The sequence below is a fragment of the Euprymna scolopes genome, chromosome 4 (assembly GCF_053919585.1).
Source record: "Euprymna scolopes isolate OS-2025 chromosome 4, ASM5391958v1, whole genome shotgun sequence".
NCBI classification, from domain to species: Eukaryota; Metazoa; Mollusca; class Cephalopoda; order Sepiida; family Sepiolidae; genus Euprymna; species Euprymna scolopes.
Genome location: NC_136485.1, coordinates 166,861,149 through 167,005,327, shown reverse-complemented (window position 1 = coordinate 167,005,327; position 144,179 = coordinate 166,861,149). Strand labels below are relative to the sequence as shown.

Sequence of the window (144,179 nt, the reverse complement as noted above, 5' to 3'; positions counted from 1 at the left end):
GGATAAAATTGTTCCGTTTTTGTTTTTTTGTTTTTGTTTTTTTTTTAATTTTTGTTTTACTTCATTATGGAATCTTTGAGTCTGGCTAGGGATACTCTTTCCCGTGATGGGTTTCGTCTCGGGAGCCGGTTAGCCACTGGTGTTTTGGGTGTTTCGCGGAGCTTTTTTTGAGGTGGTAGGTTGTTGTACTCAACCTCAGAGTCAAACTAAGACTCTTTTTCCCTATGAAATTTATTTTTTTATTCGCTTTAACAGCGAAAAGTTTCTAGTGACTTACTTGGTGAATTCCTCTCTGGGTATTATTTTACTTTAAGGCCCGTCTCACGTTCGTATAGAAGAAAATGTTTGTTTTTTTTTTTTTTTGTAGATTCCAGTGTGCTGAAAAAGAATATGAAAACCGTTTCCGTCGGGAATTTACCGTTTGCTTGGTATGAACCCCGGAATGTTGAAAGTACGCGCGAGCGCGCGGAAACATAAGCGAGCTTTTTCAATGGCGGGATCGCGCGCGCACTCGCGTACCGTACCTGACGGCCTTTTCACAGAACAATAGTAATGTTTGGTGGAAAATTTCAAAGTAGATGAAAAACAAGAAAAATAAAACAACTTTGCGGGGGAGGGGGATGTCGGAAAGACCCTTTTTTGTGGCGGACAAATCATTTTTTTTGGGGGGGGAGGGGGGGTTAAGTTGGAATAGCATTAATAATCTCGGAAAGACATTTTTTTTTTTTTTCAAAACAATTCTTGGTAATTATCCAGATACGCTACTACAGAACACCGACCACTCTAATTTGTTTTTTTTTATAGGTAATTGAGGTCGCTGACAACGAATAACACCAACCACTCTAATTTGTTTTTTATAGGTAATTGAGGTCGCTGACAACGAATCTGATAGTCAAACTTGGGGCAAATTTACCGTTTGCATGGTATTTACCTCTGAACCCACGAACTACTTTTCACCATTTTGCAGCTTCCGTTTATGCTACGCGCATGCGCGCCAACATTGCATCCGCCCCCTCCCCCGCTCGTGCCCCCAATGTACACAGTAAAATCTTCGGAAAATGTTAAATGGTGTTCTAATTGGTAAATGTCGGTGCGTTACTTTTTGAAAATTTGAAAATTCTATGTTCCAGGTAAAAAAAAAAAAAAAAAAAAAAAAAAAAAAGATAAATTACCCCCCCCTACTCCAACTTGGAGTGTTTTCCTTTTCTTGTTTTATTTCTTTTTCAGCTAATTTTAAATTTTCCACCCAAAAAGTGCTATAATATATTTTTGAAAATGAGAAAATTCTATGCCCTGGAACCCCCCCCCCCCCAACGTAGTTTGCTTAGTGAAGCCGTCGTTTATGCTACAGCGTGCATGCGCATAGCATAAACGGAAGCTGCAAAATGGTGAAAAGTAGTTCGTGGGTTCAGGGGTAAATACCATGCAAACGGTAAATTTGCCCCAAGTTTGACTATCAGATTCGTTGTCAGCGACCTCAATTACCTATAAAAAAACAAATTAGAGTGGTCGGTGTTATTCGTTGTCAGCGACCTCAATTACTTATAAAAAAAGCAAATTAGAGGGGTCGGTGTTCTGTAGTAGCGTATCTGGATAATTACTATTATTTGTCGAAAGAATCAATAATTTCGGAAAATTCTTTAATTGATATTCTTCCGCGTATATATTGGGGTGGGTGGGGGTGTGGGGTTTAATTTGCGCCGGAAGTTATATTTGTTTATAGCACCCACCCAGCCACCGGTTACACGCGCCAAGGAACATTTGCCAACAACGGAGATAATGTAAGTGTATCATTTTGACATTTTTTATCATTCTGATTCCGACTTATCCCCCCCCCCCAAAAAAAAGTAATTTGTCCGCCACTCCGCCACTGAAGAAAAAGAATTGTTTTGAAAAAAAGAAAAAAAAATGTCTTTCCGAGATTATTAATGCTATTCCAACTTAACCCCCCTCCAAAAAAAAAAAAAAAAACTGATTTGTCCGCCACAAAAAAAAAGGGTCTTTCCGACATCCCCCTCCCCCGCAAAGTTGTTTTGTTTTTCATCTACTTTGAAATTTTCTGCCAAACATTACTATTGCTCTGTGAAAAGGCCGTCAGGTACGCGAGTGCGCGCGCGATTCCGCCATTGAAAAAGCTCGCTTATGTTTCCGCGCGCTCGCGCGTACTTCCAACATTCCGGGGTTCATACCATGCAAACGGTAAATTTCCGACGTAAACGGTTTTCATATTCTTTTTCAGCACACTGAAATCTACAAAAAAAATATTTTTTTCTTTAAGAACGTGAGACGGGCCTTAAAGTAAAATTTTACCCCTCTCTGCACAGTTATCATACTGCCCTTTATTTTTGTAACTCTATAAGGTTTGGGTCGTATGGTGGTGACAGCTTGTTCTGTAGGCACTGCCAAACGAATATAAAGAATTGTGAAAAAAGGAACGCATGATTCCGTGACGTCAGGCTTCTGTTAACTATACGAACTATGGAAAAGCTGAAGCGACTTAATGATTTTTTTTAAACCTTTGTTTATCTTCTTCAAACTGCAATTAATAATTAATCTTTGTTATAATTTTGTTAGGTTTTAAGATTTACAGTTTAATGATTAATAATATTATAAATATTTGTGTATTAAATATGAAATACGGTTTTACTGAATGTCTATGTTCGGCTTCCATACTTTTGTTCGGTAAAAAGAGACAAACAAAATATGGGGGGGGGCTATAACAGGTTTAATATTTGTGCAATAATATTTTCAAATCGGTTTTAATCTGGCGATAAAATAGCTGACGAGCCATGTTTATATGAAAACTTAATATTAAAAAAAAAATTAAACACAATTAATGAAAAAAATCTATGTTGTAACGGATCATTTTGAAATAATGGAATTTTAATCTTTTAAAAATTGATTAATTTTTAGGAAGTTTCTTTTTCTTAGCAATTCAACTGATTATATTATATATTAATTAGAAAAAAAACATAATGCTATTATATTTATATCTTTTTTTAATTGCAACTTCAAGGTAAATTTTTGTTCAATGCGTGTATTTAAATTTTTTAAAAATAAATAATTTTTACTTATTTGGACTCTTATGTTTCATAATAACTAGAAATTTCGATAGATTTAAATATGTTTTGTTTAAATTTCGAAAAAAATAAATAGGTGGGGGGGGGACACGCACTAAAAAAAGATATTTCCCCTCGTATATTTTAGGGAAACAGCATTTTATATGTAATTTCATTCTAAAATGGATAAGTATCGAAAATTTCACGAAAATCTGACCATTAGTTGATTTTTGCTAGATTTATTAAACACGGATATGTTTTCACATTCAAAATGCTTACTACATGGAAACGTTATTTTAAAGCGGTAAGCACGATTTTCGTCTCGCAATTTCATTATTTTCGTTCGATGAAAAAATTTTTTAAAAATTATTACTGGTTTATTTTGCCCTTCTTCTTTTAAATGGTACAAAAGTTATACTGATAATATTAATTTATAATAAAGTTACATCGTGTTACATATAGGGGGTGTAATTCTGTGGTGACTTTTGGATGTGCCTATTGTTCTGCTTCCTCAGTGTAGTCAAGACTTTGTCACGTAGGCGGAAGGGTGTTGGTCTTGTGTTTTTTTGTCTGCATACCTTCATCTTCTCCCTTCCTTTAGAATCATTTTCTTTTATGTTATCACGTTGTGGCCTTGGTGCTGGTTTCTTAAAAATATTTGGTAGACCAATGTTCATTTTTCTCCCAGCACAAGCCTCAAAAGGAGAAATTTTTGTGGTTGGTGCAGGCGAGCTCTGTATTGTCTTAGAAAATGAGGTAACTGAGTTTTCCAGTTGTGACCTTCCACTGTAGTAACTAGTATATATATATATATATATATATATATATATATATTTTTAAGTGTACATAAAACGCTCCACCTCTCCATTTGCCTCAGGCTGAAGAGGTGTAATTCTTCTGTGTTTGAAACCTGCTTGCACGGCAAAGTCTCTAGAATCCTGTCCTTGAAATGGGGGACCATTATCAGACTTTAAGACGGTTGGGTACTCTTGCCTGGTGAAAATCATATTTAGGCGAGAGGTGACTGTACTTCTTTTTTTTTTTTTTTTTTTTTTACACAGTGATCACCACTTATCAAGGCCCGGAAGCCACTCAGGGATAAGGGTTATTGCAAGTACATAAAGTTAGTGAGGAGATTTGCTGAAGTGTGTACTTTCAGATAATGAGAGTATTATCTCGACTTTAGGGAATACGCTGTAGTCATCAAAGTCAACTGAAATTTCAGTCCATGGAGCAGCTGGGAGTGGAGTGGAGTGTATGGGTTCACAGTGCGCATGTTTTACTTGAAAGGAGATTTAGCCATGTACTATTTCTTCCAGCAGCTTATTCATTCCTGGAAACTACAACTTTTTTCTTATCAGCTGTTTGGTCTTGACAATGCGTTGGTGTGATTGATGGGCTATGTCAACTTTTCCTTAATTTGGAAGAAATCACAAGACAGTGTTTTCAAAGGATGAGATCACGATGCACTGATAGTTCATCCTTGAATGGAGAAAAACTTGATAGCTGGGGTGGGGGTCATTCCATCGTCCATCTGCAACTGCAGCCTTGTAATAGAGGGTCCTCCTCAGTAGCTTGTTTAACTTTTTCAGGAGTTAAGGATTTGGTTATGGTGTTCTGAACTATATACCTTGTGTAGACTTCTGCTACATTGTCTTTTTATGGTATGTGATGTGGGTTACAACTGAGATAGTCTGCAGGATTCTGATTATCTTTCTCAGGATGGTATACCAAGCTGTATTGGTACGGCATGAGACGAAGACGCCAGTACTGAATCCTTGTCGTCGTTGGTTTGAGTCTTTTCACAATCCCAAGAAGTAGACGATGATCCGTGGTGATGGTGAACCTTATTCCATATAAGTAGAGATGAAAATGTTCAGTTGCATACACAACAGCTAACATCTCTCTTTCAATATGGGAATACCGCTGTTCTACATCTGTAAAGGCACGACTAGCATAGCATAATATCTTCCTATTCTGTGTCAGAACTACACCTAATCCAACTGGGTTTGCATCTACAAGGATGTTGGTGTCTTTCTTTTAGTCAAAGTATGCCATGACTTTAGCTCCTGTCGGAGCTTCCTTCAGTTTATTCACAGCTAATTGTTCTGTATCTGACCATCTCCATTTTGTGTCTTTCTTTGTGAGCTGTCTAAGCAGTTCACTAATAGTAGCATAGGGTGGAATGAATCTAGCCACATGCCCAAGAACGATCAGACTTCACTATCATTTGACGCAGAGATTTTCTCTGCGTCAAATGATTCCCCATTTTCACTGAAAATATGTTTGAAGAAGATTAGTTTCCACACAGAAAAAAAGTTATTTTTTCTGGTCATCCTGGCTCCACTTTTTGTAGGCATTCTTGTGTGGCCCTCAAGCTGTTATCATGTGACGTCTGGTCACATCCATAGATCATTATTTTTTTTTTTTTTTTTTTTTTTTTTTTACAAAGGCATCACCACATTATCAAGGCCCAGAGGCCACTCAAGGATAAGGGTTAAAGAGTGTACAGTAGAAATTGGACAATATAGTAATCATTAGTAATGAAAATTTGGTAAATTTGATAACTTATATGGAACGGCTCATCAAGAACTTATTTACTTTAGACTTGAACACAACAATATTGTAGTCAGCCGGAAAGCAGGAAAACGGAAGACAATTCCACAGGCGTGCAGTTCTAAGAAAGAAGCTTTGTTCATGGAATCTACGTTTAGGTTTAGGCACAGATAAAGAGTGGGGGGAATTATTGATAGTGTTTACAGCTAGACGAGTGTTTCTTGTGAAAGTTTGGCGAGGGGGGACCATAGATTTAAGCTCAGTCGAACACTTTCCATGAAAATAACGATACATCAGAGACAAACTCGCAACATCTCTTCTGTGAGATAGAGGTTGCAAGGAGGAGAAAAGGACATCTCCTACGAGGCTACAAAGTCTATTTTGAACTCTATCAAGGCAGGACAAGTCCTTTCTAGCAGCTCCTGCCCAGATGTAGCAACAGTATTCCATCCTTGGACGTACCTGGCTCTTATATAGATAGAGAATAGCATCAGCAGTGAGATATTTACCGGATCGATAGAAAGATCCCACCATTTTCCCAGCGGCCTTGGCAACAGATTTGATGTACGTGTTCCATTTAAGATCAGGAGTAATGGTCAAGCCAAGAAGCTTGTCAAAACTTGAGGCCTCCAGAAGACGAGAGCCATTCATTTCAATTGATGCCAAATGTGGATTAGAATGTTGATGATGTAAGGAGAGAAGCTTGGTTTTAGATGCATTAAAAGTAACCAGCCACTCCTTTCCCCATTGTACTACGTGCTCAAGATCAGAGGAGAGAGAATTGGAGAGAACTTGGTCGTTTACTGTCTTAGATGTGCTACCATAAATGGTAGTGTCGTCAGCATAAATGTCTACAAATGATGTAAGGATGTGATTTGGAAGATCATTAATGTAGATCAGGAAAAGAGTTGGGCCCAGGATGGACCCCTGAGGGACACCGGCATTAATACTGTGAGCTTCTGATTTTTGCCCCTCAACTACTACTCTTATGAACCTATCAGAAAGAAATGATTTAATAATTGAGAAGACTTTTCCAGCTATACCATAGCTCACGATCTTATGAAGTAAACCTTTATGCCATACCCTATCAAAGGCTTTAGATATGTCAAGAGCAATTGCCCTAGAAAGATTGCCACCGTCGAGAGATTTGCTAATCCTATATTATCCAATAGTTTTTTTTGCTCTTGGAATGTCTCTAAGGAGGTCTGAGATTGTTTTTTGGAATAGTGCAGAAGCTACATTTACTCTAAAAACTAAACACTTGTAGTGGAATAAACCTGCATGTGTGGCAAATGTCGTTATGTGCCTGTTTGATTTTCCAAGTTTTAGTTGGTGATATGCATTGGAGAGGTCTAGCTTTCTGAACACTGTAGAATCATTTAGTTCACAGTCGGTATTGGATGTTTTATTCTTTGGATGGCTTCATTTACCTTTTCTCATGTCTATGCAAATGTGTACGCCACCATTTTGGGGGAGAACTATCACAACGAGGCTAACCCAAGGTTCAGTGACTTCTTCAATCACATCATTTCTCGGAGATGCTTTAATTCTGTCTCCATGTTTTTCTTCACGTGGAAAGGTATTCAGCGGTGTCACTGTGCTACTGGGGAAACCGAGGAGTTAATGTGAAGATTGATGGTGACTCCAGAAATTTTTCATATTTTTCCCATTTTTCCATCAAACAGTGTGGGAAATTCGTCTGGAATACGTTGAACATAAAATTGAATGTTATCACACCCATTGCTTCAGCAGAGTGGGTACTAAGTAAATTCTGCAGTCCAAGTAAGGGACTTTCACTGTCGACCACAAATATCTTGGCTCTGCAGGACTTGTCCTGAAATTTTATATTGGCATTGATAAATCCTCAGATAGGTATTGCATCCAGAACCATATTGTTTTTTGTTTTAATTTCCTATTGCATTATAAACATATCTATCGAGTTCAGCAATAAATAGATGGCCTAATCTTCTAGCGATCTCATCCGCCCTCTGGCTAACACATGGAAGTATTACATGTTTTCAGTACAAATCCTTGTTTAATCTGCAACTGAAGACATTTGAAAACTCATGCCTTAATATAGACAACATGGCACTTGTGCATTATTGTTACAGATAAACTTTTTTGGTTTCAGTATGAAGAGCGCACATCAGAGGGAGACAATGCAGTTTCAGAGGAACAGGGGAAAAAATAATGATTTAATGATTATATTTTATTTTGTCTGCAAATATCCGAGTTGTAGTCTTGTGTATAGATGTTTTGTGTTTCAGACCATCGTATACACGTCCAGCGATTATGTTGACACTAGCACCAGTGTCTAAAACAAAAATTACTGGGGAATTATTCACAAGGCAGTAATTTTCGGTGTCTTAGGTGACGTTGTAAAATAACTGAGTATACAGACTCATCACTAGACATAGGAGGGGATGCACGAGGATTGGTGAAATGAATTTCTCTTAGTGTTGCATATTCTGATAAAGTGGTTTTTTTTGTGTCAGTTTTTACACTCTTTTGCTCGGGCTGGACAAGTCGGATGCATTGGAGAATGCCTGCAATAGTGGCAGGTCTGTTGTCTGCTATTTTTTTTTTTGTCTACCATATGGTGTCATGGCGGCTATTTTGCTACCAGGATCTAAAACGATTGTCTTTTCTACTGTTGGTGCTATTTTTGTCACTCATGTGCATACGACGCGTGTGGATCTCACTGTTATAAAGCATGTGTAATTCATTCCGTTCCATGATTGTAGCACATGTATGAACCAGTTCAATCGCTCTAGCTTCGTCCAGAACTTGTTTCAATGTAGAATTGAAGCCTTTCTTCTAACTTTGTATGATGTACATCCCTGTAGAATTTGAACTAGGATCTCCCGGTTGATATTTTCAAAGTCGCATATGGTCCATAGGGAGACAATGCAGTTTCAGAGGAACAGGGAAAATAATGATTTAATGATTATTTCTATTTTATTTTAATTCAATAAATGTGGTTAAAAAAGTTTTCTCAAAAAAAAAAAAAAAAGCAGACGCATTCCATTAATGACTGTTTATGACTAATAGTCTTACATTTTGATAATTTTTATTTATTTTGTGTGAAAAAAGTTTTTTAAAAAACTTCTATTCTCTTAATTTTATTTTAATTCAATAAATTTTGAGATAATTAATGTTTTATTTCGTCTTATTGTATTGTTTTTGACATTTGTTAGGATTTTCAATTCTCCCGGTTGATGCCGATAATCTCGGTTCACTCATGTTTGAAGCTATAAGAACTATTTCACATATAATTTCTCCCTTTTTTAATTTCAACTCACTGAGAGGCATTGCTGGCATTTAGTAGCTTGATACAGGATAATCACGTTGGCACACCGGTTTTCGTTAGATTACCTGAGTTAAGCAACGTTGAGCCTGGTCAGTAGCAGATGAGTGACTAATTGGGAATACCAGGCGCTGTACATAAGAGGACATCAACACCTCCTTGCAAGAACTGCAAAATTATAAAGTCATCATCTCACCTAATCAGGATATACATGTGACTGAGGGGCAGGATTGGATTTTAGGTGGCGATTAATCTCAAACTCAAAATAACCCAAACCAAAAACGAAAGGGACACAAATCTCAATTCACTGGTTTGTATCCATGAAACAGTGACCATATCGTTCAGTTTACAAATAAGCTGAACTTTTTTTTTCAAAATTTTTAGCTACGGGGATATAAATTGTTTAAATTTCTTCAACAAACAAATGAAAGAAAAAAATCTTTTAATAATGAGATTTTTAAAATATTAATCTTTTTCTTTTATTGAAAACGTACCGCTAAAAGACATGGGATTTCTTTTTGGTGCATATACAGAGACTGAACCAGACCTAACTCAGCGTACCCCTAACTTATGGTTTAAGTCTAGGGTTAGAGTTGGGGTTACGCTGAGTTATGTCTGGTTCAGTCTCTGCTGATGCTGCTAATATTTTCTCATACACACCCACACATGTGTTACAGGGGGAGTGAAGAGTTAGTTGGACCTCTGAGCATTTGATGGTCAGTTTTTCTGGGATCTGACACTCTCTTTCAATGGCTCTTGAGAACAAATGCTCTGTTGAATTTGGGTTTTTATTTGATCGTGCTAAGAATTGAGTAAGAGGAAAAATATAGCATCGAAGCCTGCAAAGAAATTGAACCTCTTTTACTTGTTTTAAACTGGAATCGTGATCTTATTTGGAGGGAGATTTCTTCTATTACAAAACTGACGGAGATCATGTTGACACTGCAACTCGTGTTGGAATCAAGCCACAACTTTGGACCAGTATGAGTGGACGATCATGGCCTGTGCAATAAACATGCACAAACCACATTCATACGTGAACAAACAAGTGTCTGAAAATAATTAGGAAACTAATAAAACAACTTTTACACAAAATTCAACTTTATTCATCAACATAGTGCGTCAGTCTAGAAGGAAACAGATCCAACGCTTCAACAATTCAATACCTTTTTTGTAGAAATATTTGTCTTTGCCCTCAAAATATACCTCAGTTTCGGATATCACTAGAGCAAAATTTCTTCTTTGAAGTATTACTTTAAAATCTGCCAGTACTCTCTGGAAACCAGACCAAGAGAATAGGGTAGGTGTAGAAGCAATTCAAAGTGCAATTCATGTAATTGTGATATCAACTGGGAGCGATTTCTTTTTTTTCGAGTGCACTAATAATGCTATGATGGTTCTTTCTTTTTCAAAGTCATCAATGAACAAAATATTTTGTGCATACAAAATTATGGAGACTAAAACTTTGCCTGCTGATGTTTGCATATTTGGACGGCTTTCACTTGCTGCTATCCACTCAGTTAACTGCTGAAGTCAAATCCATTGTCACATATTGACAACAAATCCTTTTTTGCTGAATTGTAATAGTTGCGATTGTTGATGCATTGTCGTTTTTGATTGACTGAGTAGCACTTTCTCATTGACAAATTTTCACGCAAAAATGATATTCCAATAAATGAAAGGGATTAATCCTGCAGGGTAGATTTTTTTAAAACTAAATGATTAAACGCCTAATCTAAATTGTGAAACTGACTTATTCCTCGTAGTTATAGCGAGGTCAAAACATTTCATTTCAATTGTAGCACAATTTTAGATGCTGATGTATGCACAACCTCAATAGTGAAGGTGACTAATTTGCATATTTTTATGCAAAAGGACTTTAATAACTTTACTTGCTTTTTTGTTATTTAGCGATCCTTTGGATTCTAATACTTAACAGTGCTTTTTAAACCCAAAACGGTTACCAGAGTGGAATTCGCCCAATTTGTAATTGGAGTGGTTGTGTAACTCATGTCTGGCAGCGTGACTCCAGCTTGACACTCCCAGTAGCTGCAGTGTTTTGGATGACATGACTAAGGCTGATTGTTTCCATTAGTTTATACTCTTTGGCTCATTTCTGGTGAATTTTTCCCATGCCAATTTCATGTGTTGTCACCTGGGTGTTTATTCTGTGTAACTCATATAGTTTGTAATAGAGATAGAGGAATCAGACTATCAGGGCATGCTTTCATCACCCAAGACTATCCACGCAAAAGGATAAGATAGTATTGCGAGGTGCCTTCAATAAATTCCCAGACTTTTGTTTAGGCATTTAAAATTGCTGTAGGCTCCTGAAAATTCAGTATGTTATTGCTATACATCTTATGAAATGACTAACCGATTTTTATGATTTCAGGTTCAAATGAACAGCTACAGCAGGAATTGGAATACACCTTACTAAAGTCCGATTGTCACAGCTAGTAAATTTAAAAAATGCAATCTGGACATGAGGATATTTTAGAAGAACAATATTTTTTTGTCCTTCAGTCCTCATTTCCAATGAATGATTTTTCTGACAAAGGGTGAAGAAAAAGCTGCTTTCCAGGTCGGTAGTACTTAGTAAAGAGTAGTCTGAGAAATTTCTGTTTCTATGTCTATCCTTGTGGTCATGTCACTAGTAAGGGTGCTGGAGGTAAACGTTTCATCTGGGCTGACGTTACCCGCCTGATAGTCAGGGACACGAACCTTGGATTAACCACTAAGGAGGCTGTCCTATCAGCAGGTGCAAAGTACCGGGGCTGCTGTATTGCCATTTGGTGAATGGATTCTGGACCATACAGTAGTTTCTGGTAGGGCCTCTCGATGCCATACTAGTGGGTAATTGTTACGGCTTTACCTTATCATGTGCCACAAAAAAAAAAAAAAAATTTCTTGTCTTTTTCTCTCTTATTTTCCCTCTCTGTCCTGCTCCAACCATCTACCGACCTGCTCCACAAACTCCAAAACCTCAACAATCATGACAAATCTCCAAAAAAGAAACATAAATAAACCTAGAACCCCATCCTCCAAAATAGACATCTACTACCAGGTCTCCTTCTCCAACATCAGGGGTCTACGTTCCAACCTTCCAGAGGTTGAAACACAATTACAGGAGACAAAACCAGACATATTCTTTCTAAGTGAAACTGGCATAGGGCCAACCACTTCTCTAGACGAATTCATAATTAAAGGATACTCCAACTTAACATCTAAATCTGACCCCCAAGATCGCCATGGGCATTGATGGCTTTCCATGTGGTAGGGATATCTCCAGAGAAGACCCTAATTTACCTTATATGTGCTTCCGAGTTGCACTAGCTTACACCACTGCATTTATATTTGCCCTCTATCGCCCCCACAACAGTGGGGTTACTATCTTTAAGAGCATATCTGAGAAAATTGACCACATCCTGTCTGCTCATCCTTCAGCTAACATTCACATTTGCGGGGACTTCAATGTCCATAATGTGGAATGGCTGACCCACTCAAATAAAACCGATGATGAGGGGAGGTTTTGTCATGAATTTGCCATTGCCTATGACCTCACTCAGATTGTTCACGAACCCACCCGTGTGCCCAATACACCCGGTCAATATGCAAGCCTTCTAGACCTTTTCCTCACAACTTCCCCGGAGCTGTGTTCATGTTCCGTTCTGTCTCCTCTGGGATCCTCTGACCACTCCATTGTATCGGTTAAGATAAAAATGAAATGTAATAAGTCTTCAGATGTACCTCTCCACCGTACTGTATATCGATACTATATGGCTGACTGAGATAGCTTCCATACATTCATATCTGACCTACCTCTGAATTCCATGTTTAAAAAGGATGTGTTCTCTATAGTATCAGACCTGACCAAATGGTTAATTGTAGGCATAGACCGATTCATACCAGCAAAAAAATTCTAACAAAAGCCTAACAGCCAGCCATGGTTCTCCCCTGAATGTGCTGCTGCCATCGCGCACAGAAATCACTTTTTCCATAGCTACCAACGTAATAGATGTACTGAGACTAAAGCTGCTTTCAGGACTGCCAGCAACCACTGTAAAAGAGTAATTAAACATGCAAGAGAGCTATATGCTCAGTCTGTTAAATTCAAAGTAGCTGAGCTGCGGCTTGGTTCTCACCAGTTCTGGCAAATAGCAAACAGGATCTTGAACAGAAGCGTGCGTTCTATCCCAACTATCATCAATGGACTTGAGGTCATCTCGTCAGCATCAGACAAAGCCAGACTATTTGCCAAGAACTTTGCAGCCAATTCTACCCTATGCAGCAATGACTATTAACTCCCTGTATTTCCTCCTATAACAGACAACATGCTATGCAACATACAAATATTTGTGTGTGAGGTCGCCAAGCTAATCAAGAACCTTGATTCCAGTAAAGCAACTGGCCCTGACAGCATTCCAGTTATAGTGCTGAAAAAGCTCCAACCAGAACTTGCCCCCATACTTACAAAACTGTTTAAGCATTGCCTTAAGGAGAAGTGCTTTCCAACACCCTGGAAAACCTCATCAGTATTCCCTGTATTTAAAAATTCAGGTGAAAACTCATCTCCCTCTCAGTACAGACCAATAGGTCTCCTGTGTGTCATGAGTAAGTTGTTGGAGTCCATATTAAATAAAGAAGTAGTCAACCACCTCAACAGAAACAACCTTCTTAGTGACATGCAATATGGTTTCCGCTCTGCAAGATCTACAGCAGATGTGCTAACGGTTATATCACATAGGATTAGTGAATCTCTTGACAAAGGTTTCCTTTCCAGGGCAATTGCTCTTGACATATTGAAGGCCTTCGATAAGGTATGGCATAAGGGCCTACTTCACAAGATTTCCAGCTACGGTATTACTGGAAATGTTTTCTCAATCATTAAATCATTTCTGTCTGATAGGTTCATAAGAGTAGTGGTTGATGGGCAGAAATCAGAGGCCCACAGTATTAATGCTGGAGTCCCCCCAGGGGTCCATCCTGGGCCCAACTCTCTTCCTGATCTACATCAATGATCTCCCAAAATACATACTTAAATCATTTGTTGACATCTATGCTGATGACACGACCATCTATGGCAACACATCAAAGGCCGTAAATGACAAAGTTCTCTCTAATTTTCTCTCTCCTCTGATCCTGAGCACGTGGTTCAATGGGGGAAGAGGTGGCTGGTTACTTTTAATGCATCCAAAAACCAAGCTTCTATCTTTACATCATCAATGCTCTGATCCCCATCTGGTATCAATTGAAATGGATTGCTCTCGTCTTGGGGAGGCTCCATGTTTTGACAAGCTTCTGGGTTTGACGTTTACTCCTGATCTTAAATGGAACACGTACAGCAAATCTGTTGGCAAGGACGCTGGGAAAATGGTGGGATCCTTCTACCGCTCCAGAAGATATCTCACTACTGATGCAATTGTCTATCTGTATAAAAGCCAAGTACATCCAAGGATGGAGTACTGCTGCCACATCTGGGCAGGAGCTGCTAAAAACAGCCTATCCTGCCTTGACAGAGTACAAAATAGACTTTGTGGTTTAGTGGGGGATGCCCTTTTCTCTTCCCTGCAACCTCTCTCCCACAGAAGAGACGTTGCGAGCCTGTCTTTGTTTTATCGTTATTTCCATGGCAGGTGCTTATCTGAGCTCCAATCCCTCGTCCCCCCCTCGCCAATCTTTCACGAGAAACACCCGTCTGGCTGAAACTACTGTCAATAATTTTCCCCACTCTTTATCTGTGCCTAAATCCAAACAGATTCCATGAACAAAGCTTCTTTCTTAGAACTGCACGCCTGTGGAACTCTCTGCCGCTTGCCTGTTTCCCATCTGACTACAACTTGGACGTCTTTAAGTCCAACATAAACAAACTCCTGATAAACCGCCCCCTTAAGTAAGGCACTATCAAAACCCCCAATACTAATGATTGCTACAATACTATCTCATTGATTACTGTACATGCAATAAGCCTTATCAAAGCCCGAAGGACACTCAAGGATAAGTGATGACCCCCCCCTCACGTAAAAAAAAAAAAAAATGCAATAAAATTCTGTTTTGAACTTAGGAAAAATGCCACAGAAACGTATGCAATGCTTCAGCCTACTTTTGGACAATCTTGCATGAATTGAGCATTGGTTTTTGGGTGGCATAAAAGATTCAAGGAAGGCAGGGAGTCTGTGAGGAATAATGTGAGGTATGAGAGGAATAAGTCAGAACACCAGAGTCGATTGGCCAAATAAAGAATTCCATGGATAAGGACTGTTGTGTCTATAAAAACAATAAGTGCATAGTTTGATATCAGTGTGGGAACTGTACACACAATTATTCTTGAGGAATTGAGAATGTGGAAGATTTGGGCATAGTTTGTCCCAAGGGTGCTTAGAGAAGATCAAAAAGACATTTGATGCTCATATTAGTAATGACAAACAGTTCCTCACCCTCCCTCTAGTCCAGGTCTTGCTTCCTGTGGCTTTTGGTTATTTTCTAGGCTCAAAGAAAACCTTAGAGGCTGTCGTTGAGACAATTGAAGAGATGAAATAGGCTGTCACGAGGGTCATTGACATGCTTACACAAGAGGACTCCCAGAAGTTGTTGGAACATTACAAGTACATTGCAGCCGGAGGAGATTACTTTGAAAAGGACTAGAGTTTCATGTGTGTACTATCAATATGAAAAAAGTTTGGAGACTTATTGAAGGCAACTATGTATTTATTTTTTGGCTAATTTTTGACAATTGAGTTTAATTTTTTTTTTTTATAAAAAAAAATTTTCATTACATTTTTTTTTTCGTAGGGTTTTTCTTAAACTGCAATTTTCATTTAAAGTAGCAATAGTGAAAGGAGAAAAGTTCTATTTTTATAATTTACTTTGAAAATAAATATTTTGTGTCATACGTATATTTTTATTTATTATTTAATTTAGGGCAAAATTATCCAGAGTTTCTCTTTCACCATTCTAAGGTAAAAAATGTTTAGCAAATCAATAGAATTCAGAAATGCCAATAATGGTATTTGTTTTATCGAAGTACTATCATGTTGCTTTCCAGCATATTCTTTGAAGGACCTTACTTGATTTTCAATTAGTTGCAATAGTCCCCACTCATTCACAATTGCCCACGCAAATTGATTTTTATTTATGGTTATATTTAAACGAAAAATAAACTTGTATCAAAATTTCCCAAAATGGTAACATTTATACAAATGAATGCAAACATTTTTGTCTCTTGCTTACAATAAAGCAATGAAATGTTGGTTATAGTTAAAACTGTCCACTATTTTATTTATTTTTTAAATTAATTTTACTTCCAGTATCTCCTCTGCAGGCAGGACGATGGTGGCAAGCAAAACATTGTCCCTTCTGATTACCTTCCTCTCAGATAATGTGCCTGCTTGACAATGTCTAATTAGCTAAACGGACAGCAGAAACAAGAAGTTCAAAAGCAGCAAATCTTGACTAACAAATGTTCATTTAAGGTCCCCCCTTAAGTAGAGAACTTTGCTAGCATTCACGGTTTTTTTTTGGGGGGGGGGAGTTTTCATCTACTGTTAACATAAGTTTGAGGCTTTAAACTTAGCAGTGACCTTCTAGACATAATTTATGTTAACATTTCAAAGTTTTTTTTCCCTCTTTCATGATATTCTAAATGCAATTCACAATCTTGCAAAACCTTGTGCAGAATCAATTCCGATAACCATTGATAGTGAAGAATACTGTAGACGTGAGATGAAAATTAAAACAAAGATGATTTTATGGACCCCACTCCCACAAAGTGTTAGGAAGTGATGAAAATAAGCTGATCAGCAAAAAAGTAAGGAAGTAAGGTTAGCAGAAAGATAATATGAATAAGAGGGGGGGGAGGGGAGCAAGGCACACAAAAGCCATCTGAAACGAGATTATTAATGGACAATTTAGGAGTGAGAGTAAGTTTTGTAAGTGTCCAGTTGGCGACAGGTTTTGGTTCAGAGCAATGACAAAGAGGCAACTATGATGTGAGGACGTTAGCGTTTAGAGAGTAGCAGAATATGTTGGAGTTTGTCTGGAGTTTTTTTTTTCATACTCATGAGCCACTGTATACCCATGGTAGTCTCCAATGTGAGAGAAGATGAAAGAGAAGGCAACCATGGTAAACAGCGGTCATCAATTGTTGAGGATGAGCACATAGTTCCACACAAAACTTTCCAAGAAAAAAAAAGTTGGTGTTTAGAGTAATGAAATAAAAACAAAAACAACTTTGTTAACATAATCGGCAATTTTATTCCTGGTACAACAGTCCAGAACAACAACAACAACAGCCTGAAAAAGCAGTACAAAAAAAATTAAAAAGAAAAAAAAGAACGTGACCAACAGTAGCAGTAGCAGCAGCAGATGTGAGAAATTGAACAAGTGATTTTGGTTTCCTTCTTTAATAGAGCAAAGCACGCACAGTTATTTCGATATATTATTTTATAAAATAAGAGTGGCTAGATAGGCAGGGACGATTATCAGTAAAGTGCCAACAAGTGTGTAACAGGGTGAAATAGCAAGAAATTTGAAGTCTGCAAAAAAGACATTGTTTGTAAAGAAACAGAAGAGAGAGGGAGAGGGGGAATAAAAGAGGATAACTCTTTTGTTATATGGTTTATACTGATAATGACAATAGGTCAATCTTTTGTCTTAAGAGCCAATATTTGAATCTGAGGCGACCAATAGGTTGTAACGTTGGCAATGTCAGTAAAAGCACAAAAATAAAATAAAAATTGCTCTACTAAGAATTTAATATTGAGCAGTATCGGATCGAATATATATCAACTTTTATTAGAGTTTTAATAACTTTGAACATATGATGCAAGAAAACGATCGATAAAATCCAACAAAATGTTGAGAAATGAAAAAAGTAGACAAACCAATTAAACAAATTCATATGGTGAGACTTTTCCTTGGCCATGTCATAATGTAAATGTGAAAAATGACATGAAATCCAACACATTTGCTAACATGTCTTCTTACTCCGCTACTTTTATATCTGCCATTTGTTGTATTTTATAAAATATTCACTCATTTCTGAGGAAATCTTTTGATTAATAAAGACAGATTATTAAAAACAAGAAATTTTTTAAATCTCACCATAATTTGATTGCATGGTTTTTAGTTCATCCATTCTCGTTCATCTCGATGTGCAAATATGATTGGATTCACAGATTCATTACCATTTTGAAACTTCCTCTACACAAAAAGAGTGTAACACTAAGATAAAAATAGAACGTTTTTCGAGCTTCAACCCCCCCCCACACACACACATGCACGTTGTTGCTCCCCTTCCAACTTAAAGAGAAAAAAAAAAAAAAGGTAGTATGATTCAGATAAAGCCTACAAAAACTCTTTGTGATGCCGATTTAAAGTATAAAACAAAATCAAAAATCAGCATTTGATATGTTTGTAAGAGTTTTCAGCATTTCATCATATCTAAAACCAACGTTTGGAAAAAACAAATCTACAATCAGTGGCATATTCTTTAATCCGTTTTGCTTTACTTAATTCGATTTTCTTCCTTCAAAATGAAACAACGATCATAAAAGCAACTGACAGGACCTTTCCTTTTCCCAGAAGTAAAACAAACATAGGAGCGATTTCATTGAAAAAAAAAAATAATAATAAAAATACAAAGATACCCATTCCCAACTCAAAAGAGCAAAAAGTTGCCATGACATGACTAGTGATCTAATTGGTTTTTATTTTAATCATATTATATATATATATATATATATATATATATATATGTAAATATATATATTAGTCAGATTTTCAAAGTCAACCTCAAATAACAATCAGTCTGACATTGATATTAGATTTAAACTAGCTTTTTTTCTTTTAAAATTTTTCCTTCTATGTTATTGGCAGGAATATATTTTAATTCAATTTATTTTCTTTCTGAAAATAAATATTTCTGCTAAAAAATAATCTTAAGCTAAATAATCAAATATTTTTCACATCAAGGGAAGTAATCACTTCATGAGTTATTTCCCCAGACTTCTGAAAAAATAAAAATCTAAAAAACCGGTTATATTTTTTTTTTTTTTAAACACTAAGTTTCACTTTTAAACACTAAGTTTGCATTAAAAAAAAAAAAATTTTTTTTTTAATTTTTTATTTTTACTTATAATCTATTAATGCTTAAATACTAAAACTTAACAGTTCTTGATTCATAAAATTTAAGTCACCAAAATTATTTTCCATTATTTTCATAGAGGGATAATTATATGTAAAGGCTCCTGCAAGTTCTGACTAATGAAAATAAAAAACCTTATCTCAAAAGAAAAAGATGGCTTTTATTAACAGCAACAGTTAACCCTAAGTTAAAGATGACGATCAAAACTATACAAAAGTATGACAGGAAGTATATTTATCTAAGTTAAATAAAATCTAATTGAATAACTGAAAATATTTTGCTTTTCATAAAATTTTGCATTGAAGTTTTTATGAGTATCTTAAAAGGGAGGTGTTAGCCAAATGTAGAGAAAATAACTTTAAAAAAACTCGAAAGAAAAAATTTTAAAACATTAGTGATGACTGCATATATGGAATGTAAAAGTGCTGCAGTTTCTTAGTCAATCAGTTCAAACAAATAGAATGCCGTCATGATCTGCTAAACTTACTTACATGCTTCCAGCTACAATATTCATCGTGTCATTACTATAAATTAACAACAGAGAGATAGTATTATATATAAGATTGATATAAGCTTAAAATTTGAAGGTAGAAAAAAAAAAAAATGGAAACAAACTGCAAATTATCACAAATTGGATAAACTCTAAAACTACAGTGAAATGTAAAGTCACATTCATTGCTATATAAGTGGAAAAACCACAAAATATAAAAAGACAAAATAACCTTACAAACATTGTATTGACAGAAACTTAAGAGTAAATAGATGGTATTTTTTTTCATAAAATCATGGTTTGCTCTGAACTTGCAAAATATCAGTCGGCTGATTTTTTTTTTTTTTTTTTTTTTTTTTTTTAAATGTGATTTTGTCTTCTATTTTATGATTATCCATTTTATACATTGCTGGATGTTAGAATGTGTGTGTGTGTGTGTGTGTGTGTGTGTGTGTGTGTGTGTGTGCGAGATACAGATAAAAGATATTATAGATATAATAAGTAATAGGTGAAAAAGACAATACAATGAGATCTAATTTTCTCGTATTGATTGTTTTAAGTACGGTCATGTTAAATATCTTGAATATACCAAGAAATGTCTAGGATTTTCACTGATGTAAAAAACGCATAATTTGCTGATTATTAAATTTTTTAATTAATGTAAAAATTGAGTAAAGTATTTCAATATTTTGAGTTAAAATCAATTTGAAACAAAAATAAATAAGAAATTCACAAACAACTAATCCCTATGAAAGAGAAAGAGGCACTAGAAGGGAAGAAGGATTTGAATCCAATTGGGCTGTTAATATTAAAAACCATAGCAGTTGGTTGAGGAGGGAGTGAAATGAACACATGGCAGCCGAAAGAGGCACTCTGTGAGCAAAACGTGGTGGAGGCAACAATTTTAAAAAAGACAAAAAAACGCAGCCATTGATAAGTGAAATAACCTAAAAAAAAAAAAATAATTTTTTTAAAAACTGTAAAGAAAAAGAAGCAGAGAGAAAAAAAGAACCAATGTCATTGCTAGAAAGATGACAATCGACAGACTTGTGGGGAGAAAAAGTTTTGTGTGCGAGAAAGTCAACATGGAAATTAACGTTATTACATTTCTACAAGTATTTGTTTAGAAAAGATTTCATTTGAACACTAGCTCAGTCTAACAATACTAAAACAGCAGTGACAATAGAGTTATAGGAATAAATTATAATAGTTTTAAATATGTAACGCCAAAACCTGTAAATAAATGCATTTGATAAGAGAAAATGGGAGGTTAGTGTGTGCTAAGCTAGCATAGAAAGTAATAAAGAGGAAAAAAACACTGCCAAAAGGAAAAAGTGAGAAAGTTCATGATAGAACACAGTACATAGCATTATTCATTTAAGTATTATTAGACTTGTGTTCATAGAGAGCTGGAGAAACAGACAAGATTCTGTTATTAGTGATTTCCATAAATAAAATCTGGTTTCCTTAAATTTTAGGTGAATTAGTCTAGTAGTAATATGATGCTTATTAAAATCAATTTTCATGAAAATCGCTCCAGACAACGTATGAATCCACCTGGTGTAAGAAAAAAGAAAAAAAAAAAATACTACTCCAAGGTTAAAAAATTAGCCAACGATAATTAAATGGATTCTTCCCCTTTTGTCAGAAACATCGTTCGTGGAATGAGAGGACTAAAGGATAAAATAAGGGAAGCAAGAATAGTAAAGCCAAGATCCACTTTCTCCTTTCCTAAATGCTAAAGTAAAGCAAAAGCTATACATCAAAACATCTTTTTAAGTGAGGAAGGTGGGGGTGAACAAAAGCAAGAGAAGAAAACCCCTCTATTAATGAAGGGCTGATAAAATAGCAAGTTGGGGTGAAATATGGGGTCCCTTTGCCAACGATTTGTTGCAGGAAGGTTGTCTTGTTTTAACATATATATATATACACACACACACACAAGGAAATACACGCTTTCATTTCTTTTTTATCCTCGCTGAACCACAAAAGTTGATTTATTTTAAATCCTGATGGATGGAAGTAAAGCAGAGATTCATTCAATTTGGTTTTCAGGGCATCATTCGACAGGTTTGAACATGCAACAATGCTGTGCATGCCCGTAAGAATCCTCTTAAGTCTGATCTTTAAGGCTACACAATTTCACAGAGTACGATGATATTAGTATTCAGCAAACAACTGAGTTTTTGAAATCTGTTTCTCTTTCAAATAAACTGGACAAAACTTAAGAGGTTATAACCAAACTCCAAACAGCAGATCTTAGATGTCAAATTAACACTCTTGTAATGGGAAAGGTCAGGAGGTCATGGAAGGATAAGTTATAGTCTATAAGTTTATTATAACAAAATTTAAAACAAAGGGGCGTAATAAAAAAAAATTTCTAAGCACGAATTCTCACATGAATGGTGCTTAACACAATTTTTATAGCATTAAGTGGAATGGATGTTTGGAACAAAATCTGACTGGACACTAGTTTATCGCTAGTTATGTTCCCAGAAAAGGTTGGCACCCATTCATAAACCCGAGTGGAGAATTTTTTTTATGTCACCCGTTTAAGTACTAGCCAGTTCGATGTTGCTTAACTTTGGTGATCTGATGATAACCAGTGTGTCAACGTGATTTAGCCATAAACAATCAAGACAGCAATGAAGACTGAGAAATAAGTAATGTTGGGTGATGGAAGAAAACTTGGTGCTTGTCCAGAATTCTACCTATATCAAAACAAATACAAGAAAATCTTTGATATACGTATATGTGACTGACCAAAATATCATATTCCAAAAATCATGCAAATTGATGAAATAGTTTTATTTTTAAAAAGAAAATCATTTTTAAACAATTAATGGGAAAATCATAGGTGTTACAATTTTTAATTATTTCTAACTCCCTTTTGTTTCAAAATAGCAACACAAGTCACTCCTTAGAGAATCAATCAAATTTTATGAGTATCCAAGTTAAAAATATAACTATCAACTTAGGACTTGATTTTCGGAATATGGCAGTTTCATTCTATCATGGGTAGACACATCAGATTTTTAAAATTATTTCTGTTTTTTAATATGGGGGATTCTGGACAATAGCCACTGCTACTACCGATACATAATTGAAGGATGGAATATAAGTGGAGAATTACTAAAAAATTTTTAATATTTTAAATTGCATAAATTAAAGCAAGAAAACTGTTTACTGACAAGACACACAAAAAAAAAAAAAAAAATTTTTAATTGTGAAATTGTGAACAAAATGATGAAGAAAAGCTGATGCACAAATAGTTATCATCCCACCCAACCCTTATTATAAAAAGCAAGATATACACTGAAAATAATAGAAAAAGTTGGTAAGAAAAGAAAAGGGGATAGGGGTTAAAATGAGTAGTCCTTCATTAACTTTTCTCAATTGGAAACACAAGATTTTCATTTTTAAAATTTAGACGAGCATTGCAAAGAACACAGTAAAATTAAATGGACATGGCAGACATTTATTTCTCAATACCTCAACCGGATCCAATTGTTTCATAACTATTTCATGAGATAAAAGTTTTTTTTTTTTGAAGGATCAAAAACACTTAATCTGGTGCTTAATTGAATGAATGAAATTCAAAACATTGGATTTCAAGTTAAACATAGTATTTACGTAATAGTCATGTCACAAATAGTAACATATCCAAAAATTATGGAAGACCATAAGGTAGAAAAATAATTATTAAATGAAAAACAGTTTTCAATAAAATTTAGATGGGAATAAAATTTGTGCGACATTTTGAATTACATTTATCACATGATGTAAACAGAACTTAATTATCTCCCCTGTCAACTGGTTTCTTTTTTAGTAAGTGTAATATAGTGATTTCGCTTTAACAAATTTCTTTTTTTATTAATAATTATTTTTATACCTTATCGTTTTTCATAATTTTTGGATATGTTACTATTTGTGCCATGAAAATTATGTAGGTACTACTTGTTTTACTTGAAATTAAATGTTTTGATTCTACCGTTCAATATAGAAGCACCCTTAATCCAGATAAATATGAAACAAATTTATTTTAAAGATAAAAAAAAAAAACCTTTCAAACGAGGTTTGAGGAAATCTGAAGTAGGAGAAACATGGTCAGTCATTTTGAATTTTCTACTTCTGGACCAATAACATGTCTGGAATTTAGAACTGACAAGATGATGGGTAACCAAGAGAAAAGCTAATGAAGGAGGAACTCAAAGGGTGGAAGGAGGCAGAAAAAAAAAGAGTAAACAATGTTTTTATACAATTTTAGAACAAATTTTTCTGCATTTTCATAGTCAAGATAACAATACCAATCAGACAGCAGGAAAAAAAAAAGGGGGATTAACATTGACATTTGCCAAATCAGATTGAAGAGTTCCTTTTTCTGTTGGTCAGTTGTTAGAGAAAAAAAATCTTTCAACAATGAAAAGATATAAAAAAAATAAATAAATAAAATGTTTGAATCAAAATGAGCTGCAAGAAGTTAAGATGTTTTTCCCCCCCTTTCTCTTTTAAGACTTTTCTTTCTTTCACACATGCGTCGGGTCAACACCGTTCGCTCCCCCTTTTGAAGATTTAGTCTTCATTGTCAGCAAGCAACACTCATTATCACACTCCTGTACAATGCGGATGTGGAGATGGCTGGATGCAGTCGGTGGCCATCGGATAGGCACCTGACCAGAACTACCACCAAGGCAGCAGATCAGCATAATTTTTGTTTTTTTTTGTTTTTAAAATCATAAAAATAAATCAGAAATAAAACAAAATCTCTCAAAGAATAGAAAAAAATTTTTTTAATACTGGAAAAGGACAAGACATGGTAAGACACTCACTTTCCCCCCAAAAAAATGTTTGGTTAGAGTTGCTTAAAAAATTTTGAAGAAAAAAAAAGAAAATATTAAAAAAAAAAAAAAAAAAAAAAATTAAAGAAAATTTAAAGAAAAAAAAAACATTTAAAGAAAAAGAAAGAACAACGAAAAAAGGAAAAAGAAAACTAATAAAGGGTCAGGAAATAAGATGTTGATTCAAACATTCACTAATTGATTACTTCTCCTTTGTCTTGTCATGTCCCACTATTTTGATAGGATCCGATTTATTTTTTCTTCCTTTTCAGACTAGCACCCTCTTTATCCTCCAATTTGTACAAAGCAGCATTTGGTTAATTCTTTCAATTAAAAACGTTTCGCTTTTGTTGATATCACATTTCAAAACATCAGTCAAAAAAAAAAAAAAAAAAAAAAAAAAAAAAAGGCTTCTCTTCTGTGGGAGCTTTATAAAAACTAACTACAAATATTATAGATTCACAAACTGAACAGAAATTTAAAAAGTTGTTTTGTTTTCTTTTTTTTAACAACAGGGATAGTAAAAAAAAGTTTAAAAATAAAAATCGGTGGATCTTGGTCAAAAAACGTCTTCATAGAAGATAAATATTATTCAACTGATGTTTTAGGATCAAAACATGAGAATTGATCCAACTTGGACATGACTGATTAAACATCCAGTTGTGTCAAAAATAGAATTCATAAGGGAAAAGAAACGGTTTCATGGAGGGGAAATGGGAGGGGGTGGGGATAAGATCTCCAGTCAATGTCTAAATCTTGTAAAAGGACCAAACAACTAAAATTAAGATATTTATTTATTTTTTTTTTTAATTAATTTTTCAATAGTTAAATTAAAAACAATTCAGAATATTGGCCGTTTATTTGCTCCTTATATTGGAGGTAAAAAATAAATTGTGTGTGTGTGTGTTTTGCTTTGTTAGGTGGAGCTCGGATAAATAGTTGATTTCAAACTTTGAAATCAACTTATAAAATATATATTAAAAAAAATATTAACCAATTAATTTTACATTTTCCACAGATGGTAAATGGGAAGGAGTCAAATACATATATAGATGAAGAGGAGGGGGGGCGTAGTTTACAAGAAATTCAAGAAATCAAAACAGTCTTCCAGTTGGATTATTTGGACTACAGTTGATTGACTGCTATTCTCACAAAGTAATCTTCCAATTCTAAACAGGACAAACTTGTTCACACACAAAAAAATTATCTATTGCGATGGTCACACAAAATGACGGTGATCACATTCTTTGGAGAAACATTTATGAAAAATATTTTGTTCTTTTTCTTGTTAAACTCATATGCACCCCATTCATTGTTACTTTTTGCAGTACAGAAGTTAACACTTAACATAAGAAAACATATCAAGAGTAGGGGACATAGAGGGGGCTCCAGGAAGGTATTGCGAACAATCTAACTGCACAATATTCTTGTAAGTAAAGATTAATGGCAAAAAAAAAAAAAAAAAATTAAATGATATGCAAATATGTAGGCAACAATGTGACTTATTTTTTATGAATGATCGAGATTTTATATTTTTGTTTTCCGTTCCTCCTCCCTCTAGATTGTTTTCAAAAATTTACAAGTCACAAAGATGAGACAGAGAGACACTGTTGGCATAGTGTTTTTGTTTGTTGCAAAGAGGTTATAATAATAATGAGCAAGTTGGAAACTGTTGGTCAATCCTCTATAGGGAGCAGACTTTACACTGTTTCACCTTCTTCATTAGAAAAGAAAAAAAAAAGCACTTTTGTAGGCTTCTTTATGAGGAACAAAAAGGCAGGGAGTACAATTTCTTTCTTTTGATTGTTTGCTTGTGACATCAAATAGACATAAGGAATTTATATGAAAAATAGATTGACTGGAGACTTTAGTTGAAGTCTCAAAAAAAAACAAAAAATGTACTCACACTTTAACAGTTATCCGCAGTGTCTGGTCATTAATTTGAACATGATTCTCCAATTATCTTTGTCTTCTGTGTTCAAAGTTATTTCATTTCACTATATTCATAAAGGTTTTATCAATTGAAGTGTGAGTATATTTTTTACAATTTTTGAGATGATTGCAAATTTTTTTAAGTTCCAACTTCAATGCAAGTAAATATAAAGCAATTTCCAATTCATCAAAAGAAAAAAATAAGAAAATAATTGTTTTTAATGGAATGCTGTCAGATTTCCATTATTTTTTCCAGTTTTAAAAAATTTGCCATAAACAAAGTCAAAAGAATCATTTTCACTTAAATCCGAAAATAAAATATAAATTCTATCAAGTCAAAACAAGTTGTGTGGAATAAATAAGATAGGGCTTGTGGTGATGTTAGGGAGAAGTCATTTTGGGGGCCCCCAGTGTGGCAGTGGGCTATGGTCCCAAGACAGAAGAGAAGCCAAGACTGACTCAAAGTGTTGGAGTTTTGTTTCTTAATAAAATTACAACAATGGTTGGTGTTTTAGTTTTATCACAGATAATTTTTCACCGAGCAGTTCACGGATGGTAATAATAGTAGTAGTTGTGGTGGTGGTAGTAGTGGCGATTTTTAAAAAAAAAAATTTTTTTTTTTTTTTAAATTGAAAAATAATTACAACAGAACTGCAAAGTGACAATCTTCAACATCATTTCATTTTTGGTTGTTTTTTTTTTTTAACCGATGGTTATTAAAAGGGAGTGGAAAAAAGAAGTAGGAGTATATTAGAGAGTAGGGAATAAAAACACTCCCCCTCTCTTCCCCCCACAAATGGAATGAATAGCATTTACATAAGTTGTTACCAATAAATACTTCCTTGGTTGTTTCACGTATTTTGTATACAATTCAAACCCAGAGTTATGTATGTGATATAAGAAGAGAGATAGAGAGAGAGAGAGATCAATGGGTATACAATATCATCATCAACAACAACATGACCACTGCAGGCATATGTGTGGAGCATGTAAATACATTTGGTCTGTTTCATCTTCCACCTAGACTGCCAGCCCCCAAAATCTGGAGAGAGCATACTGGAGGGTTGGGGTGGCAGGACTAGGGAGGCAGTACTCGATGCAGATCTTGACAAATCCTCATACAAAAATATATTCAAATTCCATCAATATTTACAATGGTTAGACGTTTACCTTTTTGTTTGGTGGTTTGGCTCTTCCTTATACCGGTAGATTTCGGATCTTAACAATGCAAGCTTTTTTTTTTTTTTTTTTTTTCTCAATTTAAATTTTTTTTTTTTGCTTTTCTTGTTTTTGTTTTTCTCTTTTTTAAATAAAACGTTTGTGTGTTTTTGCTTTTTAAATTAAAATTAAAAAGAAAAAAATCTTTTCATCTTTGCAGGTCTTGTGGATTTTAAAAACAGGTTCCAGACTGAGGCATGCTTTTCTTTATGCTAACTCTACAAAGTGTTACAATCAAGCCAGAAAAAAAAAAAAAAAAAATCGGCCTGTTACGATTCAAGAACAGAAGTGTATGTGCTCATCATATTTCGATTATTACATACAAGCGGAATGGACATTGAAATAAAAAAAAAATTAAGAGGATAGGTAAAAAATGTTGGTTCTTGTCTGAAATTCCTCCTATATTAAAAAATAAAAAAAAAAGATGAACAAAAATCTGTATGATGTCTGTATCCATGCCGAAATGAAAATATCATTCAAAGAATCATGTAAATTGCTCAAATAGTTTTATTTTTACAAAGAAAATAATTTTTTAAACTATTAATGGGAATTCATAGGCATTACAACATTAATCAAGTAAGTATAAATTATTGTTATGTTATTGCCCTTATTAAAGATTTTTTTCAAGAAGGCAGACAAGATAGCCACTCTTCTGCTATTCAAAAAACTGGATTTTTCTTATTTAAAAATAAAACTATTTGATTAATTGATATGATTTTTGGAATATGATAGTTTCATTTCATCACTGATACATAGATCATTTGGATTTTTGTTTATCTTTATTTTTTCAATATAGAAGGAATTCTAGACAAGAACCAAAATTTCTCTTTACAAAAAAAACACTTTTTTAATTAAAAATAAAATTTATAAAATAAAAATGGATTCTGTTTTTGTTTGAATCCTATAATAAATAGCTGTTTGTCAATTCGCTTATTTTTCATTTTAGGACTGAGCTTCGATATTTATGTGCATTTCCACATAAATCTTTTTTCTTTTTTTCAGAATAAACCCCCCCGCTTAAAACAAAGAGGCTGCCAATTGAAAGATTTCAGGGGTCTGTATAGAAAGACACGCATGCACCGAAAAAGATATGGACGTCTTTTTCCTTCCTTTTTAAGATATAGTCTTGAAAAGATAAAAAAATTAGCATTCTTTTAGAGAAAAAAAAAAAAAAAGGATGGCTTTTCTGGATGTTTACCTTTGCATTTAGGATTTAATTTTTGTTTTCCTCTCAGTGCTTTCCATAAATAAATAAAAATTTAAAAAAAAAAAACAATTAGTAATATGGATCTCTGACAAACAAAAAACATTTTTAAATTAAAATCTTGTATCAAAAACTGCCACAATATTTACAAATGAAACCAATCAACAAAGGAAAGAAAAACAAATAACTATTCGCAATTTTAGAAATAAAAAAGACCAAAAGGCATTACTTAGTGACAAGACATTCAATTGCAAAGCACGTGGTTTTCAAGGTTTCTGGTCAAAACAAATCTTTGTTACTGGTTCAGTTAGTATGATGTTTAACAATATGAAACAATGTCCCCAGCATACAAGTCACAACTCGCCGGAATATAATTTCTAATTGCATTTTGCATTTAAAATATTCAGCTTCTGTAATCTGCAAAATTGTAACAAAGATTTGCTTTCTCCATTTATAAATGTTATAAGTGTTTTTAATTAAGCTGTGTATTCTCAAAACAAAAATTAAAATTTCATTTGTTGCATATTTATAGCAAATGCATAAAAAAAAATTGCACAAAAAGTTGGTTCTTGTCAAAAAATCCAACTATATTTAAAGAAAAAAAAATCTATGATGTACATACCTCTGATAAAACAGATAATATACTCCAAAAATCAGGTAAATAAATCAAGTAGTTTTATTTTCATGAAGAAATCATTTTTAAACGATTAATGGAAAATCATAGGCATTACAACATAAATCTGATACAAAGTATTGAGTTACTTCCCTCTGTTTTGAGATATTTTTCGAAATAATGGATAAAACAGCTGCTTTTAGGATAGTTGTAAAATTTTTTCTTATTTTTAAATAAAACTACTTAATCAATTTACCTAACTTTTGGAATATGATATTTTCATTTAGTTACGGGTTATGTACACCATACAGATTTTTCTTTATTTTTGGTTTTTAATATAAGGGGAATTCTAAACAAGAACCAAAAAATTGATTATCACGAAAATACAGGAGTAAATAAATTTTGATTAACATTGTTTACTAACCTTCACTTTACTTAAAAAAAAAAAAAAAAAAAAAAAAAAATGAATCAGATTGAATTACTAAGGACACACAATAGATGTCAACTATATTGCTTATATTGGAGACATTAAAACAAACAGAAGGAAATACTTTCTGATAAGATTAAATGTTAGATGATGTCAGACATTTGTAAAATGAGTAATGTGTAGAGACAGCAGCCTAAAAAGAAAATGGATGAGTTAGGGTTAAAACTGGAACTGAAAGAATTCCTCACTACACTTATAAATTTTGAAGATAATTGCTCGTAAAGAAAGTTTGCTTCGATGACAACAAAATACTTTTGCATATCAAAGACAAAATTCATCTTTTGAACATTTCCATATCCAACCATCAACTGACTGCAAATAATAGTTCACAATGCATATGGTAAATTCCAGATTTCACAACTCCTAAAATTGGCAATTAACCTTGCTTGGCAATCCATTGAATCATTTTGAAATTGTCAGACAGCTTCATGACAAGTTGGAAAATTGTTATTCTTCAGTCCACATGAAATATTTGTTATAAACATCATTTACAGGACTTGTTAGATGCATTCTAAGAACTCTGCAGCCATTTTCTTTCTAGGCCGCTATATCTACACATTACACTGTAAAATAGATGTCAATTATTTCGTCGAGTCATCTCCCTTTGTTTCTCGAGATTGTTTTTAAGACAAAATATCAGCAGAAGGAAATACCCTTCAATAAGATTACCGGACATTTGTAAAATGGATACTAACCAAGAATGCTGACAAGACAAGCTAACATTAAGTACAGCATCCATTGTTTCACAGACAGCAAAAAGCACATTTCTCAGATCATTCAATTTTCGAGAGGAAACCAAAAATCATTTCCTTCAATCCAAAAGCGAAAGTCGTTCTATCACAGGTTAGTGGCTCGGTCCAATATGGCATTGGTGCTGATCTTATCGGAAACAAAGTTATGAAAAGAAATGAGATATCAAACCGGATTTTCTTTTTTTTTTTTTTTTTTTTTTTACCAGAGATTATTAAAGCTTTTAATCATATTCATTCTTGCACAGCAGCAATGATAGAGACATTAAAACCACACGCATTAATTATACGCGTGTACACATGTTGTATATAGACAAAAAAAAAAAAAAAAAAAAAAAACTTTTTTTTTTTTTTTAAGAATGCGATATTCAAAATGTCCACAGCCGTTTTAGTCATGGATTAAGGACTACATTAGAGCACAACACCTCCATCAACAGTGTCTCATAATAAAAAAAGTCGATTGTTAAAAATCTGAGACCCATACATGATGAATTTGGATTTTTTTTTTTTAATCAAATAAAAAATAAAAAATAAAAGAATATACTCTCCAGTTGTTATCACAGCTAAATTCTGATTTTTTAATCTGCGGATTTTTCTTGGTGGTCAGAGAGAGAGAGTAAGGTCACAGATAATAAGCTTAACAAATGATGGGAATTTGGTTAGTTTGTTGTTTTCCATGGGATGATATAAACAAAAAGGTTTGGACAAGACAACCAGCAAATTAGGCTCATTTAGTTAGAAGCAATGGAAAAAAAAAAAAAAAAAAAAAAAGAAAAAAAAGAATGGCCAGGACATTAGTATTCACTTTTTTTGCTTTGTTTCAGACCACAAATTTTTTTTTTTTTTAAATTGGAAAAGATTTTTTTTTTTTTAAATCTGCCTTAAAACAACTCCTTCATTACTTTAGATTTTAGTAGACAAAAAAAAAGGGGGGGGATAACTTTTTAACGGAATCGTTTTCATTAAAATTATCATAGTCATGATTATTTATTTTTTATCTAAGTTTCAGCCAATTGCCCTTCCATCTTCAGCTGTGTTTTCACCTATGATGAAGTCTTTGCCCATATTTAATGTTGCGTATTGTGTTGACTGACGTTTCCTGCATGCTCAAATCCAATTCATAAGATTAGGTTCTTGTCTTTTTTGTTTTTTTAGATTGTTTTCAAAATGGCAGCCCCAGCTGTTCTTGGGTTACTCAAAATTTCATTTTCTTATTTAAAAATATCTCTTGATCAATTTACATGATTTTTGGAATATATTTGCATTTTGTCACGGGTACATACATTATAGAAATTTCTTTATTTTTCTTTTTAATATAGGGAGAATTTTGGACAAGAATCTAAAATTGAGTATGCAGGATACATTAGCAATATGCAAGGCACAAATCAATGCATAGACAAACAATATCTGGAGAGGAGGACAGGAATATAGACTGAAACACAGTGATGTGAATAAGTGTTTCAAATAATAAAAACTATCAAAATAACATAAGATAAAAAAATCTTTTTTGGAACTCTTAGATAAACAATACAAAGAAAAAAAAAAAGGCGCTTGTCCAGAATCCTCTCCATGCTAAAACAAAAAATTTGTTTTATGTACCTATTCATGATGAAAAGAAAATATTGTTCAATAAAAAAAAAAAAAAAAATCATGTTTTATTTTCATAAAGAAAATCATTTTTAAGTGTATTGGAATTTTTCCAGTGCCTCTCCTCTTCATGTTAATGGCTTCCTAACATCTTGCAAAAAATTGGATTATTTTGAGTTACCTCCCTTGTTCCTTCAAACTGTGTTCAAGATGGCATCACAAGACCGTTGTTCATTGTTTAACCATAAAATTTCATTTTCTTTACAAAAAGAAAATGTCTTGTAATTATTTTCTTTCCATCACAGATACATGCATAATAGAGATTTTTTTTATTTAGTTATTTATTTTTTTCCATCAAGTGGAGGTTCTGGACAAACACTAAAAATGTTTTGAGCAAGGTTCAAATGATTTGCTTCCACCATGTTAATACAACTTGTCAAAGATTCAACAACCACAACATTTATGTTTATGTGAATAAAAATGCAGTGAATAATCTGGCAAATTAAATTAAAAAAAAAACAAAAAACTTTTAATAATCCTATAAAGAAGTTCAAATAAAAGCTAACTATGACAGCACAATGTAACTAGTTCTCACTTCAAGTTTCAGTTTGCCTTGCATTTTGATGGCTGCCACTGGTTCATTCCCCACCCACCCCTTTCAATGGCAGACAATCTTTTGTAATTTCATCTTTTCTTTGCATAAAACATTCAAAAAGATTATCCAGATTGTAAGAAAATAAGAAACTGCAAAGAAATAGGAATTATAGGTAATTTTCCAGAATTCTGTCCATATTAAAATACAAAAATCTGTATGATGTACATACCCGTGATGATACGAAAATACCATATTCCAAAATTTATAGTTTTATTTTTATAAAGAAAATCATTTTTAATCGATTAATGGAAATTTGCATGCATTATAATATAAATCTAGTGTGAAGTTTTGAGTTATCTCCCTTTGTTAACCGACATTATTTTTCCAAAAATGACAGGTAAGAAGAATCACTTCTCAGATACTCAATTTTTTTTTAATTTAAAAAATATAACTATTTGATCAATTGATGTTATTTTTGGAATATATTTCTTTTTTTTTTTCATCACTGGTATCATATATCATAGATATATTTATTTTTGTTTTATAACATGGGGGAATTCTGGACAAGAACAAATTATAGATAGTATTGTATATTTTATTAATTTCAAAAATGGTCAACCAACATCAGATAGCAGTATTTATCAACAAGGATTTTTTTCTTGATTTCAAATTAAAATGGGGGGAAAAAATCACTCTTTAAATATAAATAAATCTACAAAAGGACTTTGTATAATTCGAAAGCGTTAAAGAGATTTGAAACAAAAGAACTTATTCTCTAGACAAATATTAACAAGATAAATACAAATACTTTTGACCCATCGAATGATTTAATAAGGAGATAATAAGAAAGAATAGTTAAGCTTTGAAATTACTGTGGTTACAAGGCTTTTAGACTGATATGTTTAAAAGGTCAAAAAGGTATCTCATATGTAAACAATCTTTTAGTGTTAAAATTTAGACATTCCACAAAGATCTCATTTATTAGATGTGCACATGTATTTTTAAAGGGTGGTGATGTTTGATCAATACTGTTGGGGTGCTATGATATAAAACATTGCTTTGTTTTTAAAACCTTGAAACAGTTTTTTCATGATAAACTGATGATCTCAATAAAATTAGAACTTGAGTAAATTTTTGGAATCAAACTAACATACTGATTGAAAGTGATTGACCTACAAAGGAATTTTCCAACTAAGGACTTTGGATTAAAAGTTTGTATTTTTTAAGATTTTATGTTTTTAAACATTCAAAAAACAAAAACAAAAAAACTGAAGATATATATATTTGGATTCTTCGAACTACTATTCTTAAATCTAATATGAATATTCGATCCATAGCTCAAAAATTCAGAAACACAAATCCTCAAGAGAATGAAATGGGGGAAAATTCTTTGTGGCTTAATTGCCATATATACAAATGAACAAGAAATAAACCCCTAAAAATATGATCAGAACTAAACTACGAAAGCAGATCTTTGACAAATTAAGTGCTTGATATCCTATCATATAGAGTAATATTAATAAAAAGGATCTAATAAGACATTACTGCAGATTCACTTTATCATCTAAAGTATATCTGACTAGTCAATTAATTGATTCTAGTTGGATATACCTGTTGATCAGTGATACTGTGAAATTTCAGTAAAGTGTAAAGTACATTTTATTACTGACATATACTTTTTGTTTATTTATTTTTCTTTACATAAACATTTAGGTATTCCTACAGTCATGAATGTTTCAGTCAACTAGTTATAAATAACTAGACATGATCAGGTCAAGTTGCTTTTACAAGAAAATCCTCAATAATCGACAAGATTTTCTTTTGTAAAAGCAACATTGCCTGATAATGTCTAGTTATTTATAACTAGTTGACTGAAATATTTATGACTAGCAATACCTAAATGTTTATGTAAAAAATAAATAAAAAGTATATCTTGCTCTACTTTGGTATTGAGCACTTTTGTAGAAACCTTGTTAAACTCATTGGATGTTTTCATCTTTGAACAATTATATATATATATATATATATATATAAACACACACACGTTTATGTATGTAATAAAATCATTGCTCTAAATACAATTGTAACCAACAACAATAAACTATTCTTAAATTCTGGAAGAATGCTGGAGTCATTAACAATTCTATATTTCAGCAATGGAAGAAAACCGAGGCTTTGTTTTTTGTCTCCTAATTTTTCTAGGCTATAAAAAATAAAGACAAAAAACTATACAAGCTTGTTTTGTGTGCATGTATTTTTAAATATAAACAAAATTTGTAAATATGCATGAATTTTATATACATATATAAAGTAAAAAAATATATGGCATTGAATCTACACAGAATTTTCAGCATTTCATCCTTGTGAGGACTAGAAAATTCTGTGTAGCTTAACTGCCATATACATTATAATAACTTACTATGTTACTACTCGTGTATTGAGCACTGTTAAAGTAAATACTGTAAATCAGTACATAAAATATCTCCTTATAAAATTTGATGTGGATACATGAAATTATATATACAGTAGAACTTCTTGTTATTTTTGGATTTTTTATAAAAACTTACCATTTGGTTTTTAATGCCTATTTTTTATCATTTTAAATCCAATGCCCACCCCACCCAAAAAAACAGTAACCAGTTTTATAATTCCAATCATAATTTTATCATGATTTTTTAACTAATTGGATATACCGATATTACACAACCAAAAAAATGAAACGGAATAATTTTAAATTCGCCATTAGCAAGGTATTACAGCATTTCACTCTGAATGAATCATCGAATATTATAGGATTCTATCATTAATGTACCAATCTTCAATCAATCTGGATCCTAAATAACGGCATCCTATTCTGCTCAAGATTAATATTTGGATACCAAAATCTTGTATCCTCTTTTGCTTCAACCCTTATTTTCTTTCTCTGCCCCTTAAAGGGATTTAATCTTTAAAATGTATTTTCTATATATGTGCTGAATAACAAAATTATATAAAACCGGAATTAATATTTTGCTAATGACTTTTCCTCTGAAGAGACGAGCCTACATCAAAAATCCATGGATTAAGGAAATTAATATAAATATGGTATTCTTTATCCAGTCAGATTTTTATTTTGAAAATTTTTTCTGAATAAAACTTAATAAAAATTGAAAAATTATATATATATATACATACACAAATACACAGCATTGTATAGTATTTTTTATTTATACAAACATTATTGGTTACATATGTGCACATATTTTCTATGATTTCTTTAAAAATCCAGTATAATCAGGACTTACAATTGTAAGATTGTAAGTATAGGGACCAAGCCTGATAACACTGGATTTCTGAAGAAATTGCAGCAGAAACATGCATGCACATAAGTAGCCAATTAAATAAATTAAAAAAAACATGCTATAATAATATTGCTTATCATTAAGCACTTTTTGATAAACACTAAAGTTTCAGTGGATTTACATCTAGGAAACTATAGCAATACAATCATGTATATATCTCCACATGTTACAATATTTTATGTGTCAATTTTCAGTATTTACTCAATTTAGTGCTCAATATGAGTAGTAAGTTATGAAAATATATTTATGACAGTTAAGCTCCATAATGCTTTAACCTGATGATTCCTTATGGGGATCAAGGTCTTGTGTAGCTTAATTGCCATAAACATTTTCATAACTTGCTATATATATATATATATATGTGTGTGTGTGTATATATATATATATGTGTGTGTGTATATATATATATATATATGTGTGTGTGTATATATATATATATATGTGTGTGTGTATATATATATATATATGTGTGTGTATATATATATATATATATATATGTGTGTGTATATATATATATATATATATATATGTGTGTGTATATATATATATATATATATAATATATAATATATAAAAAGACAAGTATATCGCGTTCATTTACAAGATGGAGATAAAATATTAAAATAAAAACTAGCTACATATGCAAACTAGTTACTTTGTGACTGCTGATATGAAAACTGATTGGAATTTCACTTCATACATGTGTGTATGCATATCTTTAGCAAGAATGATAATATATCATATATTCATGTGTCTCGTGAGGTAGATAGTTGCTGGAAATGAGCCAAGAGGTGATGACATAAGTAAAAATCTTGGCTGTCAAGAAACACAGATAAACAGATGAAGCAAAAATTCAGATGCCAATATTTTAAATATTTAGAATCTTAAGTCAAGAATTAAAAATATAATTGCTAGGAAATATTTACAAAAAAAAAAAAAAAGTTGCATAAAAAAAAAATGAAGCAACAAAAGCAATTTAAATTACAACTGAATCAGTTAAAATGACAATTTAGATCACAAAATAATTATAGATCTAGTATGCATTATAAAAAAAGAAAGTCCAAACAGCTTACATAAGTCATTATTGTATAAAATGATATGCATCTATATTATTTCAGAGTGCATAATTATTCAAGAGTATTATTTTTTCAAACAATACTATATGTTAGTTTGATCATCTATAGATACCTGTGGTTTTATGGAAAAGGTCTAAAAACATAACTATTCTTCAGCTGATGTCTTGAATAAACATGGCTAACAATTCTGTGTTTAAAGCATCAACTAAAGATTGAGGATTTCCAATGTTTTTGTAAAACAGATGGTATTGATGGATGATCAGATCACACTAATATAGTGTTATTTAAAATAAGACTGTTTTTACAATCTGGACATTTCACCTATACAAAATTGTGTGTGCATATACACTTTAACATTTTATAGCCCACTCATGTTTGAAGAAAGTCTCTAAGCCCATCCAAATTATTGATTTCTTAAAGTGTAAAGAGAGTAGGATAGACAGTCACATACAAACATTTCTTCACCTCATTGGCTATACTCTTTCTGCCCCTACTATCAGCATCCACTGTACAAACAGACCGTTCAATAGACTGAGGAAGGCCGGGGGAATAGTCGAAAATTTTGATATTTTAGAAAAAGATTTTTGTATTCCTAAACATCAACAAATAAAAAAACTACAGAAAAGATATAAATATATTGTTCATATTGATTATGTGTGTGTGTGTGCGCAAATGAACACACATCAAAAATACCTTGCTTAACATGGTTGAAGTTTTTAAATGAACCTTGCTATTGAAACACGAAATGGATAAAAAAAAATCTTACAAGATCCGTGTACTTGCATACAGAAATCAGAGTGATCGAAGAGGCAGATTTTAGGATTAAATGGACAGAAAACATTTTTAAAAATTAAAAAATATTCATCAGCCCAACTTAAGCAGAGTGCACATAAAAATTTTGATGTTAAAAAATTTCTCTTTAAAACTAAGTGAATTGTGTAGGTGTGTTAAATATCCTGGTTTAAAACTGGGGAAAAAGAAAAACTCCTTCCTGCTTCAAGTATTTATTTTTAGGCAAACATCGGCACAAAAACAGCTGAAGTTTGTTTGGTTTTAAGATCGAGTCATATGCAAGGAAAGTGGCATAAGTTACAACGCAACATGCATAAAAAAAAAAAAAAAAAAAAATTGTATTATTATGGCTGGAGTACTCATGATCTACGATTGTTATCTACCCGTCATCCAGTCCAGTCTTTGGTGGATCCGGATTAAAAGAGAGGGATTAAAAAAAGATAAAAAAAATATGGAGGAAAGAAACATTAACAGCAAGAATTGTTAAAAAAAAAAATAAATACAATTAAATTATTCAAGTACATGATCAATAATAATTTCTTAGTTTTAAGAAACAATGAAAAAAAAAAATGTAGGAGACAGAGTCTATAAGGAGATCATAACCAAAAAAGGACAACAATTAGAAGCAGTTGGAGCACCCAGCACCATACACGACGAGGGCAACGTTAATAAAGCACATTGAAAAAAAAAAAAAAATTACCTTAAGTAATGAAAAATGTTACAATAGAGAACTAGGACTAAAAATATGTTAGGTTCAGTTTGTTATTTCAATTTCTTTAACTCGTCCAGCGAGAGAAGCGTTCGTTTTTCTTCTTTTCCTCCCATACTGGATTCGAACGAGGAGGAGGAAGAGGAAGTTTAAAAAAATCACAGCTTTGTAATGATTACAAAGATAGGGAGAGGTTTCTATATCACTTCCTCCTCTTCTAGTTTGTTGTCGCATAGTTTTAACGGTGATGCCTGTCCTTCCAGGCTTGGTCGTTCAATAAGATATGCATGTATGCCGGTTCAGCATCTGCCTGTGCATCTAGCACTGCAGCAGGAAGCTGACTATTCTTCAATGGTAACCAATCACGACAAAGGCTTTCGCACACCTGTGGAAAACAAAAGGAATTGAGATAAAACACATTGAAAAATGACAAAGAAATTGAAATAATTTCAGTTTTACATCAAATTATTAAGCAATTACTATTAAAAAGAAACTTTTTGTCCAGAATTCCCCATATTTCAAAAAGCAAAAATAAAGAAAAATCTGTATTATGTATGTACTCCTGATGAAACCAAAATATATACCCCAAAATCATGTAAATAAATCAAGTAGTTTTATTTTTATGAAAAAAAAAAATGTTTTAATTGAATATCGAAGGAGTGACTATCTTACTTTCAATTTTGAAAAAAAAATAAATAAATAAAATAAAAATAAGGGAGATAACTCAATACTTCAAAACTTCTGAGATTTATGGTATAATGCCTATAAATACCCATTAATCAATAAAAATGATTTTTTTTAAAGTGATTTTTGAATATATTTCATTTTGTTACAAGTAGGTATATCATAAAGATTTTTCTTTTTAATATAGGGGGAATTCTAAAGAACCAAAACGTCATAGGTTGTGCGTGAATAAGTTTTTCAGTCAATACTTGCAAACACCAGATATTCCTGCTAGTTTAAAACAAATATTGTAAAACATTTTTTTAAACTTATACAGAAAAAGAAACAAATTTTTATTAGTAAACAGCTTCAATTCAAAACGTGGGTTATCCCCAATTGCTAATCTCTTCTATTTCTCTTTGTTCAATATATTTTTTCTCAGAAACTACTAGGTGATCTAGATGACATTTTGTATAGAGCTTTGTTTTAAGGTACAACAAATTAAGTATTATGGTATCCATTTAATGCAAAGTTAGCAATTAATAGGAATTAGTATTTAATGCACAAATTTAACCATCAATTTGGCATAAAGCATTCATTCTAAGTTAATGCTATAACTTGCCAGTTTTTGATGGGTCAAAAAGTTTACTATTTTATATTACTGGTCACCTGGACTGGGCGATGTACTTTTAAAAACAAATTATAGCAAAAAGCACTGTTGAGATAGCTTTCTGTTTGTTTTTCTGAGATACTAAGAAAAAAAAAACAAACAAGTAAATCATGCATGGTCTCCCGTGAGTGCACAGTGAATGAGGCATAAAAATTTTTTTTTTAAATGACTAAGTTCAGCATTGCTCCCCCCCTCCATTTAGCCCCTAAAGTCCCCAGGGGGTGTCAAATCTTGGTGAAAAATAAACAGTGCAGTTTTATGCCTTAACATATGTAAATTTGTGTTCTGCACCATGCAAAAAAAAAAGAAATGACTGTCTATCATTCCCCCTACCTCAATTTAGCCCCAAAAGTCCCCAAGGCCTTAACATATTTAAATTTGAATTCAGCACCATGCAAAACTGCTAAATAGACATACACAGAAAATTTTGGATAAATATGGTAAAATAGTCCCAAAACTGGAGTGCTTTTATTAGCCCTAAAAGAAACCCTGGGGCACACACAAGAGTATAGACAAACAAATTTATATAGAAATTAGTTACAACTTTTCAGAAAGTTTTATAAAAACCCAAGCTATCAATTTTTTTTTTTAATAAGCACAAAAGTGTCAATTTTAGCCCGAAAGGCACCCTTAAGAGGACAACCAGAGTTTTCCCCGGAAAATCTGTTGCGTTACTTTTTTACTTATATCATGTTTAATGTTTGTGCAAAATTTAAAAAAATCCCAAGGCATAGTTATTGAGAAAAGTGCGGATAGACAACCGGATGAATGGACAAGGGTGAATTTACAGGTCGATCCTCCTTTTGTTGAGGGACCAAAAAATCAAATTTTATGAGTATCTGAGAAGTGACAGTTTCATTGAAATATATCTCAACAAAGGGAGGATAACTCAACAATCCTACATACTAGATTTATGTTGTAATTCCTGCAAATTTCCATTAATTGCTTAAAAATGATTTTCTTTGTAAAAATAAAACTACTCGATTAATCTACATGATTTTTGGAATATGCTTTTCATTTTGTTACACGTATGTATACCATACAGATTTTTCATTTTTTTTTTTTTAATAGGAGGAATTCTGGACAAGAATCTGCATCTTTTCTGGATTCTTTTCAAATAACCTGACTTGAACAGTGCACAATTATTCTTCAGATCTTTCAGTGAATCAAATGAAGAAAGAACTCGATTCAGGAAATCCTTTGATGTCCCTTTCGATTGTAGAGTGTATTGTTACTAATTAGGATCGTTTTTTTTATGTTTTATGTGGTGCAGGTAATGAGAGACATGACTTCCACAAGCAGCAATGCTTGTGTCTATCCTGTCAGGTGACCAATTCAGGGAAGAAAAAAAAGAACAAACTTCAGTCTGTAGATGAATCATTTATATACATGTGGCATTAATTTGCATATGAAAGGAGTTATAGCTCTAAAGACAAATTTGAGAAAACAGGCATAAAGTTTTTTTAACAGCCAAGAGAGATAGTGAACAGACATTGAGAATTATATTTTGAGTTAAAAGGAGTTGGTACGAATTGCAGCATTGGTGAGGAGTGCTAACAATTTATTCATTTTTACACCAGTTATATCAGGGTGGTAGTTATTTTTATTTTTGACTTGCTCCAAATAGCAAAAGTTCAGTTCAACAGCGATATAAAACCTTTCTTTAATGATGGAGATGATGGCCTGAATAAAAAAGGTACAACTTGTTGCAAAATTACAGAAGAGAAATGTGGCAAGCTTTTTACCATTATATTTGGAGGGAGACTCACTACAACTATCTGGAGATGGATGAAGGTCATCAAATGAACACTGATCCAATTGATGCCAGTTAAAGAAGGCTTCTGTGGATGGGGCATTCACTGCATACGTAAAACTAAAACAAGTGGGTAGGAGAATGCATATACGCCAACAAAAATACAGCAACTTACAAAAATGGCTGAATTCACTGGGGAAAGGGCTTGAGACTGATGAAGCTAACATTTGTGATGAGGCTCCAACAGGCATAGAGTATTGAGACCTTGACCATCGGCGATTTGCTGGGACAGGCGAGAGTGCTCACACCGGATATGGCTGAGGACATTGTTGCAGACACTTGAAGATGAGATTAAAATCCTGCTCACAATTAATTCCTGAACAGAGATCTTTTACAGTTGCAGCGGCCAGGGGCATATGGCTAAAGACTGCATAATGGAAATGAGCATTTGAAGTCATGCCATAAAGTATGATGCTTCAGGTGCAACAAGATCAGCCACTTTGCTACAGAATGCGAGGGAAACGGCTCTGGTGAAAAGATATCAGCACCAGTCTACTCACCATGTAAGTGAAAAGGAAGACGCATTCATATACTCTAAGGACGACCATGCACATCCATAGTTGATACTAGCTGTTCCAAAACTCTGATGAACAAAGCGGTATGCTGTAAGTGGAAATGCCAAACTATTAAGGTGATAACCGCAGATGGAAAGGTTATGAATTGCTATTAGACTAGCCAAGTTGAACTTACAGTGAGCAGCTTGTGCCCTTTGCATCTGGAGGTCTTGGTCATCGAAGGAAATTTTAAGTTTTGACCTTTCACTGGGATTTGATGCACTCAAGAAGTTTGGGGAGGGGCATCTGAATGAATCTAGTAAGGTTCACTTCCTCATAAAGAATGTATCTGGATGTGCTCGATCAAAATCAATGAGCAAAACGTCAGTGCCGTATTTGACCAACAGGAGTGAACCATATTGTGGAAATGAATGGTTGGACAAACACCATGGCAAGTAAAGAATCTAGTGCCCAACAATATTCAGGCTGAATATGAATAAGAATTGGAATTATAACTGAAAAATTTCTTTGATAGAGTCATATCCAGAAAAGGAGCTGGATCCAGATAAGGCCTTAATTCCGGTAGTACAAACAAACAGGAACCAAGTGCAACCCGTGATAGACTACAAGGAGCTCAATGACTTCAACACTTTTACAGCAAATGAAGATGTATGTGCACATGTTTGGGAATGGTGGTGTGAAGTTTATGATGTTGCTGTACTGGAGATGAAGAAGGCCTATCTTCAGGTGCACATACGTGATATAATAGGCATGCCCCCACCCCAAGTGTTGGGAGATAAAAGAAAAGAGGAAAAGTGTAATTAGGGAAACCGGAAATAGGTTTATCAATAGACAAGAACTAGGAAGCTGTTCGCTGGGGTAAACAAAAGAAACTTGACATGGAATTATTGGTCAAGGTGTAGCAATGACTAACAAAAAATTCCAACAACAGGTGTAAATATAGTAAGACTTTGTTAGCATGTTTGGGAGTGGCTCCAGGTTTGTGACGGTCAATGAGTTTTTATGACAGTGAAGGGAGGCATTTGCAGATTCTAGCATTTTGGGACGTTTTTATGACAGTCCAGTTGATAACTGTCCGGTTGATGACAGGAGGGCAGTAGAGTACTTGACAGTTAAAAGTCTGCACTCTGATGAAGACAACTTGTAGCATGAAACAAATGATGACATGAATTAATCAACTGACTCACAAACAATCCCAACAAAACATACATGTGGACATTAGCATTTAGAGGGTTGATATTGTCACACAGACATTCATAGAAAGTGTCAAAGTTTAGATTTTTTTCCTTCCGTGTTTGTTTATGAACCTGTACACACCCTCTTGGCAACTGCCAATGCGTAAGAGATGACAACACGGCCATGATAAGAGAAGACGAAGGACAAAAATCTGGCAAACAACGTTAGGGTCAGCGAGTTGTCGAGCAAGAACACCGAATATCATACATACACAAATCACTGTGGACCTTTCAGATGTTGAAGGGAAAAGTTATTGTCACACGTAACTTTGGTTTAGGCTGAACGTTGCACTGATAATACGATCCACTATGAATACAGTAATTTTGCAGGATACATCAATACAATGAGCCATGTCATCATATATCAATTTAAGTTTTGCATCTGTAAATCTAGTAAAGGAACATTTGGCAAAATTTGGACAAGTCTGTTAGTCTCCTGATCGACTTCAAGTTGGAGCATAAGTGTTCAGATTGCATGTTCAGTGATACCTGTAGACTACAGTGGATACGAGAAGGGAATAATCCAGAATCTCCACGAGTCATGACACGACAAATGATTTTTTAAGTATATAGAAAACTGGTTTATCATTTTCATGTTTGCAGATAACTATGCGTAACTATGACATACATAAAAACGTGCACCAACAAAGTTACAACTTACTGGGATGACAAAATGAATGACTATGCTCTCAGGAGTATGGTGAGGGAAACTGAACAGGATACATCAGGATGATCTTATACAAGGTCGCGTTGGAGGCTGATTGATCGGTCATTGAGGATGTGAGCTGGTTGTGTTAAAAACGGAGTTAATCTGGCAAACAAAGGTACTACATATCAGGACAGATTCAGTCTGCCTTTACCTATGGACAGCGGAAGCCCTGACAGAGAAATCACAACTAACCATCAAGGCAGCCAGCGAAATGCAACTAAAAAGACGGTTCAGTACGCTCGTTGACATGGTTAAAGAGTATGGGCCAATAGTAGACATAGCACTAGTCAAGTCAGACAACAATAATGCTGACAAAAGTACCATAGTAGGGACTCAGCAAGGTAAAAACCGAAGTTGAGCCTATCCAACGTACCTGCACCGCTACTGCATATTAGTTAAACATTAAGCACGCACCACGGAATAAACCGCATGTTATACTTTGCCAAAAGAAAGGACCCGTGTCGAAAGCTGGCATACAAATGGCAGTCAAAACATGTAAGGCATGCAAGTTGATCGATTGTGCACCTGTGCACTCACGCTTCAAGAAGAAACTTGATATGGAAAACAATTGAAATAGGTCGAGTGTGGACATCACTCATCACAGCAGTGACAACTATCTCACACTCATTCATTGTGATCCTTTGCGGTATAGCGGTCTCTACGTCGGCAAGATTTACCAAGTGTTGTACGCCAGCTGAAGTTCATATCTTATGAGATGCTCACTAATTGAAATAGTAATGAACAACGGCACCGCATTTACCAGCCAACACTTTTGGCAGTTTTTGTGAGACTTGAATGTACAGCTCAGATTAGTGTGACTACAAACTAGAAGAAAACGGTGTGGTTGAGAGAAGTCACAAAAATGTGAAAACCCTTACAGTTAGAAAACAATGTTTCATACCAGAGGCAGTTTACTGGTATAACGTTACGCCAAAAGACAATGTTTCAGTGTCCACAAATTCATCCAATGCTATGTACACCTATAACATCCACATAAAAGTTATACATTTTGTGGTCAGCTCTGACTAGCAAGATGCCCAGGAGTGGTATGAAGATTTTAGGTCAGAATTCTTTACAACAGGTGTACAGACAAGTTCAGGATGGGTTCGAATTAACAGTCCACACTCAATGATGGTTGATGAAATCCCTCATGTAAAGAATCTGTGCATTTGTCCAGGAGCTTGCATACCATTCAATAACACTAGTGGCTTGCCAGAAGTGAACAACTGAGTAAGCCAAGGTCGGTACTGATAGACGGTGATTCTAACTAGTAGTTCAGAAATCATAGATGATGACAATGATGATGGACTGTCCAACAGTTTAGGGCATAATTACCCTATGGAGGAAATTGCCACTTCCCAACTATGTAGGAACGCCTGAACAAAGAAGTCCGCACCCAGCTACACTATTAATGATGAGGACATCAGATGAGAATGTGATGATGGTAATGAGAGATATGACTTACACAAGTGGTAGTGTCTCCATCTTTCCTATCATGTGACAGGATCAAGGTAGCAAAAAAGAAAAATCTCAGCCTGTAGATGGATCATTTATATACATACTAGCCCGGTGTTGCCCGGGTGTTTGAAGGTGTGTGCGTTGAGCAAAGAAAAAAAAAAGAAAAAAAAGTTGTAGTAGGCATGCAGACTCGAACCCATGACACAAAGGCGGAAAAGAAAGTGGAGGTGTGTGTATAAGGGTGTCGGTTGAGAAAAAAAATAGTAAAAATGTAGAAGGCAAACAGGTTCAAACCCGTACCATGAAAGAGGAAAAGAAAGTGAAAAAAATAAATAAAGTGACGTGTTAGCTGCTGCCCCCATTGCCAGGAAGTGACGTAGGTTTAAATTTCGATTGTCTAGCTAAAGCTAGACAATCGAAAAGAGTCAATGACTTTCGAAAATATCAGCGAAAAAAAGTGACCCTTCCCTGTAGAAAAGTAAAATAAAATAAAAAAAGTTCTGGTAGGTAAGTATGAGGATTGAACCCGAACCCTTGAGGCAAAGTTTGAAATTAAAGTGTGAAAAAAAAAAAAAAAAAAAACGTGCGATGTTAACCACTGGGTCACCACAAAATACTAACGGAAACACGTTTGAATTTATTTAAGCATTTAGAATTTGCAGGTGCCCATTTTAATAAGTTAATGAGGTCAACTTTGACTGCGGGGTAGTATTTCATTTTCTACGGGAACGCTTTTTTTTTTTATTTATTTATTATTTTTTTTTGTTTCTCCAAGATGTTGGGAGGGGGGACCAGCTCCCCATAAGGGGATTGTCCAAATTGAATAGCTATTATCTGATATAACTCCACATTGATCAAAGCTGATTGCTTTTGGATGTTCCCGGCAATCGCACTGGGAACGATGTCTTAAGCTCCGTTTCACTTTTATTATTATACGAAAAAGCTTAATGCACATGCGGCGATCGAAAATTGTTGAATATTTATCTTTTCAAAGTTGAATAAGGTTAAATAATAATAAAAAAATGTTTTGGTAGGTGAGTATGAGAATCGAACCCGTACCCTTGAGTTGGAAATTAATGTGTAAAAAAAAAAAAAAAAAAAAAGTGCAATGTTACCATTGGGCCACCGCGACATACAGCGTAGACGTGTTTGAATTTATTTATCTAACTATAACTATAAAAACAGGCGTGCGTAAGAAAAGTTAACTTTACTGCTTCCATTTGACCTAATTAAGAAGGTCAAATAGAAGTCACGCAGCGTCAGAGTTTATTTATCGAAATTTGACTGTCTGATATACAAGATTGATCAAAGCTGATTGCTTCTGGACGTTTTTCCCGGCGCAATGCCGCGAACACGTCCGTTTGAGTTTAGTTTCACTTTATTTATACTAAAAAGCCCAATCAACACGCGAGAAGCAAAAATAGCAATAATTTTGTAAAAATCGACGTAAATAAATCTATACGCTACGCGCTTTCCTAATTCCTAGATATTATTATATCGGACCTATATACAGTTTTAAGCGATAGTAACGACCCCGGGAGCATGTGCGAGAAGAGCCTTTTGAAGCCATACACGAAATGGTCACATACATTTTGCCTTTTATATATATAGAAAATAGACAAACGGAGGTACCCGACGTTGCCCGAGTGTTTCGAGGTGTGTGTGCTCTTAAATCAAAAAGAAATGGGGGAGGGGGGAGTTTTGGTAATTAGGTAGAATCGAACCCTAAGCCCTGAGGCGAAGTTGGAAAATAAAATGTGAAAAACACACGACACGTTAACCGCTCAGCCAGCAAGAATGAGTTATTGAAAGAAGTTTGAATTTATTTAATTAAGAGAATTGACAGGTGCCCGCACTAAATGACGTCAAGTGGAACTCGTAGAGTTAACATTTTGTGCGAGTGTTATGACGACGATGTAAGCAATAGCTATTCAGCAGTTAACATTTTCTGCGAGACAGTTTTTAATGAGGTCAATAACCCCGTTTGTTTGGTTTTACCTAACTTTGGGGAACCCCCCCCCATTTATTAGGGGAGTGGCTCGTCTTGAAATGAAAGTAACCGTCTGATATGACGACGGTAAGCTGATATTGACCAAACGTTACATCGCTTTCTAGAGACCACTGGCCATGGGCCAGGATTCGAATCAAGTTTTGCTTTTCTTATATCAAAAAACGAAAGCAAACATGCGGCGATCCCAAAATGTTGAATATTTAACATTTCAAAGTTGGGTAAATTAAATTGACAGGCGACCCCCATTGTTAAGTCGGAGATATCATTTAGACGTGATATAAAAAGTTTTAAAAATGAGCGACGGCCTCGAGAAGCCGCCGGAAAAAATCCTTTTGTGGACATACACAAAAAGCGAACATGCGAAAATGTTTGTATGTATGTATGTTCGCTTTTATATATATACTAGCAGGGGTACCCGGCGTTACCTGGGTGTTTGGAGGTGGGTGTGATGTTAAATAAAAAAGAAACCGGGATGGGGGGGGGGAATCGAACCCGAAGCCCTGAGGCGAAGTTTGAAAATAAAATAGGCCAGCCAGAATGAGTTACTGAAAGATGTTTAAATTAAAATGGAGGGGGGGGGGTCAAAACATTGAAAAAAAAAAAAAAAAAACCACAAAAATAAAAAAAAAAACTTAAGGCAAACGAACGATGAAAACAAAAACGAACACGTGAAAAATGGCTTAAATAAGCTTGTTTCGATATTAAAATTAAAAAAAAAAATTGGTGGGTACCCGGGTGTTTTTGGGTGTGTGGTCGGGGGTGGATAAGCGAAGTATAAAAAAAAAAAAAAAGTGAAAAATGGTTTAAATAACACTGGTTCAATATTTAAATTTAAAAAAAAGACATCTCACACCACGATTCGAACCCAGAATGTTTAGATAATGAACCAACGTGCTAATTAACTGACCTAACGCGACGTACATAAAATTTAATCAGTTTTTCAACTATTTAAAGTAAATCAGGTCATGACATTATCTGACACATGCATAGAACCAGTCGTCGTCACGAGAAGACTGTTTTCTATATATATATATATACTAGCGAGGGGTACCCGGCGTTGCCCGGGTGTTTGTAGGTGTGTGTGAAAAAACCCGAAAATGTGAAAAAAAAACAGGTGCCCGTGAAAAAAAAAAAAACGAAGCGTTGACGACGCGCAGTTGGAAAATAGTAAAGTGTGAAAAAAAACCAGGTGCGCGTTTTTGATTGACGTGACGGCGATAGGTATTAAGCAGTAAGCATTTTGTGCGAGACAGTTTTTAAATAAATAAATAAATGAATAAATAAATCGGTTTGTTTGTTTTTAAGTAAGTTCGGAGAAAACCAGCTCCCTGTTTATTAGGGGGAGTGTCTCATCTCCAAATGAAAGCTACAGTCTGATATGACAAAGTCGACATTGAACAAACATTACTTAGCTCTCTAGAGACAACTGGCTCTGGGCCGGTGATTCGAGTTTCGCTTTTTTTATACCAAAAACCGAATGTAACGCGTGCCAATGCAGGAAATGTGGAATAATTAACGTTTGAAAGTCAATAAAATTAAATAGACAGGCGAGCTCCGTGGTTAAGTGTGAGATATTACAATTTATGGATGATATAAAAAGTTTTAAGTTGCGAAGCGAGCGAGCGCTTCTCTGAAAGAAGCCTTTTGTGGACATTGAGGAAAAGCGTACATACATACATTTTCGCTTTGCGAGAGGTACCCGGCGTTGCCCGGGTGCTTTTCGGTGTGTGTGTGGTCGACGGGGGTGTGGGTGTTAATGAAAACCTAAGAATAAGCGAAGTAAAAAAAAAAAAAAGAAAGAAAAAGACCGTTAAAAACCCACTGGGTGGAGGGGGTACCCTGCGTTGCCCAAGTGTTTGGAGGTGTGTGTGCTCAGGGGGGGGGGGGAATCAAAAACATAATAAGCTAAGTAAAAAAAAAAAAAAAAAAGAAAATAGAAAAACGAACATTAAAACTTCTTTAAGAAATCTGAAAAATAAAGCGGGGGGTACGTGGGTGGTGGGGTGGGGGTAATTAAAACAAGAATAAGCGAAGTAAATATTTTTAAATATTAAATAAAAATTAAATATTATATAAACAAAAAGTTAAAACATAAAAAAATCGGAAAAAAAACACAAAAAAAATAACGTAAGGCAAACGAACGATGTTAAATGTAAAAATCGGAAAAACCAAAAAGAAAACAGAAAAACGAACGTTAAAACTTCTTAAAAAATCTGAAAATCCCCCCCCCCCCCAAAAAAAAAAATGTGAAAAATGGCTTAAATAAGCCTGTTTCAATATTAAAATTTAAAATATCGGTGGGTACTCGGCGTTGCCCGGGTATTTTTGGGTGTGTGTGGTCGGTGGGGAGTGTTAATGAAAACCTAAGCAAAGTAAAAAAAAAAAAAAAAAAAACCCAGAAAAACGAATGTTACGTGAAAAATGGCTTAAATAACTGCTTCATTAAAAAAAAAAAAAAAAAAAAAAAAAATCGAAAAATAAAAAACATCTCACACCACGATTCGAACCCAAAACGTTTAGATAATGACCCAGCACTCTAACCAACTGACCTAAGACGACATACACAAAATTAGGTAATTTTTTAAAATCTTTACACTAAATCAGGTTATGACGTCATATGACGCATGCGTAGAACCGACATCGTCATGAGAGAGCAGTTTTTGCTGACCCCTCCCCCTCCTCTGTAGAAAAGTGCTGATTTCAGGGTGAGAAAATTAACGTTTTTGACCAATTTTTCGATATTTGTCAGGCGAACGATGGGGCTTTCATATGAGACCAAATTTGTGAATTTTTGTTCTGTCTGTCGAAAGTTTTTAGCAGACATACAAACACACACACATATTTTCGCTTTTATATATATAAAGTTAGAAGCTATTTAAAAGAAAATGATCGACGATTCCTTAACTTTTGGACGCTACTGTATTTGATTGGTTAATTATACTAATATTTGGAGTATTATACTAACAAATTCTAACTAAGACTAAACAGTCAGCCATGATACATTCTTGAGCAAGCTGTTGTCATTGCTCTAAGAAATCATTTCAAGCACTACAACAGGAATAGATTCCCTAAAATTAAAGTTGCTTTTAGAACTGCTGCAAATGTGTATGCATATGCAGTATAACGCAATTCCCAAAAATGCATTTCAAGTTTATAAAAAAAAAAAAAAAAAATCTATCACCCTTGTGTGTCAGTTCAAAATTGACAAAAATTCCAAGAATTACAAAAAATGAAAGAGTACATCTGCTAGAATTATTTTTTTATTATTATTATTATTATTATTATTATTAACAACAAAAATAAATATTAGCGATTCAACATTTTCGATTTTGATATGATGGATTTAAGAATTCCAATTATTTTGTCAGAATCATAAAATGCAGTTACTTCCCCTGGATTTGAAATCGGCAACAAGTATGATAGAATTGTATAATTTGATAAATTATTTTTACTTGTAATTTTTTTCTACTCTATCATTTTTCATAATTTTTGGAATTTTTACTAATTTTGACATGATCAATAAGTATGTAGCTTTTTTACTTAAAATTAATTATTTTTTAATCACATTATACTGCACAAGTACCCAAATGAGTTTTAGAAAATGCAAACGAGTCCTATGCACAATCTTGAGGGATGCTGAGCAGTTTTAGAGGCCAACAAAATATTGAACAGATGTAATACTTTTATTCCAAGTAACCCAAATAAAAACACCTGCCAATTTGGATGGCTCACCTTCTGGAAAAATTCTCCATCAAAAGAACCAAATTTCAGCCAAGCAACTTCCTCTTCCTCGTGAAGACTGTAAATGCAGTTGGCAGGAATGTCAAAAGTCTTCAGCTGTTGGCCACGTAACCTTGCTATAGCCACCATATCATCATCACAAGCTTGATATCCTGAAATGAAAACATAGATTACAAACTTAAAATATTTTTTGAAGTGTTGATATGAATAAAAGTAAGATTTTTTTTTGTGTTGACAAATTTTTAAATGAATTTTTATATTTTAGCAAATTTGGATATTTTTACATTAGTTTGTTTTATGGGTATATATTTTGTAAACAGTCAACAAATGACAAATTCAATTTAACTGATAGATGGAATCCTGAATGGATCGGTGAGTAATAGCAATTAAGGCATGAATCCACACTTCCCAAAATGTCCATATTGTTGTATCATGTTAATACCCAGGACCAGGTTTGAGGTAGACAGGGTTGGGATGTAGAATAAGCAGAAGGAAGGAATTATAAATTAAAAAGTTAGGGGAGGTTAAGAAATTTGTTTTTTGGTGTAGTGTGGAGATGAACACCTTGCCAGGTTCAGTATAGAGTTCGGAAACACTGCAGATCTGAAGACTGGTACTGATCCAGAACCTGATCTAAGGCCACATTACCATCTTCCAGCAGTTTACGGTAAGCTACCTGAAAAGCAGATGCAGAAAGCTGACAAGATTAGTTAATTAGCAAACAAAATTGTTTTTGTTAATAGGAAAAAAAAACTATTTTTCTTGAAAAGAAAAAAATCGTTTTGTTCATAATTGTTTCCATGTTCTTGTCTTAAATTTATTTCTTTGAAACAATTCTTGGGGAAAAAAATATTGAATATACTTTTCTTGGGGGGGGGGGTATTTCTCTCTTATATTTAAATTTGCAGTAAGTCTCATCTGAGCATTTTGAATTTATCATCTAGCTTTTTCTGGCAACTTTTCAGCTGCTTACCATAAACTGCTAAAAGACAGACATGATCTTCGGTCAGATTCTGGATCAGTACCTGAAGACTAGACAAATGTTTTACATAAATTGAAAAATATAAAGTAAAAGGTTTATACCAATTAATGTGAAGTGTTCCAGTTTTGGACAACGCCAAGCAAGCATTACAAAGGGGTCCTCATCGGCTTCAATTTCATAGATGTTGGGGTCCCCGTTAACAAAGCCGTCAATGATGTGTATCTCCTTCAAGGTATTATTGTAGTGCGACGATATGAAACTAATAGATGCAATATTAATATTCGAACAGAACATCTGCCGGAACTTGGCAAGAGGCATTGAAGGCTGGAGAATATCAAGGAGTACGGCAACGCCTTCAATGGAGTGAATCAGATTTAAGGTCACTTCTAGGTCGGGCGAATGGTTGCGTAGCCGGCGCCAAGTTTCGTTTGTAATCACTTCATGATCAGCATCAATGCCATGGACGTTGATGACCAAAACTTCCAGTTTTGTCTTCTTTGGATCGAGAAAGATGTGTAGCAGGTCATTGGTGAGATAGTCATAGTCAAGACTTAGACTGTGAAGGGCCGTGAAATGACAAAAGTCGATTGCATTTAGGTCAATGATACCATAACTCTCGGAGTCTTCTTTGACGCTAGCAAGGTGCAGCGATTGCAGAGTGGATGCATGGTGTTCACTCAGTAGGTTAACAATTACATTGGAATGCTCTAAAAGCTCTTCCACACAGCCAAGGGCAAAATGCTGTAAGTGACGGCTATTCTTGATTAAGGCTTCTATATTGTCAAGGTATCTGCAAGAGAAAAAAAAAAATTCAAGGAAGGAAAAGAAAAACAAAGAATTAAATAAATGTAATGTCAATATTAATAAAATTGTTTGACCACTGCTCAGGTATCTGTATTTCTCACATACCTTTGATAATTACACATTAAATAGCAAAACACACAAAAAATTTAAATGGCTTAAAATATAATGGCATACATAGAAAAAGCTTGACCCGAGAAAGAATCTCTAAATATTTTTGAATATGGCTAAAAATAAGTTATGACAATTTTTGTACTTTGGGAGGATATTTTTTATTTTTTAAGGTATTTGCAACAAACATTAAAAAAATAAGATTTCAAGGGAAAAAAGTTTGTTTTTTTTTAACTAAAAATAAATGTAGTTTATATTAATGAAATTGTTTGACCACTGCTTCTAATATGAATTTTTTAAATGAGAATAATTCATATTTTAATTTGGACTACTGTTCTCATCTTGAGTGTTAATTTCACAATGTTTCAGTCGATGTAATTCTAATCGTCAAAGTTATATTTAAAGTCCTTTACCTAGTACTTTTTATCCATTATGCCATGGGCATTTTCACAAAAACCTGTGGCATAACTAATAAAGTACTCATCTTGAATGTTATTTTCACATTACAGCCACTTTAACCTCTGACCTTCTTCAAGATGACATTCAAATTTACCAACTACTTTTTCTATTACACCATAGATCCTTGTACAAAGCATGACGAATAAAGTATTTTGTAAAATTCAGTTGGACATGATACTCTTTTGGAGGTTGATACTCTGACTACAATTGCGAATTACATGGGATTTCTACCTGGTTCTAGCTGATGGAACAATACAACCCTGAAGGTTTCATGCAATAGAATGCAACCTCCAGGGATTAAATAAAGAGTTTTGTTTAAAATTCTGTGCAGGTTTCAAAGTTCGAGAGAAAGGTTGTTGAGTTTGACAAGATAAACTTGAAAAAGTTTGGAGGTTACATCGAATGAAATATTGTGAAAATAACACTCAAGGTGAGAACAGTAGTCTGAAGAATAATACTACTCATATGTGTGTTTCTAAGGTTAACTTTTATAATCACACATTCAAGTATTTACTATTAATTGAATATTTGAGATAAAACATGCAATTGCATGAAAAATATATTAAAAAAAAAAAACTTAAATCCATCAGAATGCATTTGAGTTTCTTTGTAAATAAATCAGTCATTTTAATTTGTGTTAATAGTTGAGAAAAAAAAGTGATCTGAAAGAAATTTGAAAGTATATAAACTGTAGCATAGTCATTTAAACTTTACTTTAAATTCTAGACTTATCAAGTATTAAAAGATTAAAAGTTTTGGAAGTTTTTTTTTTTTAATATAAATGGAGATAAAAAATAAAAAAATTATTCATAAAGATCTAATATAATGAACAAACGAGACCATAATTAAATGTCAAAAGATTTAACCTTTATTCAAGAGTGGCCTACTGACATTGATAGTGGTGACCCTCACGAAAAAAAATATTCATATTTTTATAAAGAAAATTTCACAAAAAAAAAAAAAAAAAAAAAAAAAAAAAAAATCATGTGTTTTATGCTTTGAAGTCCATCTTTTGAAAGTTCTGAGAGATTTAACAGTGTAAAGGTTTTATGCAATAAAATCATAATCACAACAAAAATTTAGCATGAAAAGTTGCTGATTAATACTCTTCATTTATTGTAGTTGGTATATTAAAAACTAAAATTTACAATCATGGAAAAGGAGATGAAAAGGATATCATATATTGGGTGGCATAGAGTCCATCTCGAAAGAAAATTGCTTCTTAAGGATTTAATAAGTAAAGTTTCATGTGTAGGAATGAAGAAACAGGAGTAAGGAGCACACAAATCACATAACCTAATTGATAAAATTAGGGGATGTTGTTATTCCTCAATTCAGGGCACTATTTAGAATATAAGCTAAATTGAGAGAGCAATTCTTTCATTTTTAAACTATTTTTCCTATATACTACACTAAATATATAGGAAAAATATTTTAAAAATGAAATAAACCATGGACTTACACCAATTAAGGAAATAATCCAATGAATGTGAGTGGCATGGGAGGACTTAATTGTCAGAGAATGAAATTCTTTGCTACTTTTTGTGTTGAAGTACATATTTGAGAGAAGCAGTTTATTCAGAAAATGTAATTTGTAAATGGGAACAACATGTGTTGTGAAACACGCTTCAAGAAGTGCTGTAAACAGTAATTGTAAAAAGTTTGTTCAGGAAGTGTTCAGTTATTTTTCTATTGAGATTGTACATGTGGGGAAAAAACGAAAACATGTAAGATTATTTTAGTTCTATAATGTAAAAAAATGTAATAAATCCATATTTAAAATTTTAAGTCTTTAATCGTTTATGCTTAATATTCCTCTTTATTTTACATTGAACTATTTCTGTGAGTAACAAAGTATGCAAGAGTGAAAGTAAAAAAACATTTTACAATACATGTTCTGTTAAAAAGTAATTTCATTTATAAAAAAAAAAAAAAAATTAAAAGCTAAGTATTTTTTCTTCATCTAATTTTTCAATATACAATAACTGACAATTGAATGCGTATTACTAAAATTAAAATGTGAGAGAAAAACGAATTGGCTACATCAAAATCTTAGGTTCAACTTTATACTTTTGAATAGTTTGGAATTTATTTTTAACACTCGCAGGACTACTCATCATCGTCAAGGGCAAAACTGATATTTTTTCCTCTTACATATCTCTTTACATAACCCATTCCTCTCTCTGGACAGATTATGCAAGTTAAATACCTAAAAAACATTTAAAAAATTTTTTTTTTTTTTAAATTACTTCCCTTTACATGATAGCATCAAAAGATGGACATCTTGATAGTATCAAGATATAAATGACCATTTACTCCCACCCCCATTATTTTTTATTTTATAGATCTGTGGTTATGTCAATAAAAAAAACAAAAAACATTTGTGATGTGCTTGTTATTTTTAAATAATCATCACCTTAAACAAAAATAAATGTAACTATTCAGAAAGATTTAAAAAAAAAAGTGTAAAAATAAAACTGCAAGTAAATACACCATGTATCTAAATCAGACTCCGAAAAAAAAAAAAAAAAAAAAAATTATGCCTATTTTCCAATGCCAAAAACAATTTTTATGCGTTTGTTTAAAACTTAATTTTATACTGCTGATTCTGATAAAATGATCAAATATTTGATTTGAAGCTATCAGTAAAACTAAAATCAATATATCCCAAAATGAATGCATTATTTATATTTGCAAATACATAAGCATATATGAGGGGGCCATCCAAAAGTAATGTTTTCTACTTTTTTTTTAATGCCCAAATGGAACAGGGGGGGAATTGCAAATTGCATTGCTATGATTGAACCTATGCATTCATGATCTGAAATTTTATTTCTCTGTTGTAAATATTGACAGTGTGGAACTCTAAGAAAGCAACCCCTGTCATAGACATGCATCAAAAGCAAAGATGCGTCATGGAATTCCTAGTAAAAGTGGGGGATGCCCTTTTCTCTACCCTGCAACCTCTCTCCCACAGAAGAGACATTGCGAGCCTATCCTTGTTTTATCGTTATTTCCATGGCAGGTGCTCGTCTGAACTCCAATCTCTGCCCCCCCCTCGCCAATCTTTCACAAAAAACACCCGTCTAGCTGAACCCACTGAAAAATTTCCCCCACTCTTTATCTGTGCCTAAATTAAAATGTGGATTCCATGAACAAAGCTTCTTTCTTAGAACTGCACGCCTGTGGAACTGTTCCGTCTGCATGCTTCCCACCTGCCTACAACTTGGATGTCTTCAAGTCCAACGTTAACAAATTCCTAATGAACCACCCCCTTAAGTAAACACTTCATCAAATCTCCACACTAACGTACTGTACTTGCAATAACCCTTATCCCTTAGTGGCTTCCGGGCCTTGATAAGTGGTGACCACCGTGTAAAAAAAAAAAAAAAAGTGCATCAAGAATGGTAGTGACTATGTAGAAAAATAAATTGTAAAGCATAAAAGGTTGCTTGTTTTAATGTAACTAGTCTTGGCTTTCATAGCTCTTCAATTTTGAGTTAAAAAAAAAAAAGAATACAAGATTTTTTGGAATGATTATTATGTTAACATAACTTTTTACAGCAATCCAAAATAACAGAAGAGACGTTGCGAGCCTGTCTTTGTTTTATCGCTATTTCCATGGCAGGTGCTCGTCTGAGCTCCAATCCCTCGTCCTCTCCCCGTCTGGCTGAAACTACTGTCAACAATTTTCCCAACTCTTTATCTGTGCCTAAATCCCAACGTAGATTCCATGAGCAAAGCTTTCTTAGAACTGCACGCCAGTGGAACTCTCTGCCGCTTGCCTGTTTCCCACCTGACTACAACATAAACAAACTCCTGACAAACCGCCCCCTTAAGTAAGACACTATCAAAACCCCCAATACTAATGATTACTGCAATACTATCTCATTGATTACTGTACACGCAATAACCCTCATCCCTGAGTGGCCTTCGGGCCTTGATAAAGTGTTGACCTACATGTTAAAAAAAAAAAAAAAAAAAAAAAAAAAAACAACTTCATAGCTAAATATTTAGAGGTCTTAAAAGAACCTAAATTGGAAATTGTATTGGAATCAAGAAAAATATTGAAATCGTCCCATCACTAACAGCTATCAAAGAATACTTCAGGTTGGAGTGAGAGTAGTTTAGGGTTAGCCAAAGTAGATTCTTTGAGTAGTGCCACCCGCGAAAACATTTTCAGCATTACTTTAGCATCACCCTATTTAACTTTTTGAAAAAAAAAAAAAAAAAAAAATTTATTTGGTTTGATTTTTTTTCCAATTCAGTTGAACAATCATGGAATCAATTTTCCATCAAGTCATCTTTTTATCAAATTAAAGATTTAGAATGCTTAATTTGAAAACATCAAAGACAGCAGAAATAATCGATACAATGCCGACAAATATGAACATTGATTTTTAAATCAGGAAAATGCTACATTATTGATTCTTTTTTAAAAGGATAATTTTTTTTTTTTTTTTTTTTTAAATCAAAACTATTAATAAAACTATCAGACAAGACAGTGCTTCTCGTTGAACAACACATTGAATTGTTATTTACTATCAATCGAATATTTATTGAAATAAAAAATGTAAGTTAAAATTGAAAGATTTGTTTTTAAAAAATACAAATAAATAAAACCAAGCCTCTATCATTACATCACAAACGCTCTGATCCTAGTCTGGCATCAATTGAAATGAATGACTCGTCTTGAGGAGGCTCCATGTTTTGACAAGCTCCTGATTCTGGATCTAAAATGGAACACCTACATCAAATCAGTTGTTAAGGTCGCTGAAAAGATGGTGGGAGCATTCTACCACTCCAGTAATCTCTCACTGCTGATGTAATTCTCTATCTGTATCAGAGCCAAGTACATCCAAGGATGGAGGACTGTTGCCACATTTGGGCAGAGTCTGCTAGAAGCTTATCCTGCCTTGACAGAATTCAAAATAGACCTCGTAGCCTAGTGGGGGATGCTCTTTTCTCTTTCCTGCAACTTCTTTCCCACAGAAGAGACGTTGAGAGCCTGTCTCTGCTCTATGGTTATTTTCATGGCAAGTGCTCGTCTGAGCTCCAATCTATGGTCACCCTCACCAAACTTTCACAAAAAACATTCATCTAGCTGAAACCACTATCAATAATTTCCCCCACTCTTTATCTGTGCCTAAACCTAAACGTAGATTCCATGAATAAAGCTCCTTTCTAAGAACTGCACGCCTGTGGAACTCTTGTTTGCCTGCTTTCCAGCTGACTCCAATATGGTTGTCCTCAAGTTCAACCTAAACAAGTTCTTGATGAGCTGTTTCCTTAAGTAATCCCATTTACCAAAGTTCCACTATCGATTACTACAATATTGTCCCACTGACTACTGTACACTCATTCACCCTTATCTTTGTATGGCCTCCAGGCCTTGATAAGTGGTGATTCTATATATATTTAAAAAAAAATGTAAACTTGATTATCTTTGGAACTAGCCTGGGTGCCTGGCGTTGTCAGGGTGTTTGGAGGTATGTGCTGAACAAGAAGAAAAAAAAATAAAAATAAAAAAAATAGTTGTAGTAGGCAAGCAGGCTTGAACCTATACCACAAAGGAGGAAGAGAAAGTGATAAAAAAAAATTGCCAATTGCCAAACCGGAAGTGACATAGGTTTAAATTAAGACTAGACAATCGAAAAGAGGTGAGGACTTTCGAAAATATCGGCGAAAAAAACGACCCCCTCCCTGTAGAAAAGTGCTCAGTTGAGGGTGAAGGAATTAATGTTTTTAGTCAATTTTTCTATATTTGTTATCTGAAGGATCAAGTTTAAAAATGATACTGATCTCGTGAAAATCCGTCGCCTCTGTCAAAAGTTATTGCGAGACATACAAACATTTAAACAAACAGGTGAGATTTATATCATAGATTAATTTTCTTTGTACTCCCCATCCGAGCATGGCAGATAATTTTCAATAAAGTGTCTCTAGAAGTGTAAGCCATGTTTAGTTTCAGAACAGTTTCAGATGGTTCGTTGTTACACACAAGTCTTGAAAGGTGACTTGTTTGCAGTAGACAGAACAGTTTCCGCAGAGCAAAATATTCTTACCGTGTTGAGACGGAAAAAGGGGTGGGTATGTGAAAAAAGAAGCCATTTCTTAAATTTGATTATGCAGTTTTGTAAAAACAATAAAAGAAAAACGCATACATATAAATAAATACATATAAAAATAAACATACATGCAATATGTACCCGTTTAAAAGAGGTTTTGTTCGTTTTTTTGTTAATGAAAACAATGCAAATAAAGATAGGACATTTTTGAAAAATAAGAAAGAAAACTAATGTGCACACAAAAAATAAAAGTCAATTGTAATTTCTGCGCGCCTTAAAATAAGCATGCAAGAAAGTATTTTGTCGAAAAGGAAAATTACAGAGTTTTTTTTTAGTGACTTTTTCTTTCTTTTTTTTTTATTTCAGCAAAAGTATTAGTTACGCATTAGTAGGTTAAAGTGTTAATACAAATAAAGTGGGATACAGTTTAACGTCTTGTCCAGGACTATTTTTTTTTTTTTTGATATATAGAAATCTATATACATACAGGGCCGTGAAAAAGAAAAAAATTATTCAGTCGAATCCCCCAACAAGTTTTGAGGAAAAAAAAAACGCTGTAACTTTATTCTTGTTGTGGGTTTCATGAATACATCAGCGATATTTTGTTCTGATGATATGTAATTCAAAATAATGGATTCCTTTTTCACCTCGTTTTTTATGAAGTAGTATTTTATAACTATATACTTAGATCTTTGGTTGATTATCGTTTTCTGTGCTAAGACTATACTGGCTTGATTATCACAATTAATTACTATGGGGCTTCTAGTTAATTCTGGCTCTAAAATAGTCTTTAGGATATTTTTAAGGTAGAGTGCTTCCTGGGTTGTGTGCGTGATCACGATAAATTCTGCTTCACACGTACAGATACAATCTGTTGCTTTTTAGATTTCCATGAAATAATAGGCCCATTTTCTGAAAGTCTGAAACAATATCCAGATATACTCTTGCGATCTTCATCGTTTCTCCAGTCTGAATCCGAAAAACCTTCTAATTTTAGGGGATTTCTTGATTTTCTAAATACTAACTTCTGTTCTTTAGTTCCTTTTAAATAACACAGGACTTGTTTAGCTCTATTTAAATCCTTCATTGTCGGTCGTGGGTTGGGGAGCCATGTCGGCTAGATATTTTTTAGTTGCTAGCAGGTAAACCATTATTAAACCTGAATGGTCATCTACGAAATTCAACACATATCTATAATGTTCTCTGGCCATCGGTTCCACGGGACCGTTCAAGTCACAATTCACCATTGATAGGATTTTTTTGGCCTTTTTGTCTGGTATCTTGCTTTGATAGTTTGTCATTTTCTCTTGCGTACAGATGTCGCAGTTGAAGTTTTTTGATGTTTGTATTTTCATTTCATCAACTACAGTCGGCAACTTTTTGATATCAGGAATATTGCAGTGTCCAAGAATTTTATGCCATGTCTGTAGATAATGGCAGGCAGTTCGATGGGACTATGCTATTTAAATAATATAGTCTTCCATTTTCTTTAATGTCGAATACAGTTCCATTCAGGTATACCAGTTTTAATTTATTGGGGCTAAAGTTTATATTTGCACCTTGTTTTGTGGCAGCTTGTACAGAAAATATATTTTGTTTAAATTTTGGGATTAGAAGAGAGTTTTCTAGAATACAGAAACATAGTTCATCTTTATTGTTCTTTAGCGAGATTTTCGCACTGCCTCTTTTCAAAACGATATCATTTACTCGACTCCCGTCAGCTAGTTCTACAAAATGATTTTGTGGCTTAAAGTTGGGGTCAAAATTGATAAAATCAGATTCCTTTGTAATCACATGTGCCGTGGCCCCACAATCGACAAGAAAATTATTATTGTTTGTTGAAGCATTAAACGTACATGAAAATAAAAATGTATGTTCGCTAACAGAGCTCTCTACATTTTGATTGGAGTTGCCATTTTGAGTCCTGTATCTACATTGGAAACTCTTGTGATTAGGTCGTCCACAATTACAGCAAATAATTTTTGTACTTTTCTTAGGAGAAAATTTGTTTTTAGCAAACTTGCGGTTTTTATTCCTGGCATGGGTATAATTTAATTTTGGTGTTTTTATGTGTGTATTTTTAAATTTCATATTTGTGGATTCGTTTTTTCTGTGATCATTTTTTTCAGTTTCTTCGTAACTTCTGAGTGCTACCTTGAATTGGCTAAAAGTCATGGGTTTTTCTTTCTGGGTTATCACGGTGGTATATGGCTTGAAATCACTCGGTAATCCCTTAAGGACCATGAAAATTAACAGACTGTCACTTATAACTTCAGACATTTTTAAAGAATTTGCAGTCGTTTCGGCTCTTATAATATAATCAGTAATAGTTTCGGCTTCTATTCGTTTTAGAGAGGTCAGTTCAGTGTATAAAGAAATAATTTTGGGTTTTCCTTTCAATAAATAATGCTCTCAATATGTTTAATGCTTTGCAGCCATCGTCCAGGGCTTCTCTCATTACCAGTGATAGACTTTGGTCATCTAAACACTGTTAATTCCGCAAAGACAATTGCGTTCTTTTCAATGAAGTCGGGGTCATTTCTGTTTTCAGGTTGTGTTTGAAGTACTTTGTGTAGCTTTTGGATTCGTAGATATCCTAGAAATTTAACTTGCCACAATTCAAATTTTGATTTGGATCCATCGAAATAAAGACGCACGCTGGGCCCATAACCTCTAGGAGTGTAAGCCATGTTTAGTTTCAGAACAGTTTCAGATGGTTCGTTGTTCTAAACAAGTTTTGAGAGGTGACTTGTTTGCAGTAGACAGAACAGTTTCCGCAGAGCAAAATATTCTTACCATGTAGAGACGGAAAAAAAAAAACATGTGAAATTGCTAAGAAAACGTTTAATATTTATGGAGCAATTCTGGTTTCTAATTGGTTGGTAGCAGAACGTCAATTAATTCGATTTGTCAGTTCCTAGCAGCATCGTTTATAAATAGAATCGTCCGACTGTGTGGGATCATACCCCATTACGCGTCCAAAATATTGCAAGTGTCAAACCTGATTAAAAATATATTCAACAAATTCCTTTAATTACAAAATGCTATGAATTAACATTTTTGATAAATTTGGCAATATCTCTGATAGATGAATGCATTTACAGTATTTTCGGTACTTATGCAAAATAAGGAACATGCTATCAGAATTTTCCAGGTAGTTTATGTAAAAAAATTGAGGTGCTGAAATACTGAATCATGGAATCGCAACTTCGTCATTTAGGAAAACATTAATTAGCTATCATTGGTTCATTATAAAATGACTAAATATTTATCTTGATTTGAACAACAAAATTTTCAATCAAAATTTTTGTTTGCTATCTGTTATTCAAAAATTAAATATTTATTCATAGAAACTTACCTTACAATGAGTGTTTTTTTTTAAAATTGAATTTGAATTTCCTTAAAATTTCTCCAACAATTATTCATTGTATTTTTCATAAAATGAATAGTTTTTATTTTTCAAATAAGTTTTCATTAAAATTATCTTCGTTATAGAAATATTTTTTATTGAAAAAAAATTACCAGTATCTGTGCAAAAACACACACACAAAACTTTCATTTTGCACCTTAGATTTAATGGATTGACATCAAATAGAGCTCTTTCGCATTTTCTATAAAACTTGTGATTGCAAGAAATTTTAAAGGTTTTAGTTTCATATCATCTATTTTGCTGAATGGTTTGGTTGTTTTGTTTTACAACATATCAACCCTTTTCAGGTAATTTAATACCAAATCCAGTAATTTTGGAAAGTTTTATGCTTCAAGTTCTTTCTATTTATCTCTAAATATTTATTTGTGATGTTTGGTTTGATTCTTTTGTAGAAGAAAATTGTAAATTGTTTTTGACTTTGCAGAACATGGAGTCAAAAAAAAAAAAAAAAAAAAAAAAAAAAAAAAAAAAAGCAATAATATCAATGTTGGTGCATTTTTGTCAGGAAGCCAGTATCTTCAGACAGCCTGATCTGGTAGCATCAGTATTTTGCTGAAAGCAATTGAAATACTGGTTTCAGTGAGTAATTGTGGTAGTACACTCAAGGCTATACCATGGCTAGTGGCTTGGTTTCTGTTCAATTTCTTTTAATATAATTTATAAAACTCACTATGTCTGCCTGTCTTCATATTTTCAAACTATATCTCCCTAAACTAAAACTCGCAGAGCAGCACTAGGAGCCTCAAATGATGGGATTTTTTATGGACCATTCTTTTATGGGTCTTTAGCCGGTTAAAATAGTTTTTAAGAGGTCAAAAAAAAAAAACAAAAGTTGTTATACATTTTGTGCATTCATTTTAGTTTATTTTTGATCAGTTCATATGCGTGTCACGTTGGTACAGTGAATCACCAGCTTTGAATGCTACAATTTTGCTTTGGTTTCAATTCTAGCTGATGGCACCCAAATACTGTTTTTTTTACTTTTGAAATCACAACTATAATAATATATATGAATCTGAACAAATTAAAATATCATACTTAAGCATATTTTACAACCGGGCAAAGCTGGGTGCCCACCCCCCAGTATGATATAAAACTTAAAACTAGCAATTAACCAAGAGTCAAGTTTCTAGAAAAAAAAAAAAAAAAAAAAAAACTAATAATAAATATACTTTACATTCCAAATTAGAGAATTATGTAATTTGCTTTTATAAAACATATGGAATATCATTGTATATTAAGTGTTTTACTGAAGAGAAAAACATCTTTTATAATCCAATTTTCAATATTATTAAATTCCTATTAGATTGTGTTTCATGGAAAAGTGGAGTACAGATTGATTCTATGTTTGTCTTTGGTGTAAGGTTTTGTATTGGGCAGTTGGGCGGGGCGGGGGGCAGGTTGTTAAATCTACTTTCATAGATCTTTGGTAATTTCTCCTTGAAACTTTCTTCAGACGAATCTATGTAAAATGTTATAAGATGCAGTGAAGTAGATGTTATCATATCCATTTGATCCACAGTTAGGGATCAATAGTGTTGGAATTTTTTCGTACAATAGTGCATCCCTCCCTGTTTACTTTTATTATGTTTTTATTCTGGTTCTTAGATTTGATTTTCTGTATTTCGTATGTTATGATTCTTAGTTTCGTATATTTTGGGTTTATACGAAACTCCCTTTAATTTGAAGAAAAGGGAAATGCTAGCTACTTGATGACGTCATAAGCCCAGCACAAAATTCGGACTATTGAAATTCCGGCGACAAGGATATTGGACATGGTTTCATTGCCCAGTGCTGAATATGGAATTTTGACGAGCCTCCTTCAAAGAAGAATACCTGGCAAGAATTCCCGGACGCGCTGAAAGCAAACTTCTAAGGACTTATTTGCGTGGCTACGGTATGCATATAAATGGAAGGAGTGTAAATTTTAAAGGACTTTGAATTGAAAAAAAAAGAAAAAAGGCACGTGCTTGACTGCTTATAATTTGTGAGTACGTTCCTAAAATTTATTACACATGAGAGTGTGATTATGAACTACTATTTTGATTCTTAATATTGTATTCGTTCATTGACGCGACTTTTTTTTTTTTTTTTTTTTTACACAGTGATCACCACTTATCAAGGCCCAGAAGCCACTCAGGGATAAGGGTTATTGCAAGTACATTACGTTAGTGTGGATATTTGATGAAGTGTTTACTTAAGGGGGCGATTCATTAGGAATTTGTTAACATTGGACTTGAAGACATCCAAGTTGTAGTCCGGAGGGAAGCAAGCAGACGGAACAGAGTTCCACAGGCATGCAGTTCTAAGAAAGAAGCTTTGTTAATGGAATCCGCGTTTTGATTTAGGCACATATATAGAGTGGGGGAAATTTTTTTACAGTGGATTCAGCTAGACGGGTGTTTTTCGTGAAAGATTGGCGAGGGGGGACCAGGGATTGGAGTTCAGACGAGCACCTGCCATGGAAATAACGATAAAACAAGGATAGGCTCGCAACGTCTCTTCTATGGGAGAGAGGTTGCAGGGTAGAGAAAAGGACATCCCCCACTAAACCACGAAGTCTATTTTGTACTCTGTCAAGGCATGATAGGCTGTTTTTGGCAGCTCCTGCCCAGATATGGCAACAGTATTCCATCCTTGGACGTACTTGGCTTTTATATAGATAGAGAATTGCATCAGTAGTGAGATATCTTCTGGAGTGGTAGAAGGATCCCACTATCTTTCCAGCGACCTTGGCAACAGACTTGATGTACGTGTTCCATTTCAGATCAGGAGTAAAGGTCAAACCAAGAAGCTTGTCAAAACACGGGGGCCTCACCCAGACGAGAGCCATCCATAACAATTGATGCCAGCTGGGGATCAGAGCGTTGATGATGTAAGGATAGGAGTTTGGTTTTGGATGCATTAAAGGTAACCAGCCACATCTTCCCCCACTGAACCACGCGCTCGAGATCAGAGGAGAGAGAATCAGAGAGAACTTTGTCATTTACAGCCTTTGATGTGTTGCCGTAGATGGTCGTGTCATCAGCATAGATGTCAACAAATGATTTAAGTATGTGTTTAGGGAGGTCATTGATGTAGATCAGGAAGAGAGTTGGGCCCAGGATTGACCCCTGAGGGACTCCAGCATTTATATTGCAGGCCTCCGATTTTTGTCCATCTACCACTACTCTTATGAGCCTATCGGAGAGAAATGATTTAATGATTGAGAAAAAATTTCCAGTTATATAAATCTTGTGAAGTAGACCCTTATGCCATACCTTGTCGAAGGCCTTTGATATGTCAAGAGCAATTGCCCTAGAAAGGAAGCCTTTGTCAAGAGATTCACTAATCCTGTGGGATATAACCGTCAGCACATCTGCGGTAGATCTTGCAGAGCGGAAACCATATTGTGTGTCACTAAGAAGGTTATTCCTGCTGAGGTGGTTGACTATTTCTCTATTTAATATGGATTCCAGCAACTTACTCATAACACACAGGAGACTTATTGGTCTGTACTGAGAGGGAGAGGACTTATCACCTGAATTCTTAAATACAGGGCAAACTGATGAGGTCTTCCAGGGGGTCGGAAAGCACTTCTCCTTAAGGCAGCGCTTAAATAGTTTCGTAAGTATGGGAGCAAGTTCTGGTTGAAGCTTTTTTAACACTATGATTGGCATGCTATCAGGGCCAGTTGCTTTACTGGAATCTAGGTTTTTTTATTAGCTTGGCGACCTCATGCACGGATATTTGTATGTTACCTAGCGTGTTCTGTGTTATAGGAGGAAATATGGGGAGTTGATGGCCTTCGTCGCATAGGGTAGAATTAGCTGCAAAGTTCTTTGCAAATAGTTTGGCCTTGTCTGACGCTGACGAGATGACCTCTGGTCCATTGATAATGGTTGGGATAGAACGCACACTTCTGTTCAGGATCCTATTTGTTATTTGCCAAATATTTTATATATATATTTTCAATATAAGAACCAGTATTTTTTTTCATTATATGTTGTTACCCTGGTGTTCTTTGAATTTAATGCCCACAAAAGGGAAAAATTTGCAACTAACTTTATTGTAAATAAAATCTCTTCGTTTTGAAACAAGACCTTTATTTTCATTCTTTACCCCCCCTTTTTATTTTCATGCTCTTATTTTTTTTCCCAGGCCGTTATTTTCATGTCAAATTTATCTGAAAGAGGATAAATTTCTGACAATAGGGATTAAACACCACAATACCACATTTACTCACATTTTCTTGGAAATTACTGGATCAATCTGGCTGAAATTTTGTATGAACCTTTGTTGAGATAAGGTGCAGATGGAATTAATACTGATTATTATTTAACTATATTAAACCATCAATTATCATAATGTATCAAAGCGGCACTCATCCTAGGTGGTGAGAACCAACTTTCTCTGAAGGAGGAAGTTTCATGGGAGTATAAAATTCACAAAAGGACCCCAGTCATATGTATATCTCCGTCAAGGGAGATGACATTAAGGTTTTTGCAGTTCTTGCAGGGAGGTGTTGACGACCTACATACAGTGCCTGGTTTTGGTCACTCATCTGGTACTGACCAGACTCAACATTGCTTAACTTCAGTGGTCGAATGAGAACCAGTGTGTCAACATGATTATGCATATAAAAATATAGAATCATTTGACGGAAATGGCTTTGCGGGCAGTAACCGCATTTCATATGTGAAGCACTTGATCATCACACCTGACTGTTGGAACAATTAGAATCAGAAAAATTTGTGCTTATTTTCCAATGATAAAACAATTCTTTTGTCTTTTTGTTTGATTTTGTTTAAAATCAAATGCTTTCACTGTTGATATTAATGATAAAATAATGTGTATTGATTTTACACTATGAGTAAAACGAAAATCTATAGTTCATCCTCCACAAGTATATTTTTATGTCTGCGAAAATAGATGCACATTTAACATGTTTTTATAGTAACCAGAAAAAATAAAAAACTTATAGTTAAATTTTTAGAGATTTATAAAGAATCGGTATCAGAATCAGTAATTGTATCAGAATCAGGAATTTAGTATGGAATCAGGAAAAATATTGGAATCGTCCCATCACTACATGAAACTGATTAAAAACCATCTACAAAATGCTTTCATCAGTTTATACTTATTTGTAAATTGTTTCAGTTTTGCTTTTTTGAGTAATGAGTGCTTTTTCTAGATAAGTCCGTTTGGAATATCATTTTTTTGTATTTTCTTGAATTACATATATTTTTAAATGTTTGTTTTGAGTTTTGCAAAAAGTGCTTTATATTAAAAAAATTTTTTAACCAATATTTAAAATAAAGCACTCATTCCAAGTCATCAGGCTCACATTTTTAATGGGTTAAAAAAATCATACATAACTTGTGACCTTGCATGCCGGTTATAATCAAGACAATAGTATAATTAACAAAAAGTGTATTAACAAAAGCATGTTTCAGAAGTACATGTCATGATTCTGGAGCCATAACTGCTACAAAACACTGCCATAAGGTTTAGATGTAACTATTATCCTTTAGCAAGTCATTTATAAAATGAATAGATCAGCTTATTCCACAAAACTTTATACTCGAACCACTTAAATACTACAATTTACAATGAAAACAAAAATAGTATTCAGGTTACTCACCGTGTTGTCAAAAATGTATTTAAAAATCGTAATTAGTCATCATTAGTTTACAAGATTATAAAGTAATCAAAAAATATATATACACATGCCAAACTTTATAAAAAGATATATATATATACATCTCAACTTCTATAAGAATAAGTATAGTTCTTATTTTAACTTTATAGCAGATACTTTATGTAAGGAGAAACAACCAAGAACAGAAGAGGTAAGACTATATATATATATATATATATATATATATCTACCCTATAGTAATTCTAAAAAATAACAATTAAAAAAATTTTCTTCTATATTTGCTATGTAATCATAACAAACATTGCCTTTAATCATAGCCATCAATGAAGATTTGCACTAAAATATTTTAACAGTTTAAATTCATCCTAACAATTGGAAATCTTTTGACTTCAAACCGAGCAGATTGGAAGACCTTTTTCTGAACGCTACAAGAATTAATGATTTTCTCATGATTATAGTTTCCATGTAGTGTATAAAAATAAATAAATAGAAAAAAAATCGACTGTTTAAAAAAAAAAGTAGTGATATTAGAATTCAAAATCTAACTGTTAAAAGACTAAACATGTGTAGGATTTTTTAAAAATAAATCTATTAAAATTAAATTCAAATTTTCCACTCTATAAAAGCCTTCAAGAAAATCCAGATATTTCTTTATATTCCATGCTGATGGATGAATAAACAAGCCGAGCGTACGAGTGAAAAAATTTTACTTTCATGACTAATGTTAGTGCAAAACTAAAAAACAATACAAGGCATGGTTATGGATAAAAGTGCAAACAAATGAATGGATGAATGCTTTGGGGGATAATTTTACCCGTATAATGCCAACCAGAATTATCCAAGAAAATCCATTCTTACAAAAATTTACTTTTACCATGACTAATGTTTGTGCAAAAATTTTTTTCATTTTAAATCCAATTGAGAAACGTGCAAACAAACGAACAACAGTGAATTACTAGGTCCAATTCCTCCTTTGTCAGGAGGACCAATAAAAAGAGAACAAAATTTTATAAAATTCCCAACTAATTTCATTTTAATGTGTGAAAAAAGGATTTAGATGTTTTGTTACCTAAAATACATTCATATTCTTAACATAAGAGAGTTGCAAGAAAATCTTATCTGGGCCTTACGTCTTCACAATGCATGATTTGCAAAGTTATGCCATGGAAATGTTGATAATTCAAAATCAGGACAAAATTTTGTATGCTGTTATTATTAGCAAAGAGCAGGAGATTCATATATCAAATTCGAAAATAATCAGAAGTGGAAATTCCATCAAAATTATGACCAGGTTATTAGTTGTAAGACTTCATATGGGTCAAATAGCGAGTGTCTTTGGTGAACAAAACCAAAGTTATTGCAAAATGTAATGCGACTGTCATCATTTCTGTGATCTTGATATCCTAAAGTTAAATCACTTCTAACTTAAACCATGCAAAATATTTTGACAATTGATCAAGTGAAATGGAATCAGGTTCTAAAACAAATGTAGTGACAAACTACCAAAAAAAAAAAAAAAAAAATCATTTTTGTGGAGGTAGCAATATTCTCAATTAAAATGACTGCAAAATCACAAGAGATTTTTTACTAAGAATGTTAGATGCTTTACTATCATTTTCCATTAAAAAAAAAAATTTTTTCTTATATACAATTTTCAGGCTTGGATCAATGTGCAATATCTGTTTTGTATTTTATTTTTTAATTATTTTTGTCCTATTCAGCTTGCATCTCTTAGAGAACTAGATATCTTCCTCATTAAAGAAAAAGACCTTAGTTTAACTGTCTTCATGGGGAGGCAAGTAGAGATTCTAATAAAACTTTTAGAATCTTAATTCTCTTCAATATAAAACAGGTAAATTTCTATATTTCAACTGTAAATAGATTGTAGGAATACAAAGAAGTGAAACAAAAGTAACAAAAATAATGCAAAAGAAATTAGAAAAATTAAGATTAACTACTTTACTAGGAAGGTAAAGATTTATTTGAATTTTTTTTTTTTTTTTTTTTTTTTCAAAATAATTGCATTTTAAATGATGGTGGACATTTTTTTTTAATATCTTTTTCTCGATCTGGAAAGTTATTGTCAAGAACATTTAAAAAATCTGTACCTATTAACCAATTGAACCTGTATTCTAATAAAGCAATATTCTTAACAGAATATCAAGAGACATACTTTATAAGATTTGTTTCTAATTTTTGATACGAATGATTATTTGGATTCTTTGGACTACAGTTCTCATTTTCAGAATTATTTACACAATTTGGTTGCCAAAACCTCCGACCTTCCTCAGGTCTATCTTATCAAACTCAAATCTTTCCGCCAAACTCTGGAATCTGCATGAAATTTCAAACAGAACTTTTATTTAATCCATGGAGGTAGCATGCTCTCATTCTGCCAGCCATGACTGGGTAGAAGTTCTAAGTAATTTGCAATTGTATTTTGCATGTCACCCACACTGAGGATTGAACGTTCAATCTCCAGAAAAGTGTAATTTACGACTGAATTTTACCAAGTACTTTGTTAATAGGCAGAAGCTTAATGAATAATGTTAAAGAGCTATTAGAGAAAAGGAATTCAATGGTTAAAGACACTGTCAGGTTATTCTATACCTAGCAAGTTTGTGAAACTCTAGAAACAAAGTTCTCTTTAAGAGATTCATTAATCCTATGCAACATTACAGTCATCACATCAGCAGTTGACCTTGCAGGACAAAATCCACATTGCTTATTAAGTAGGTTTATTTTGATGAGGTAGTTGGTTTGCTTTACCAGATTCAAACAACTTATGACACACAAGACAGATAACCAATATTTTTTAAATACTGGGCATAAAATGCTATTACCTGAATTTTTCAGGCATTTTACATAAAATGTGGAAAGGTGCAGAACAAAAGTTTTGTGTTTTCAATGAAAAATAAAAAAAATCTGTTACGATAAATCAATGAAAGATTGATAGAAAAAATTAAATATTCTTCTTGTCATGAAGAAAATACAATGAATAATTTTTGGACAATTATGAAATTTTTAAGAAAATTAAAATTCAAATCAAGAAAAAAATACACTCATCTATATATATATATATCTATATATATATATATATATATATATATCTACCCTATGTGATGAAGGCCATCAACTACCCACATTTCCTCCTATAACACAGAACACGCTAGGTAACATACAAATATCTGTGCATGAGGTTGCCAAGCTAATAAAAAACCTAGATTCCAGTAAAGCAACTGGCCCTGACGGCATCCAAATTATAGTGTTAAAAAAGCTTCAACCAGAACTTGCTCCCATACTTACGAAACTGTTTAAGCGTTGCCTTAAGGAGAAGTGCTTTCTAACTCTCTAGAAAACCTCATCAGTATGCCCTGTATTTAAGAATTCAGGTGATAAGTCATCTCCCTCTCAGTACAGACCAATAAGCCTTCTGTGTGTTATGAGTAAATTGCTGGAATCCATATTAAATAGAGAAATAGTCAACCACCTCAGCAGAAACAATCTTCTTAGTGACACACAATATGGTTTCCGTTCTGCAAAATCTACCGCAGATGTGCTAACGGTTATATCTCACAGGATTAGTGAATCTCTTCACAAAGGCTTCCTTTCTAGGGCAATTGCTCTTGACATATCAAAGGCCTTCGACAAGGTATGGCATAAGGGCCTACTGTGGTTAAATACAATGACCCCACAACTCAATCTTCACTCTTCAATCCTGCAGTCCAATGCACTTCTGACAGCAATTGCTTCTGCCAAACAAAAAAGACGCCCTCTCTCCCAAATACAGGCTTTTTATAGGACAAAACCATCCAAAGTTATTTGCATACTCTTCCCATGATCTCTAGTCTATAAATAGACGCAGTGGCCATTCTCTTCTTCTTTCTTCTTTCACTCTCTGAAGCGGGCGTTGCCAGTGGTAAAAGGTTTGCACGATTTTTTTTTTTTTTTTTTTTTTTTTTTTTTACTACACGCCCCCATGATCATTAAAGATCATTCACATCTCATAATCCCGTGTCCAGATCGGCGCATTGCGTTCTCTTTGTGGTCTCTGCATCGGCACCGGTTCATCTTCATCACTCCCTGGCTCAGTACCACCATCCTCATCACCTAAATGGACCACACGCCTTAAATCTAAAACATGTCGTGGCATTCCATTGACACTTAAGTTGTTTGGGGATTGCACTCCTGTTATCACTCCTCTTCCCCACTGCGTTGTGCATCGGGCATTAGGCGGTTTCACCCAAACTTCTTCTCCTATTTGGATTCTGGCTGGTCCTTGATCATTAATTTCCGGTGACATGTCTCTAGGATGCCTCCATTCGTAATTAAAGATTGCTCTATGTGGTACTGTGTCATCTCTTTGCTCGACCTTAGGGGACATGTTGTACCAAAATGTGGCCTCTTCAGGCGATATTCTTCCTCTCTCAGCTATTGCTTTCACGGTCCGATGATGTCGCTCCACAATGCCATTTCCTCCAGGTCTGTAGGCTGCCCTGTAATAACTTTTAATCTTCCATTTTTTTAGCATCGTCTGAAAGATTTCTGAACGAAAAACAGTGCCGTTGTCCATTATCACCTCCCTTACTAGACCTCGTTCAAGCATCACCTTTTCTAATTCAGTTGCAACTGCAGATGCGGCTTCCACTCGCAATTCCTTCCATATCGCCAGTCTACTTGGCCCACAATCAATTATTGATAAGTACGCTCCCCCTCGGTAGTGTGCTATGTCAATAGCTAGCCTCGTCCAGTTCGTTAAAACTCCAATTTCCCCAGGATTATGTATATTTGGGGCAGGATCGATCGATTGACACCGAACACAGTTCTTTACTATCATCTGAATTTCTTCCCGTTTTACATTCGGATCCACTTGCCTCACCAAATATAATGTTCTCTCCACTCCCATGTGATGCATGTCATGCAACTCTTTAATTTCTCCAATTCCAAGACAGCATATCGGCGCCTCCTCTTTCTCAATTAACCACTGTTTTTTTATCCGTGTTAGCGCATCTGCCTTGTTTCTTTCAGAAGGCACAAACACTGCTTTTATTTGCAGTTTCAATTCAGACATCAACTCTCTAAGCATCCCTAATCTCCGCTTTATTATCACTTCTCCGGCACCCTTTGTTCGTATTCTGCCACTCTCCTCCACAGTAGAGTTCACCCAACTGAGTACAGTGACTGAATCAGTTCTTATTTCAATATTTGTCAGTCTCCATTTGATAGCTAAATTGACACCCTTTAGAACAGCATCTAATTCAGCTATGTTAATGTGATTAAAGTCATCACTTTTCCTCAGCCAAGTTGCATCTTCCGCCACCACACCGCCAATCTCGACAACCACGCCAGTTGCAACATTGCTTGCATCACACCACACGACTCCTGTGCTCACTTCAGGTATGTGCCAAACGCCATTAACAGGGTCTTCTTTTTTCACCTCAGCTAGAACCTCCTGCATCACTTTCATGGTTCTGCAATCAACTTTCTCTTCCCAATCCATTCCATTTGCTCTTCTTTTCACATAACTGCATGCTAATCGCAGCCATCCAGCAATTGGATAGTGCCCCAATAATTTACCACAGATTGAAAATAGCTCCCGCCTACTAATTTCTCCTCCCATCTCTGGGATCTCGTTGCCTCTCCTGAACATTAGTGCACCCATCTTATTTTTCATAAGCTTAAGGCCCAGTGCCGCTCCTCCATCCAGGGATTTCGAAGATTTTGCTGCTAACCCAAACCCCTTCAAATGTTCCACAACTTCCTGTGTCGATATTTTCGTTACGTCTACCATTATATCGTCAATGTATGAATCAGTGGCCTCTTTCGTCCTACTTTCTTTCTTTAATACTGTTTTTAAAATGGCTGCCATAATCTTTGGTGCGACATTAAGTCCGAATCCTAATCGTGTTAGGCAATAGGTTTTTCCTTTATAACAGATCAGCTGGTACTGCCATAGTTCCTTTGCCACATGTAGTTGCAGGTAGGCAGACTTAAGGTCCACTATTGCGGTCCCTCCTACCAACTGTCTCCACTTTCTTATCTTTTCATCACATACATCTATTATGTCGCTCCCTGTATGACACGCCACAAAACGGTTCAACTCACGAAAGTCGAACACTGGCCTAACTTTCCCTTTTGTGGCCTGAAATACTGCCATCAATGGCAACACGCCTTTTCTTTCTCCTTTCCATGGTAACAGAATACCATCCGATATTCATCTTTCCACCTCTTTCTCGAATTCTAATTTCTTATCGCCTTCCAGAGAGTTTTTATAATATTGGACTTTGTTCTGCAATACTGGAGGCTCTCCCTTCCATGTCCATCTTACTGTCCATTTATCTCCATCGAAGTTTGCTTCAAAGTCTTTATCCTCGATTTTGCAAACATTCAGCTGATGGGCAGCCACGGCACATTGTATATCTCCAAACTTCACTTTGGCTTTCTTTATAGTTACACCTCCCAGCTCATTAATCACGTCCATTCCAATTATGACGTCGATCCCATCAACGATGTGATTCATCAAGATTGCCCTCACCTTTACGTGCATTCCACAGACTTTTATCTCCACTTGTCTGGCTCCTTTATATTCTATATTCCTCCCATCAACTGCTTTCACTGTACCGCTCCTTCCATATCCCTTCAAAAGTTTGGAATTGATTAAAGTAGTGGTGCACCCAGTATCGACAAGTGCAGTCATTACAGAATCATTCACCTCTACTTCTATTATAGGAAGAGGCCAGTATCGCGCCTTCATTTCATTGCTAGGGTAGCTTGCGGCGCAGAAGCTCCCCCTTGCCCGTTTCCCTGAATCTGAGGACAATATCTCGCAATGTGGCCAAATTTTCCACAATTGTAGCATGTTGCCCTGGCCCTAGGGATCTCTGTGCAATCTTTTTTTAGGTGCGGTCCTTGACATCTAAAGCACTGAAGGCTTGATTCTTTCTTTCCCTTATTAGTCTCATTAGTTTGCGCACTTGCGGCCAACGTCCGAGTTTCTACGACCCTTTTGCTGACTAAAAGCCGTGCAGTCGGTATCAGTTTGCTGACATCCATTCTCTCTATGTTCGGTAGCTGCTGTAATGCCACAGATACATCGTCTGGGAATCCAGTTATGAATGCCAGTTTGGCTGTATGTTCCAGCCCTCTTCCCAGATATCCCGCCAGTCCAGCCAATCTTTTGATTTTATTAGCATAAACATCCACTGATTCTCCTGTCTACTTGAATCGTTGCAGTTTTTCGTATGCCTCAAAAGGCCCCTTAGTGAAGGCGGTCACGAGTCTCATCTCTATCAGTTCTGCATCTTCTTGTTCTGCATTATTCATCTCAAGATAGAGAGCGAGTGCATCTCCCTGCAAAAAAAGTGGAATAAAACTGGCAAGGTCTGGCACATGTTGAAGCTTAGCCACCAGTTTTACTTTCTTTATCCATCCGACTACATCACCTTCTCCACTAAAAGGTGGTATCACATCTTTTCCTAATCTCAACATCCCAGATTCCATGATCTGTTCTTCGCCGAAATAGCTTGTGGTTAAATACAATGACCCCACAACTCAATTTTCACTCTTCAATCCTGCAGTCCAATGCACTTCTGACAGCAATTGCTTCTGCCAAACAAAAAAGACACCCTCTCTGCCAAATACAGGCTTTTTATAAGACAAAACCGTCCAAAGTTATTTGCATACTCTTCCCATGATCTCTAGTCTATAAATAGACGCAGTGGCCATTCTCTTCTTTCTTCTTTCACTCTCTGAAGCGGGCGTTGCCAGTAGTAAAAGGTTTGCACGATTTTTTTTTTTTTTTACTACACAAGATTTCCAGCTACGGTATAACTGGAAATGTTTTCTCAATCATTAAATCATTTCTCTCCAATAGGCTCATAAGAGTAGTGGTTGATGGACAAAAATCAGAGGCCTGCAGAATTAATGCTGGAGTCCCTCAGGGGTCAATCCTGGGCCAAACTCTTCCTGATCTACATCAATGACCTCCCTAAACACATACTTAAATTATTCATTGACATCTATGCTGATGACACGACCATCTACGGCAACGCATCAAAGGTTGTAAATGACAAAGTTCTCTCTGATTCTCTCTCCTGATCTTGAGCGCATGGTTCAGTGGGGGAAGTTGTGGCTGGTTACCTTTAATGCATCTAAAACCAAACTCCTATCTTTACATCATCAATGCTCTGATCCCCATCTGGCATCAATTGAAATGGATGGCTCTCGTCTAGGTGAAGCCCCCGTGTTTTGACAAGCTTCTTGGTTTGACCTTTACTCCTGATCTGAAATGGAACATGTACATCAAGTCTGTTGCCAAGGTCGCTGGAAAGATGGTGGGATCATTCTACCGCTCCAGAAGATATCTCACTACTGATGCAATTCTCTATCTCTATAAAAGCCAAGTACGTCCAAGGATGGAATACTGCTACCATATCTGGGCAGGAGCTGCTAAAAACAGCCTATCATGCCTTGACAGAGTACAAAATAGACTTTGTGGTTTAGTGAGGGATGTCCTTTTCTCTACCCTGCAACCTCTCTCCCATAGAAGAGACGTTGCGAACCTATCCTTGTTTTATCGTTATTTCCATGGCAGGTGCTTGTCTGAACTCCAATCCCTAATCCCCCCCTCGCCAATCTTTCATGAAAAACATCCGTCTAGCTGAATCCACTATGAAAAATTTCCCCCACTCTTTATCTGTGCCTAAATCAAAACGTGGATTCCATGAACAAAGCTTCTTTCTTAGAACTGCATGCCTGTGGAACTGTTCCGTCTGCCTACTTCCCACCTGACTACCACTTGGATTTCTTCAAGTCCAACATTAACAAATTCCTAATGAACCGCCCCCTTAAGGAAACACTTCATCAAATCTCCACACTAACGTACTGCACTTGCAATAACCCTTATCCCTGAGTGGCTTATGGGCCTTGATAAGTGGTGACAAGCGTGTAAAAAAAAAAAATTTATATATATATATATATATATACATAAAAAGGCAAAATGTGTGTGACCATTTCATGTATGTCTCGCAAAGGCTTTTTTCGTCGACCGTCCTGGGGGGGGGGGTACTATCGCTTAGAACTATTTATATACCCCCTAGATAATATCTACGATTTGAGAACGCGGGTCGAGTCTAGATTTATTTACGTCGACTTTTAGGAGATTCGTGCTATTCGCCCTGCCGCCCGTTTGTCCTGCTTTTTAGTATAAATAAAGTGAAACGAAATTCAAAACGGCGTTCTCGGCTTTCATGCGCCAAAACGTCCAGAAAGTAATCAGCTTTTGATCAATGTGGTGGAAACCTTATATCAGACAATTGCTTTCATATGGGCACCCCTATTTTTTATGGGGAATTGGTTTTTTTGGTTGACAACTAAACCAAAACAAAGTTCACTGTGTGATTGATGTTTGACTTTTTTTTTTTTTTTTTTTTTTTTTTTTTTTTTTTTTTTTTTTTTTTTTTTTCGCTTTTGGTTTTTCAAACACCCTGATTTTTATAATATTTAAACAGGTGCACCATTTTATCCCCCCCCCACACACACACAAACAGGGGAAGCCTGTCTCGCAGTAAATAAAAAAAAATGCAACGTCATTAAACGAACACCTGTCAATCAAAACTCTTTGACTTTATAACCCTTAATTTAACATGCTCCTCAATTCATCTACCTTCGTGGCCTACAGGGTTAAGTGGTTGGATTTCTTTTCCTCCTGTTTTCACCTTCGCATCAAGGGTTCAGGGCTCAATCCTGCCTTCCTACTAAAACTTTTTTTTTTCTTTTAACACACACCTCCAAACACCCGGACAACGCCGGGCACCCCCCTGCTAGTCTATATATATATGTATATACAAAAACAAAAATGTATGTTTGTATGTCTCGCAAAAACTTTCCACACGGGTCATGGATTTTTGCCAGATCATGACGAATTCGCTTCTACGCCGTCGTAACCTGATTTACTTGAAATATTTGAAAAAGCGACAATTTCGGCGACGTCATCTTAGCTCAGTTGCTTAGAGCGCGGCCTCATTATCTAAACATTTTAGGGTTCGAATTGTGGTGTGAGATATCTTTTTTTCCAGATTTTTTTAATTTTAATATTGAAGTAGGGTTATTTAAGCCATTTTTCACGCGTTTTTCAGATTTTTTAACATTCGTTTTTCTGTTTTAGGTTTTCATTAAAACCCCCCACCGAAAACACACACACCCAAAAACATCCAGGCAATGCCGGGTACCCTCCGAAGCAGGGTTATTTAAGCCATTTTTCACGTGTTTTTGAGGGTTTTTTTTTTATTTAACATTCGTTTTTCTGTGTCGCATTTTCTTTATCGTTCGTTTGCCTTACGTTAGTTTTTTTACTTCGCTTATTCTTATGTTTTGATTCACACCCCCCCACCGCCCAAGCACACACACCTCCAAACACCCGGGCAACACCAGGTACTCCCTACTAGTATATATATAAAAACCAAATGTGTGTGTGTGTGTGTGCGTTTTCGTGTATGTCCGAGAAAGGTTTTTTTCTGACACCTCGTGGGTGTCGCTTCTTCTTAAAACTTTTTATATAACATCTAAATCATAATATGTACGAGTTAACAATGGGGGTCGCCTGTCTATTTAATTTGCCCGACTTTCTAAAGATAAATATTCCACATATTCGGATCGCCGCATGTTGCTTTCACTTTTCAGTATAAAAACAGCGAAACTGGATTCGAACCGAATGTAAACGTCACTGTCAACTATTCCACAGTAAAACGATTTGACTTCATTAAAAACTGCGGAATAGCATGATGTTTGACATTCACATTTTAATCGTTCTTACAGTGACTCGCTGTAGCGCAGGTGTTCAGGCTCAGCCTATGGGCCTCAAGGCTCCGGGTACGAACCGACCTGTCACCAAGCCCCCCCCCTTTTTTTTCATTAAAACAAAAAAAAAAAAAAATCATCGCTGTTTTTTTAATTGCTTTTTTTATATTTAAACGGGGTTAAGTTTCCTTTTTGTTCTTCTTTACCCCCCCCCCCAAACGCACACACCTACAAGCACCAGGGCAACGCCGGGTACCCCTCGCAAGTCTAATATATAAAAGATAAAATGGATGTGCACGTTTGTGGCTGAGGGTTTTCGTGTCGGTTAGATTCCGGGAGAAGTTTTCTTATACTTCCTAGATCATAATATCTCAGATTTACAAACAGACATGGTTTTTTTTTTTTTTATCGAGTTTTAAAAAATTCCCACCGTCCCGTCATGTCGGCTGTTTGTCTTTTTCGTATAAATAAAGCAAAACTTATCGGATGCAACCGCAAGTGCCTGGCCTTCGCCCGGGTAGTATCCATTCTGTAATTGGTCCTTGCCTTGGTCAATGTAGGGGAAACCCTTCATACTGAGACAATTACTATTAATTTGGATACTGCCAGAGTGCCTCCTTTTTTGAGAAAGCTGCTTTTCCTCCACATTAACAGCCTTCATGGGAGGTTTAAAAGCAATGCCATTTCTATAAGTCTTTTTTATTGACTATGGTAAATTTGAATGCTTTACACTTCCGGTCGCATCATGGAGTAGGGGTAAGATGTCAGGTTTTCTTTCACTTTCTTTTCCGCCTTCGCGTTACGGGTTCAAGCCTGCCTACCAACATTTTTTCTTTTTTTTTTTTTTTTTTTTTTTTTTTTTACACTACATCTCCAAACACCCAGGCTAGTTGTTTATAAGTTTATCAGCAGAATAAAGGTATAAGAAGTTGTTCACAAAAGAACATAAAAGAAAGCTAAAATAGGATTGTTAATCAAGGTGTGGCGATAATTGGAACAAAGGATTGGTCAATATATTTTAGAGTTAGTTTTAGGAGTGATGATTACTTTAGCGACAGGTTATGACAGTTGGAGATGGTTTACAGTCTTGGGTTTGTAATGGTTGAGATATTTGAGTTGGACACAGTTGAAGGCAGGTTGTGGTTCTGAGTCAATCGAGATAAGCTAATATCAGTCGACAACAAAAACCTTGACAGCCTATGTAGATGTGAACCTTAGCCTTCAGAGAGTTAATGGTGTCATACACATACCCAGAGTGCAGCTGATATTTGTACAATGTATCGCAGTTTGTGTTTTATTTTTATACTAGTGACCCTGTGCGCGCCCCTTCAGCAGCTGACAATATGAAAGGATGACATGGCCAGAAGAGAAGATGAAGGAGAAGACCATGGACACTGCTGAAGTCAATGCTTTCTGTCGAGCAGGGATGCATACATGGTAATACACACATGCACCAGTAATTGTCCAACCATTTTGTGTACGTTATGCATATATTTCATAACTAATATAAGTTATTTGTAACTTATAAATGCACATTTTTTAAATTTTCATTGAAACATGCAATAGCAAAAAATAAAATTTTCAATCCTATTTAAAAATAAATTTAATTAGGAAATTTAATCCATCAAAATCCCTTTGAATTTATTTGCAAACATTTCAGCCATTTTAATTTATTGTTAACAGTTTTTGAAGGAAAAAAAAACCCCGATTACTTTGAAACTCTTTGAAATTTGAAAGGAATTTGGAAGTATTTAAACTGTTTAATAGAAAGTAATTTTTTGTCACTTTTTCACCCCAAACAAGGCATATTGCCACTTAAATGCAAGGCACTAATATTTGAGATTAGTGTCTAAAAAGGGGACTACGGGGAGTTGAGAAACAAGATGCCTGTTGACATGAGGGAACAAACTAAGTTTCTTCCCTAATGTCAACAGACATTTTGTTGATCCTAAATACTGGAAAACCTACTCTAATATGCTACAAGTTCACAGTACATTCTATTAAAATACTTAAACTGGCTTTAAAATTATTAAATTCCCATGGATTAAAGAATTTTTGAAGCTACTTATATCTAACCATTTTATAGAGATTAAAACATTAACTTAAATTTTTTTTTTTTACAATTTCATAACTAATCGATACCATAATTAAAGTTAATTTCAAAATCCTATTAAGAAAAACTTGTTAAAAACTAAAGGGCAAAAAAAGAAAAAAAAAAAAAAAAAAAATTATAAAGTTATCCAGACAATGCTTAGTAGGTCAAACTAGTAACAAAAAAATCTGCTTCAAATTCGCACCAGCCACACACACCGACTAATAACAACACTAACACCAGATGTATCCTTTCTACAAGAGGCTGACCACTCTGGTTAATACTACCAGAAAAATTAAGAAAAAAAAAAAAAAAAAAAAAAAAAAACAGCCTTCTTAGGTGTCTACACGAAAAGTAGAAAAAAAATGTCATCCTAATTTATTATTTTATATTTTTTGGTTTTCTAAAATTTTCAAATTAACCTTAAAAAATAATGTTTTCAAAAATATGACCAAACTTCTGGATAAAAGAAAAACTATTTGTGTTATTAAATGATGGTCATTGATATTTTTGCTGCATTTTTCATTATGTACTCCACAGCCCTTGTGAAAAGAGAACAAGTCGTGATACTTGCAATCAACTGGCCATTCAATTTTAGAAGCAATCTAAAGAAAAAGTAGCTGGTCCACTTTTGTTTGGTATCAATAGCATTGCGAAGGTCTGATGACACAAGTGTATAATTAAAAAGCTAGATTCAACATGGTCTAGTATGTACTTAGGGTCATCAGTGAAATGATCATTTGGCAAAGAGTACACATTTCCTCCTCCTCTCTTTATTCTAAGAGAGCACACTCACCCTTCCACTCTAGTTGTACAGGGTTAGCGGCATTTAGCTGTTGGCTCCCACTGCACACTTAAAGAAAAACCATCAACTACATAAATATAACAGTAATAGCTGAAAACAGACACACACGCACAACCATTCAAAAAAAAAAAAAAAAAGTATTGATTTATTCATGATATCTTTTTGATGTCTGAAATAGCTTAGACTCCAGGAGATGCTGCCCATGAAGCTGAGGGGGCGGAATTAACAACGTTGATGTCTTGCCGTTTCGTTTCTTACAGAGAGAATAGGAAGCCAATGTTATAAGTGTGAGGAGTGAGATGAGCGAGAGAAAAAAGGTGGGGAGGAGGACAAAATCTTTCAATAAATAAACAAGCCCTACACCTTGCATAGAAAAATAAAAATCAATGTAGTTCTTTTTGGCAGAATAGAATGTGAAGATAAAGCAGGAAGAGAATATATACATTGATTCAGAAATTGTTTTATTTCAAACAATAACATTAAGTAAAATGAGAAATTGCACTTCAAAATATTTGCCTTTATACATGTGTTTTATAAATATAGGAGAATTAGGCTTTAAAACAAACAAATGTCCAACCGGTTAATTAATCTTTATAATTAAAATTGTGTGACCACTTGCTACATATCAGGGAGCCTACATCAAGTGATTAAATCAGTTACTGTAGATTTTGACAAAGGTCACACTTAGTGCATGTTATCATAACCCAAATTTGCAAAACAGAATCATTCCCAGAGATGGATGGTGTAAACCAAAACAGCTCTCCAACCCTCTGTTATCATCTAACCTTTATATATATACTAGCATTTCAGCCCGGCGTTGCCCGGGTGTTTGGAGGTGTATGCTGAGCAAAAAAAAAAAAAAAAGAGTACATTTTTTTTTTAATTTGACCCCTATTATGACCCCTTAAAATTTATAGTTTCGGGCTCAAATCACTTTATTAAGTTAGATCCAGGTTCAAGGAACCTATATCTAAAATTTCAAGTGTCTAGACCCAAAATTGTCGGAGGAGTTTGGTAGAGTTCTTAAAGGTCAAATCGTTGAAATTTGACCCCTTAACAGCCAAATTTCTGGCTGACAACCGTCACATCGATTTTCCCAAATCTCAGTACCCGGTATTTCAAATTTCGAGTCTATAGACTAAAAATTGACAGAGTTATTGCGTAGGGAAATGTACACAGACAGACAGATAGACAGACACGTTCACTTTTATAGATATATATATATATATATATATATGAAAATTGCAAAAAAAAAAAAAAAAAAATGTTTAATCTATAAATCTATGCTTGCACATGTGTACAAAAGCACTGTTGATTTATGCCTGCCAAGTGTCAATTTTTTTTTTTTTTCTTTTTTTACACACAAAGTGCAAACAAATAAGAACTAAAGCTCACAGTATGCCGGGCAATGCTGTGTAGATAGAGCTCATTAATAATTTGAAATGAATCTTGATTTCTTTAATTAACCGTGAAATTTTCATAGGTTCTGCGAGTACAGATTAATAGAATATCGTTTCAAATAGAATTTGAAATGAAAGAATTTCACATTTGTTTTTATTTTCTAACTTGTTAAAGAATAGTGTCCTTATTTATATTAGACATTTTAATTAAAAATAAGCTTTTAGAACAATGCATTTTTTTTTTTTTTTTTTTTTTTATACAAAAAAAAGGTACATAACTATATATATATATTTTATTGTTAAATTTAAAAGTTACCTTTGTTTGCCGATTTTTATTTTTAGGTAAGTATTTGAAAATGATTCATATTAAATGTCTAAACTGGAATAGGCAATTTTTTTAAATTAAATTATAGCTAAATATGTTAACATATTGCCCATTACACAGTACAGTAACAAATGAAAATTGTTTAATGAGAAGCAAAGTTTGATTTTTCAGCTTAAATGCTATTTGAGTCTGACTTTGAAAATCTGACAAGTTTATGTAAGATAAAAAAAAAAAATAAAAAGGATACTATTTTCCCCACTTTTGTATAGATCAACACATGTGAATTACTCTTCACCCTACATGATAAAAAGCCCTTTTGGGGAGCTCATGAGCTTCCACATTTAAAAGCTTTCTACCTATATTTCCTTGTCTTCAGGCGGAGACACGTAAAATCAATTCAATACTGTTTTTGTTTTGAAATGTTTGCGCACGGGAGTGAGCCATGTTGTTTAGGCACTCAAGATTGATAGGTAAAAAGGTCAGATTAATGTGGCCGACATGGCTTTGCTAAAGAGGTAAACTTCAGAACAATCTATTGAAATTTAATAATATATGTATTCATGTTTCTGTCCGCCCCCCCCCTCAAAAAAAAAAAAAAAAAAAATGTATTTATGAGCTCAGGATGTAACAGTTGTTCCAGAACCATCACCACAGCTCATACAAGCCAAAATACACCCCTGGCAAACAATCAGGTTATTTTGGATTGCTATTAGAGATTTTGCTCATGGAAATCTCAATTGAGAGAGAAAGGAAATGTTTTTTTTGTTTTTTTTTGTTTTGGTAGTGAAAAAAGGTCTTGCTGTGAATGTCTTACTGTGGCACAATGATAAAAATCCCCTTTAGGGGGAGTCCTTGATTTCCCAACATTTCTTATGCTTGTATTTATACTTGTATTTTCTTGCTCTGAAGTAAAAATGAAGCTGATGCCATTATTGTGTTGAAATGTCAGCGCACATCAGTGGGCAATGCTGTTTGTGCATTAGAGATCAATGGGTAAAAAGGTCAGATCCATTTGGCCGACACAGCGTTGCTACAAGAGTTAAAATTAAGAACAATCTATTGAAATTTAATAAAATAGATATTCATGTTTCTCTCAGTCTCCCTCTCTTGATTTTTATCATGAAGAGATGATCAATTGAAAGTTGGACTATTAGCTGAATCAACTTGCAATTTCTTAAAATATTTCAAATGTTAAAATTTGATTTCTATTTAAAAAAAAAAAAAATTGCTTGTTGCATACAGTGCAGCAGCACTCCTGATGACGCCGAAAACTCGAAGAGAAGACTCACCAGAAGACGCAGCTGATGACATCAATCCTCTGATTTAAAGGGGATATGGCTATCGTTATATTGTTTATGATTTATCATAGTGTTTAACACTTGAGGAGCTGGTTGTCGTGCCTAGGATATACCAGCCATTCCAGAAACATGATCAGGACATGGACAAATCAAGACACACTTAGCAGTTCATACATACACTTCTGTATATCGGTGTCCATAGGCAAATGGACAGGCAGGTAGGTGACTGTTGCTAGATGCCAAAAATTACAATTTTTGTTTACACATGCACAAACACAAATAGGTACCTTGGTGGCTAATTACACGAACTGACAACCTGGGTGTGCCAAGTTTGAATCCAGTTCTACAGAAGCATTTTCATTTAGGATGTTGGCAATCTTCATATGGTTCCTCCTGTAAATACTGTTTTCTCGAAAGAATGCTAACTAGAAACCAATGCCAATAGAATCATCCGATTCACATGAAATGAAGAGATGCTTCAGAATAGCAAATAAAATACCCCTCAGCCCAATTTATCTAACACTCTTGAACTATACATGCAATTTCAGTGACATTTCAAATATTTGCATATCTTAATCTTATATGAAATACTGAAATGCTAAAAGCCAATGAAATCGTTTGAAGTAAACTAAATACAAGATATGATAGATCACAACTGATAATAAATTTCACACTGGATGCCAAAAATGAAAATATATTAAGCCACAGAGTTGGTTGGGCTTTGCAGCATATCTGTTGTAGAGTCATTTTATGTTGAAACTACAATTTGTGTTGTAAACAAATAAGCTGTTTATAATAGTATCTGTTTAACACATAGATGGGACCTTAAAGGTATTACCACTCTGGCCAAAGTAAACCATAGCATAATCTACATAGATAAAAAGTAGTAGTGTTCGTGTGTCTGTGCATACAACTTCTACAGCCCACACCACTAGACCAATCCTGATCAAACTTGGCATAATGATGGTCCCCCACCTAGGGATGGTACACACCATTTTCCAAGGTCATAGCATATATATATATATATATATATATATATATATATACACACACACACACACACACACAGCCCACACCACTGGACTGATCATGATCAAACTTGACATGATGGTCACCAACTTAGGAATGGTGCACACCATTTATCAAGGTCAAAGGTGAAGGTAATATTTAGTGCGGCTCTTCATAAACTCCTCCATGGTGCACACCAAGTTAGGGTTTGTCACATTCCCAGGGGCTGCCACTATGGTGCTGGCCAATTTCTTTGTGAATTTAAATCAGATTACTCTCCTCCACCCTCATTACTTCAACTAATTAAACAGATGTTAACCATTGTGATTTTTTTGTAATGGTTTCAATTTTTATGTATCACCATATGTCAACTTTGATATAATTTATTTCCTTTAAAGTTCATAGTTGGAGTTCAGTCACTTCAGGAGGTAGTTAAAAAAATTTAAACACCTTAAGAAAGAGTTACTCTTACAGCATCCACTTATTACAAGAGTGCCTATGAAGCAGGTACCCAAGCATACATCAAAGTCCCACGCAAAGTTAGTCATAAAAGGGCAGGTGTATATGTGTGTGTGTGTGTGTGTGTTCAACTAAAAGTAAAAATTACATAAACAGTTACAAAGTTAGTATATTCTGGATCAGCGTTGCTCTGGATAAATAATATCTAAAATTTAAATATATTCATTCCTTGGAGTAAGAGGTGGAGTGGTCAACTGGACTTGACTTTGTTAGGGACGGGGCTGGGGGCGTTTTTCAGCAATTTTATGTACTAATTTGGAAAGAAAATGCAGATTTATTCCTGGAAGAATCTATTATATAAAGAAGAGTTGTGTGTGTGTGTGTGTGTGTATATCTAAAGAGAAATGGGCTGAATGAAGGAGAAAGAAAGAGTTAAGGAGAAGTAGAAGGAAAATGGGGAGAGAAATAGAAAACAAGATGGAGATGGACAGAGAAAAAGTTTTAATACAAATATGCTATATGTTTGCCCTGACCAACAGAGTAACCCTGCTAGTCTACTATAAAAAGGCAGTTTGTGTGTCTAGCTAAAACTCTAATAGTATAAAACAGACACTCACAAAATTGGTATTTTCTTGAACAACGTTGTCCTTGGTAGATAATATCTAAAAATTTTGAAAAAAATATTCATTTTGTTTTTTACCTTAAACCGATGAAGATTTCATTGCAAGGTTTTTCAGCTATTTGATGTCATAATTAAAGGGAAGTAACTAAATTTTTTCAACGAGTTATGCCGATTTATTCCTTAAGTAATCTATAAAAGTGTATGGATGGAGTAGAGAAGTTTTGTTGCACTTTTACACCAGGCAACACCAGATATCCCTGCTAGTGATAACCAAAGGGTGGGTAATAGTATTTATCTTCATTGAGAAAATTAATTTCATTCATGAAAGTGATGAGATATTTTTTTTTAATTAAAACTGACAGAAAATTTTCAGTCAAGGTTTTCTTTGCCGGCTGCTGCAGCTGCAACTAGCATTGAGCCAATAGACTATTTCAAAAAGTAGACCAGAACCAAAAAGAGGAGGAAAGATGACTACTAGGACATGGTCAACTTTTAATCAATAACAAAACAGTCATAAACAATAAACGGTAGTGGGGAGGGTGAGAAGTAAATATTAACTTCAAAAGAAACCTTATATAATTATCTTTTGGAATAAAATTAAGTAAAAAAAAAAAAAAAAAAAAAAAAAACTAACAGGGCCGGGAAAGGGTACAAAAAATATCAATATACAATTGCTATGAACAAACTTTCAATTATAAAGGCTACTTATTTTTAAGTTTGTGTTAAAATCAGCTTTATATATATATATATATATATATATATATATATATATATAATTTTGGCATTAGTTGATGTATTTACAGGAAAATTTTATTTGAAAATGGATGACATCATAAAAGATGAATGGCAATTTTAAAAAATGAAAATAAAGCTGATTTTGTGACATCATTTTCATATATAAACATCAGAAAATCCCAAAGCAGATTAATCTGCATTTTAAAGGAACTGTATGTGTAAGCGTGCACGTGTGTTCGTACCCTGAGGACTCCAAAATAACTGGGCCAATTTCTATGAAATTTCCCACAAATGTACTTTATGTATATGGTAGTGTTCTTATATAGGTTTTGTGCCAGAATGTCCTTACCGATAATCAAAAATATTTGATGAAAGAAGAAACAGGTGATTTTGATCAAAGTTGAACCATGATACTTGACTTTGCATTTTAAACTTTAATTAAAGCTGTTATAAAATCAACAGCAAGATCTCTACAGTGCAATGTAGACTGCAATATATTGTGGATTAAGCCACTGCAAAGGGACATGTAATGCTTTCTTCCGATGCACTGCAATGGGTCCCCAACTAGAGCAGGCAACCAATCGATTTGATTGAAATAATGTTAGATTTCACCAATTTCAATGACAGAAATATGAGAGTGTGAAACATTTGTTGATCCTCATTCAATCCCAGGCAACATCGGATCTCTCTGCTAGTAATGTTTATAAATAAAACAGTAGATGTATGTATGCATTTGTGTATGACAATATTTAACAGCTAAACTCTTAAACTACTGGTCACAACACTGAAATTAACAGGAAATAGTAATCATATACCAAGGATGGTTCATAATGAGTAAAATCTTTGTTTGGATGGATGAATAATGCATACAAAAATAAGTCCGCAGGTTGAAATACAACTTGTCAACATTCTTATTATTATTGGAATCCTTTGAGAATCAAAGTTCAAAGGAATAATTGGCTGAAACATCGTGAAACAATAACTATGAAGATGAGGATGAAATAGAAAATAAAGCTTCCCTGTTCTGTTTATGAAAAAGGGAGTCGGATGCAACTCAAATTTTGTTGTACATTGGCTACACAAGAAATACAGTGGTATTACTGATCGGTTGAGAGAAAGTGTAAGACAATTGAAAATGGATGAGAATTCAAAGTGAAGAAAGTATATTTGAATGGCAAAGCCATTGAAGTTTTGTTACTTATAATAATAGATACATATTGCATTTTTACATGGTGGGCATTTTTTAAACCTATTTTGCATCAACAAGTCAACTTGCTCTAATCTAATCTTAATGTTATGTTTCTGAATTTTTTAGATGCACTTAAAAAATTTCCCTGTTCAGTTTATGGAAAAGGAAATTGAATACACTTCAATTTTTTTTTTTTGCTGAATTATTGGTTGGTTGAAAGAGGATAAGTGTGCAGGGTGACCCCCCCCCCCAAAAAAAAAAACAAAAGCTAAATAGAGGCCATCTAGAACATATGCTGTAGAACGGAGAAAAAAAAGGCCAAAGACCCTAGTATTTTGATGTGATGTTTTGAATATAATAAACTAGTTATGACCAAAGTTCATTTCATTCGGACAAAACACTAAGAAACGGGGCCTAATTACAGTTGGGGTCCGTTTTCTTGGATCACCCTGTATATGCAAGAAGTCTAAGACAATCGAGATGAATAAGAACGTAGATGTGGTCAAAGTATATTTGGATGAAATACCAATAGCGCACACGATGGAGCAGGTGCTAGTGTAATTGCAAGAGTTATAAATGAATGAAGTTTAGGGAACTTCCATCACTACTAACCAGCAAAACATAAAAGAGTCTATCAGGCATGTGCAATGATATACAAAAGTAAAACCTGGCCAATGAGAGTTGAAGGGGGTGCGTTGCATAGAGCGATATATGAGAATGTGATTAAAGTAAATTTAGTTCCGATGACTTCAGAGAAAGAGTAAATAGTATGGAGAAATGTGTGCAGAACATATTTCGATAGTATTACCATGTTGAGAAAGAGAAAAAAAAGTTCTTCGGTTAGTAGATGTAGACCAGTTAAGGTAGCAGATTCAGGTCAAAGAAAAAATGGGAAGAAATAAGGATGGATTTGAGAAAATGAGGAATAAATAAAGACCTTGCCAGAAATAGGTTAGTTTGGTAATCAATTTCTTAAAGTCATCCAACACACGCCAGCATGCAAAAATGGATGCTAAAGAACAATGATATAATCTCTAAAATTATTTGATAAAAGTCATTCCAAAAGTAAAGTCTTTTTTTTTTTTTATTTTTTATTTTTTTTTTTTTTACTTCAAAGAATTGAAAAGCTACGAAGACGAAAGTGGAACTATTAAATCGAGCAGTCTTTTCTGCTCTAGAATTTATTTTTTCAGTCACCATCATCTTCAATGTACTTTTACTAGAAGTTTAATGACATCTCTGCTTCTGACACATGTCCATGACAGAAGTTGCTTTCTTAGAGTCTCATACAGTTAATATCTGCAACAGAGGAAACTTTCTGGACATGAATGTATAAGTTCAGTCATCATAACAATGCAATTCCTTCGGATCCATTTGGGTGGAATAAAAATAGAAGGCATTACTTTTGGAACACCCCTAGTAGCTTCCAAAACTTTCAATTTTTTGATTACATGAATATTTGCTAAAATTTTAAAGCCAGAATTAACTATTTGATTGTTTGATTACTACGCACCTCCATAGCTTTGTGTAAAACGCCAACGTTTTACACAACAGCAACATCATTTCGTGTGTTTACTATTTTTTTGTGTCAATTTCTATGGATGGTCATTGCCGCTATAATGGTTAATGGAAGTAACGTTTTTTTTTGCTATCGGATTTTCATATTTACATTGTACAAATAGATTTTTTAACGAACTACAGATGAGTTAATAAAATTAAATTAATTTTAATGTCTTCTGTCGACACTTATGTATATAAAGATAGTGTTACTTAAAGGCCTTCATACTTTTTTGAAAAAAGGTGCAAAAATAAAGTTCACCCTCTATCAATTCAAGTAATCAAATCCATTTTTTTTTTTTTTCAGGACAATTTTGGATTTTTATTATATCAAGAATCATTCTATTATATGAATATATTTTTTTAATATTGTAAACCAGGTATAAAAAATCTGTTTAAACTTCATATCACAGAATCTTGGAATTTAATATCATTTAAAGCTTTTTAAAAATAATCATTTTTTTAGTAGTTTGAATTACAACAAAAACAATTATATTACCGAGAAAAAAAAAAAAATTGAAAAAAGGTTAATTTTCTGTCCAATTTTATTTACAACTTTGAGTTAAATAAATAACAGGATATATATAAATATATAACTGTTGGAGACGCCCCTCCATGGGATTAATGGACTATCTCGTGACGTTACTTCCAGTAACAAGAACGGTGCCAGCAGTCAGAGATTGGCACACGGCCAAGGAGGTCGTGTGCAAAACGCCCTACCGTTGAGAAATTGTATTGCTCAACCTGCTTTTGCCTGTAACATATGTAAACACATGTTCGTTCCTAAAAGCCCTGTCTCCTTTGTTCTTATTGCCATTTAACCCCATAACAACTGGCGACGTCGGATTCGACCTTCACACGGGTTAACTCCACAAAAAAGGAAATGAATTTGACTTCAAAAGAACTTCGGATTTACAAGCTAAGAATTCAGCTGGCAATTACGTTCTTAAAAAAAAAAAAAAAAAAAAAAAAAAAAACGAACACATGGACTTAATTGTAAGTTAACCTTTTTGTCTATATTTAAATTGAAAAGAACTGTGCTAAACGCATTTTTGTTAAGGTTGTAAAAGTTAGTTTGGTTGCTTATTGAAAGAAGAAGAAAAGAAAAAATGTTGACCCAATTTCACTGCAAGAACAATTTCTAATTGTAACTTGTCTAAGGTTTATTCTTATGCAAATTTGTACATTTTTCAAATGAAGTGAATTTTTTTTGCCTTTGTTTTTTGCTGTTAACTTTATGCAATATTTGAACAGGAGAGAAATTTTTTTCCCCCTCCTTTTCATTTTACTTGGACGAAAGGAAATACTTTTTTTTTCATTGAGTGGAATTTTCTGAAATATTCTATTTTTAACTGTCAGTCCTAAAGTGACAAATTTTTTTTCTTCCTTGTGAGGACAACTCCAACCCCCCATACACACACACATAAAAAAACTAGCCATTTTGGTTAACTTCCAGACAATTCCACAATTATCATTCTTTTGCAACTGTAGTGTATCACAGTATATTTTTTGTTTTGTTTCAAAAAAAAAAAAAAAAAAAAAAAAATTTGTCCACCCTCATATTGGGCTATCTCTAAGGTTTTTACCAAGAAGTAAGGGATACATCGCTCCCTCCTCATATGCACACACTCAAAGAAAAGACATTTTCTTTTTTATTATTATTTTCTCTCTTCTCCAGTCAATAACGGAAATAAATTTTTTTTTGTGCGCTTGGAAAAAAAGCCATTACAAGATGGAGGAAATTAAAGCAATATTAATACAGCTAATCAAGACCCAGATGTACCAGCAGCAGAAGGCTGAGGAATATTTAAAAGAATGTGATAAACAGCTTCAGTTAGAGAAGCAACAAGCGTTGGAGGAGAGGATGCTACTCCAACAACAGAGACAAGAGCTATTGTTAAAAATATTCGATAAAATGGAAAACAGGGACAACAGTTTTGCTTTTTCTCAAAGTACAATACGGAATGCTATAAAAATGTTCAACTACCAACCGGAGTTGGATGAGACGTTTGACACTTTCTATCGGAGATATGAGGACCTATTTACCATGGATTGTCAAGAGTGGAGCAACGCTAAGAAAGTTTGCCTACTTTTGAGGAAATCAAGGACCACAGAACATAGCAAGTTTGTGGATTATATTCTCCCCAGGAAGACGAGTGAATTGGAATTTTCTGAAACGGTTAAACTTTTATCCGAACTGTTCAGCCTGAATTCTACGCTCTTTGCGTCAATGGTAAATAAACACTGCGATGATTTCTGTCCATTTGACTTATCGGCAGATGACTTCAAGTGTTTAATTTTTGCGCAGGGTCTAGTCTCATCCAAAAACGCTGAGATTAGACAACGTGTTCTCTTTACACTTGAGAACGAACAGGACCTCACCCTCCAGGAGTTGGCCGAGGATCGTTAGTGGTAGTCTGTGTAAGGAACAACTCAAGACACGTCGAGGAGTCAGGCGCAACATTCATTAGAAGGACGACCTTCAGACCAGAAAAATACTCACCCCAAAAAAGCAAAGCTGAAAGTAAGAAAACGCGAGCTACACCTTATAAGTACCACCCAGTCACAAAACCCTGATCCTCTACAAGCCCATACTATCACTGCGGCGGAAACATTGGTTGAGTCAATGTTTTTACAAAGTACTGCAACGAATATGGCAGGAAGGGCCACAAAGCGATCCAGTGCAGGAAGAACAAGGTCAAGAACAGCGTCCGACAGACTAGATCTGATGTGGATTCGGAGAAGAACAGGCGCAAATATGTCACAGTTAACATCGCAAATAAAACTGTGCATCTACAATTGGATTCTGGATCATACCTGTCCATCATTAACCTTAAGACGTGGAAAAGGCTAAGGAAACCAACCATGCAGAAGACAAACAAATCAGCTCGAGCTGTGACAGGTGATAAAGTGGAATTTGAGGGAGAGCTCACACTCCCGGTGACCTTAAATGGTGTTGCTAAAAAAGTGAAAGTGTATGTACATAGGACATCCAAAAACCTCTTCGGTACTGGCTGGATCGAGTGGTTTGATTTGTGGGACCAACCTATGAATAAATTCTGTCATAGGGTAGAAAACTCGTCTACGGAAGCGCAACAACTGAAGGATGAGTTAAAAGAGGAATTTTCAGAAGTATTCTAACCAGGACTAGGAAAATGTACAAAGGCTATAGCAAGATTCGAACTAAAAGAAAATACTCTGCCCATTTTCAAGAAGAAATGAAACATCCCATTTGCAGCACAGAGAAATCGAAAAAGGAAGCTTCAACGGAATCTGTCAACAGAGGTAAAAAAACAAACTGCAAAGTCGGAAGCTAAAAAACCCGCGCCAAAAGAATTTCCCAAGCCAAAGCAACCTAAGGAGTACTTGTCTTCAAAACAAGTTAGCCATGCGCATAGCCTATCTAGGCTGATACCATTGAAAAGGGATCCATTTGAAGATTCCATCATTGCTACTCTTCAGACGGACGGGGAAATAAAGTCTCTACCGGAGATTAAAAAGGAAACACTTCAACAATTTCTACACGTGTATAGGATTACACCCAACCCGAACACACCAACAGCAGTCTCACCTGTAGAAACAATGTTTGCACAGAAAGTGAGATCCGTTTTTGCCAAGCTCTTACCCAAACAGTCAAGGCCACTAGTGACCACTTGTGTACCCAGTAAACGTTTCATATCAGGGGAAAAAGTGTTTTTTTAAAAGTTATAAAAACAACACATCATTGTGGGAGGTGGATACAATTACTAAGAGAGTCGGTGACATGATATATATCATCCATGGACCAACATATACCCACAAACGTCACCAGAACCAACTAAGATGTTGATCAGTTGAAACCAGTGACAGTCCACCATTGGAAGATGAGCAGATAGACACTGTCTTCGAAACTTTGGATCTTGAACCTCCTCAACCAACACCTGAACTACGGTGGTCATTCTGGAAGAGAAAGGTTACCACGCCATTGATGGTAAACCCTAAAAGGAAGAGGTACTGACAGCTTTTACGAACAAAACGCTTGGGAGGGGGGGGGGTGTAGACGCCCCTCCATGGGATTAATGAACTATCTCATGACGTCACTTCCACTGGTGACGTTACTTCCAGTAACAAGAACGGTGCCAGCAGTCAGAGATTGGCACGCGGCCAAGAAGGTGTGCAAAATGCCTTACCGTTGAGAAATGGTATTGCTCAACCTGCTTTTGCCTGTAATATATGTGAATACTTGTTTGTTCCTAAAAGTCCTGTGTTCCTGCGTTCTTATTACCATTTAACTCCATAACAATAACATTTTTAATTATTTTATCTTTTCAGCTTAAAAAAAAATGTTGAAATTTTTATGGACCTATATTAATTTGTTTAATTTTTGTAACATGAAGTGTAGGGTGAAGATAGAACGCTAAAAAAAAAAATATTTCTTCTAATATATTTAATGAAACCTTTTATTATGCAAGTTTATTTACTAATGAATAAATATCGAAAATTTCAGGAAAATTTGACTGATTTTTGCTAGATTTTTAAAGCACGAGTAGGTTTACAGCTTCAAAAACGTCACTACATAGAAACGTTTTAAAGCGTCGATAATGTAAACATGATTTTAATCTCACATTTTCATTATTTTTGTATGCTGTAAAAATTTTTTTTAGAATATTAGTTTATTTAAATGGTAAAAAGTTAGGATGATAATATTAAATTACAATTACATCATGTTACATATATGAGGGGGGTTAAAACTGGCACACGGAGGTATCTATTGATTATTTATTTCCTTTAAAAATTTTCCATGCTTTTATTTTCAATTATTAAAAAATTTAACTTGTTGAAGAAACCAAATGCATGATGGATTTTTTTTATTTATTTTATTGTTTTAAATTCTAAATCATCAATTATGTAACTTACATTTTTGTTTGTAAATTTTTTTAGGTGAGGATTGATTATTCATTTGGATTCTTCAAACTACTGTTTTCAGCTTAAGTGTTATTCTAACATTTCAGTCAATGTAACCTCCGACAATCAAGTGTACCTTGTCGAACTTGGAAATCTACAAGAACTCAATTCATAGTGGATAGGTTGGCTTGATCTTATAATTATGGTTTCCATTCTAATTAATTTTTACTTGTTCAAGTATCGAATTATACAGACATAAATACACCAATATGTGTGTGTGTGTATGTATATATGTACGTATGTGGGCATGTGTTAAAAGCACACAAATGCTCTAGTGTCATACATGGCTTTGTCCAATCTAACCACCCCACATGCATGTCGTGAGTTCTGCCATGCTAACGGGGCTCTGGTGAATGGCGAGTGTTCAGCGCCAGAAAACTGAATCCCCCACTACCTTGTGGGATAAGGTTTTTGAACCAAAGTTTAAAGGTAAGGTAACCCTGACAGAAACCTCCAGAGGAGCTTAGGCCCTATTGACTGTGGCATTCATAACCCACCAGCATGCTCTGGTGCCCAGCTACCTAAGTCCCAGTCATGGGTAAATGACATTAGCGGGGTAGAAGGAGCTCCTGTAAGCCGTGGCGAAGGCATTCCTTCTAGGAGAGGACAACTCTTACGAGAAATCTGCAGTCAAAGCAATTACCAGTCATCTTACAATGGCTTGTCACTGGGTTATTGTTGCTGAGACTTAGAGAGTGGCAAATGTGTCATACACGCACTTGTCACTTTAATACAACGATGTACAGATGTAACTTGAGATCTATCTCATCTTTTTCTATCTTATCTGTTGTGTATGTACACATATATACATACATATACCTACCTACTTCACTTATTATAAAATTCTTAGAGCTATGTATCTAAAAAAATGGATCTATTAAACCAGACAGTGATACAAGACAAGGAAAAAGAAGTAAGTTTCCCCAATGATGTTGGGTTAAACAGAGGTGAGAAGGGAAAGATAACAAAATACCAATGTCTTATGTATGACATGAAAAGAAACCGGAAGAGATTTTTGGAAGTATCTGTTCTGATGCTGCACTTCGCTTTTTTGGTCTCTGTTAATGGAGGAGAAATTCTTCATGGCCGATACATGTTTTTTTTGTTACTAACCAGAGTGCCTCTTTTTTGGGGAACTGGTTTCCCTCCATATTAAAAACCATGTCTAACTCTGCTCTCATGAGGAGGGTAGCAAAAAGTAAAAAATATATGAGCAACCATTCATGAAAAAGAATTGTAAAAACTAATATACCCGGTGAACAAGGGTTACGGTTAGAATATCAAGCTCTCTCAATTGAATGAAATGTTTGAGATAGCAAGTGAATGTTGGGCATCCAGTAGTATTTCCATCCCAATTAGAAGAAAATGATAAAAATGGCACACACAATTATATAATTATATAGAATTTTATTTACCACAAGATATTTTTGTAAGGATTTTTCATTTGTTTAAGTATTGAAATCATATACATATACACACACACACACAATGGAATTTCTTTTCTGTAGCCAGTTTTCTTTTTTGTTATACAATTACTTGTACACCGATTCTGTTAGTTTGGAAGAGAATTATCAGCTAGGTGATACAAAGTTGAATGCAAGATCTCATTCCGATTTATGAAGTTTTCTCAAAGCTAATAAATAATGCCATTCAAAGTCAACAAGAAAACAACAAATTAGTGCAAGGAGCTACAAGTCAACAAATTAGCAAGAGAAGTAACAAAGTCAACAAATTAGCAGGGGCAGCCCCAACTATGAAAACGACAAGATAATAGCAGCAGCAGCAGCGAGCAGCAAAGAACAGCAACAGGATTTACAAATTTATGTACATACTCAACTCTGGTTAATTTCTAGCAGTTTGATTAGCTATCAAAATCTAACTTCAACCAATCAGAAGACAGTTGCCGTAGGAGCCGGGCACCTGCTAAATTTGTTCTTAAATTGAGAAGAGTCAAGCTTATTAGGCGGAGCTATCTTGGGAGAGCAAGGTGTATGCCAAACGAACCTTTGAGTCAGAACCAAGACACAATAGCAACTAAAATTAACCCTGGACAATTTCATTGAAGTTTAAAATGCACAAAGTACTTTGGACATCACCAGACTACCACCAGTCAATCCTTGGCATCTTCAGTCACCACGGTTCAATCCCCAGCATCTTCACCTGAACACCACCGGTCAATCCCCGGAATCTTCACTCTAACACAATGGGTCAAATTCACCAAACACAATGGGTCAAATTCCTGCTATCCTCACCAGACACCACTGATCAAATCCCCAGCTTTCCTTACTTGAGTATCACAAAGAATTTCTGCTATATGCCGTGCTTGACTATTGAAAAAACTTTCAATTTTAAAAATCAAAACAAATCATCAAGACACAGTTACTAATAATACTGCTACTACCATCGGCAAGTACTACTGCTATATTTCACTAATCAAAACAAAGCATTAAGACAGCAAGGATGACTCCATTATTGAACTGACAAACACCTTTTATTTTATTAGTTTATCTTTAAAATAAATGATTGAATAATCAATCACTTAAAATTAAACTTATGTTGTTTGTGTTTCTTGCTTTCGTTCTTAATATAACATGGGTTTATGAATCCAGTGATCAAGTATTTAAAAAAAAAAATTAAAAAAAAAAAAATAACAGGGAGACCCGACGTTGCTCGGGATTGAATTATGATCAGCGAATGTTACACTTCCAATACTTTTATTGGAATTAAAATCTGTGAAATCACCCATTCGTCAATCAAATCAACCGACTGCCTGCCCAGTTAGGAACTCACCGCAATGCACCAGGAAGAAGCTTCACATGCCTCCCCACAGTGATTTAGTCCACATACATTGAAGTTTACACTGCATTGTAGAGAATCTACTGTTGTCTTACAAAATTATTTTTATATATAATAGCATGAATTAAAGTCTACAATTCAAAGTCAAGTATCACAGTTCAACATATGCTCTAAGCAGAAACATTGATTTCAAATATGCCTCTCATCAAAGAACCTACTGTTGCTTTACATATGGGGCCTTTCTACTTGTGTGGTAATAAAACTTACCAAATGCACTTGTGACGTTAGTCTGTGTAAGATGTTGTTTAAGTCAAAATCGCCTGTTCCTTTTTTTTTTTTTCAATTATCAATACTTATCAAAGCCATTCCAATATAAAAACTATCTAAGAACATTGCCAGGCACATAATGTACATTTGTGTAAAGTTTCCAAAAATACATCCCAGCAGTTTAGGAGTCCATAGGGAACAAACGAATGAACTCAGTTTTTTGTTTTTATATAATAGATTTTTATATAATTACTTGAATTAAAATTCAAAATGCAAAAGTACAATGTTTCTATTAAGAGCACAACTGAACCGTTCATTTTGAATGCACCTGTTTCAAAGAAACTACTGTTGATTTTATACGCAAGTTTTTCTGCTTGTATGGTAAAACTTAAATGCACTTGTGATGTTGAGCTGTATTAGAGTGCTAATTTTGATCAAAATTTGACAGTTTCTTAGTTAATGGTATTTCTTCAATTATTGATACTTATCAGAGGTATTCTGATACAAAACCTATCTAAGAACATTCCTAGACACAATGTACATGAATGTGCAATTAAAAAAGCCGTTTTGGAGTCTATAGGGAATTAACTCTCACACACACACACACACACACACACACACACACACACACACACACACACACACACACACACACACACACACACACACACACACACACACACACACACAAATTGCCTTTTATATATAAGTAGAAATATTTTACCTAACAGCATATATCTGATAAGCTTAACCTTTTACGCAACCCCTTCCTCATCCATAACATTACAATTAAAAATGCGAATATAAGACTTCAATGCAAGTGTGCATGTTGTCATTCTAGCATAGACTAATAAGCATAACAATTAAGAGATTATAAGATTTACAAGTGAAAGTATAAAATAATCCAACATAAATCTCGTTCAAACATATTATGTTAAGTAAATCTCTTAAATGTTAACTAAATAACCTCTTTAGTACAGTCATGACTGTTTCATCAGTTTAGCATTTTTATGTGTTAATAAACAAAAGGTTTTATTTTTAAACAGAAAAGTAAAGCATGGATTATCTCCCCTGCAATCACTACTACTTGCATCATTTAAATTACTATTAACAACTTTTGTTGGTTGCTATTGAGTTTTCCGGTGTAGATGACTGCCACAGGACAAAGTATATTCAGTAGAATGCAGGTTTTTATATCAGTTTCTTTCTCCTAGACGCATGTCTTAACAAAGACTGAGGGTGCATCTATCCCAATGAATTAATGCACCCCCAGATACTAACTTGGAAATTTTTACGACTTGGCGCGGTACATACAGCATCTAAACTTCCCAAATGGTCACCTATCTGGTACTGGCCAGGCTCAACGTTGCTTAACTTCAATGATCTGACGAGAACCGACATGTCAACGCGATTATTATATATATATATATATATATATACATACATACACGTGTGTGTGTGTGTGTGTGTGTGTGTGTGTGTGTGTGTGTGTGTGTGTGTATAATAATTTATTGTAGCTTACTTTCAAGAAGTTCAAAATGTTTCTGCTTTTTACTTTTTCAAATAATTCCATTAGGTTCATTGGACGAAAAAACCTTTGCCTGATACAGGCTGTGTTGCTGTACTCCTCAAAATACACTTTACCATCACAATAGATCTTTCTGTATACTTGGGTTACTCTTGTTTCAGTAAGGTGGAGTCGTGTGTGATGTATGTGTAGTCACCCAGAAGGATCTTCAGTTTATTTTGTTGTCTAATGATCATTTTGTTAAAGTGGGTTTTATTTTGAATTTACTTTTATTAGTTCTTTTCCCATAATTGTTCTTTTTGTCATAAATTTATCAGTGAGAGGGGGGTACTAACAGGACAATTCCATGTGGGATGTTTTCTTGCTTAAGATTGGATAATTGTATATGCATGAAGATTCTTTGTAATAAACATGTTTTAATAAAAACTGGCGACTGACCCTTCAGACCAAAGTTTGAAGATCTTTCAGGGATCTATGTAGTATCATACAACTTCGCCAGGTCAAAGATGGATATTAGATTTTCTTTATACACACACTATTTCTTTCATCTACAAAATGCATAGGGTTGCAATATTCATGTCCATTCTCACATACACGCACGCATATGTTGCATTGATTGGTTCCCTAGATGTCAAATACAATGAAACTCATGATTATTAAAGAGTGCTCAATGCAAGAAAGAGCTGGTATATAGCCTTTTTATTATATAAACATTATTGGTTACATATGTGCATACATGTTTCATTGGAGTCCCAATTCAGGGACCACACTTCATCAGACCAAAAAAGAATTGATATTGAAACCTGTGTCAAGATTACATTGGTTTTTATAAAATATTTGGGCTTGATTTACATTCAGAGAGGGAGGGGTATTGGGGTGTATACTTTGTGAATGTGAGCAGTAGGGCTTTCTTTTGAAGTGTGGTGAGGGGATGGAGGTATGTTGTTTCCCCATATTTAAGCTATCATTAGTAGGGAGGTGTTAAGTGATTCTTTTAGGTTGGCGGTTATTTATTGCCCTTCATTTAAAATTTACCATACCTTAGGTTGTTTTTATGGTTGTATATCTTATTGATGGTGATTTTAATTTCCTTTTGACAAGTGTTTTTATTTCATAATTTATTTTGTTTTATCTCGTTTTTCTATTGTTCAATTGTTTAGTTTTCAGAGTAGGGGTGAGAGGGAAGGGAAGTGCCATTAAAAAGACTTCTCAATAGGAAGTCACCAGTAGTAAAGAAAGGACCATAAAAACAACCTAGCAAATAGAGAGTAGCAAGATAGGAATATAAAAGCATTTAGATCAAACAAGAAAAGTAGCCACCAGACTAATAGAATTCTAACACCTCCCAACTGTGAACACCTTAATCCCATGAAACAGCACTTCCCTCCTCCCCACTCTGAAAACAAGAAAAAATTACATAAATAACACTTGTCAAAAGGAAATTAAAGTCACCACCAATAAAACATATACAACCATAAAAACAATCTAGGATATGGGAAATTTTTAAATCAAGGGCAATAAATAACTGCCAAGCTAAAAGAATCACCAAGAAGAATGTTATTTAATGTCTGATCCAGTAATTTTGGAAAACCATTTTATCCTTAACATTCTTTATATTTTTAAATATTTATTCATAGTATTTGGTTTGCTTTTATTTATTTTTTTATAGGAAAATTGTCTTTAACTTTGCAAAACATGATTGGGTTTTACAAAGGAAAGAAACATTAATTTTTGGTGCAATTTAGGTGAGAAAATGTTCAGAAATGAAGAGAAAGAAAAGCAATTTACAGCTTACGTCCCCTTTCTTTCCAAATTGAACTACACAGCTCTAATACATCAGATCAATAGAAATTGATTTGTATTTTTAAAGCTGAAGAAATTAATATTTCATTTAGAATATTTCTTTCATCTATAAAATGTATATGGCTGCAATATTTGTGTTCATTTTTTTTTTAGATTGTTTAGTTTTGAATAATATATATATGATCTCAATTACCTTAATGACTTTATATTTTATTCTATTTAATGCATACATTTGTACAACATTATCACGGTGATATATATATATATATATATATATATATATATATATATGCATGCATGCCAGCCGCATTCATCCTAGGTAGGTTGAACCAGCTTCCTCCAGAGGAGGAATCTTCAAAAGATACTTAAGTTCACAAGCGATCATCTCTCTGATGTATATCCCGATTAAAGGAGATGGCAATATTAGTTTTTTTGCAGGAAGATGTCCTACATACAGCACTCGGTATTTCCAAATGGTCACCCATCTGGTACTAGCTAGGCTCATCGTTGCTCTCCTTTAGAAATCTAACGAGAACCAGTGTGTCACATGATTATGTTGTATAAATATAAATGTATGCATTAAATAGAATAAAATATAAAGTCATTAAGGGAATTGAGATTATACTAAAACAATATTTGGGGAGACGGGTGATAGTATGTGAGATAGGCTTCAATAAATCTGGTAGGAATCTAGTACACTCGATTGCACACAAAAAATTTAAGGCAATTGGGGCCATGCCAAGTATGGTAGAGAGAGGAGGGGGAGGGCTGATAGGAAGCTGACAGTGGCTAATTAGTTAACACTGTCAACCTGGCTGTGTCAAGTTTGAATCCAGTTCATTCCACAGAAACACTTTCATTTAGGATGTTGGCAACCTTCAGTCCTTTCCTTATGTACTCTGACTTTTTAGAAAGAACTAACTAGAAAGATATCTGGAAACAAATACCAACAATGATCATCTGATTTATCTAAAATAAATGATGCTGAACACAATATATTTAAAGCAATAAGTATTTGACAGCTTTTTAATATCTATTGCCACCTATAATAAAATATACTGTGTACTATTTGGCAAGTGAATAATGAACTGATCGAACATTATTAACAAGACCGATAACAATGCAATGTTCAACACCCAAACGGATATATATAGAGTTGCTAACCCCCTTCCCCTCTGCATAAAACCTTTGCAACTAATACTCATCTAGCTACAGCTAGTGTCAACAAGTTCTCATTTTCTGTGTCTAAAACTTAAAAATTCCACGAGCACAGTTTCTTTGATTTGTCTGCCCATAGGAATGTTTTCTAGCCAACTACAACATGGTTGTTTTCAAGTCTAATACAAGCAAGTTCTTGTCGATCAGTCTTATGTAATTAAGCCCTACCCAAGTTCTACAATTACTGATCACCACGGTGCCATCTCAACATCTATCTACCTCATTAACAATTATCACAAAGTGTCCTATGGGCCTTGATAAGTGGTGTTCAAGTAAAAAGAAAGCCCAAACGCTTAATTACTGAAATTTTAAGATTTCATTATGGAAAAAAAATAAATAAATATATATATATATCCACCCACATGTATATACATTCATACATGTATCTCAGCTTTGTGGATTGAGGACTATTAGTGGTTGGCATTAACAATTAATAGCTCTTCATAAAAAAATTTAAAATGTTAAAAAAGAGCATTCTTAGCTGCTGGTAATTAAGATTTCATTTTGTAGCTTTTGCTAATAGTGTACAAGGAGTAAAAAGTCCGACTTAAAGTACTTGTTTGTCTAGTCACATTAAAAACCTGTGATGCAACGAATCTGCTCGAAAGACGCATACATATGCAAGGAAATAAGGATTTAATTTCCAAATCGATTTCTGAATTGGCCACTTTACAAAAATAAGAATATTTTATAAATTTTAGAGTAGGTTCATCTTGGATGTGATAGAATATAAAAAATAATAGTACACATTTACCTTGGTTTACTGAAAACCCAAAAGGATATGTCTCCATTCAATCCGCATGATTAAGAAAATATTTTAAACTTAACGTTCATTTAACATTATGGCATATGTTGGACAGCTTTTAGAAATTGACTTCCAAACTAACCTAATCCCTATTTTCTCAGATCTCTATCACTTTTTCCAGTGCCTTTCCTTTGCATCTACTAACCCAAGAAATCATTTTTTTTCAACGTACCCATACTATTCAAGTCTATTATGCACACATCTATATTCTACACATTTAATCCTCTATTGAGGTTATCAGATCTAAGCCTGTCTTTAAGGCTCATGTTACAAACCCATTGTATCAGTCTCATGTCATTTCTCTCCATGCAACACATGTTTTCAACCCTCACTAACCTGGTTTCACATTCATACAACATCACATGTTTATTAAACTCTTATATTAGTTTGATTTCATTCAATTTTTTTCTATGTTAATTTGGAAGTACATTTCTAATAGCCATCATCAGTTTAACTGAAATATCACATTCTGGCATGTACTAAATGGCTTTTAGAAACTGGCTTCCAAACTGACCTACCATTTCCTCGGCTTTCTCCTGCAACTTCAAGTGTTATACATCTAAACCAAAGTCTCCTGTTCCACACACATCTCCATAGCCTCTTGTTGTAGAAATATGTGGATGCATTTAAAGACATTATCCTCAGTTGAAACTAACAGAGCCTCTTGCTTGGATGCATTCAAAAACATTAAGAATGGGAAAAAATATTAGATTTATAAAAAAATAAAAGTTAGTTGAAAATCATATTTCTATATAAATCTTTTCTATTTAAATTATGATTTGCATGTTGAAACATCTTGGTTTAGTTTTTATTCTATACATGATGACACCAATGATTTATTGCCTTTTGTAATAAAAAAACAAAAACCTGTTTATTTTAAACTGTTACATTGCAAAGCTTAAGTGGTAAAATGAAAGTTTTCTTAAAAAGTAAATAAAAAGCATGGTTTTCCGGCATTATCTGGGAAGGAGATGCATGAACAAAAAAGTTAAAATGTTTAACATCTTTCTTTTCTATTCCTTTATGGTTTCTTATTAGACGATTAGTTTCATTTCACTATTACGCTGAATTCTGTTTATGCATAGTTTCTACATGAGTGCGTAGAATTTAGGATAAAAACATTCTAGCACACGGAAATATTTTTACATCTAGTAGTAACCTTGTCAGTGTGTGTGCACGAAAAGGCTCTACAAAACTAAATATTTGGTCTACACAGTTGAAATTTTATATGTAGGGTATTTGAACCTGTGGCACACTTAATTTGGTTTTTAACCGGCAAAAATTGCTGCCAAAAAGTTAAAATTGAAAACAAAACAGTTGACCTTGGCACGGTAAGTTGAATAAAACATTACCCCTGCTGTTACTTTTGTGTATGCGCAAAATTAAATATTCATAGCTCACAGTCGCTTAATTTTTAACCTTTTGTATCCATTTGTCGTGACAATGCTGGATAGATAAATAACAACTAAGGTTGAAGCACTAAACGTTCTAGTTTCGATTCTAGTGATTTATTTTATAACTTGAAATTATTACTATATATTTGATAATTAATAGAGAATTGAATATACTAAAGAAATCTGCATGAATTTATGAGTATTTTACGACCGGGCAATGCAGACAGTCTGCTAGTATTTAACAAAATTTTTAATTTATTTGGATTTTTATTCATTTACAACAATCCAAGCATCTGTATTATCAAACATTGTATTTCTTCTTTAGGATTAATTTTTCTAAGTTACAATATTTTGTGTGGTTTACCTGTTCATGTATGTGTCTAACTTTCCTTTAACGTTTAGTTGGCATTTCTAATTTATACCAAGTCTAAATGAACATTGAATATTATAATTTGAATAGAGCAAGATACATCCTTGAAAGCATGATTTTGTAAGATTAAAAATGCAAACATTGGAAGATGGCGTAATGTTGTAATTTTTTTTTTTATATTATTAAATGAAAAATAAAACTCATTTTCATATTTAAAATAAAATATATTTTAGTACACACATTGTTATGGCTTTCTTTAAAAATAAATACAAATGAATAAGGTTGGCATCAAATATTACCAACACATGCAACAACAACAAAACTGAAGGTCTAATATTCAACTTTATTGTACAGTTGCATTTCATTGAAAACATTTTCTTATAAATTGAAATACAAATAAAAGATATTGGAGCTGACTTGACTCATATTAGGCTGAGGACATCACATTTTTGGATTATAACAATTTTGTGATTAACAATTTGTGCTCCATAAACTTCAATTATGCTCAGGTTTTTTTCAATGCAAATGTATTACGATATAAAACAGTTATCAAGCATGACTGGGGGGGGGGGGATCAAAAAAAGATAACTCAATGACATTTACTGTTTCTTAAACTACTCTTACATGGACGTCATTTTTTGACAAATAAACAACTTTTCAATATTTTTTTTGTTATGAGTCGCAGAAATTAGGAATTCTTGATTTCTGAAACATTTATCATAGTGAACAATGGGGAATCAACACTTGCCCGGTTTTATTAAATATGTACGACCAAAATTATTCCCAATCATTGTACGACTGACTGCTCCAGATGTCAGTCATATAGAAACATGTTAAGTTGCTTGAATCAGCAGGAGATGAATTGGACAATTTAGTCGTGCCAAATTTTAATCATACATAAGGGTTTTTTTTACTAAAATTATACGACTAAATTGTATGATTATTTGTTCCTGTTGCCATTTTGTTATTAAAGCAACTTTTTCATGGACAAGCTACTGGATTCGTGAGCGCTAAAAAATCTTGTATTAAAATAAACAATGCAACGAATTTACTCAAATTTCAGTCAAGGTTATTTTTGGCAAATATCTTCTTAGTTTCATACCTAAAGATATTTGCAAAAAAATAAACTATTTTTAAATATTCTCTCTTAAGCCAGAAAGTAAAAATAAATAGAAATATAACTATTTATGTGTTGTGAGATATTTCAAATTTTGTTATAAATTTTTGTTTCAAAACTTTTGAATATAGTTTGTGTGTTAAAAAAAAATCAAAGTTAAAAGAAGTCACTTGGGTTTATTTAAAATTTAGTTTGAACCTTTTTACTCCAGTTTAATTAAAAAACAAAAAACTAGCAGTAGTCGATAAGATAACTTAAAAAAAAATGTTTGAGAAACTTTACAAAATGGTTTCCTTTGCTTTTTTTTTTTGGTCAATGTGCGCTCCTTGTCCATCCTGCAAAAGGTGTTTATTCTGAAATCCTTTCTTAACATGGAGAGGTTGGGGTGGTAATTCCAAAAGGCATTTTCTTATTTTCAACCTCCCTATGTTGAGAACAGCTTTCGGAATAAACACCCTTTGCAGGTTGGACAAGCAGCGCACATTGATCTTTTTCTTTTTTGGCAAAATGAATCAGTTGTGTTATCATAAAAAGGAACTTTACGCAATATTATAAAAAAAATTAAATTAAAAAAAAAATAGTTATTTACTTGCCTTCCACGGTTTTAAATGTGGGGAAAACTAGTTCCCTCAAAAGAGGCACGCGGGATTGGAAACATTGCTTCAGTCGTCAGGGATTTATTCTACTTTTTAAACAGATTTTCTTGTAATTTGTTGCTATTGTGTTTAATTTGAAAAGAAAAAAAACTCTCGGCTGAAAGTTGTGACTGACTAAATTCAAAAAAATAAACTTATTCATTTTACAAAGATTAAAAATAAAAGTGGCACACTGAGTTGAAAAAAATCTTAATCTTTAAGAATTTGCCAAAAACAATCGCGACTGGACTGTGACTAAGTCATTTTATTGTTTATTTTAATAACATTTTCTGATGAACTTAGATCGCTCGTGTAAGAGGAAATAGTTAATAAAAATCGAGTTTTATTTAGTAAATATCTTTTTAGATATGGACTAAAGATATTTGGCAAAAATAACCTCTCGAAACTTCTGAGTAAATTCGTTTTATTGTTTACTAGTATGGGTACCCGACGATGTCCGGGTCGACATGAAGTTCCGTTTGAAACAAACCTGCTATGCTAATATTAATCATTTTCATTGTGAGCAAGGTCGATACCCCCACAACAATTTCAAAAATAAAAGAACGGATAAAAACATGTAAATGTAATCGCCCCAAAAAAAGTACATGATACCCTCTCCAGATATTATGGCAGAATAGATACAAAGAGAAGCTATTCTCCAGATATTGAGCATTTTTTGTTGCTCGTACACTGGACCCCACCCCCGCAAAAAAAAAATAAATAAATAAAATAAAATAAATGAATCAAAACAACTTTTGTTCAATAAAAATAGCAGCGAGTTCTGGAGCGACCAAAAAAAAAAAAAAAAAAAAAAAATATCAATGTAGGAAATGATAATTCCACATAAATTCATTTAAATATATTATCAATATAATTATTTAAAGTTAATGAAATAATCTTAAATAGAACACTTAAAATAACTCTTGCTAGAAACTAAGACAGTTATTTAATGAAATCGATTTTCCTTAATATATATGCAAATGAGGTAACCTCTAAATTGCATATTTTTAAAGAACGATACTATATATAGAAATAAATGAAATATTGAAGTAATGGACCTTTTCTTTATATCAATCAAATTGTGAACAGACAAGAATACAAATTTATATATAAAGATTACAAGATTGTTCTACGATATTTTACGCCGACGGCCCCAATCGATCGCCTGTATCAAAGTTGCTTTAATCAGCAGCAGTGGCAATTAGTCGTATAATGATCGTACATCATTTTTAGTCGTACATATTTAGTAAAACCCACAATTGCCCCACTATCTAACAACCATAATGTTGCCTGCGGAGTAATCAAGAAGCTTAAACTGCTTGCATGGTGATTTGTGTAACTTCACTTTAGAGACCACAAACCATTTCCTTCCCGATTTCCCTTTACAGACAGAAGACACACTTGATGATCTGATAGTAACCACTTCCCATATAAATGATATTATAAAAACTTAGACACCGCCAATTTATATCTTCATATCAATATCAAAATGCTCTGCTGAGCTAGCCCCATTCTCTCTAAACTCTACTAATGACAGATTGCTTCTCTAGTAAGAGTAAAAAAAAAACCCTGCTCAATAATCGCCTTATTAGTCTGTTTTTCTCATAGGAGTTGTTAATCAACCAAGCACTAATCTACCACTTCAGAAATGTTAAACTTCTGACTAAGAATATGGATTGAAGCAAGTCCATTCTACTGCAGATATTTTAAAGGATATTTCTGAACGCATGTTCCATGCACACTTTTATAGAGGTCTATTGATGGAGAGTCTTCTACTCTGAAATTTTCTTCCCTTAAATTGCTAAAGCAGGAGGAAGCTAGGGCTGTATCCCTTAATATATCCAAAGCAGTTGACAAGATCTTGTGTTTTTCTCATGAAAAACAAATTATATGGTATTACTGGACGAATACTAAATATAATCAGATCCTTATTAGCTAAGAGAAAACTTCAAGTTGTTCTTGAATAGCGATACAGCTAAACATTACATTAATGCAAATTTGCCACGGGGGGGGGGGGGGGTCGATCATTAGACTTTTATTGTTCCTGATATTTATAAACGATCTTCCTGATGAAATTGCGTTTGAGATAGATATATTTGCTGATGACATCACACTATACCAAACATGTGGAAAAGATTGATGTACATATATCCAAAGCAATGTTTGAAATATTAGAAAATGACTTTCAGTCTGTAACAGAAGGTCAATATAAATAAATGGTAACATTTAATGCTACTAAGACATAACTCCTTTCCTTGAACAATTACAAAAAAAATCTTTCCAGGCACCAATTACCATGGATAATAATATTCTAGCTGAGAGTTTATCATTCAAACTACTTGATCTAACATTCACAGGAACATGAATTGGAACAAGTACATGGAAGACATTGTCAAGTCTGCTGAAAAGAAAGTGGGTTTCCTCTACCACACTAGAAGGGTATTCATACCTGACAGTATCCTATATCTCAACAAAACCACCATTGTTGCTACATATAAACTGGTGTGAACCCATAGTCTATTAGACAAAGTAAAAAAGGTTTTCAATCTAATATGTCACATACTGTCAACTCTAACCCCTGATTCATGAGCGCAATGTTGCATCTCTGTGCTCATTCTACAAATACTTTAATGGAATGTGCTCCGATGAACTTATATCACTGGTGCCTCACACAACATAAATATTGTCTAACCCAACAAGCAGCAAAATCCCACACCTTAACTACAGACACCTCTCAATGCCTGGGAGCTTTCTACTTTGAAAGTTTCTTCCCTCAAATTACTAGACTTTGGAATTGCCTCCTGCTTCCAACAACTGTATTAAGCAGAAACTTAAGTGAACAGAGATTTCACAGCTCAACTCCCTACTTAAAGTATCTCTGTAAATGTAGTCTTTATTTCAAAATAACCTCTTACATTTCAGTGGCAATTTTCCTCATTTGGGATGAAGAAATGTTTTTGTTTTTTTTTAAGTGCCAAAATTAATTTCACTATAAATAATTTACATGATTAAAATAGAAATTTACAAACATTTAAATTCTTAAGAGAAAAAAGTTAAGAATAAAAAGTTTTAAAAAATTCTTATTTTAATAAAGCAGAAAAAAAATGTAGTAGCATGGGATTTTGTTTATTTCGTCGACTAATACATAACCATTAATAATACTATAACATTTCTGAATCGTCAGAGCGGGGTTTTTGTTATCCCAAAACCTTATTAATTATTTGTGGTAAATGTCGTGGCCCTGTAGGTGTCAGAATTTTGGAGAACATACTTCCAAAATAAACTATTAAAATTGTTTAAAGAAATAATAGAAATATTATTTTTTATTTTAAAAAAGTGTTTACAAAATGCCGGCAATAAAAAAAATAATATTTCTATTTTTTAAATAATTTTAATAGTTTATTTTGAAAGTATATTCCATAAAGAAAATAACCCACTTTTAAACGGAGAAATTACGAGTTTTTGTATATGTTATTCGCAGTTTTGTGTTAGGGTTGTCAAAAATTCCCAAAGTTCTGATACTGCTAGTGGTGCTGTAAATGAGAATAACGTTTAAAATTACGGCAAATGAGTAGTTTCCAAGATATAAAGAAATGTTAGTTTTAAAAAAATGGGGGATCACTTTTCTATAAAAATTTAAGGTAAAATGAGCACCCATTTTATGGCCATCGTTTTTTTTAAGGCGTTTTCTTTTTAACAAATAAAAGCGAAGAAAAATGAGTATGGCCACCTTTATGTTGGGAGGCTGGGAGTCAACGTACAATGAACACAGTTTAACGTAAAATGTGCACTCTTTCAAAAAGTGTAAATGGACATCGAAGAACAAGAAATGAAAACTTCTAATATAAGTTCTTTATTAAAATTAATCTTATCATTTTTGCTATTAGTGCAAGATGAATCATTTAAATATTTTAATGCTATTAAGTTCATATATGAACAAATTAACATAATGACAATGAATAAGGTTAATTATTCGAGTGAAATGATGGTATTTTCTTCCTTATTATATAACTGCTCCCCTAGAGGGTACAGACTGTTAAGAGACACTAAAAATGTAATTTTACCATGCTATTCAACCATTCGAAGATTAACCTTATCAACTTCTATGAATTCTGCCATTGGACAACACGATAACAATTTTCTCATGTATATTAAAAGTAAGTTCAAGTTACTAATGCAGAATGACATCACAGTATCTTTACTTGTTGATGAAATACATCTCAAACCTTATCTTGATTATAAAGGTGGTAATATTGTTGGCTTAGTTAACAACAGCAATGAACCTGCCATAAGTGTATTTGCTTTTATGCTTAGCAGTGTATTCTCACAATATAAGGATGTTGTGCATGTTATGCCAATTAAATGTCTTCTAGCTGAGAACTTATTTGACATAATTAAACGTGTAATAATTGGCTTAGAAGATATAGGGTTTAATGCATTATCTGTTATAACAGATAATGCAATAAATAAAAAAGCTATGTCTTTCTTTTGTAGCCCATCAAAGCTTTCAATTGTATATCCCGATCCAGTTAGAACGTCTAGCCCTCTTTTCTTCTTATTCGACTCAGTGCAAATATTAAAATGCATTAGAAACAATTGGCTTGGCCAAAAAGATGAACGTAAATGCATGATGTTTATAAGTTTTGTTATAACGGAAATCATGAATTAGATAACATCCAAAGTGCTCCATTTTCTAGTTTACATAAACTTTATGCCATAGAATTTCAATCACTTGTGAAATATTGCTATAAGTTGACTTCAAAAGCTCTTTCTCCGACTACTTTTGAAAGGCAAAATGTTAATTTGGTTTAGCAAATTTTCAACAAATATACTATTCAAGGTTTGCTAACCTTAGGAAAACAGGAATGCTTGCCAAATTATGCAGAAATCGAAGAATACATTCAAATATTTTATATTTGGTGGACAATACTGAATGTGAAAATACCATATAAAAGTTGTCGACTTCATAATAAATATGCTAATTTACTTACATTAAATACTGACAATTATAGTTTCCTAAATGTGTTCTGTGACTGGTTAGAAACTTGGAATAGCATTCCTGGAAGAACTGGTAAGTTAACAAAGGAAACATATACTGCTTTGCACCATACTACTTACGCAATTTTAGAATTGACTAAATATTGTATAAATGTACTGAACATGGTGTATATATTACCAGGAAAGTTTCAGACAGATAACCTTGAGGCAAGGTTTGGCCAGTATCGACAACTTAGTGGAGATCAGTATAATATATTGATACGTCAGGTGTATGAATGTGAAAAAAAAACTCAGAATGTTGTCAGTTTTAAAATTGAGCCTACCAATTAATAATCAAACTATTGAATTGAAAAATTTAAAAGAAACTAACTGGGATGAAATGACAAGGGAGCAAGAGTTACATGTTTATAAATTTAACATAGATGTAACAGAAGATGATGTTAATCAATGCAAGGAAGTATTTCCTGTTATACTTAGCAGGTTATTGCTGTCATGCAGTTTTCAAAAAACTGAAATGCAATAGCTGCAAAAATTTAATATCCGGGAGAGAGGCTGTTGAAGAAATAGCTGAATTAAATAGCTACTTTCAGGGTATTAACAGAGGTTCTCGGCTATACCCAAATGATATAACTAATAATTTTGTCTTATATAATTATATAGTTATTAAAAAAATTACAAAATGCGATTCTTTTTTACATTCGACTCAGAAAAAATTAGCCATGTACATAACTTTAAATATTTTGGCTGATCAAAATCGATTATTTCATAACTCTTGTGATGAGGGTCACACTATTCAGCAAATTGAAAAAAAAGACTGATATGGAGTTCATCGAATTCCCTTATAAACAATTTTTGTCGCAAAGAGAATGACAATATTAGTAAAAAAAAAAATATCAGAAAAAGAAAAATTCAAACTTAATTAAATTCTACAACAGATTTTTGAAAAGTTTTAATATTCAATGTTTGAAATATTTCTGCCTTAGTTACTTTGTTTATACTAACATTTGTTTGAATTTTATTTTTATCTTGTTCATTATTCAGTTAAACTAATTTATTGTTTGTATTTCAGTTTTGATTTTTAAAATATTGTTTTTTTTATTTAAAAAATATTTATTGTTCATTTTTATTTATTTCTATTGAATAAACTTCAGTTTCATACAAATCAAATTGTATTTCTTTTCTTTTTAAACTTTAACAACTTTTCTCTTTCATTTCGTTTTTTAATATTAATATTTTTATTATTAATATTGGATGAGTTTCAGTACAAAGTATCATGTCTATCTTTTTTAATCCAATTTTGAAGTTTTCTAACGCTTTCTGTAAAAAAATGTCTGCTCATTATCGACAGTATGTTCGACTTATCTTGCTTGCTAGGACCTATGGCGATGACGTCATTTTTCAGCTGACAGGCCATCTATGATGATGGTCATGGTCAAAGACCCTAAAATGATCCAATATGAAAGCATTGCATTCAGGTCTACACCAGTTTCTTCCAGATTGACTTTCCCATAATGTAAACAAATAGATAATATTTTGTTATTTAAGAAATTTAAACATTACAACCGTCAACATTATTAATGATTCAACTAAGATAATTAAAACTTAGTTCAAAATTGTTAGAGAAAAAATAAGTCCAATTTGATGAGAAAGGTAAAGAAATGTACAATTACACAACAGTGACAGTCATGTTCATTCAAAACACTGTCAAAAAGGTGTACAAAATAACAAATAACTAAAAAATAAATATTTTCACATTTTTTGGTGCTTCCTAATTATTAGAGCGAAATTCAAATATAGAAATAATGAATTTCAAATAAAACCAATGGTACTATCTACTTATGTTACAGTAATTAACATACTGAAAGTTACAAAAACGATGAGGTAGAAAATTAATTATTAATGAAAATAGTTTTCAAAGATAATTCGAAAACATTGAATTTTGTTAAATGGGCCTTTTTCAGAAAATTACCTCCCTTGTTAAGAGTTGAAGTTTCCCATTTTTTTTTTTTTTTTAGCAAAACAATGTTTGTTAATTGTCTCAGAAAACTATTTTCCTTAATTTTTATACCTTATCGTTTTTCGTAATTTTTGGATATGTTCATTACTGTGACATGACAATTAAGTAGATACCACTGGTTTTACTTGAAATTGAATATTTCGATTTTCAGTCTAATAACGAAGAAGCACCTATTTTTCTTCTAATCTTCCTTTTCGATGCAGTGGAGGGGCAGATGGTAGAAAGATGTCTAAAAAATGTAACATTCATTCGTTTTCTGATCACACCAAATTATACATACACACACACGTGTGAGATATATATATATATATATATATATATATATATATAGTGGTAGTTCGGTTTTGTTTCCTAGAAATACATCCACTGAAACAATGTGTCTACCAAAAAAGTGCTCAATGCGTAAAACAGCATATTATATTGAATTAAATTTGTTTATACAAACAAACAGCTACATATGTGCATACATGTTTCTGCAATTTCCCGTTACAGAAACACATATGCACATATGTAGCAGTCTTAAATTTCCTTTAAAAAATGTCATTCCATATGATTACGATTTGTAGTTTTAAAATTACACTGAAATTTAACAAAGATGAAATTTATAGATTTTTAAAGAGAACTTGGTACTTTTGTTTTGTCAACTTTAATATGACAAAAAAAGGGAGAGGGTTCTTTGGAATTCGATTTAAAAAACAAATTGAGAAAATACAGACAAATCTTTATGTTGTATGTTAGGCATCTCCAAATTCTTGTTTAAAATCGCTAACTATTTTATAATTGTGTATAATTTTTATGTATGGATGACTAAAGATGTTAAAATAAATAATGGCAGCAACGTTTTTTTGTTTTGTTTTTTTTGCTATTGTTTATTGTGTAAATTTAATTAATTAGAGGCCTCCATACATTTTTTTGAAAATAGGTACTAAAATTAAGTTGACCCCCTAGAAATAAAAATCTTAATAAAAATACTTTAAGATGTAGTTGAATTAGCTATTCCGAAATTGACAAGTCATTTTTTTTTTATATTAAAAAAAAAAAATTTTTTAAATTGAAAATCCTTACTAAAAAATGTATGTTTAAAACTTCACATCACGGAATAATGAAATTTCATTCTATTTAAATCTTAAAAATTAATTATTGTTTAGAATTTTTTGTTGTAATTAAATTAATTATATTTTAAGAAAAAAAAAAAAACGTTGATTTTGTTTTTTAATATAATATTATTGATTTTAAGTACATTTTTTTTACAACTTCAAGTTAAGTGAGATTATATATATATATATATATATATATATATATATATATATATATATATATATATATATATATATATATATAACTATTTTTAAACTCTTCAGCTTTATAAAATGTCGCAATTTTTATGGGCCTACACTTATTTTGTTTAGTTTTCGTAGCATGCAATACGGAAGGGGAGGGGAGGTAGAACACTTAAGAAAAAAAATTCTCATCACGTATTTAACAAAAACTGCTGTTAAAATAGAAATTAATTTAAAAATGAATAAGTATTGAGCATTTCATGAAAATCTGATTATTAGTCGAGTTTTGCTATTTTTTAAATTTTTAATTTTTTTTTTTTTTTTTCGACACTAGTGATAAGTACACGTACATAAAGATTTTTTTAAGTGTAATTTAAATAAGCACCAGAAAAAAATTTACTTTGTGGAATCTTAAATCTGGCTTGCATTGTTCCTTATTCCGTCAGTCAAGACGGAACTGTTAAAAGCGTTGGCTTTTAAGTGATAGCCCTTCTTCTGGGGGAAGGGGGGTTATGATAACTAATCATTTAACAATTTTACCTGTTTATGGAGGATGAGATCAGAAAAATTTACCCTCGTAGATTAAATGAAGGATTTAGATTAAAATTTCATACAGATACCAAAGTTTGAAAAGACAAACATAGAAGTCAGAGGTTACATGACCCAAATGTGACAATATTTATTGGAGCATCTTTTGTTCTGTCAGTGAAGGAGAAATTCTAGATTAAGGTAATTTTTATTTTTGTTCTAATGTGTCTCTCTTTAGAGATTCTCTACATTAAAAAAACAACCTTGTGTTTCACTACCCTCGTGGGGAGAAAAATAAATAGAAAAAAAAATGAGAATAATTGTCCTAATAATCTAAATACATTTATTTTTTTTTACTTTATCAAAATATTAAATTCAAGTTTTTTGTTTAATAACAAATCAACAGCATATACTTTGAAAGAATTTGGGACGCTAAAGCATACAAACCTCGTCATAATATCATATGGAGAGAGTTAACGTGTACGTTATTGAAGATGTATGAATTGTATGCATATTTGTTAGTAGCCAAGAAGCACGAACGATAAACATTTAAGCAACGTTTGGAAATTAGTAGAAAAAGCTTTTACGCAATTTTCTTTGAATTGAAAACCTTATCTTTTTAGCCCATAATTTGGGGTAGTGCTAACTTATAAAATCCATTTAAAGTCGTATGAAAAAAAATTTAACAAAAAATCCAACAATTAAAAAAAAAAAAAAACATGAATTTATGATGATGTGAAGAGCAGAAAAGACGAGAAATCAAACGGAGTAGAACAAGTAGAAGCTAAGTATGTCGAACAGATGGAGACCAACGAGGAATTGAAGAGGAAACTGGTTGTTTTATCAAAGAGCATTTTAGAAACGACCCAAGAAGAAGAAAAAGAAAAAAAAAAGAAACCTTTCTAGGCTAACACCTGATGAGTCTTGGAAAAGAAAAAGAACTTTACACCACCCCCACCCTTCTTCCAATACATACAGCTGAAAAGCAGCCAATGTGGGTGGATAATGATATATGGGATGTTTCAAAACAATAAAAATAAAAAAATAAAATCCAGTAAACCCCAAAATCTGATGATACGGATTAGAATAGTTTAAGGAACAAGACAAACTACAATGAACCTTATTTAAAGATTTATTTATGGATGAAGGAAAATGTGTTATAAATTAAACGGAAAGGGGGGCAATAACCTGCAGAATTCTTTCACTAAAAATATCGATTTTTTTCGATAGAAAGAGAGAGTGAAAAGAGAAAAAAAGAACTACACGAAGATTTCTATCAATAAGAGATCTGCACTGCGACTGAGTTTATCATTATGCAACTAGCTAATATAAATACTCGACGTTACCCGGGAAGCCTTTTTACTTCGGTCTCTCTATTTTATTTGATTTTAGTTGTCACTTGTGCATTTTAACATTCCGCAGCTAATTTAGAAAAAACATTTTTAACATAGGGAGTTTTGTTAGCGATTCTATTGCACGAACTGAACTCTCCTAAAGGTTTTTGCTTGTGGATGTTAAAATGCACAAGTGCCTATCTCTTCCTATTTTTTTTTTTTTTTTTTTTTTTTTTTTTTTTTTGCAAAGAATATTCATAAATAAAAGAAAATAATTTAGAGTTATACAAGAGCGAGAAATACGCATACACTAGATCAGGGATCGGCAACTAATTCAACCCTGTATTAAAATCATAGGTTGCGGGCCGGATGAGGGTAGGGTCATTATTAATGACAAATTAAGGAAAATCACATATACAGGCCCCTGTCAACTTAAATGTTTAAAATTATAATTAAAATAAGTAATCAGAAAAACAAAAAATCTAAAAAAAAAATTAAACACTTAACTAAATTTAGTTGTTTTTTTAATACTTCAAAGTGTTAAAAAAAATAAAAATAAAAATCAACGGAAGTAAAATGGATGAACTCATGCCATGTATGTTTGAAAGTGTTATTGAAAATTGTACCACAAACGAAACACATACATACTAGTAAAAATAGTTGCAAGTATATGCCCTTACGTACGTACACATGCAGCAACATCCACACATTCAGGAAGCATGAAACAAAGCTGTCAGAGATAACATTGTCCCTTTGAAGTGTCTCCGCCTAATGTCTGTCGCGGCCGGTCGTTTAAATCAACTATCAGTTTGTTTATTTTTTTTATATTTACGCAGAAATAGAGGTGATTGGATTTTGATAGTGTTTTTGCAATCATAGTATTCAAATTCTGCTAGGTGGATCAGAGGAAGATAATGCTACACCTTTTGTTAACATGAGACGAGGCTTTCGCATTTAAAAGCAGAGTCATTATTAATCAGGTTAGTGGGCCGGATCCAGCCGACGGGCCGTACGTTGCTGACCCTTGCCCTAGATCTTGTCTGATAATTGTATTAATACGAAAAACGAAAAAAAAAAAAAAAAAAGCTATGAGAATTGTATTTACTATCTAATACTAAAAAAGTAAACAATGTCATTTATTTCGTTATATCATTGAAAAATGAAAAAAAAAAAAAAAAAGAAAGAAAAGAAAACCGAACAATTAGTTTTTGTCAACATATTGCGAATCTAATGAGTGACCGACTTAACATTTTTGACCGAATTATTACTAACTACTTGCAACTATTGCGTTGGCCGAGAGTATTCAGCTTTTTTTTTTTCTTTTTTTTTTTTTTTTGAACTATTAAAATATTGAAGGTCCAACTTGTTTACAAATAAATCGAAATGCATTTTGAAGGATTTAATTTCGTAATGAAATCTTAATAGGATATTTTAACTTTGTTTTTATTTTATGCTATTGCGTTTCTTATTTAAAAAATGAAATGTAAATATAAGTTACGTTGACACGAGAAATAAACAGACAATTTTATTAACAGATTATTGAGCTTTTTATCAGATTTTAATTTTCCAATTTAATTTCGTCCTAACAACCATTTTCTATCAATTTTAAACATTCTAAATAGATTCTGTAACTTATTTTTGTTCACATCTTGAAGGCAGTCGGTGCGTGAGAAAATTTAGTCTAATTTAGTTTATATCTTACGAAAAGCAAAAAAAGAATCGTAATACTCTACTTTATAAAACCCGACATTGATATGGGACAATAACAAAGAAGCAACCTTAGAAGTTAGCGTCCCCATTGATACCGGGTTAAACAGAGCTGAAAAGGCAAAGATAACGAAATACCAAGGTCTTATGTATGACATGAAAAGAATCTGGAATCGTAAGATCTCTATCATTCCAATATTATAGAAGCAATTGAACTCTTATAAAAGAATTTAAAAAACAACCTGGCAAATATACCCGATGAACCAAGTGCAAGAGATATTAAGACAATTGCACTTAAAGGAACAATCAGAATCTTAAGATCCCTCGGTTAGAATATCTGAGTTAGCGGGTGAATGTTTGACATCCGGTAGAATGCTTCATCCCCAGTTTGAACAAATCGACAAGAAAAATAATAAAAAGAGAGAAAGAGAACTTAAATGTCTACTAGACACTATTCCTCGACTGTCTAAGGTCTCTCAACCTAGCATGAGGATACTTTTCCCAACAATTAAAACCCGGACCAAATATTTTAAAAAATCACATAATATGCGTGGCCCAAATAAGATTTCCTTGGTATGGATGATCTACACTAAGTGTATCAGAAATTTGGAGGAATTTTTGACACCCCTAACAGAAAACTGCGAATAAAATATAAAAAAAACTTGTAATTTCTCTTTTTAAAGTGGGTTGTTTATTTTCTGTATGGAATATACTTCCAAAATAAACTATAGTTATATATAGTATAGTTGTTTAAAAAATAGAAATATTTTTATTTTTTAAAAAACAGTGTTTACAAAATGCCAGTGTGCCTTCATGCAGCCATTTTTTTACGTAATAAAATCAATTGAATTTTACGAGTTAAATATTTTTCAATTTTTAAACTTTAAAAATCTATAAAGATTTTTCTATTGGTTCAATTTTTACGATATTTTCAGGGTCAATGTGAAATTTTATGCTCTTTCCAATAAACCAAATATAATACTTTAGAGAAACGTTTTTTTTCAAATTCACCCCCTCCATTTTTAAATTTCTATTAAAATTTTAACAATTTATGTGCCAAAGTTTTATATATCATAAATGGAAGATAAAAGATCAATAAAGAAAATATTCTAATTTAAAACAAAAATAAAAAAAAGAATAGTTTTTTGGAAATTTATCTGTAAAATCCAAAGTTATCTAGTTATTTCTTATTTTATAAGTTAGCACTACCCCAAATTATGGGCTAAAAAAATAAGGTTTTCAATTCAAAGAAAATTGCGTAAAAAAACACACTGATTTTTTTTTTTTTTTTTTTTGATGAATGCTCATGTCATGCTTACATCGTCAAGTAAATACCAGACGCTGACGGCAAATATTTCTATTCCATTGAATGTTTTCTTTTTTTTTAGATATTAAAAAAAAAAAAAAAAAAAAAAAATTTAGTCGATAAAGAAGTATTAAAATATATCAATCAAAAACTCGTGTATTTCATTAAAATAAAAAAATTAAAATTAAAAAAAAAAAAAAAAAAAAAATCGATGAAGCGGATTTTTTGTTCTAGGGGAAAAACTTATAAGTGAATGTGCGTTTCCTTTTTAACTACGGAGGATGAAAAATACTAATTAATACTAATTTTGGTTAACACACGCAATAAAAAATGAGACATTATGTCCCTTGGACGAATCCGTATTTCATAAATTTCATTTTAGCAGCAAAACACAGTTTCGCGCAAAACACGTTGCAAAAATACAATTTTTTACGACCCTTGCTTTAAAAAATCCTTGAAATTTAAAATATAAATATGGATAAATTCTTAACAATGAAGGATGGAAATACCCATTTAATAGTATATTCTTTAAGTTATTTTTTTGCACTTGCTTTATATATATATATATATATATATATATATATATATATATATATATATATATATATAAAGCAAGTCAAAATATGTTGGTTTTCTTTATATTTTTTTTTTAAAGAAAAGCGTTTTAAAAAAACAACTATTGCATAATTTGCTATTAAACCTGTTATTTTTTAAAAATTTGGTCTTTGTTCCTTTAATTGGAAAAAAAATTAGGGTTTGAATTACATTTTTCAAGTAGTTATAAGCTTCGAAAAATAGTAAGTTGAATTATTAAAGTTCTGATCATTTTTAATGGCCACTTTCTGACACACCTAGATCTACACTGGTTTTTACAAAAAAAAAAACTAGTAGGGCTTTCGAGGTTAGGGAGGATTATTCCAATAACCGTTCTTAACATAGGGATGTTGGGATTTTTTTTATTATACGTTGGTACAATGATACTTTGCCCTTTCTTTTATTTTTCCCTTTTAAATCTTTCCTTTACTTTTTCTTTATCTGCCAAGAATCATGGAAAAACCGACTTTAAACTGCACAAGTACCGAAGTTTGACAATGAGTACATTTTTTTTTTGTTTTTTTTTTTTAATTAAAAGTGTTGAACAATACAAAGTACAATTTTAGGTACTTATGTATTTTTGGTACCGTGCTGAAAAATTGTTTTATTTACAAAGCCATTTTAACCTTCGGAAAGGGAGGATGTTTTGTCACTTGTAGAAAAACCCGAAAGCACTATTTACAAATAGCGCGGTACCGAAAATGCATAACCAATGTAGAGGATGCATATGGTGACAGAGCGCGATACTATTTGCCATCATATGCATCTGAGAAGGCTGAAGCACAGATTAGTTAGTAAACAAGTTTATTTAATAATAAATAAAAATCGAAAATTACAGGATAATAGGACTTATTTTTTTCTAGATTTCTTAAAGATGGGTATATCTACGGATTCACAAACATCACTACATAGGAACGATTTTCGTCTCGCATTTACATTATTTTTGTATGCTGTAAAAAATTTGCAAAAATTATTAGCAGTTTATTTAAACCTTTTTTTAAATGGTAAAAAAAGTTAGGATGATAATATTAAATTACACTTACATAGTGTTACATACGGAGGGGGGGGTTAAAGCTGTGGCTAGCGTTCGAGGTACATATCATTATTACACTTATTAAAAAAAATAAAACAACTGATTAGGCAACTTTAGCAGTACAGACCTTAGTAATTAAATATTTGGCCAACAACAAAAACAGACGTATTTGAAATTTTTACGGAGAGGGGGGGTGCTACTACCGGGCAACGGGTCCTGCTAGTATATATATATATATATATATATCTCGCTAGATTCAGCCACTCTAATGAGTCGTAGACGACGAAACACGTGTCAGTGGATAATTATATTTTATAATAATATATATAACCTACGTAACTAAATATGGAGTGAATAAAAAGAATTGTTTCTTTTAGACGGATGAAAAATATTAAAATAGAAGTTATGATTGGCCCAACTGTCCTTATAGTACAATTGAACCCAATCATTGATTGGGTTCAATTGTACTATAAGGACAGTTGGAATAGCTCATCAATTTCATTCTACAAATGTTGATAAACAGATTCGGAGTCTAAAAAAAAAAAAATCAAATAAATATAACTTTTATTGAGGGAAAAAAAAAAACTAATTTACTTTTAAATATTTATAAAATTTAACTTTTATTACAAATCAAACATTTATTCGTCGCGGTTATTTTCTGTTCGATAATTTAAAAATTATCTAGTTATTTCAATTTTTTTTCTTTCTACTTCGTTAAATTTTGGTAAAAGTAATTTGGTATTCTTAAATAACATTTGAAAATCAATAAAAATATTCTTCGAAGAAGAAAAATATGGCCGATTGAATCAAAATTTAACTTCAGTCATTAAAGGGTTTTGTCCAGAATTCACCTATATTTAAAAAACAAATATTTTTATATATTTTTTTATATAAAAAATGGAAAATCTGTACGAAGTAATTTCTGTTTATATAGAAAATCGAAAGTTGTGCATTTATGTTACCGCGCTAAAATAAAGTAAACCGATTAATGGGAATTCGCAGGCATGACAAATCTCAAATTTTTTATTTTTCAGTTATCTCCCTTTGTTTCTGTACATTGTTTTCAAAATTACGAGAAGTCGCTCCTTGAATACTTATAAAATTTGATTTTTATTTAAAAATAAAACTACTTGATCAATTAATGTGATTTTTTAGGAATATATTTTTGTTTCGCCACGCGTACGTGTTTTATTTATTTATAATATGAGTGAATTCTCGGCAAGAACCCATTAAAGTACATTAGTGTTATTTTAAAACAAGCTACAATTTAGACTACAAATCAATTTTATCCAACATCTGTTTGTTCTCCCAGGCGAATTGGATGAAATATTTAAACGGTCCCTATGCTACAATTGAACTTAAACCGTATGTTTTAAATACTAAAAATAAAACAATAGAAATATCGGGTAATTTACAATAACGCCGCTATTGAAAAAAAAAAGTCATATTTTCTAAATAATCCAAGGTACTTATGCATCTATGTTACCGCGCTGATAAAGCTATTCTTAACATGGTGGCAGGACTATTCTGTACTTTCATCTAACAATTTAATAAACAAAAATATCGTAAAAATTGAATTTAACTTGAAAATATTATCTAAAAAAAAAAGGTAATATTATACAAACACCGTGACAGCGAATTAACCCTAACCCTGTCACGGTGTTTGTATAATAATACCAAAAAAAAAAAGAAAAAAGAAAAAATAGCATATTTAATAGCACCTAATCCAACTTTTGGCCCGAGAATCCTAAAATCGTAGAATCTTGGCGAGTTTCGATAACAAGTAGGTTTTATTTTATTTCCAAATCTGATTTGCTGCATAATAGAATTACGGATGTTGCCATTTTTTTTTTTTTTTTTTTTTTATGACCGAGTTAAAAGTACGGCAGCACAAAATGTTTACCATATTTGACGTTTAGATACACAAGCCATCAAAAACAACATTTACGCAATTTCATTTGTTTAAAATATATATATATATATATATATATATATATATATATATATATATATATATATAACGTTTGGCGCAATCTTATGTAATTAAGTCAAATTAAAAAATTAAATTATTTGTTATACAATCAAAATTCATCGAAATTTTACAGCTTGATTATTAGAATACTCACGCAAAAAAATAAAAAACTATTTTCTTTATAAATATGGCGAATTTTTCGGTTCCATTGTACTATAGAGGCTGTTGGAATATCTTGACCATTTTACTAAGTATTCGCCCACATTTTCGATAAAGCCAAGTCTTGTTCTTAAATTATATTTATTGTTTAAAATTAAAATTCTCATTTAGTTTTTAAAGCCATAAGATTGAGCTTTAAATGTTGTAATCGTTGGCGGCCATTTTTTGTTATTTTTACGAAAAAGAAAAACAGGCAAACAAACAAGTTCGAGTGTAATTTAATAAAAATTAAGGAAATTAAAACAAAATAAAGTTATTGTTGTGTAAGTTTTCAGTGTCCAAATTTACTCAATTTCTAGTTTTAAAATTATATTGCAATTTCAATTGAAGCTTGCATAACTAGGTAAACATATAGTACGTAAAGAGAGGAAGAAAAAAAATCAACATATACATAGAATGAATAAATAAAACAATCGATATTAATTTAAAAATCTTTGTATTTTTACTTGGTTTCATCTTAAATCGCAATACAATTTTTATATTTTAAAATCGAAATCATATGAATGACGTCTTCGAGAAGAGAATTTTGGACGCTGAAACCGTACAAAACAAGCACTAACAAAAATTATAGGGGGAAAAAAGCCGCAACTAGTAATAATTTAGAATAAATTAAAAAAAAAGTACATTAGAGTTGTATTTCAATAACAAGAATTGATATTTTCATTCAACATTTGGACGAATGCCAAGTGAGATAAGCTAAAGAATCCTCATAGAATTGAACGGGTTTTTCCATGGCGGGGTTATTGTAAAGCGAAGAAACAATATGGCATGATGTGGGAAGAAATAAACAAATATGGAATGGGATAATTTCGAAACAAATTATGGTTAACTGGGTTCTAGCATGAATCATTCTAATAATATCTTGGATTATGAAATGAAGATTGCTACTTGTGCAGAAATAATAGACTGTGCTGACTGAAATAATAACGTTACATTTTAGGAACCCATTCTCAACATGATTGCGTTTTGTAAACTATTCTGTACTTTCACCTAACAATTTAACAAGATACCGTAAAAATTGAATGCAACTTGAAAATCCTATCAGAAAAAAATCTAAAATAAAAGGGTCTGTGTTTTGTTTTGCATAATTATCTTAAGTCAGACGAAACACGTTTTCCTCAAGTCAATACTTTACTTCGATAAACATCAACATTGTTTTATGTCCATGCGTTATCTTGAACTTTTCAGCTTTAATATAGCTGCCATTAAAATAACATTATCTTAGACAAACTAGTTGTGCTTTTATAACAAGTTAACTCAATTTTTATGTGAGCATTTGTTTGTTTAGTAAATTGTTAGGTGACAAAATAGTCAACAAAGCGCCCTTCCCCATATTAAGAATGGGTTTCTGAACATTATTTCACCACGGTTATTAAACTGCAGAAGTATCCAATTTGCTTGCATTTAATTAATGGCGGTCAATGTTCAACCTCCAAAGAGTGTTTATTCCGAAAGCCGTCTTTAGCATGGGGAGGAGGGTTATTCCGAAAGGCATTTTCTTATTTTCAACCTCCTCGTAATCAACTTCTTAAAAGTAAGTCTTCAGGTGGTCCCCCACTTCCCCAATGCACTCTCACCTTAGTGACTACACAAATTATAATTTTGATCAGAACATTAATTTAACAAATTTGTTAAAGAACTAGAATTTTAAAGATCGTTCCAATGACAGCCATCTTAAAGCAGAAAAGTTAAAGATAATCAAAGTTTTTATTTACCCCCCTCCCTCCTCCACGATAGTCGAGTTAGACACAAGGTTGTTTGGGGCATGTTTTGCAATAGATAACAGAACGAAAAAGTGGTCAAGAAAACAAATAAATGTTATCAAAGACAAGTTATTCTTTTACCTACATGGACAAGTTTTTTCGTGTTTTTAACTTATTTTAAAGCGTGTTGCAAGTTTGAAACGCAAGTAGTGTTGACCATTTAAAACGAAAACAAAGATGGCGACATAAACTCGTCACCAATTAAGTTTTAACAATCCGTCAAAACTCGAATATAAATAAAAATACTGGTAGCAATTCACCAAATCAATATCATCGTGACATTTATTAAATGAATTCCTATCAGTGTTGTATTTTATTTTGAAGTTTTGACCGATTCGCGGGATTTTAAAGTTCATTTATTGTTATCTTTGTTTTCGTTTTAACTCAAACGCTCATCACTACTGGCGTTTCAAACTTAAAATACTTTAAAAGTTAAAAAATACCAAAATCTTATCCGGATAAGTAGAAGAGTAATTTATTTTGCGGTGCTAGTGCACTTACTGATCCGCGCTATTTTTTAATAGTATTTTCAAGTTTAATTAAAGTTTTACGGCATAAAACTTTTACGCTACCTGTTTTTATTCAATTGTTAGGTGAAAGTACAGAATAGGTACATAACACCCTCCCATCCCAATGTTAAGAATGGCTTTCTAAATAATAACATTATTTCAGCACGGATCAATAAGTGTTGAGTACCTATTTTGCTTTTAATAACATTTGTTTTCATGACCACTTTTTCGTTCTGTTTAAAGACATGCCCGGTTTGTTTGTTTGTTTGTTTTTTTTGTTGTTGTTTTTGTTTTTTTATGCGAAGAAAATGCAGTTCACCAAAAAGAGGATACTTTGGATGCTTTAGTCTAGAAGGATTTCTATATTGACTGAAGTGCAAAATCAGAACAGTTGCTAATGCTACACTTTACTCCTATCCAAAAGGAGGCCAAGGATTTTAATCAATAATGAAGTAAACCTCTTTAATTCAAAAATAATGGTTAAAAATGCATTTAAGGGACATTTGTGGGAGGTCATCTGATGTATGATATGAAAAGAAACTGGACTCTTAAGAGTTCCATCATTCCAGTAATTTATAGGAGCCACTAAACTCTTGAAAAAGTATTTTAAAAACTACCTGGCAAATATACCTGGTAAAACAAGTGCAAGAGAGATACAAACAATTGCACATAAAGGGAGGGTTAGAATCTTAAAGAGATCTCTCAGTTGGAATATATGAGATAACGGGTAAATGTCTGGTATTTAGTAGGGTGCCCCATTCCCAACAAGAATAAAATAATTTTAAAAAATTATTGAATAGAAATTTATCTATATATTGAATCTATTGAACCTATCTGGGAATCTTTACTTTCATTTCGCTTTGTTTGACAGAAGTTACTATTTACAATGCCTCCCTACGGGACAGATTTAGACAACAGGGTGTTTTTTTTTTTCACTTGGAGAAAAGGAACAAAAATAAAAATTGTCTCAGTCGTGAAGGATTTATCCTCTGACAGAGAAAAAGAAATTGAAGTGTAGCAAGAAGAACAGATATTACACTTTGATCTTGGCCTGAATTAATGTTTTGATTTCTATTTATAAAACGTATTGGATGTATGGAGCTTCTAAAACTAAAGACAGTTTAAAGATTTTCAAATTCCTTTCGAGTTTCGAAGCGTCACGAAGTAATTACATTTGCTTTAATCAACTATAAACACAAGATTAAAAGAGCAGACTTGTTTACGAAAACAAAATGCATTCTGGTAAATTTAATTACTAAAATTGTTGAGTAATTTTATAGAAAAACTCCCAATAGAGTGGTTGTATGCGCTTTTGGGGATGTCCTGAGAACCATTTCTAACCCCAAAACAGCATAATTCACAAGAGTGATTCTACAAAAAAAAAAAAAAAAAATCACACACACATGTATACAACAGTTTGTGTCTTATTTAAGTGATTTTTTTTTTTTTAATTTGTAGGTTAATACCCTCAGCTTCCAACAACGAGACGAGGCTAGAGATTTTTATCCTGCCCCCACCCCCCAATCAACAGAGATTAGACCATTCCTGTAATGACCTGGTCCTTGTTGATTGCAGTGTAATTCTGTTCTTGTACAGTTCTAGGAGGTGAGGTGCAGGTGCACCCTCCCAGACCTTGCCATCTCTCTTTGTCTATTAATCGCCTGAGACGCCTTTCCTGGGAAATGCCGACGGGGTTGCCTAGGCATTTTTTTTTTTTTTTTTTTTTTTTTTTGCGGGTCAGAGTGCCTCTCAGGGGCGCTAACTTCTCAATCCCACTTTCCGGCCCTGAGGTCAAAGTTCTTGCAGTGGGAGAGAACTAAACCCCCCCCCCAAAAAAAAAAAATAAATAAATTTAAGAAAATAAAATTAAAAATAAAAATCGCGAAATTATTTAAATTTATATATTAAACTAATCCGTCACTCTAAATTCTAAAATATTTTTTCGCTTTCCGGTGTGTATTTTTAAGGGTGGTCACAAGTAACCACCTAAAAAATGTAGAATTACGTTTTGGCGGTGGGGCGCCGGGGCGGGGTAGTGAGGAACGATTTTGAGAATTCTTCAAAAATACCTTTTTAATTTCAATAAATAAATCGATCAGTCATTGAGATAAGAAACATAATAAGCGGAGTTATCTATCAATTTTGGTTATTGTCAAGATTGTCTGCTCTTTTTCACTTCCGGTTTCTGCTCCAATGATGGTGACAATCTAGATATGGTGTTTGATTAATTATTTTCCGCAGAAACCCACCCCTAATTTCCCCATGTTAAGAATGGCTTTCTTGTTCGCTTGACCATATTTAATTACCGAGCAAAGTGGACAGCAGAAACTAGAAATTAAAAAGAGCAGACAAGTTTGAGCTTTTTTCTAGAAGCAAAGTGTAGTATATGTTCTGATGCTAGTGACTGCTACAGTGCTACACTCTGACACTCCATTTTTTCTGTTCTATCGATCAATGAAGGAGAATTTTTCTAGATTAAAGTAATTTTTATTTTTGCATTAATCCAGTGCTATCCTTTTGAGGGATACTAAATTTGACTCACACGAAAATCCAATTTTGACCTTGTGGGGAGACAATTAGGGACAAAGGAAAACTAGAGGTAAAAATAAATACTTATGATATAATCACGTTGACACACCTGTTCTCGTTAGATCACCGAAGTTAAGCAACATTGATCTTGGTCAGTACTAAAATATAAATCCCAGGCGCTGTATGTAGAACCTCGACACCTCTTTGCTAGAATTGGAAAAACCTAACATCGTAATCTCCCCTGATTGGGATATACATGCGACAGTACAGGAGACCGCTTGTGAATTTAAAATTCCCTTGCCACCTTCTCCTTCAAAGGAAGCCGCTTCAACTGGTTTAAAAATAAATAAATACTTACTGGTCTATTATGTGTACAGGGGTCTGCTCTATGGATGAGGAAGAGGACGATGCTGTCGCAATTGCAGTGTTGTGGTTTGTATTTTCAGGATTCCCATTGTTTGAAGAAGTGCTTATTTCGTTATTTGTTGACGATGTCGACATTGTGGTTCTTCCGCCTCCGTCGCTAGTAGTGTCCGTATCACCATCGTCATTATTGTTGATGTCGTCGTCGTTGTCGCCACCGTCGTGACGTTGGTTGGCGTTGGCTGCCCGGACTGCGGGCCATTCGATTTGACAACCGGAGGGTCGCAAGGTGAAGCACTGGGTGTTCTTGTTTGTGGCCACCACGTGGAGGAGCTTGAGGCAGTCGCGCACTTGGCTGGTATTGTGCGAGTCGAACACAATCTCCGTCTGTCGCACGAAGCGGCCACACTTGGCGGAGAGGAAGCGCGATCGGCGCCGACGGACGGCCGAGCCGCTCAACTCGAGCACGAGCCGCGGCCACAACGACGGGTGGAATAGGCAACATCGCCAACGTTTGCAAACCGTGCTGGCACGCACCCGGTCCTCGAGCGAAAGATACGAAAGAATGTCCACCACCAGGATACTGGGCAGAAATGCCCACGTCGCGTTACTGTTGTTGTTGGCGACAATAGTAGCGTTATTAGCCGTACTATTGTTCTGTTGCTGATTAGGGTTATTATTATTGTTGTTGTTATTGTTGTTAGTATTATTGTTATTGTTATTTGTTCCTGTAGTGGTTTTTGTATTAGTGATAGTTGGACCCGCTGCCATCTTTGGCTAGGCGCTCCGGCTTGGCGCGGCGGAGGCTTACATTTGCTCACGTCACGGTCACATGCTTATGACGTCACAGTGACGCAAAAAGACAAGACGGCTCCTCCTGATGTTTTTCGATTTATTATTACTAGTATTAATATAATACTAACGTAATACTATATTTATTATATTATTATTATTATTAATAATAATAATAATAATAATTATAATATCGTTCGAAATAAGCAGTTATTCGAATAATTAAAATGTTGAAACCTTAAATAATACAAATCACAAGCCCAGACTTCCCCTGATGGTTTCAAATTTCTTATTACTAATACTAGTAATAATAAATTTGAAACCATCAGGAGGAACAATTATGATTATTTTTTATTTTTTTATTTTAACGTTTCTGTGGCGTCATAAAAATGCGTGTATTATTAATATTTTTGTTGGGGTACTTTTATGCAGCAGTATCTGTTAAAGAAAATTAAAAAGAATAATAGACAAAAGTTTATAAAAAGTATTAAACTGATTGTTTGCTTTAAATTGTACTGTAGTCCGAAAAAAAGTCTTTAAAATTCATAGTGTAGTACTTCAGTAGTTTATGGACCGTGCTGAAATATTGATGTTATTATTTAGAAGCCCATTCTAAACATAGAGAGGGGACTTATTTAACTATTCTTTGCTTTCACCTAACAATTGAATAAATAAAAAATATCGTAAAAATTGGATTTAACTTAAAAATTCTATCTAAAAAATCAGCATGGTCTGTAAATTGCAGAAGTAGCCAGAGTTTCAATCACTGGCGGTCATTAGTTTTGCTTTATTTGTTTTGTTTTTCTTACATAAAAACTAATTTTATTTTTTGAACAATAAACTTTTTTATTAAAAAAAAAAAAAACTTGAACATCACTGTTCCACAAAAACAAATTTAATTAAAAGCAACAATGAAGACGAGAAAATATAGAGATATTGAATTTTTTTGCTCACACGCTATTCCCAATTCTTGGTCATGGGGCTGCCATAAGTGGACTATTTCTCAAACGGTCATGCTTAAAAAAAGAAAAAAAAAAGTACTTATCCAGTTTATGAACCTAATCTCCGGCAACTCCCCTTCGGCATCTTCTGGCAGGTTACTTTACTTAAGCAATTAGAAGATGCTTAAGCAGCCGCCAGAAGACGACAAATTTAAATGAAAGTGTAAAATTTAATAAATTTCAAGTAAAACGTTTCAAATGAAGATAACTTTAAACACGTTATATCAACATGAAATCCTCTCACCCTTTCTCCATATTAAGAGTTTCTTTCTAAAGAGAAAACAATTGGCACTTGTGCACGACTGCGAAGATGCTAGTTTTTTTGGTTTTCAGTTAGAACATTTGGAGAATGGATAACAGGAGCAGACAAGCATACATTGAGGGACAGAAAACTCTATTTTGTGTTTATATTTACTTTAATTCAATAAATGTGTAACAAACTTTCTCAAAAACAAGGCAACACGCATTCGAAAATTTCAGAATTTTTGCTATGTTATAAAAAAAATTGCATCTCTAATTTGTGTTTAAAAAAATGTATTTTGCGTTATTATGATTTTCTGAAATCTATTGAAAAAAAAACACATATTTATTGTTGTGAGATTTTCGATTTGGTCCTGAAATTGCATTTGTCGGCCCCTACTATGCATTCTCTAAATGTTCCAACTGAAAACCAAGAATGTTGTACCTTTGCACTAATGCACAAGCGCTAATCATTCTTAACATGGGGAAGGTGAGACACAATACACTTAGAATCAGTCATCTGGTAGTCCTCACTTCGGCATCTTTTGAATGCTTAGGTTACCTGATAAAGATGCTAATGCATTACAACCACCACCCAAAACAAAATGGCATATAAAATCTTTATGAGGTCAAATTTTATGATTAAAATCTATCAAAATTTGCTGAAATCATTTTTTTTTTTTTTTTGTAAATTAAATATGAAAGAAAAATGGAATTGATTACTGAGAACCATCAAATTATTCAAATGAAAAAAATCTTATTTTTTAGTTCAATTATTTTTAGTGTGCAATCATTTATATCGGTTTGAAATTGTCTGAATCAAACTTGAAACGTTTGTGACCGTTTGGTGCATGAGAAACAGTCCACTAATGACAGCCCACAGCCACAAATTTGGAATAGCAAAATCTGAGCAAGGAAATTCGATATCGGCAAAAACATAATTTAATAATAAGAATTGTAAAACAATGCCGTTTATTAAGGAAATTTTAATTGAAAATTCAAATTTACAAATGATGAAAAGGAAATTAGAATTCTATTTTAGCCCAGCCCTCCCAAAATCAACAGAGATTAGAGCATTCCAGTGATAACCTGGTTATTGTTAATTGCGGTGTAATGCTGGGTCTTTGTAGTTCTAGGAGATCCACCCTCCCAGGTTTAGCCTTCTTTCTTTAAGAAGGGGTTAGTTTATTGCTAATTGCCTAAGGCGCCCTTATTGGAGCGTGCTGATTTCTCAATTTCACTTCCAGACTTTGGTGTCGCAGTTCTTGCAGTGGGAGAGAACTAAATACTCTTCAGAACAATAAATACAGTTAAATGCAACAATTAATTTTATCGAAACTGTGGGCGAAATAGGTGAGACATATTTTTTATTCTTGTTCACCTCAAAACAAGGCATATTGCTATAATAAAAGGCTACTATTTAGAACTATGTTTGCTTGGGACTATGTGAGAAGATGAGCGCGCTGTAGGCTAGTACATTCAGAAAAGCAAGAAACAGGGAGGGAATTCCAAAGTTTAGCAGCCTCATGGACGAAGCTATTAGAGTAGAAGGCTTTCTAGCATGTAAGGACCTCAACAGTGAAGGAGTGTGATTTTTTTTCAGCGCTTGGAGCTTTGCCAAATGTGAGGCACCTATTAGATTTAAGACTCATTTTTGGACCAAGTCTGAGTCAGAGACTAGTGGTAGATGCACAAGCCCAGATGTGGCAATAAAATTCTATGCATGGGCGAATGGTCCCTATAATATGAGTGAACCAAAAATACAATTTAATAACAAAATTAAATTTTATCTAAAATGTATGCCAGCAATTATTAAAATCATCATTAATTAAAAATTATCTTTTCATTGCAGAATCGCAAATGAAAATTCACAATTCTTCTTGTTCAAAGTTCCTACTTTTATTTTTATTTTTATTTTTTTTTACAAGGTGGTAACTTATCAAGGCCTGGAAGCCACTATGGGATAAGGGTTATTGTAAGTACAGTACGTTAGTGTGGAGATTTAGTAAAGTTTCTATGGGGATATGTAAAGTCTATGTAAAGGGGGATGGTTCATCAGGAATTTGTTTACGTTGGACTTGAAGACATCCAGATTGTAGTCAAGTGGGAAGCAGGCAGACGGAACAGAGTTCCACAGGCGTGCAGTTCTAAGAAAGAAGCTTTGTTCATGGAATTTACATTTTGATTTAGGCATAGATATGGAGTGGGGAAAGTTTTTGACAGTGGATTCAGCTAGACGAGTGTTTTCCGTAAAAGATTTGCGAGGGGGGACCAGAGATTGGAGTTCAGACGAGCACCTACCATGGAAATAACAATAAAACAAAGATAGGCTGCAACGTCTCTTCTGAGGGAGAGAGGTTGCAGGGAAGAGAAAAGGGCATACCCCACTAAGCCACAAAGTCTATTTTGTACTCTGTCAAGGCAGGATAGGCTGTTTTTAGCAGCTCCTGCTCAGATATGGCAGCAGTATTCCATCCTTGGATGTACTTGGCATTTATATAGATAGAGAATTGCATCAGTAGTGAGATATCTTCTTGAGCGGTAGAAGGATTCCACCATCTTTCCAGCGACTTTGGCAACAGACTTGATGTTCGTGTTCCATTTCAGATCAGGAGTAAAGGTCAAGCCCAGAAGCTTGTCAAAACATAGAGCTTCTCCTAGACAAGAGCCATCCATTTCAATTGATGCCAGATGGGGATCAGAGCGTTGATGATGTAAAGATAGGAGTTTGGTTTTAGATGCATTAAAGGTAAGCAGCCACGTCTTCCCCCACTGAACTACGTGCTCGAGATCAAAGGAGAGAGAATCAGAGAGAACTTTGTCATTTACAGCCTTTGATGTGTTGCCATAGATGGTTGCGTCATCAGCATAGATGTCAACGAATGATTTAAGTATGTGTTTAGTGAGATCATTGATGTAGATCAGGAAGAGAGTTGGGCCCAAGATAGACCCTTGAGCATTAATACTGCAGGCCTCTGATTTTTGTCCATCAACCACTATTCTTATGAGCCTATCAGAGAGAAATGATTTAATGATAGAGAACATTTTCAGTTATACCGTAGCTGGAAATCTTGTGAAGTAGGCCTTTATGCCATACCTTGTCGAAAGCCTTTGATATGTCAAAAGCATTTGTTCTAGAAAGGAAGCCTTTGTCAAGAGATTCACTAATCCTATGTGATATAACCGTTAGCACATCTGCGGTAGATCTTGCAGAACCAAAACCATATTGCATGTCACTAAGAAGGTTATTCCTGCTGAGGTGGTTGACTATTTCTCTATTTAATATGGATTCCAGCAACTTACTCATGACACACAGAAGACTTATTGGTCTGTACTGAGAGGCAGATAACTTATCACCTGAGTTCTTAAATACAGGGCATACTGATGAGGTTTTGCAGGGTGTTGGAAAGCACTTCTCCTTAAGGCAATGCTTAAATAATTTCGTAAGTATGGGAGCAAGTTCTGGTTGAAGCTTTTTTAACACTATAATTCGGATGCCGTCAGGGCCAGTTGCTTTACTGGAATCAAGGTTCTTGATTAACTTGGCGACCTCATATTTGTATGTTACATAGCGTGTTCTGTGTTATAGGAGGAAATGTGGGTAGTTGATGGCCTTCGTCACATAGGATAGAATTAGCTGCAAAGTTCTTTGCAAATAGTTTGGCCTTGTCTGAAGCTGACGAGATGACCTCTGGTCCATTGATAATGGTTGGGATAGAATGTACTCTTCTGTTCAGGATCCTATTTGTTATTTGCCAAAACTGGTGGGAACCAAGCTGCTGATCAGCTACTTTGGATTTAACAGACTGAGCATATAGCTCTCTTGCATTTTTTATTACTCTTTTACAGTGGTTGCTGGCGTTCCTGAAAGCAGCTTTAGTCTCAGTGCATCTATTACGTTAGTAGCTATGGAAAAAGTGATTTCTGTGCATGATGGCCGCAGCATATTCTGGAGAGAACCATGGCTGGTTGTTAGGTTTTTGTTGGAATTTTTTAGATGGCATGAATTGGTCTATGCCTACAATTAACCATTCGGTCAGGTCTGATACTCTAGAGGACACATCTTTTTTAAACATGGAATGCAGAGGTAGATCAGATATAGCTGTACGGAAGCTATCCCAGTCAGCCATGGAGTATCGGTATACAGTACGACTGAGGGGTATGTCTGGGGACTTAAAACCAAAATCCGTATGATGTATTTCTGCTATGTCAAAATGAAAATATCATGAAACAAAAATCACATAAATTAATAAAATAGTTCTATCTCCTATATAATATTTTGATTACAGAAATTCCCCTCTAAACCAAAGTACCATAGGTTTGCAACAGCAGATGCCACATACATTTATTATTTCTAGATTATTAGCTACTATCTTATGTAACTTTAGACTGCCATTTTAGGCACATTTAGTAATTATAATAAAATCCTATATTACATCCTAGGAGCAATATCATTATAATAACAACCATCTTGAGAGGAAGCAGTTCCTATTTTTCCCTGTAAATAATAAGTCCCCTTCCACTCCCACTTATCACTGGGAGGAATTCTGCACTTCTGATAGATCTGGGGTTGCACCCTTATTAACTGGATCATCTGCTCATAGATATACCTTGATCTTTCCATTTTCAAATCCAAAAATAATAAATTCTCCTTTTTCATATTCTGCCAAATCTCATTGACTGACAACTGACAATTTGTTCATTTCAGAATCTAAATCTTATTACAAATTTTCAAATATGGCATCATTAAATACTGTTTTCTGACACATTGGCACATGCTGATAATCAATCATTTCATCTTTTTTTTTTTACAGTTACATATATTTTTTTTAAAGTACGATTTACTAAAATTCTTTTTTTAGTTATGCTATATGAAAAAAAAAAGGGATTAACCAATTAATATAGCCGAGACCCAGATTTTAATGCACCAGAAACTGCCAATTTATTTACTTCCAAAATCTTCTTATGTAAGGTTTTTGACAGGGTATGGTATGAGGGTCTCCTCAGGAAAATTAGATCATACGGTATCACTGGTAGAATACTTAACATAATTAAATCCTTCTTAGATAAGAGAAAAATCCAGGTTGTCCTCGACGGTCGTACATCTAAACAATATGATATAAATGCGGGAGTGCCCCAGGGGTCTATCCTAGGACCTCTATTGTTCCTGATATTCATAAATGACCTCCCCGACAAAATTGCCTCTGAGATGGGTATATATGCTGATGACACTACACTCTATAACAGGCACGACAGGAAGACAAATGAACACATTTCTAAAGAAATGGCAGAAACACTAGTGGAAGACCTCCAATCTGTAGTGGGATGGGAACAAAAATGGATGGTCACATTCAATGCCACCAAGACTAAACTAGTTTCATTCAATAATTACAGGAAACCTTCTCTACCACCTATAGCAATGGCCAACGACTCTTTATCTGAGAGTACATCTTTCAAACTCTTTAGCCTAATGTTCACAGGAAACATGAGTTGGAACAATTACATTAAAAGCATTGCCAGGGCCGATGCATAAAAGGTGGCCTCTCTCTACCGTGCTAGACAACTACTAACACCCGAAAGTATCCTGTACCTCTATAAGGCCACCATTCGCCCATGTATGGAGTATTGCTGTCACATTTGGGCTGGTGCATCAGCTACTAGTCTCTCGCTCCTTGACAAGGTTCAAAAGAGAGTCGCAAACCTGACAGGCCCTGAGCTGCCATCTAAGCTTCAGCCTCTGTCCCATCGATGAAATGTTGCATCCCTCTGCCTGTTCTACAAGTATTTTAATGGGGAATGCTCTAACGAACTGCAAGCACTTGTGCCCCCACGACGTGAGCACACTCGACAACCCCGACAGGCTGCTAAATCCCACCTCCACACTGTAGAGATCCCTAGATGTAAAATATCTTTCTACTCCAATAGTTTCTTCCCCAGAACCACTAGACTTTGGAATTCCATTCCAGGTCCCTGCTTCCCCAACAGTACAAGTGTAACGTGAACTGACATCTTGCTGCCCAAATCCCTACATAGTACCCCGGTAGTTGTTGCCCCTGATAGTAGCCTCCTACACCAAAGTGGCAATTTGCCTTGTTTGGAGTGAAAATGTAATTAAAAAAAAATGAAATAAAAAATAATTCCAGTACAGATTGGAGGTCATCCTCTAGTGTTTCTGCCATTTCTTTAGATATGTGTTCATTCGTCTTCCTGTTGTGTCTGTTATAGAGTGTGCTTTCATCAGCATATATACCCAACTCACAGGCAATTTTGTCAGGGAAGTCATTTATGAATATTAGGAATAACAGAGGTCCAAGGATAGACTCCCGAGGCACTCCCGCATTTATATCATATTGTTTAGATGTACGACCGTCGAGGACAACCTGGATTTTTCTCTTATCTAAGAAGGATTTAATTATGTCATGTATTCTTCCAGTGATACCATATGATCTAATTTTCCTGAGAAGACTTTCATGCCATACCCTGTCAAAAGCCTTAGATATATCTAGAGCTACCGCTCTACCATCCCCCGCTTTGTCCAGTGACTGGTATATACGTTCTGAGATTACAGTTAGGATGTCTGCTGTGGAACGGGTGTGCCTAAATTCATATTGTTGGTCAGTCAGAAGTTTAACATCTGTAAGGTGATGGACTAGAACTTGACTAATTATTGTCTCAAATATTTTGGCGAAAAGTGGGAGGAGGCTAATGGGGCGATAATTTACTGGGTCAGTTCTTTTGCCAGAATTCTTGAAAACTAGTACTACAGAAGCAGTTTTCCAGCAGGCAGGAAAGCAAGATTCATTAAGGCATTTGTTTAAAGTTTGGAGAGAACTGGAGCTACTTTGGCGGAGCACTTTTTTAATAGCACAGCCGGGATGAGATCAGGTCCACATGCTTTTGCAGTGTCAAGATTTCTTATGATAGCATACACCTGAGAAGGGATTATTTTCAGATCGTCTAGTGTGACGTCTGTCTGCAAAGGAAAGTCAGGGAGAGGGTGGTTAGCAGGGTCCAGTGTGGAGTTGGAGGCAAACCGACTGGCAAGTATGTTAGCCTTCTCAGTTACTGAGCAAACAACCTCATGATTTTTTTGATTTTTTATTACATTTTCACCCCAAACAAGGCACATTGCCACTTTGGTGTAGGGGGCTACTATCAGGGGTAACAACTACTGGGGTGCTATGTAGGGATTTGGGCAGCAATATGTCTGTTCACGTTGCACTTGAACTTCTGCACGTCAGTACAGTTGGGGAAGCAGGGACCTGGAATGGAATTCCAAAGTCTAGCGGTTCTGGGGAAGAAACTACTGGAGTAGAAAGATCTTTTACATCTAGGGATCTCTACAGTGTGGGAGTGGGATTTAGCAGCCTGTCAGGTCTGTCGAGGGTGTTCACATTGTGGGGGCACAAGTGCTTGCAGTACTTGTAGAACAGGCAGAGGGATGCAACGTTTCGTCGATTGGGACAGAAGCTGAAGCTTAGATGCCAGTTCAGGGCCTATCAGATTGTTGGATAGTGGGGGAATTGTTGATTGCCCATTATTTACTACACTGGTGTAGATTTTCCAGAAGTCGCGAGTTCCTAATTTCTGAGCTTCGATGCGTTTTTTGGTGGTTTCAGTAAATTCTCTCTTAGCTGTCGCTATTTCTTTCTTACAGTTACTTCTGGCTTCTATATACTTCTGCCTGTTTGAACTGGACTTATGTCGGTTAAATCTGTGGTACGCATGCTGCCTTTGCGCGATGGCAGCTGCACAAGTAGAAGTAAACCATTGGGGAGAGTGGGGCTTGCTATAAAATTTCCATGTGTGAACATGTGCTCCAATTGCTGTTTTGAACGATTCAGTGATCTCATTTGCGCACTGTTCAGCAGGAAGTGAAAAGATATTTTGCCATAGGGCATCCCTGATGAGATCCCTGATGGCTTCCCAGTCAGCCTTTTTATAATATCTTGTTGTTTTGAGCAGTGGCTCTTCAGTTTTGGCTCTAAAGTTTAGGGTTATTTCAACCATTACCACTACATGATCGGCGTTCCCAAGTGGGTTGTGGGCATTAGTTACACAGTCAATGGGAACTGTTGTCAGAGATAGATCTAGAAGTGATGCGTGTTGTTCTTACTGGTCTGGGAAACGGGTTGGAAACGTAACCACCTGTGATAGGGAATGAGATATAGAGAAGTTATATGTTGTGGTACCAGCTGCATCTGTGTGAGTAGAAAATCCAAGCCAGTTTTTGTGGTGAACATTAAAGTCACCAAATACATGCACTTGTACGCTAGTGTCAAAGGAAAGTGCTGTATCTATGCTGTCAGAGACTTTGTTTATTAGGGTACAGTCCTGAGTCGAGGGAGAGAGGTAGAGAAAATAAAAGTAGCTAATGTTATGTTGCATGTTAAGTCTAAAGCACAGAAAGGCTTGATCGTCCGATTCTAGTTTAGTTTCTCTAGTCAAGGGGAGGGTGTTCCGAATATATACTCCAAGCCCGTACATATGTCTGTCAGAGTCCTTACGGTAGAGTGGGAGATATCCAGGCATGTTAAAGTAGTTAGAGGGGATAGAGGAGTGTAGGTTAGTCTTACTTAGTGCTAAGATATCCGGGGTGTTTGTTAGGAGAAATGCTTCAACATCATTTAAATTAGTTCTAAGCCCATGGATGTTCGTAAATGCAAGCCTCAAGGGAGAAGGCAAGTCGGTTCTGTTTGAGTTTGGGCCTGATTTTAGCGTAATTTTTTATTGCACTGTCATCATTTTTTTTAAGAGTTTCAGTTTAGGTAAAGGGTGCTGAACAAGTGGTTATGCATAATACCAGACATGCAACACAAGCAGACCATCAGTTGTCCTTCCATCTACTAGGATTGTGGCCTTGGGATAGCCCACCGGGGATGAGTGCAGGGTCCCTTTCCATGCGCGACATAGCACTACAAACAACCCGATATTATACAACTGTTGATAGAGCAGCCGCTCTAAGTGCTACCAAAGAGTTAGGGGTCCTGTACTACCAGTCGGGAATAACAGCCAGGAACTGTCTATCCGGTACCCTCAACCCATCAGACGATGGTCAACCCAATCTACTTGTACTGGCATTATGGCATTCAAGCACTCCCAAGTGCCCAGTTTAAGGGATGAGATGTGTCGGGAGTGGGGAAAACAGCGTTCATTGCCCTAGTCAGGAAAAAAGATCGACCACTGAAGGTCAGTCGACTCCCTGTGATTCCTGACTATTTGATTACAATTCTTTCCTTATGCGCTAAATATAAAAAGAATCCAACAGATTAAGCGAATAATATAGCCAAGATCTGGATTTTGCCAAAAACTTACACAGTGACCTATATTGCTTGACTCTAACATTTAATAATACTCAGAAATTGACGGTTCATACACTTCAAAATCTCCTTATATACGATTTTGAAGCTTTAAAACTGTCTGTTCTGGACTATTTGCAAAGTGTTTGCATATGTGTGTGTGTGTGTGTGTGTGTGTGTGTGTGTGTGTGTTTTGTATTTTTGTGTGTAGGTGTGTGTGTCTGTTTGCTTTGTGTTTTTATGCGTATGTATCCATTTGTGTGTGCATTTTCGTTTGTGTGTGTTTAGTCGTGTGTGTGAGTGTGTATGCATGTGTGTGCATGTCCATGTGTGTGTGTGCATGTGCATTGGCATGTGTGTGCATTAGCATATGTGCGTGAGTGTGTGTGTGTGTGTGTGTGTGTGTCTGTGTATGCGCGCATGAGTGTGAGCGTTGACATGTGTGTGCAAGTGTGTGCGTGTGTGTGTGTGATACAAATCAATCTGATACTTACTTCAACCAGACTCAGCCACGGCAACGCATGGCCGGCTGGGTACAGATAGTTTTAAATAAGAAAATCACATTTTATGAGTATATGAAAAGTGACCATCTTGCACAACATTTTAAAAATATTCTTGAAAAGAAAAGGGAGATAACTCAACAATAATTCAAACTTTAAGAGATTTATAATTGTAATGTCTACTAATTCCCATTAATCGCTTAAAAATGTTTTTATTAAAAACAAAGCTACTTGAACAATTTACATAAATTTTTGGAATATAATATTTTCGTTTCCCCACAAGTACGTACATCATACAAATTTTTCTTTAGTTTTCTTTTTCAATACAGAATAAGTTCTGGACAAGAACCACAATTTTGTATGAAAGCTGAAAAATTGGTGCATAGTGATAATTTGAAGAAGAAAAAAAAAATAGGAAACATTAGGTGTTGGAAAAGAAACAAAATCAATAGTTGTAGAGCAAAACAATTATAGCATGTATAGATCTAAAATATACCAAACCCCTTCTTTTTTTTTGTTTTTTGACCAGTGTGAAATCAATTTCCCGTTTTATACAAAAGCAAACGTTAACAACTTTTACAAACACAACAAGCATTTGAAATCGAACTTGAAGCATCTTGACTTTCGAGTCTTGTTTTGTTTTGTTTTATGGTTAATGAAAGCTGAAGCCATATATGGCATAATCAAGTTGACACATAAATTCAGTTAAATCATCAAAGTTAAGCATCATTGAGCCTGGTCAATATTAAAACGGGTAACCATTTGAGAATACCAGGTTTTGTATGTGCGTGCCGTTTAGTAGTAGTAGTAGTAGTAGTAGTAGTAGTAGTAGTAGTAGTAGTAGATATTAGGATAGTATCTCCAGTAAGATCTTCTAGACCCTTTATAAACTGAACAAAAGAAAAACTCGAACCTTTGAATCAGAAGACTAAGAAACTAATGAATATACACAATGAACTACACTCAAAGGATGATACGGTAATGTACAGACACAGCAATCTAGAACAAAAATGGCCGCTGAGTTCAAGTTTTACGTAAATACTGAAACTGAAAGAAATTCTTACTCCACATATAAATTATAAAAATAATTGTATGTAAGAAAAGTTTGCTTTGCTAAAGAAAAAAATAATTTTTTGTATTGAACAATGAAGTTCATATTTTGAACATTTCCAACCATCAATTGACTGCGAATCACAGTTCAGTGTGCATGGTAAATTATACATTTCACACCTCCAAGAATTGGCTACTAAATAATGCTTGGTAATTCATTTCATTATTTTGAAATTGTCAGCTAGCTTCATGACAAGTTGGAATATTATTATTTCTTCAGTCCGCATGAAATCATTGTCACAAACATTGTTTACAAAACTTGTTGGACGCATTGTAAGAGCTCAGCAACCATTTTCTTTCTAGGCCACTGTGTCTGCACATTGCCAACAATTTATAAGACTGACTAGAGATAAGATACACAAAAAAATAGATTTTTTTTTGTTTTACATATATTCACTCCAAGCAACTCATATTGCTATTTAGATGTAAGGAGTTACTGTAATTAGGAGTCAGATTTGTAGGGGACATTCAAAATTAGGAGTTGTGCAGGAAGGTGCTCGCTCACATTATATCTAAATTTCTGTATGTGGGTATGATCGGGGAAACAGAGAGCAGGTAGAGAATTCCAAATGAAACTTGTTTGGAGTAGAAAGTTTTCCAGCATCTGTGGACGCCTGCAGTGAAGAGGTGTGATTTTCCCTCTAGTCGGAGTGTATTTACCTTGAGAGAGTATAAATGCAGTAAGTACATCAAAGTACATTCTATGAAAGTCCTTGTAAAACACGCACAGGAATGCAACATTGCAGTGATGGAACAGGGGCTGGAGCTTGATCGACAGAGTAGAACCTTTTAAGTTAGAAATTCATTTTTGCACCCGGTATAAAAGTGCACCATCCAAATGCAGCAGTAATACTCCATGCAGAGGCGAATGGCCGTTATAGAGAGATACAGGATACTGGTAGATGTGAAAAGTTTTCT

The 144,179-nt window shown here is 33.9% G+C and overlaps 1 protein-coding gene across 1 annotated transcript; it reads right to left on the bottom strand.

Annotated features, from left to right (window-relative positions):
* Positions 1–38,474: 38,474 nt before the first annotated feature.
* LOC145269944 (F-box only protein 33-like) lies at positions 38,475–131,164 on the bottom strand. The gene is made up of 4 exons (XM_080125645.1): positions 130,315–131,164; positions 52,595–53,283; positions 51,503–51,663; positions 38,475–39,081 (listed from the first exon to the last, which is right to left on the bottom strand). The coding sequence occupies exons 1-4, from the start codon at positions 131,088–131,090 to the stop codon at positions 38,935–38,937; spliced, it is 1,773 nt and encodes a 590-aa protein (XP_079981771.1). The 5' UTR covers positions 131,091–131,164; the 3' UTR covers positions 38,475–38,934.
* Between the last annotated feature and the right edge of the window lie 13,015 nt (positions 131,165–144,179).

Bases quoted from the DNA above. Each gene is read 5' to 3' on its own strand.
- LOC145269944 (XM_080125645.1), bottom strand. From the start codon at position 131,090: ATGGCAGCGGGTCCAACTATCACTAATACAAAAACCACTACAGGAACA. The intron at 53,284-130,314 runs GTAAGTATTTAT...TTTCTCTTGCAG, and splicing joins CCTGTACACATAATAGACCA to ATACCTTGACAATATAGAAG. The intron at 51,664-52,594 runs GTATAAACCTTT...TTTTCATTTCAG, and splicing joins GGAACACTTCACATTAATTG to GATATCAAGCTTGTGATGAT.